This window comes from Heterocephalus glaber, unplaced genomic scaffold, assembly GCF_053883595.1.
Source record: "Heterocephalus glaber isolate CG9 unplaced genomic scaffold, H.glaber_assembly_v1.0 deba00001532, whole genome shotgun sequence".
Lineage (NCBI taxonomy): Eukaryota > Metazoa > Chordata > Mammalia > Rodentia > Bathyergidae > Heterocephalus > Heterocephalus glaber.
The window spans coordinates 33,604,974-33,727,956 of NW_028258330.1; the positions used below are offsets into that span (position 1 = coordinate 33,604,974).

General features: G+C 34.9%; 2 protein-coding genes and 6 pseudogenes across 2 annotated transcripts in view; 3 read left to right on the forward strand and 5 right to left on the reverse strand.

Annotated features, from left to right (window-relative positions):
- The window catches only part of LOC101720084 (olfactory receptor 7E24-like), a 15,778-nt gene extending 2,516 nt beyond the window's left edge, over nucleotides 1–13,262 (forward strand). The window contains exon 2 of the mRNA XM_087189010.1: nucleotides 12,345–13,262. Within this exon, the coding sequence (XP_087045136.1) occupies nucleotides 12,345–13,262 (918 nt within the window). The remainder of the gene's footprint in view (nucleotides 1–12,344) is intronic.
- A 7,028-nt stretch (nucleotides 13,263–20,290) lies between these two features.
- Nucleotides 20,291–20,743, forward strand: LOC147824757 (olfactory receptor 7E24-like). Its single transcript, XM_087189011.1, has one exon. It carries the CDS (start codon nucleotides 20,291–20,293, stop codon nucleotides 20,741–20,743), a length of 453 nt encoding a protein of 150 aa, XP_087045137.1.
- Nucleotides 20,744–21,812: 1,069 nt separating this feature from the next.
- On the reverse strand, nucleotides 21,813–22,753 carry LOC106008258 (olfactory receptor 7D4-like; annotated as a pseudogene).
- A 16,751-nt stretch (nucleotides 22,754–39,504) lies between these two features.
- On the reverse strand, nucleotides 39,505–40,460 carry LOC101720429 (MAP3K12-binding inhibitory protein 1 pseudogene; annotated as a pseudogene).
- Nucleotides 40,461–42,463: 2,003 nt separating this feature from the next.
- LOC101720784 (olfactory receptor 7E24-like) lies at nucleotides 42,464–43,392 on the reverse strand (annotated as a pseudogene).
- Nucleotides 43,393–59,571: 16,179 nt separating this feature from the next.
- Nucleotides 59,572–60,628, reverse strand: LOC101699825 (E3 ubiquitin-protein ligase RNF146 pseudogene; annotated as a pseudogene).
- A 7,176-nt stretch (nucleotides 60,629–67,804) lies between these two features.
- LOC147824758 (olfactory receptor 7D4-like) lies at nucleotides 67,805–68,749 on the reverse strand (annotated as a pseudogene).
- A 10,280-nt stretch (nucleotides 68,750–79,029) lies between these two features.
- LOC101721844 (olfactory receptor 7E24-like) lies at nucleotides 79,030–80,143 on the forward strand (annotated as a pseudogene).
- Nucleotides 80,144–122,983: the final 42,840 nt, after the last annotated feature.

A 122,983-nucleotide genomic window follows, 5' to 3' on the forward strand; every position in this document is an offset into this window, starting at 1 on the left:
ACTGAGACCTCTGATGCTGTGGATATAACTTCCTGATGGGTGGGAAAATGTGAAATGGTGTGTCAGACCTAGAGACTGTCAATTTAACTTTGATTCTGTTTTTATGATTCAGAGCATGCTGTTAGTATCTCTGAGATTCAGTGCTGTCATCTGAGTTGATTTCTACTTGGGACAACTGCAATGAGCAAGTTATGAACAGTGCTACATGCTCCTTATATCATTAACATGTAAGGAACAGGAGATGAGGGAAAATAATATAAACTAAATTATTAATAATGATTAGGTTACTCTTCATAGCACACAACTAAAATATCTTGTGATTTTTAAGTCATCATTTTCCTACTAGTATAATATAACATTTAATTTCTCCTGTAAAATAAATATATGGTGGCTATTTTGGGAAAATTTGGGGAAATCTTTGAATTCCCACAGGCCACGTTTTGTTCAGAGAGTTGAGCCTTTAAGGAAACAATTTTTTATACCATGAATAGAGAATCATTTGGTTCATGAAAATTGTCCTTAACCTGTATTGCTTCAACATTCCTGATTCTTTCCTAGCTGCATTTTTATCCCTAGTATGTGTGTCCCATAGTGTTAGAAACAGGACAAAGTGGTGGCTCTTGTTGTGCATCTGTCGTGTAAACGTGAGACCTAGAGTTTCCTTTAACAACACCTACAAAATTCAGTTATTCAGAGACCATGGCAGAGAATTTCCTTTTTTGTGTTGTTATTGGTATAAATTTGTGATACATATTGATTGTACTCATCTTGAGGAATTGGTACATAGACATGTTGCATTTTGTCATCTTAATATTATTTTCCTTCATGTTCCTCCGCACTTCCCCAATCCCAGGTCCCCATCCCATCTCCACAAAATCTGCCTCCTCATTTTTTGTCATCTTTATTATCTCTTTAAATTATTTATATATTGGGTTTCTCATATAAGAGAAACCTTACTACATTTTACCTTCTGTGCATTTATTTTACTTAGCATTCACTTAGGATGGTCTCAAAACCCATCTATTTTCCTACAAATAAATGTATCCATTTTTGTCTGCGTACTATTCCTTTGTATACATAAATATATTATATATATCACATATATCACATTTTCTTTATTCATTTTTCAGTTCTGTTGCCAGGCATATACACTTCTTTCAAAATCTAGCTATTATTAATTTTCCTACTATAAACATTTTCATGGGCATAGAAAAGCACAAATGGCACAAAGAGAAATTGTTATGCAATCTTTATTGCTTGAGGTAAAAAATGTTTTACACTTTCATATCGTTCCAGTGCTCTAGTGACCCTTATCAATTATATGAATAAACTCATGAACTTGTTAGTCATTATGTTCTCTCTCTCTCTCTGTCTCTCTTTCTTTTTTATATGCCACACATGCTGTGGAAATGTGTGCTATTCTCCCTTTTCATATTAAAGCTTAAGTGTTAAATATGCAAAAGTTGTAAAGGCATGTACTTTTTCTGTATATGGTAGCAAGAAAACACGTGGTATTAAAATGTTGGTTTCCTGACTCCCATCCCAGGGAACTGATTTTTTGTGGAGAAGGATGGAAATATTATTCCCAAAGGAATGTAAAATGTATTGATTATTTATATTGGAAGAATTATTGCTAGATGAATTCCTGGGGTATTTTGATGACACATTTTTTGTAAGATTTACATGAAAATTATAGATATTTTATTGGAACATCATAGGTAGGTGACTGATAGTAAAATTGAATATGAATCAGTTTTGGAAGTCAAACAACTATTCTCAACCTACATACTGGAAAGAAATTCTAACTTGCCTGATCTGAAGAAAGATTTTTGAAGAGATTGTCATCACAATAAATTTATGAATGAAAGCATGGCCCTCCATCAGGCAATGCCTTGGGTCAGGTAAAACATTTGCAGTGCTGTATGTATTTCACAGAGAGTCAAATATACATGTTGATGTACATTCACACATTTCATGAGAAGCAAGGGTCATTTACATGAGCTTTAAGTGTGTTTCAGCCAGTTATTATTATTGTGGTTTTTTTGTTTGTTTGTTTCTTTGAGACAAGATCTCACTATGTAGTTCATGTCAGAACTGCACCATGTCCTTCTTGGGTTGTTCCTGTAACTATGGTTGGAGACCCCTCATCTTTCTGTCCAACAACAACTCCCAACTCCACACATCCATGTATTTTGTCTCTCTAACTGTCCTCACTTAACATCTGTTTCATATCTATCCTGGTCCCAAAGATGATTGTGCTCATCCCTGTGTTAAAGTGCTTTTTCTATAACCTGTGGAACATGGCTATGTTCATGTGAACATTAAAAGTGCTGGACTTTAAAAATAGCCCAAAGTCAAAATGTCTTACATTAGTAATCCTAACATTCTGGAAGGCTGAAGAAGGTGATCTAGAGTTCAAGCACAGCCTGGGCAGTTTGATGACTTTGTGAGGCCCTGACTCCCAAAGGAAAAAAAGTATCTGGAGATGTAGTTCAGTTCGAAGGCCCTTGTATCAACCCCAAGTTGTACAAATAACAGGAAGAAAAAAAGTGCCCCAAGGAGGCACCACAGTATAACAATCTTTTCTCAGAACTGGTGACATTTTATTTGAAAATATAAGTTGGAAGGTGAAAGAGTAAACTACTTTTATAATTTCAGCATTCTCAGTCATATTATTTAATGGTTTGTGTACTGAATTCCTCTTCAAATTTCATTGTAGAATGGTGTGGGATGTTAGACACTGATAGGAGAAGAAGAAATAGTTTCTTTTTGAAATATGTACAAAATTGAAACTAGGAAAAATTTGAGCAGTTCTTTGATGGAGATAATTGCACATCAATTTAAATGTAAATATATTTAAATGTAATAAAACATAATTAATTACACTTAATTAAAATTTAATGTAATTGATGCCATCGTCTTAAACTTAAATGATTGAAATGGTAATTTTTACATATGTTGTACCACAGTAAGGACTGAGAACACAATGCTCATGGCTTTTTAAAAATTAAAGATATGAAAGAAAGGAATATTACACATATATGTCCTGCTCAGTAGTAGAGAGTCAAAAAGTGTTGTGGACTTTCATTCTCTTCTTCTTCCTGAACTATTATGAAGAAGTCCCTAGACATTTAAAGAATGTGGATTAATAGCTGATTATGACTTCTGATCATTAGTTCTCCAAATTCATGTGATCAATAATCAGTCTGTACCTCCAGAACTTCAGCCAATGATTCTAGTCCAGTAGGTTTATACATTTTTCTGCTCTGGCCAATTTTAGGCTTCAAAATGCTTCAATCTCACATAGTATACCCATTAATACTGAGGATGGAGCCTGAGCTTTCATTAGGCACTAATCTGGGGACAGGTTTGCATCCTTAGTCTTTGGTAATGATCCAGCAGAGGTGAAGATTTATCCAGTAAGAGCTGAGGGAAACAGTGGATGAAGGCTCATAGAAAGAGTTGTTTCCTCTCATCAGTACAAATGTCACATTGTGGTTAGTCAGATGAGGAGATACTTATGCATACGCTTAACTTATCAGGGTTTTTTTTGTTGTTGTTGGTTGTGGTAGAAATTCAGAAATTACATACAAAAATTATTTTCTCAGCTATACTGGTTCTACTTTGTGGTGAAAATTTATCTGTGAGGGCAGAATTTGTACCTTTATATGGGTTTCCTAATTACTCTGGAACAATTATGTAGATGATGATGAATATGAAGAGGAGGAAATCCCAGCACCAGTGACATCATGAGGTATTTCTAATGGCTTTCTTAGTGGTTGTCAATGAGGTATGTGCTCTATATAGTTTTATTTTCTCTGCATAACACTCCCTTAGTTACAACTGTGAAATTATCATTAGTTTACAGAAAAAGAAATATGTATAATAAATGATATTTTTAGATTAAATATAGTGAATCCATGTTTGAATTTTTCAATCTGATTAGAGTCACATAGTAACATACTAGAAGAATTAATCTCTTTACAAATGTTCCCATGACTCCACAAATTGGTCCATGATCCCAATTCTCTGGGGACTGCCTTGTATTTGTGAAGGAAGAAGAATAGAAAATGAAGCTCCTCAAAGTCTCTTTCCTGTCAAACCAGGAGGAGGTTTTTGCTCTTCACTTTTAAGGATCTTTGCAGATCACAGGAGAAAGTCGTGTTTGGCACTTGCTGAAACTGCTGTAGGAAGGACAGTGACAAATCACAGGAAAACACCTCATAAAGGGTGGATACATAATAATTCAGCACATACATCTCTCTTGCCTACATCCAAGATATCACTCTGGCTGTTCACATCCTCCTCTCTTCTGAAATACTTATATAGTGTAACTGAGCCCTTCTTGAGGTCTGGACTTCAGCTGAAATCTTTCTAAGATTCAAAAAAAATTAAAATGTTTATCTCATTGGATTATGAGAGTGATGACTTCATTTCTAGCCTTGGTGGTTCCACTTACAATTGCTGTGACACAGGGCACGTTTTTAGCATCTCTGAGACAAGTGTTTGTATTTCTAATTAATGTAAATCCATTTAGTATGGATTAAAACATAATTCATGGCCAGTATGTGACCAACTTGTGATGAATGTATGAATAGGTGAAAATAAGAGGGATTTTTTACTATTATTTTTATTCTTATTATTGGTAGTCATTACATAATTTGACTTAAATATTCTGTTACCCCAAGTCATGTTTTTCCTTATTCTGTAGCCAGTCACTTCATTTTTGTTCTCCTGTATGTAAATCCTGTGTATTTGGGGAGGAATACCCAAGTCTGTTATTTTAATTTCCTCAGTGTTTATAGATTACTTGGTATGGAGGAGGCATTAACAATTCAAAAATCAGTAGATTTTTTTTTGGTTCATAGAAATGGAGCTGAGTTATGAAATGCCCATTCATGAATCATTTTTTGGCTTATATATTCCTTCTTGGAAGGATGTTTTGATGGATCAGAGATAAGACACTACAGTGTTATTTGTATCTATGCCAAAACATAAGGAACTCATTATTTCAAAAAACAATGAAACATGGAAGAAAGATGGGCATGGTGGTGCATGCCTGTAATCCCAGGTTGCGAGGCTGAGGCAAGAAAATAGCTGTGAGTTCGAGGCCACCCTGAACTATGTAGCGAGTGCATCGCCAGCCTGTACTACTAGTGAGTCCCCATCTCATAAAACAAAACAAAACAAACAAAAATTTAAAATAAAATAAACATGGAAGAGGTTTCATAAATATGAAAGACAAAAACAGAGTTGTGGCCAGTATTCCTACTGCTTTGGGGTTAGGATTTCATATTCTTCAATGATCATGAAATATCTACTGATCTTTCTAAAATAATTTTATTAGAATAAGCTTGCCACACATAAAAAAAATTCATCAAACATGGAGAATTGGTACACATAGATATTCAATCTTGATCTTTTTTATTTCATATTTCTTTACCATCACTCAACCTCCCCAAGCCCAATATCTAGTTCCTCTTTCATTCTGCATAAACTTCATCTCCTTCTTACCCATCACTGGTCTTTTATTATTTTATTCAAATTATTTATACTTTGCATTTCTCATGTCAGGGATATAATGCGATATTTAAGTCTATGTGTCTGATTTATTGCACTTAAGATTACAATCTGAAGGTGCATCCATTTATCAAATAATGACTTATTTATCCTTATGCATGGCTGAAAACTGCTGCAGTTTATATAGATACCACATTTTCTTAATAGATTCATGTGTTGATTGGTATATAGGTAGTTTTTGTGATTTAAATATTATGATTTGTGTTGCTATAAATATGGCTATACTTGATTCAAAGTTTTACAATTCTTTTGGGAAGATTCTTAGAGAAAGTAGAACTGATTCAAATGAAATTTGTATTTTTAGTTTTTTGAGAAATCTCTATGCTGATGATCTCCATTAATAGTTGATCAGAAATCACTAGAAGTAGATTAAATTGAACAGCTAAAAATTAGAAAATCTTCATAGTAACAAATAAAATGGAGGGATTGTGAAAGGGCAAAATGTAAGAAGAGAGAAAATTTGAAAAAGAAGGATGAAAAAGAGGATGTGTGAAAAGTGAGACAAATTTTAATTAAAGAATAAACAAAATACATAGAATTAGGCAAAAGTAACAGAAATAACATAAGGGAAATAAAAATTAAGAAAAAAAGAAAAAAGAAAGAGCAAAAGATACCAAAAAGCAAAGCAAAACAAACAAAAAACACAAACCCAAACAAAGACAGATGTGTTTCAAAAAAATTGCTGTGTATTAAGATACTTGTGTAAATAATTTGTATCTATAAGCAGTTGTATTAGAATCCATAGGAGTCTTAAATGATAAACCCCTTCTCAAAACAGCTACTGATTATATCACTTCCAGATATGGCAGGTTCTGTGACGGATTTCTCCTGCGATGTTGGCCTGTGGTGTGGAAAGAATAATTTTCAGAATGAAACATCACACAGTGTCAGAGCCCACAATAACTATAGGCTCATTTTTGGGTAGTGCTGCTAACCCATTGTCTATCCCTAGGCTGCCACCCATTTCCAGGCTTTCCTTGTGTTTATAGAGGCAGATCCCTGGCTCTGGAGCCAGGCTTGGCTTTCCAGGCTTCTTCACTTTTTTCTCATCATTTGATGGTTTCTCTATGATCTCTAACTCTCATCTCTTCTCTTTTTTGTTTCCTGAAGCTCTTATCTGTTTCCTGAATTTTGATTTTCAAGTATCTCAATTCCCAGTACTGGAGAGAATGATTTCCTCCTGACTTTTACTCCAATATCTTTATCTATCTATGCTTTGCTGATCTTAGACAGGAGATCCTAATAGTGTACATGAACAAACTGGCTATTCCTGTAATGATTGCATTCTTTATTAGTAGTGACTATCCTATTATGAAGTTGCAGATTTCCATGGATTGTGAGCCATATCCTAGATATTAGGTTATTCTTCCCATTTTTTCAGAGATCATGAGCAGGAAGAGAGAGAGAAATTTACATATGCTCAACCTGTAGGGGAGGAAACACCAGGACTCTGGTGTAGATCTACTGATTTCAGTACCAGGGCTCTGCTTTTACCAGCAGAGGCAAAGGATGGATTATTTTCTATAAAAGATGAAGAAATTTCTTTTCGCTAAGTAAGACACAAGCTCTTTAAAAAAATCTGTTTTAGATGTATGGCTAATTACTTCCAATTGGAATGACCTATGACTAGTTTGTGTCCATCTGAAGCCCTCCATATTACTCAGGCATCATAAACTTTGATGTCTGTGGTTTTCTGGTTTGGCATTTGTTTTTCTTTTATTGGCCTTTTATATTCTTAGCTCACAAAATTAAATTGCCTTACAGTTTACTTATTTCGCTGAGGTAGAATTTTCTGATTTATTCTGCTATCTTGCCCGATTCTAAAATCTTTCCCATTTTTACTGCTACAATAATGAATTATCTTCTTGGAACCATATTTCTCCATTTCAAATATAAAGTGACTTCATCCATTTCTCTTACTGTAAAATCACTTTATCCATTCTGAAAATGATTGGTCATCTGTCAGTTGTGTGCTTCTTTGTAAAATAGCCTTTATTGTGCACCTTTGCTCAGATATACCACATCTTTTGAAAAGGATGTGCTGTCCTCAGGGATGTGCTGTGTGGTCACCTGCATGTTGAATTCTTTGGTCTATGGCCTGAGATAGAGACCTTATTTGTGCCTTCAGGAGACTCCACAACAGGAGAAGTTAACCTCAAGTATTCATTCAGAATGTACTTTGGAAAAAGACATAAAACAATATCTATACCTGTAAATTCCGCTTTTCTGCTCATAATATTTTTATAAATTCATGTCTTTTTTCTTATATTTTTAGTTTTTAAATACTTTAAATTTTTATTAGCATTTCTGAAGTACATACTGATTTCATTCATCTTGGGGAGTTGGTACATACACATAACAATGATTTCTGAAAGACTGTTCTATATTTTCATTGTTATTGGAAGAACATAAGCATGACAAAAAACTTACTGTTATAACCATTCTAAAAACACATTAATTATTGTTATTTATTGTTTGGAAGTCCTCAGAGATTCTGATGACATTGGCCAATTTGACTAATCATGAGCTTTGGGTATTGAACCTCCAAGGTCATATATTAGTAAACAATTTGCTTTTGCCTTTAGACCTTCAGTTGATGGTTTCAGTCCAGTTGTTTCCAACCTGAGTCTCCTTGCTGATGGCATCCATGAGGAAGATCTCATCTGACACTATATTCATACCCATTCTGAGACAGAATCTGAGACTTCACTGGAAACCAGACCCAGGAGATTCTTCAGACCTGCAATCCCTGCTCATGACTCAACAGAGAAGTAGCATAAATCAGCAAGTGCAGAGGGAGCCCAGGGATGTAGACAAGAACCTTGTTAGAATCATTTTTTTCATCATGAGCACAAACAAGGTAGTCATGAGTAGCCAGATAGGGGGAGACTACCATGAAGTATTACTGTTATGAGAAAAGTAAGCTTTACATCCATGATTGCAGTGCAGATATAAAAAAATCTCATGTAAAATTTGTTTTCTACCAACCCTGGTTCTACTTTGAATTTTTTCCTCACCCCCTATAGCAGAAAAGGTGTCCTACCAAACTGATTTCTGTGTACTCCAAAAGAATTACAATGGTCATAGTAAAGATAAGAAGGATGAAGTCAGTAATCACATCATAAGCTATTTCTTTGGGTTTTCCAAATTCAAGATACTGAGTAAATTGTTCCACATAGCTTGTTTAATTGCCTTGGGTTGTCTGCTTACAGACACAGGGCACTGTACCAGAAGGATCCTGGCAGCTTGACTTTGGAACTCAAACATCCATTTCACTTCCCTGTCCCTGGAGAAAGTGATTGCTTGTTCACTGTGGTCTTTTTCGTGGGGAGTAGTGTTCCTCATAGATCACAGAGTGGAGCATTTGTAAGCATCAGATGTACCCACTATAGAAAGGCGTACACTAGTCACAGGAAAACTTCACAGGAAAAGCATACAGGTGATAATCCTGCCTTAATTTCTCCCCTCACAACACTGTTGGAAATCCTTGCAACTTTCTGCATCCTGTTCAATGCTTACAATGCCACAAATCTCAAATGTGACCATTCAGCTCTTGATTTCATTTATGTACCTCAAATACTTAAAAATATACCCATGGTTACAGTTCTGAGCCTCTGCTTACATTTTTCTGTGGATTGAGAAACAAAAAATTTAGTAGATTGGACAGAAAATAATTTTAATTTAAATTTAATTCAATTTAATGTATTGTTCTCTCAACTCCACATATTATTTCAGTGACACAGAGCATGGATTTAGTGTCTATGAAGCAGCACTGTCATTCATGTTGATTTGTAGTTGCAACAAATACTCTGAATGTTTTACAGATGAGAGCACCATATATTACTCCTGTGTATAAAACTAGAGCAAGATATGACTTAATCATGATTATTATTAATGATAATAATGATCTTCACATCAATTATTTCCTTACCCTGAATTTACTCTTTCTGTAGCAGACATTTTCTTTTTCTTTTTGTGTAACTGCCCATATACTTCCACAGAAGAATGAGGTGCTGTCATTTGCATCTGATTCCTGAAAGTCTGTACTTTGTTTGGCACACAGGAGGCATCAACAGTAAAAACCTGTGTTAAAGATAGAAAGAACCCTTCCTCAAGTCACAGTACTTGTCATTAATCAGTGTAATCGGAAGATGCTGAGTGTATTCTTGTCTGCACCTTCATTCCTTTCACAAATGTCTCAAAGATGTAGAGATGAAATAAGATAGCTCTGGTCTGTACCTTTGTCATGGACATGTGGGCTTTATAATCCATTCAATTGCATCTCTATCAGTCATTCACCAATACAGCAGAAATATTTAGGGCTTCAAAAAGGGATGATGTGAAGGGAGCAGGAGAATGTATGCCTCAGGCTGAGATGCAATATAGAACTTCATATCATTCCAGCTCCATAGCCATTTGAACACAGTTTTCTGCGTATATTAGTAAACTTCCTTTCATGATGGTATAACTTTTATTTTTATAAAGAAATCTAAAGTGAATACATACTCAAATTTTACACTTCCTTTAGATACTACATATGGGGAAACAAATGTTATTCTTATTTTTGACAAGCAGTATGAGCATAGAGAGGAGGAGAGATTCACACACATTCTGCCTACTGTAGTAGGTTAATGATAGAGGAATAAAATATTTATTTCCTTGCTCTCATTGCAGGGCACTGCATCCTATGAAATTTCTTGGGATGTTTAATAAGAGATCATTATTGAACAGATGGGGGGGATATTTGGTAGGTATAACTAATGAATAATAGAATGTAAATGATAATGAATGATGTTCTAGAAGAAAATGTGAAATTAATAAAATTTTACATAAATTATTAGTTGGAAAGAAGAGACATAACCACCAGTGATATATTATGTATAATATTTTACTTTTCTGACAGGAAAAGAGGCAGAAAAATCTTGAAGAGATTGTCACAGTGATAAGTTTACAGATTAAATGAGGTTTCTGTCTCTCTGGTAATTCTCTACATCAGTTAGACATTTGGAGCTGATCCATGTTCTTCAGAGGCAGATTTAAAACTGACTGTGAATGTAACCTAATCCTTTACAGGACAATAGGCATTCTGTTGCACATGACTTAGATAAGATTTAAGTAAATTTTAGGTGAGCTTTTAAGAAAATGATTTGGGTACTCATAAACCACTGTTGTTCTGGAAACTTTGACAGATACCTAGAAAACAAAATTCACATGTCATTGTTCAGATCACTAAAAATATTAGTTGTGATATACCTATTATTATTTATATTTTAATATTTAGAAAGATAATACTTGTGGAGAATTCTGTAATTTCCATGAAATATTTTAAAACTGTGTTTCCCAACCTCTGTTATACAGATATTCTGATATGCTGATTAAATTAAATTATGACTAAATCAATGCCTAGGGCATCTGGATAATTCAATATATTCTCATATTTATTATTACTGAATTAGATCCAAGACTGATTCTAAATAAATGATTTTCAAAATACTTTCTTGCAATAACTTTAGAAGGTAGATAATTTTATTTATATTTTACAAATGTAGGGAATTACATGAGGTATGTTACAATTACTCATACAGCTTTATACTATTTTACGTGCTTTGAATTTTGCTCATGAGTTTTCAGGTGTGTTTACATTCTTTCAGGTATGTTCTTTCCAATTAAAACAGTGTGGATTGACAAAATTATGTAACCAAATTTTCTTCATATACATGGCATGATAGAAATGCTATTCATGTTTCAGGAAAAACTGATGTCAAAATCTATCATTTAGAGTTGGGGGGCTGGGATTGAGCCAGGGTTTGGGAGTTTCCTTATTTCTGATGTCTTGAACTGGATGCAATAATGTTATGATAACAGAAACAGAAGCAAATTAGTCTGCTCTATCAAATAGAGAATCAATAGAAAAAGGAAATGACTGTCTTATATAGCAAATAACTTACTGATAATATATGAGGTGGTTAAAATAAACTCATGTAAACTTTGAAAGCTCAAATATGCTTATTATCACTAATTAATTATTGACAAAAAGAAGACTACTTTTATGTCACTTCTATGGTCATATGTAATCAGATTTTGTGCATGTATTTGAATCTGCTTTATACAAATTTGAGTTCATCAGAGAAAATTACAGGAGTTACATATTAAATACCTAATGAGAGGCTCAGTGAGCTCTTACCTCGAAAGAGGGAAATCGGAAAAATCAAGAGGGATGAAATATTTATGTGATGTTACTGGCACAACAAAATGTGTTCAGATTATGAAACATTGAATTTAATTTCAGATACTGCAGTCATAGATCTTACAGTATTTGTAGATACGCTAAGTCAAGGAAATTGATACCATATTATGAAAATACAATAAGGTGTCTTTTACATTTTAAAAATCACTTCCATTATTATTATTTTTTAAGACGGATGACATAAATCTCTATTCTTTTTCTTAAAATAGTTACCTGTATATTACTGGGATTATGGACTTCTGAACTCTAATATTCTTGGTCTCCTAACAGAACTCTGTGCAGTGTCTTTAAAATAAGAGTATATAGATGGAGGTGGATATCAAAAAATATATAATGAAAAAGCCCTTAAGAAATAGGGTTTTACAGAACTGAGAAATATTGCTGAATGTTTTAGCTTTCAAATCTAAGGAGTTTACCGGTGACTATTCCAATTCAAAATATGTAATCTAGTGTCCCTGTTTCATTTTTTCAATGAAGTTTCTTTTCAAAAGGGTGCTCAAACAACACGGAAACATAGAATCTCACAAGTGTCTCTGAATTCTATCTCCTGGGCTTCTCAGAGGATCCAGACCTACAGCCCATCCTATTTGGACTGTTCCTGTCCATGTACCTGGTCACAGTTCTCAGCAACCTGCTCATCATTCTGGCTGTCAGCTCTGACTCCCACCTCCACTCCCCCATGTACTTCTTTCTCTCTAATCTGTCTTTGACTGACATCTGTTTTATCTCCACTACAATCCCAAAGATGATTGTGGATATCCCAATTCACAGCAGGGTCATCTCCTATGTGGGCTACCTGATGCAGATGAATTTTTCTATTATTTTCATGTGTATGGATGACATGCTTCTGACTGTGATGGCCTATGATTGTTTTATGGCCATCTGCCACCCCCTCCATTATGTAGTCATTATGAATCCTCACCTCTGTGTGTTACTAATATTGCTGTGTGTCTTTTTTAGCTTTTTGGCTTCCCAAGTGCATAATTTCCTTGTCTTACAACTTACTTGCTTCAAGGATATCAAAATTGCTAATTTCTTCTGTCAACCTTCTCAACTCCTTATGCTTTCCTGTTCTAACACATTAATCAAAAACACTGTAACATATTTTGTTGGTGTCATGTTTGGCTTTCTTCCCATGGCAGGGATCATTTTCTCTTACACTAAAATTGTGTCCAGCATTCTCAGAATACCATCATCAGGTGGGAGGTACAAAGCCTTCTCTACCTGTAGTTCTCACCTGTTGGTTGTTTGCCTATTTTATGGAACAGGGCTTGCTGTGTATCTTAGTTCAGCTGTGTCATATTCTCCCAGCAAGGGCATGGTGGCCTCTTTGATGTACACCATGGTCACCCCAATGCTAAACCCCTTCATATACAGCCTGAGGAATAAAGACTTCAGTAGCACCCTGAAGAAGCTCCATAGTGGGAAAGTCTAATTCCAGGAACTTTATCATTCATTATGTGTGTAGATTGGGAAATGAAATAAAACTGAACTCACAAAAATCACTGCTTCATGTGTCATATTATTTCAGGTGTTTGATGACTATGTTAGTCTGCACCATCTCCATGGTGATCAACCATCAGTGTTTTCTTTCTAGTAACTTTGGTAAGGTGACACTGGAATCCCTAAAAGCTACTGGCCAGGCCCATACTTGCTCCTGAGGTCAGAAGGCCTTCCAACCTTAACTTCTACCCCAGGATGTTGTTTTCATCCAGGATCTTGCTGGTGTGTTATTCCATACTTCTGCTACCCCATGCCAGGTTAACTAAAATGTAGAGCAAGTTTGAAATTGACAACATTTATTCCACAGGCTGTGTGGTCTCCTGCATTGCACCTCTGGGTTGCAGTCGGCTTTACTGTTCCCTTGGCATTCTCTTTTTGTGCTGAATTTTTGGGATTTTGACCATGAATTGTAAAAGAGAGGTTTTTCTGGTTGTAATATTTAAGTATTTATATTTACCTGGATTTGTATTTTATTTTCATAGATTTGGAAAATATTCAGTGCAATTCTAGTGAATTTTTAAATACTTCAAGTATTATCATTTTTACTCAAATTCTTTCATTGGTACATTTTAGGTATACAACACATTTATATTTCTCATTGGGAATTGTACCTTTATATAATGCATCTTGGTTCTTATTTTTTCCCCATTCCTAGCCCTCCCTTCACGCCCTCCACCCTTCCCTATTTGCAAAGACTTTATTTCCATTTTTTCCATTTCTCATCATTTTTCATTGCCATTCTTTCCTTTTCCCTGCCCCTCCCATTACCCCTACCCCTTTGGACCTTTTCTCCCTGTTTTGCATTAATAATTATTCATTCTAATCATTGGTACATTTTAGGTATACAATATAATGACATTCATCATTGGAAATTTGCACCTTTACAAAATCTCTCTTGGTTCTCATTTTTCACCCTTGCCCAGCCCTCCCATCAATCCCTCCATCCATCCCTATTTACAAAAATTTTGTGTCCATTTTTCAATTTTTTCATATTAATCCCATTCCCTTCTATCCTTTCTCCTACCCCTCCCACTTCCCCTTCCAGTTTGCCCCTTTTCTTCCTATTTTTTCCTTCACTTTATCTATTATAAATTTTAGTCCTTATTTACACTTTCAGTTTCTCACACTAGAGAAACTATTCGGTATTTATACATGTGTGTCTTATTTATTTCACTTAAGAGTATCCCTTCAATGTGCATCCATTTAGCTATAAATATTTCTAATTTCTCATTTTTATGGCTGAGTAGTACTCCATTTTATTTAAAAAAAAAACAAAACATTTTCTTTATCCAGTCTCCAGTTGATGGCCATTTGGACTGTATCCAAGTTTTAGCTATCACAAACTGTCCTGCTATGAACATGGGTGTACATATATCACTGTTGTATGATTCTTTTAATTCTTTGGGGAAGATCCCCAGAAGGGGAATACCTGGGTCAAATGGGACTTCCAGTCCTAGTTCTTTGAGGTATCTCCATACTCATTTCCACCATGGTTGCACCAGTCTACACTCCCACAAAAAGTGGAGTAGGGTTCCTCTTTCCCCACAACCCTGGCAGCATTTGTTTTCTGTTGATTTTATGATAGCATCCATTCTTTGTGGGGTGAGGTGGAATCTCAGCATTGTTTTCATTTGCATCTCTTGAATGACCAGTGATGTTAAACACTTTTTTCATGTATTTATTTGCTATCTCTAATTCTTTGTCTGAGAAATGTCTGTTGATTTCAGATACCTAATTTCAGACTGGGTCTTTAAATTTGGGAGGTCTAATCTTTTTAATATTCAATATTAATATATTCTAATCTTTTTATACATTCGAGATAGTAGACCTTTGTCTGAGGAAGAGAAGGTGAAGATTTTTTCCCAAATTGTGGGTTGTCTCTTCACACTGCTGCTGGTTTATCTTTCTGTTCAGAAGCTTTTTAATAAGAAGAGAACCCACTTGTCGATTGTTTGTGCTAGTTCACCGACAACTGAGTTTTTGTTCATAAAATCTTTTCCTACACCAATGTTTTCAAGAGTTCTATCTAACCTCTGTTCCAGCCACTTCAGCATTTCTATTTTAATATTTAGACCTTTAATCCATTTTTGATTTTAGTTTATTGCATGGCAAGAGATATAGGTCTAGTTTTAATCTTTGGCAAGTTGAAACCAAATTTTTCCAGCACCATTTATTAAAGAGGCTATCTTTTATCCAGTGAGGGTGTTTGGCTCCTTTATCAAAGATGAGATGATGGAGTGTGTCTGGAGTTATTTCTGCATCTTCTAATATGTTCCATTGGTCCTCAGGTCTATTTCTTTACCAGTACCATGCTGTTTTTATCACAGTAGCTCTGCAGTATATTTTTATATGAGGATGAAGTTTCTTTGTGTTTTAGCATGCAGAGCTCATCACTGGACAAAGTGCATGGGTAATTTGGAAGTATTTATAAAGAATCAAGAGATGTAAGTGACTGATTTTTATTGGAAAATATAGTGAAATTTCACGAGCATTAATATTTGGAAATCAGAAATATATCCTCCACCAATATCTTATATACAACTTTTTACATCAGTGACAGAGAAGCACAAAAATTTAGGCAAGATTAAATAAACTTACAGGTTAAATGAGGTCCCTCTCTTTCAGATGATACTGTGTATTAGTTAAAGGAGAGTTTAAATCATTAGCAATTGTAACCTAATCAATTTTGGGGAAGAAGGTGTTTTCTTTCTTACATACATTAATTTTAGGTACTTTTAAAGTATGTTTTTAAGAAAACTGCTTGTGGATTCATCAAACATTGACCTTGAAACACTGAGAGGAAAATCTACCTAAAAAATTCTTGATAAAAGATTCCTTTGAAGACAAGAATGCAGAATTATGAAATTTTGAAGAAATGCCAAGTACTCAATTTTCTTAGGTAATTGTTCATATCTCTGAAGAATATTAATGCTGATGTAAAGGTTATTAAATATTTCCCTCTTCATATCTATAATGGTCACATTAATTTGGCCTTTTCTAAATGCTAGCAAGTATTCTAAGAGAGTTATTTTCAAATCTTGCTCAAGAAAGTAAAGTGAAATCTTAAAATGTAAGTATTTTTATTAAAGTTACTGGCTGAAATCTAGAGTATCAGTACATTTTTATTCATATATACATATATATTACTAAATTAGAACAAAGAGCTATGCAAATTAAATTATACTTAAAATATTTTCTTATAGCAGCCATGTAAGTTAGGTAATTCTGCTCCCCATTTTACAGACAATTTGGGATTACATTATTCACAGTTGTGCTTACAAAACGTATTGTAACTTTTTCTATTGCAGCTGAGTTTTAAGCTGTGTTTACATTATTTCATATGGTATCTGTTTAATGTGTTATTTCCAATTAAATGACAGTGTGACCTGATGAAAAAATGTGTCCCACTTTACTTTGCATAGCTGAAATGAGAGAAAAACAATTTCCATATTAACAAGATTGATGAGAAAAATCTGCGGGTTAGAACTAGGAAAGGCTAGACACAGGCAGGACCTGAGGACTTTGTTTCCTGTGTCATCACCTGCACACAAGAGGGTATATTATCAAAGTAAACAATGTTTCCAAGATGCTGTAGAAAACAGGGTCAATAGAGAGATGTTCAAATAGCAGATATTTTAATGATATTGTGTTATATATTAAATCTGTCTTAAATTTGAAATTTCAAAAATGCTACTTATCATTTGTTATTTTTAATTATTGACAGGGGCAGTGTGCACTAATGCTACATTTGTGATCACTATGCACAAGATTAGGTACATATATTTAAATCACTATATGTAAATTTGAATTCACCAAAGACAAGGTGAATTCAAATTTACCAAATTAATTTGATGAACTCAAGTTCATCATCAAATAGTTTATATGAAAACAAAGGCTGAGTCAGCTCTTACATCCTTGAAAGATGAAAATCAGAAAACTCAATACAATGAAAATTTCTCTGAGATAAATATCTTAATGAGTTTTGAATATGAAGAATTAACTTAAATTTAATTTTCAGAGTGCAGTCAGTCTTAGATTTTATAGAATTTGTAGTTACTTTAAGGTAAAGGAGGTTTTTTTCCATTTTCTGAATATAAAATAGTAAATAATTGAATGGTTTAAAGTTTTTTTCCAAAATAGAGTCATATTTGCTTAAATTAGAATGTCTTAATAATTTTCTATAATTTTTTGTAAAAAAAATAGATTGTTGGTAGTATTTTACTGGTATCAAAGACTTCAGAACTGTATGTCTTTGGTCTGTTTAAACTGTTCAGTAGAGTATCTATAATATATGACTGTAGAGAGGAAGTAGAAAACAAACCATCCAATAGTGAGTCCTTGATGGTGGAGTTTGTCAAAGTAGAACAAAACTGCTGAAGGATTTGAACCTCATTCAGAACTACTTTTCTTGTGAATACTTGAATTCCTAAAATATACTCAATTTTTGTGCTATTATTGCTTTCATTTTTCCAATGATTTTTGGTTTGTTTGAAAAGTCACTTAAGCACTATGGGAACAAAAAATCTACAAGAGTCTTTTCCTAGGGTATTGTCTAAAATTTTTTGGAGTGCTGGTTTGGTATTCATGAAGTTCCTGAGGTGCTCTTTATCATCAAAGTATCTTATTTCTCCATCAATCTTGAAAGATAGTTTTGCAGGGTACATCAATCTGGGTTGGAGGCTGTTTTCTTTTAGGGCTTGAAATACAACACTCCAAGCTCTTCTTGCCTTGAGGGTTTGCATTGAGAAGTCTGCTGTGATTCTAATGGTCATTCCTTGTATGTGATTTGTTTCTTTTCTCTCACTGCTTGAAGAATCACAACCCCAGGAAACCCAGCAGAATGAATCCATTGGGTGTGACAAATTAAACACAAAGGAGGAGAATCCAACAAAAAGAAAAAGTCATGACAAGGCTTTTAAAACTTTTAACTTCATCTCCCTAATGAGTGTATAACTCAATCTTATTATTGTACTGATTAGTATTTTTCTGATTCTAGAGTTGCACACCATTCCTTGTGCTATACTTGCTATTCATCATCTTCTTATGTCTACATTTTAATTGGGTTGTCTCATAATGAGCTGTAAGAGTTCTTTATATATTCTGGTCATAGGTTATATGCATTGGTATTATGGTCTGTTTAAGGACTACTTTTCATTGTAATGGTGTCATTTAAAGTTCTAAATATTAATGGAATCTCATTTATCAATTTTTTTTATACATCATGTTTTTTGTATCCTAGGTAGTTCTTGCCTACCCTGAATTCATAAATATTTTCCGTTATAATTTCTTCTTAAAGTTTTATACATTTCGGCTTTCTTATTTAGGTTCAAAGATCCCTTCAAGTTATTTTCATGTATGGAAAAAAAGGGTTGAGGTTAATTTTTTTATATGGATACCAGGTGTTCTAGTGCCATTTGCTGAAAACACTATCTCTTCCTTGGCTCGAATTGAGTTTATATTCTATAAAATGCTAATGTTAAATAATCTTTCAAAACTCAGTGGACCATATATGTGTGGTTGTATTTCTAGATTCTCTGTTTTATTCAAATGATCTATATGTCTTTCCTTACACCAACACTTCCTTGATTACTGTAGCTTTAGAAGAATTCTTAAAATTGGTTGCTAAATGTCTTCCAACACTGTTTTTGTTTTTGTTTTTAACTTTTCTGGGTCCTTTGTACTCCTACATAACTTTTAAATTTCAATATCCAGTTCTTCATTTATAGCAAGTATACAGAGACTTGAATGTTTATATATACCTTGTGTTTTCTAATCCTGCTAAATTCAAGTACAAGTTCTAGGGGATCCTAGAGATTTCTTAGTATTTTCTCTACAGATGATCATTTCACCTACATATAAAGATTGTGCTTCTGCCGTGCCAATCCTATCCTAGTTGTGTCATTTTATTGCCAGACTATTTTGGTGGAGACTAGGTTTCAAAGTTTAATGGACAGATAAAGAGTAAGCATATCTGCCCTTGTTCCCCACCTTAAGGAGAAAGCATTGTATCTTCTCCATTCATATAAGGCGTTCTTGCTGGAAGTATGGAGCACATGCCTTTAATTTGTTGAGAAGTTTCTGTTCTACTTCTAGGCTCCTGATAGCTTTTACCATGAACAGCTGTAGAATCTGGTCCAATACTTTTTTTCCAACTAGTGACAGGATCATATGGGTTTTTCCTTTCCTCTGTTAAAATGATGACTTTTGGGGGTGGATCTTCCAATGCTGAACCAACACTGTTATCCCTATAACAAAACCACTTTCTACAGCCTGCCAGATCTGACTTCCAATAGTTTGTTTTGTGAAACAAATTTCTATGTATGTTCATACTTTTTTCTTCTATTATCTTTATCCAGTTTTAGGATTAGCACACTGTTGAGTTCCTAAAATGAGGGGAGAAGTGTTCCTCCTTTTTTTATGCTTTGTTTGATATAATATATCAGTTAAAATGTATATTAGCCTGCTGTTGTCATATACGTAGGTTTTCAAGCTAGAAATATTCTTTCTTTAATAGGTGCTATTCAAATTTTATATTTCCTCCAGAGTTAGTTTCATTAATTTGTCTTTCAAGTTACTTCTTAGAATCTGTTAAATTTATTTCAAAAAAGGTTTTTGTAATATGCTTTCTATATCCTTTTAAATTCTGTAAAATCTCAGGTAATGTCTCCTAGATTTTAATATTGTAATTTAAAAAATGTATAACTGATATTGTGTAACAGGAAGAAAAGGTCTAAAAGAGCAGGGGGATTGGGAGGGGTAGGGGAAGGGGAAAAAAGGGAAAGGAAAAATATGAGAAGAGAAAAAAAGGAAACAAGGTCTTTGAAAATAGGGAAGGGTGGAAGGGGTGAAGGGCGGGAAAGGGATGGGGAAAAAATAAGAACCAAGAGACTCATGTAATGGTACAAGATCCCAATGATGAATGTAACTGTATTTTATACCTAAAATGTACCAATAAAGTTAATGGGGAAAAATCTAAAAGAATTCCATCTCCTGGGCTTCTCAGATGATTCAGACCTCCAGCCCATGCTCTTTGGACAGTTTCTGTCCATGTACCTGGTCACAGTGCTTGGGAACCTGCTCATTATCCGGGCTGTCATCAGTGATTTCCACCTGCACCGCCCCATGTACTACTTCCTCTCCAACCTGTCCTTGGCTGACATCTGTTTAATCTCTTCTCTGCTCCCAAAGCTTATTGTGGACATCCTAGCTCACAGCAGGGTCATTTCCTATGTGGGCTGCCTGACACAGATGTCTTTTTACATCCTATTTGCCTGTATGGATGACATGCTTTTGACTGGGATGGCCTGTGACTGCTTTGTGTCCATCTGCCACCCCTTGCATTATGAGACCATCATCAACCCTCACCTCTGTGTCCTTTTAGTTTTGCTCTCTGTCTTTCTTGGCCTTCTGTAGTTGCAGCTGCAAAACACAATTGCTTTACAAGTTACCTGTTTCAAAGATGTGAGAATTGCTAGTTTCTTTTGTTACCCTTTTCATCTCCCTGACCTTTCATGTTCTGATACTTCAATCATAACTATACTCCTATATAGTTTTGCTATCGTATTTGGCTTTGTTCACATGTCAGGGACTGTTTTCTCTTACTCTAATATTATTTCCTCTCTTCTGAAAATGCCCTCACTGGGGCATGACACAAAGCCTTTTCTACCTGTGGTTCTCTCCTGCTAGTTTTCTTATTTTATGGAGCAGGCCTTGGAACATATCTTGTTTCAGCTGTGTCATATTCTCCCAACAAGGATGAGATAACCTCACTGCACAATGTTGGAATGAATATGGTGCAACTGAATCAAGGTACACTGCAGGCCTGCACCATAAAGTAAGCAAGCAAGTGACAGGTGAGACCCATAGGTGGAAAAGCCTCTGCATGTCCTGCCTCATGCTATATCCCTCCAATTGGAAGAAATGATTTTATAGTAAGAGTAAAAGATCCCTGAGATAAGAAGAAATCCCAAGGTGGCAACAATGAAATATATGCTGATATATTTGATAGTAGATGCAGAACAGACAACACGAAGCAGTTCAGGAAAGTCACAGGAGAAATTGGCAATTTCCATCCCCTGAAATGTCAGGTGTGAGACACTCAAGTTATACAGCAGTAAGCTCAAAAGATTGAAAATACATACCAAACTAAGCCACAAAGTGAGGGTTTCTGGTGACCTGGTAAAGGAAGAGGTAAGAGATGGACAATAGCAGTCAGAGACCATCTTAGAACTTTTATCTGTACATATAAAAATGATACAAAGGGTTATCTTTGGAACATGAAGGGCCATCTGTACAGTGGAAATATTAATAGGGAATGACTGAAATGTGGTTAAGGAGAAACACACACAACAAGGCTTTAAGAGCTTTGGAAATAAAATAAATGAAGAAACATATCTTGTAGGAAGAAAAAAAGCCAGCATATTAAAATTCACAATGCTTGCCTAAGAGACCACAAGGTCCCTTTTTTTCTGATGTCTGTAGTTCACGAAAGACAAAGAGATGCTCTGCTGAGGAGTTTGCCCAGGGCCCCCTTCCCATCCTTGTTCTGCAGGATGTAGATGAATGGTTCAGTGTGGGGGTCACCACAGTGTACATCACAGAGGCATTCATGCTTGCCTGGGAAGAATGGGTAAAAACAGAGCTTAGGTACACCCCAAGTGCTATTCCATAAGACAAGGACACCACACAGAGGTGAAACACACAGGGGGAGAATGCTTTCTACCTGCTTGAGGACCAGCATATTCTCATTATGGAGAAGAAAATAAGAGAGTGAGAGAAGAGGATCCCGATCCCAGGAAACACACAGAGCAGGGCTGTTTCTACAAGCAAGACAAAGTTATTGATAAGGGTATCAGAGCTGGCTGCCTTGAGAACCTGAGATAATTCACAGAAGAAATGAGGGATTTCAGTGCCCATGTGGAAGGTCAATGGCTTCATTAGTAGAATGTGAAACAAGGAGACCCAGGCAATAATAAACCACGACATGAGAGCCAGGAGACTAGAGTGTCAACAGTTCATCATGACTCTGTAGTTTAGGGGGTGACAGATGGCCACAAAGCAGTCATAGGCCATCACAGTGAGTAGAAAATCATCCATTCCAGCAAAAAGGATTAAAAAATACACCCGAGCCAGGTACTCCATGTAGTAGATGTGTTTGCTTTGTGCCTGGAGTTTCACTAGCATCTTGGGCATGGTGGTGGAGGTGAAATAGATGTCCACAATTGACAGGTGGGAGAGGAAGAAGCATATGGGGGTGTGGAGGTGGGAGTCAGGGATGGCTGCCAGGCTGATGAGCAGGTTCTCAAGCACCATGAGAAGATGAATGGACAGGAACAGCCAAAAGAGTAAGGGTTGCAGTTCAGGATCATCTAAGAGATCCAGGAGGATGAACTTTGATATTCCTGTGTGATTTGCTGCTTGCATGTCAATAATTTTGCTCCTGAGAAACAAGCTATTCTTCCTCCAGTCAGGGGTTTGCATCCTTTGTTGAAGATTAGGTGGCTGAGTTGTCTGCAATTGTTTCTGAGTCAGTTGTAATGGTCTTCAGGTTTGTTTATTTCCAGTAACATGCTTTTTTTTAAATTGCAGCAGCTTGGTAGTTTAGTTTTGAGTTGGGGGTTGTGATACCCCCCACCTTGTCTTTGTTGCCTAGAATTGCTTTTGCTATTCTAGATCTCTTCTTATTCTAAATAAATTTTTGGATTTTTTTCCTCAAGTTCTTTGAAGTATGCTGTTGGATATTCAATTGGGATTGCATTGAGCCCATATAGCAGTTTTGGAGGTATGGCCATTTTCACTATATTGGTTCTTCCTACTCAGGAGCAAGGGATGTCTCTCCATTTTCTGATATCCTCTTTCATATCTTTTTTTCAGAGTGCTATAGTTTTCAGAGTAGAAGTCTTTGATTTATTTGGTTGGATCGATTCCTATAATCGATACATACAAAGTATTTCTTTGTTTGGATTCTATTGTGAAAGAAATGTGTTTCTGTTGTTTTTTTCTCAGTGAGTCTCTACAGTTGTTCACGTACAGGAATGCTATTGATGTTTGTGTGTTGACCTTGTATCAACCTACTCCACTGAATTTGATCAGTTAGTCTAGAAGATTTTGGTGGAATTCTTGGGGTCTTCTATACAGAGTATCATGCAAATAATGACAATTTAACTTCTACATTTATTTCTTTATTCATTTTCTTTCTTTCTCTTGTCTAATTGCTGTGCCTAATATGTCTAAACCTATGTTAAACAGGAGCAGGGATAGTGGACATCTTTGTCTTGTTCCTGATTTTTGCATAAAGGACTTCAGGTTTTGACCATTTAGTATGACTTTGGCTCTTGATTTTTCATCAGGTTGAGATGAAAACCATCTATTGCAAATTTCTTTAGTTTTTCTTTTATCATGAATGTGTGTTAGATTTTTTCAAATGCTTATTCTGCATCTATTGAGATTATCAAAAGGTTTTTGTACTTGGTTCTATTAATGTAATATATTACATTTATTGATTTGCATATGTTGAACCATCACTGCATCCCTGGGATGAGTCCCATTGGCCAGGGTATATGATCTTCTTGATGATCTTCTGCATCCTGTTTGCCAGTATCTTATTGAGGATTTTGGCATATAAGTTCATTAGGGAAATTGGCCTATAATTCTCTTTTTTACTTCTGTCTTTCTATGTTTTGGGGATGAAAGTGATGCTTTCTCCTAGAAATAAATTTGGGAACATAGCTTTCATTTCAGTTTCATTGAAGAATTTACACAGTAGTGGCAATAATTGTTCTCTAAATATCTTGTAGAGTTCAGCAGTGAAGCTATGAGGAACTAGGTTTTTCTTAGTTGGTAAGTTTTTAATTACATTTTCAATTTCATTAGTTGATATTGGATTTTTAGGACTTTTTTGTTTAACATTGGTAATTCATATGTGTCCAGAAAACTGTACCTTTCTTCTGTGTTTTCCATCATATGGGCATACAGCTTCTCTAAATAGGTATTGATGATCCTCTGGATTTCTGCTGGGTCCATTGTGATTCCACCCTTTTCATTCCTAATTGCATGGATTTGGGTCTTTTCTTTCCTTTATTTGGTAAGTTTGAGGGCAAGGGTTTCTCAATTTTTTTATTCTTTCAAAGAACAAACTCTCTGCTTTATTGATTTTTTTTCTGTCATTCCCTTAGTCTCCATTACATTGATTTCTGCTCTGATTTTTATATTTTCCTCCTTTGTATGAGCTTTGGGTTTTTCTTTCTCTTATTTTCTTAGAAGCTTGAGATTCAGCTTTAGGTTGTTTATTTGAGCTCACTCTGTTTTTTTTAATGAGTATTCAATGCTTTGCATTTCCCTCATAATCCCAAAGATTCTGGTATATTGTATTGGCATTGTTATTTAATTGTTGAAACTCTTTGATTTCTTCTTTAATTTCCTATGTGACCATTTGTTTGTTCAGTATTCCATTGTGCAACTTTCATGTGTTTATGAAATTCTTGTGATTTCTTTAGCTATTGATCTCCAATTTTATGGCACAATTGCCTGAATATATACAGTGGATAACTTCAATTCTTTGCACTTACTTAAACATGTTCCATTAGTGAGTGTGTGATCTATTTTGCAGAAAAAACCGTGTGCAGCAGAGAAGAATGTGCATTCTGAATTTGTGGCTTGAACACTCTGTAAACATTTTGTGAATCTTACCATTTTGTTCTTCTCTTCCTTCTTTCCTTATTTTTTCTTCTTTCTTCTTTCCCTTGTACTTCCATTTAAATTTTTTTCTTCCCTTTTTATTCCATCTTTCCTTCTCCTCCATTTGGACACTTTTATTTGATAATACTTATGACATTTATTTTTTTATGGATGAATAATATTGTAAAACGTGTACCCACAACCCATTTATCCATTCATCAATGGCTGGACACATGGGTGAGTTCCATTTTTTAAATATTGTCAACAGTGTTACAATAGATATGTATGCACATTTATTTGTTTGAATACTGTCATAACCCACATAATTGTGCATCCATCAATGATAGATGGGATGTTCTGTGATGGTCCTAAAACGATGATTGCAATCCTTTTAGAGATTTTAATGATACAAGCAGCCCTCTGTGGCAGCATGCCACCACTAACCTAAAACATTATATAGTTCTGTGATGTCCTGGTCATCTTTGTGTAACCACACACTATGACATTCACACAATGACAAAATTACCTAATGAAACTTTTCTCAGAACCTACCCTAGTTGTTAATCATCCAATAACTATACTTGTTTTTAATTATGAATGTATCCAGAAGTGGAACTAACTTCTAGGTTATGAGGTCAATTTATGTTTAATATCTTAAACAATATCCAAACACTTTTTACATTGTAATGTATAAAAATTCTACAGGCCTCACATTATTGCCAAAACTTTTAATTTTTCTGTTTAATAAAAAATTATAGCTTCTGTTTATGTGTTGTATTAATCAGCTTTCCTCACACCCACAAGTGAAAGGAAAACACATTTAATTTGACTCATGTTTTCAGGGAGTTTAGTCCATGGTTGCTTGGCTTTAGCAAAGAAATATGGTGGTGGGGTACAGTGTAGCACTGCTTCTGGTTTCATTTCCACAGGGAAGCAGGGCAAAGAAAAAGTTCCAGAGAGGGAGAGGTCATTATAGTACCTAAAGCCTTCCCTCCATGATCCCCTCTGACACACCCAGAAATGTGTTCCATCAATCAATCCCCTGGGAGGTTCCCAAGTCAATCAATTTGACCTAATGAAACTTAAATGTCACAGGTGTGAAGTATTGTCTCATTGTGCTTTTGATTTGAGTTTATTTTTCACTAAACATCAAATAAACAACAAGTCCTTGTTGGAAATTGCATTGACTTCTATGCAGAAATGATTTCAAAATTTTGTTTATTTGGCAATGGTGTACTGTTTACTTTTCCTTCTGATATATTCAATTTCTTTATAAATTCTAAATACATGACCCTTACCAGATCTGTTTGCAGATATTTCCCTTGTGTGTTGTCTTTCCATTTATTTCAAGTGTAACATATATTGTCACTAACTACACTTATCATGATATACTAGATCTCTTAATGTTATTTCTCCTGTCTAACTGAAATTTTGGGTGCTTCAATGAACACTTACCCAACTCCATGACCCACAGTCTCTAGAAACCATGATTTGCACTGGTTTCATGAGTTTGACTATTTAATATTCTACATGTGAGCTTCTGTGATGTTTATCTTTCTATGTCTGGCTTATTATTCTTAAAAGATTGTTGACAGACTCACTACGTTGTTTAAAGTAACTTTGTTTTGAATTTTTTTTTCTTTCATGACAGATTAGTGTATTACTGAACATACAGAATTTGCCAAAAATGGTACGTGCACTCAGGGAAAAGAAAAACTTGTATAACTATTTTAGTACTAAATTTATTGAGACATTGCATCACCATATAAGTCACCTTTTGCCTCTATAATTGCAAGAGGTGCCCAAAGTGATGGCCATTAACTTTCTAGACATTTATCAATAAGGCAAATTGCTGCTTGGGTAACCTTGGTCATTGAGTTTGATGCACATGCATTTTCAACTTCTTTAAGCATACCAGTATAGTGGGTTTTCTATGATATATGATATCATCTTATGTTGCCCATACCAGGATAACAAGATTTGTTAAAAAAAATCATAATTATTTTCTGAAGTATGTATACATTTTTGCCAGACTCTCTGTGCATTTATATTTATTTTCATTTACTCATCTGATTGCAACTCCTAGTTTGAGCCCATATCTTGGCTAGTATAATGAACCCATGATAATATATATGGACATAATCCCAGTCATACTGATTTCATATATTTTGGATAATCACACAGTAGAGAAATTGCAAGATCCTATCATATATCTAGCTTTAACTTTTTGAGGAAGCTCCTTAATATTACCATAATTACTGTAAATTTACATTCTCATTAATAGTGTTCAATGGTCTCATTTCACAAATCCTTACCAATATCTTCTACATTCATCTTTTGAATAATAGCTTTTCTAAAATATGGGAAGTGATATCTCATTGTGGTTTAACTTCCATCACAATCAAGATTAGTGATGTTAAAAGATTTTCACATACCTGTTATCCAGGTGCATTCTTCCTTTGAGATATGTCTATGGGGTACATTGACTAGCATACAATCAGGTAATTTGTTTACTTAGTGTTGAGTTGTTTGATTTCCACATAAATTGGTACATATTCCTCTTACCTCATTTATGATTTAAAAATATCGTCTCCATCTCAGGTTTTCTCTTCACTTTGAATATTACTTCCTTTGCCATATGGAGTCATCTAAATTTGAAGCTATTTTATTTTGCTGTTTTTGTTTTTCTTGGCTAAAGCTTTTCCCTTTGGTTTTCCTCTAGTAATCTTATGTGTTCATGTGTTACATGTAACTCTTTCATTCATTTTGAATTGCTTTCTATGTACAGTGTAAGGTAAGGGTCTAATTTCATTCTTCTTACTGTAGATATCAATCCCACCTCTGTAATTTATGGAAGAGTTTGTGATTTTGCCATGGTGTGTGCCTGGAACCATTGAAAAATAACAGTTAATCATAAATTTGTGAATTTATATCTTGGCTCTATTCTATTCCACTATGCTATTCCCTATCCCATTCCACTGTTTTGTGCCAGTTTTCATGTCAGTACCATGTACTGTTTCCTTCATAATATCTTTTGATGTATTAGACTGTTAATTCTGGTGAAAATCAAATTGTCTATTATTTGTGTTTTTGCTCCAGCTTTCGTGTCACATCTAAGCATCCATCACTACATTTAAGGTAATGAAGATATTCAGTTTTCATTGGTGAGTTTTGTGATTTTAGTCATTTGTAAGCTATTGATCCACTTTTTAAATAAATTCTGTTGAAGGTATGAGGTACATGTTAAACTTCTTTTTTAATGTATAATTTGTCTTCAGAAAGTTTCTGTTCTTAAACTTTATTTTTAAATATTTAATTGACAAATAAATTTGTACATATTTATGATGTACATATAATTCAAATCATTTGTAGTGTGTGATGAACATATCAGGATAATTGGCACATCTGTGTCTTGAAATATGTATCATTTTTTCACAACATTTAATTTCCTATTAGCCTTTTACAAGTAATTAATATTAGTAATTATTGCCAACCCTACATACTGTACTGGGCTGTAAAACATTAAAAGATAACTTTCATATCACTTTCATCCCTGTACCTATTTACCACCCCCTTCCAACTCACACCCCTACACCCTCCCAATCACACACACTCACACAGTTGCCAGTATCTGGTAACCAGTATTCTATTTCAATGAGATTCACATTCTTACCTTCTACACATATGTAACAGTGAGCAATATTTGTCTTTTATTGGTTCGTTCATTACACTAATATTATGGTCTCCAGTTCTATTAATGGAAGACTTTATTCTTTTTGTTGGAAATAATAGTTCTAATTGCTCAAATTCCATGTTTTATCCATTTATCTATTTATGGGCCCTTCAGTTGATTCCATATCATGGCTAGTGTAAAGAGCTGCAATGTATCCATATATTGAGAGATAGGGAACTAGTTTCATTCTTCCATATATAAACATCATTTTTCTCATCACCGTTATTGAAATCACTTTTCTCTTTCCAATGTGTATTTTCTTTATTCCTTTGTGAAAGAAGTGTAAATCAAAATAACATTGAGATTCCACCTCATCCCAATCAAATGCCTATCCTTAAGAATACAAACAACAATGAATGTCTGCAAGAATGGAGGTAAAAAGGAAACTTTCTAAATAGTTGGTGGGGATGTAAACTAGTACAACCACTATGCTAAAGAAAGCAAATATAGACACATCAGTCGATCCAATTGTATGACTCTTAGGTACATTTCTTAAACAATTAAAGGCAATATACTATATCGATATATGTATATCCATGATTAAAATGTCACAATTCACAGTAGGTAAGCTATACAAACCATATCCCCATCAACAAATGAATGCATAAAGCAAATGTAGCACACTTAAAGAATAGGACATCATTCATACACAAAAGTGAATGAAATCCCAGGGATTTAGCTTAGTGGTTCTGCCTCCTGCCTCACAAGTGCAAGGGCCTGAGTCTGACTCCTGGTATGAAAAAAAAAAAAAAAATCATGTCCCTCATAAGAAAATGGATGGAACTAAAGATCACTATGATAAGCAAAATAAGCTCCACAGACTTTGAATTCTGCATGCTGGTAAAATCAGCATCACATAAATGGATATGTGTACACCTCCCAGGACCTCAAACTGTATCCAGGCCTCATTGTATCATGGTTACAGCAGCCTATAAGTCCCTCACCATTCATATGGAGAAATGAATCCTGAGGAGGGAGCAAATTTCCCGGATAGCCCTCATTGAGGACAAATCCCAGGGCCTCCCTTCTCAAATTGTGTGTTGACATTTTTGTACCCTAGAGCTTGAAATGTGTGAGGTATACCTGATTTGTGACATGCTGTTGAGGCATTTTTCTCCTTATCTCTGTACAAAGTATTTATTTTCTTTTTAATGAAACCAATCTTTTCAGTTAAAATACCTTTAGCTACAACTTAACACACAGTTCCTTATGGTAAAACCTTACATATTTCAAATTTTTATCCTCTGAATTTTGTTCCAATTCTTGGCATAAAGTTGTTAAAATAACCCAGGCATACCCAGGCCACAGCCTGAATGTTGAGTTGCTTTTAAATGTCATAAGCCAGAAAATTAGTCTTCTCTCTTTAATGGATGGACAGAGGATAAATAAGTAGCTTCAAGAGATAGACAAAGCAATACTAATTTTCTACCAGAGTGTAATAGAAGTGACTTCTAGTACAATTGCCAATGGAGTCCTTTTTCCTAACTAAAACCTCCTGAGGTTGGCCCTTACTTTATACATTTCTTTTCATATTCTGGTTTTATGATCTCCAACCAAAATAACACATCAAATTCTGCTTATATTATTCTAGGGATTTTTGTATCTGAGAACTATGAACTTTCCAAAGAAACTAGTTCCAATGGCTTCTTAGCTACATGATCAGATAGAATCACTCTACTTCTCTGATACAAAATTTCTCTATTAGTTTTCCCTTGGCTGAAACACAATATTCAATACTCACAACCTAAAGGAAAATAAATTTACTTTGATTCAGTGTCTCAGAGATTTCAGTGCATGGCTGGCTTGCTATAAGTCAGAAATATAATGGTGCAAGCATGTTGCACAGTGAAGTTATTTAGGTCATGGTGCCTAGGAGGTAAATTAGGGAAGCAGTGACAGAAAGGAAGGAGTGAATTGCTTCAGCAGAAATGAAATTAACATTTGACTGTACATCTCCTTTTCAGTTTGAGTGGGAAGATCACAAACATTTTAGAAGATATGGACCACAGCAAATATACACTAGACAGGGACAAGATGAAAATCTGAGCTGAATTAACATGTTGCTGCACTTTCTGTGATTATAGACTGTTACCCACAACTGCCCTTCCTATTCTGAGTAAAGAAGGCAGCACATGTCATTCTGTCCTGTGATCAACTGGGAACTCCCAAAGAAGAGCAGGGTGAGCAAAGAGGGTCTTTGTGCAGTGACAGGGAAGAGATGTCTCAGACTGTGAATAGAACAGCTTTTCATCATTCTCTAGGCAGGATGTCCTGTGTGTGTGTGTGTGTGTGTGTGTGTGTGTGTGTGTGTGTGTTCACAGAGACCAATCTAAACAAACTCTCCCTATTTTTTACCAATAATTTTATTGTAGTTACATAAAAGTAGAGCCCTCCCCTCTTTTCTGGAAAAAGAAGACATTTTTAATTGGTGGATGACTGTACATATGAATTAAAATAAAACCTGAAACAAGTAATAGAACACATAGATCAGAGCCAGGAATCTCAGACTCCCTCATATATTGTTCATGATATTGTGCTTACCCTCATCCTCTTCCTTTTAATCTTCATCCCCTTCATAATCCTCTGGAATAGAAAGGAACAGTGGAGAGGGGCCCAGTTTAAGCTTTTGAGGGTGAGATGTCTATGAAGTGCAACATGTGTAGGAGGAAATTAAAAGTGAATGAGTAAGTAATCTGGAACCCTCAACCCGATAAAGGACATAAACTTCAGACTCTGCATAGATGAAAGCTTTTCTGCTAGTATTCCTTCATCAGGCTACCAAAACTGTCCTGTTAGTCCTGATTAAGAAAATGTTTCTCATAGTCCTTTCTCACTCAACATTTACTGGATAAAGCTGCTTCTGTGCATGGTCATGGCTAGTGGATGCAGATCTGAAGAACTCTAATGCCTTGTACCTTTACAGGGCTCTGGTTCCTTTCTCAGCCTTATTATGAAAACTTTGTCTGATAGGATCTTCCTGATGGAGACAAGTACAGAAGGAGGAAACACTGGCTTAGAGCCCCATGGGCCAGAGCCACCAAACTGAAGGGCTGGAGATAGATGCTGATTATTTACTATTATATAACCTTGGAGGCTCTGTGCTCAGAGCTCATAATTAAACGAATTGGTGTACCTTGTCCCGATCTCTAAGGACCCCTTAATATTAGAGGAAGAAAAAGAAAAGGTAATGAATATCCACCAAACTTTTGTGAGTCATTCATCTACTCATTAGGAAGTTCTAGGTATAATTAACTGGTTTTCTTTTCTTTTCATCATTTTTATTAGGATACATCTTTATTTTACTTTACTATCTTTATTTTACTGCAGCCCTTCAGTTTGATAGCAATCAGATAGTGTTCATATAAAGAAGGATCCAGAGCCCTATAAGGGTATAATAAGGGTATAAGACAAAAGAATTCCTTCAGATCTAAATTAAACAACAACAAATATATATATACATATATATGTATATGTATATATATACGCATATATATGTATATATATACATATATATATATGTATATATATATATATAGAGAGAGAGAGAGAGAGAGAGAGAGAGACACCACTCATTTCCTTACAGAACACAGAATGGTAAAAACCTATAAACAAAATATTGTCAATGCAACAAGACAGCAGATACTGAGAGCTAAATAGAGACTCAGACCCTCAAATTTATTTTCCTTCAGTGGCAGAGCACAGTAAGTAGCTCTGGTAGACTAAACAGGGTTCATTCACAGCTCCTTCCTGCCACCCCCTTTAGGAGAAAGACAGGTGAGGGCCTGAGTAGGAGGTCTGGTGTCCTAGCTTTTTCACATTCAGTATCTGATGTGATGCAGCAATGAGGTAAGGCAGGTGGGGCTGTTTCTTATTAATCACTATTTACAGGGAAGGAAACAGACCTGGTAAACAAAAGACAGGGTCAGAGTGAGATGGCCTCTGTCTGTGGTTGAGGTCCTCTCCACTGGGTACCGTGCTAAAATACTTCTCTAGTGTGCCTCCACTGGGCCCAAAGTCTACCATTAAAAGATGCACCCTTTAATTGCTACTGTTTTTTCATATCTGTAAGCCATGTTGCTTTTATTTTTTTACACATATAACCATTCATTACATGAAATTCTAGTGGTATCAATTATGGTCACCTTGCTGTGCAACCATCGCCAGCATACATTTCCAGAAAGTTCTCCTCTTTCCAAACTAAAACCTAGTATAGATTTTCAAACTCACCATCCTTTCCTCTCCTAATCATTTCACTTTGAAACATGATGAGGGGTTAAAGCCTAAAATCTTCAACAAGAAGGCCTACCATTTTCACCTTTTTTTCTAAATTGATGCCCCAGGTCCTGAGAGTAGATTGCTCTTCTGTGGAGCCTCCACAGATCACATTTACAGTCATGTACCCCTGGTCCCAGATGAACATTCAGCATGGGGTTGAACCATGAAACATTCCACAGAGCACAAGCTGCACTTCTGAAATTCCTGAGCGTTACCCGATATAGAATTCTGAGATGTGTCAAAATAAGTGGGCCCATATTGCTTCAACAGTTTTAAAAAGAAAAAGAAGTGAGGAAAATGAAACAAATCTATGGGTGCTAAGCAGTCTAGGTGTTTTGAATTCATGTTTTCAGAAGTAAAATATTTCCACCTGACATCCATATGCTTTAACAACACTTCTCAGGTGTGATAAGCACTATCTTATTAAACTTCTTTTTTTATTCTTAAGTTCTTTTATTGGTATATTTTAGGTATACAATACATTTACACTTGTCATTGGGTGCTTGTACTTGTAAATGATGTATCTTGGTTCTTATTTTTTCCTCATTACCTGTGTGCCCTTCACCCCCTCCACCCTTCCCTATTTACATAGACTTCATTTCCATTTTTTTCTTTTCTCATAACTTTTCCTTTCCCTCTTTTCCTATCCCTTTCCCCTCCCATTATCTCTATCCATGTGGAACTTTTCTCTTATTTCAAATTATTAATTATTCATTTTAATCATTTTAACCCCTATTTACACATTTAGTTTCTCACACTAGAGAAACTATTCTGTATTTACACGTGTGTACTATTTATTTCACTTAAGAGTATGGTCTCAATATGTATTCATTTAGTTATAATATAAATGACTCTAGTTTCTCATTCTTTATGTCTGAGTAGTGCTCCAACTTATAAAAAAAAACCCCACATCTTCTTTATCCAGTTTCCAGTTGATGGGCACTTGGGCTGATTTCAAGCTTTAGCTATTAGAAACTGTGCCACTATAAACATGAGTGCACATATATCCCTGTGGTATGATTATTTTAATTGTTTTGGGAAGATACCAAGCAGGAGAATAGCTGGATCAAATGGGACCTCTAGTACTAGTTCTCAGCTGTACCTCAGACAAAGTACTACTATCTAAAAAATATAAAGAACTGGAAAAAAATCAGTCCCCCAAACTTGAAAGTTCCAATTCAAAAAGGTGCATCTGAAATGAACAGATATTTTTCAAAGAAGTAAATGCAGCAAGTAAATATATGAAAAATATGTTCAACATCACTGACCATTTGAGAGATGCAAATGAAAACAACACTGAGATTCCACCTCACTCCAGAAAGAATGGATACTATCAAGAAATCAACCAATAACAAATCCTGGCAGGGGTGTGGGCTAAAAGGAACTCTTCTCCATTGCTGGTGGGAGTGCAAACTGGTGCAACCACTGTGGAAATCAGTATGGAGGTACCTTATTAAACTTTTTTCAATATTGAATTCTTTGTCATTCACATCATTCTACACAAATCTGCTTGAGAGTCGCTCAACTGAAAAAGATCAAGATCTTAACACATAAGTGTTGCATTATCATGTAAAAAAAGCCAACACTTTTAAGAAAAAATAGAGAAGAATAGATGTCTCCATTTAAGTAGAATATTCTAAGCAGAGTAATTTAGGGCAGTCAAATATACCTTATTTTTTCAAATACATTATGAAAGATTAAAATTAGAGTAATTAAAACTCTATAACAACTAGGAAAGCATTAACTAAACAATCAAAACAGGTAGTTCATAATTTAAAATATTCTAATATTCTTTTTTCTATATGCTTCAGTGGCCTGTGAATAATATTTCATCATTTTTTCTGATTAGAAATCTTATATATGGTTGCAAACTTTAGCAGTAGGAAAAATCACAAAATTGCCAGTTTTATCACCTAACTTCTTATGACTAGTTATGAGATTTTTCACATCACTCCTTTCTGAAATATAGATAGAAATTCTTTTCCCTCAGCAACTGGAAGAAAACAGATTCATTAATCTGCTCTCCATGATTCAATAGGGGAAAATTTAAAAAAAAGAGAAAATTACAGGAAACACCTGTGATATTTCCCTATCTATAAATGAAAACAACTCCTTAGTATTTTGTATCATTAGTCAAATATTACCACAACCTACGCCATAGATATGTAACAGGACAGGCTTCATAATTGATTCTTCATAGAGACTTGAATTATTGTCTATGAAAATGTAGGTCTTGGTTACTCTGCATGTTTCCATTCTCACACACCTATCCCTAAAGACAACAACTGTCAAGAATTAGGTGTGTTGTGCCCACTTTGGCAGCACATATACTAAAAAGGTTAGGTGAATAGATTTTCCTCTACATATCCTCAAGTCAGTATAGGTTTATGTATTCATAAACAGTTTGCTTCAAACCTTACCTAATACATACCTAATATTGGTTTTGTATCCAAAAACTGTTTTTATTACGAGCTTGTGTTAAAATTACCTAAAGCTCTTTAATGTAGTCTACAATACCTATTGCTTCCAAATATACTAGTTTTCTTCCATATGCAGGTTTAATTTTCTCTTTGTACAACATAGAGTTACTGCGAATACTTAGGAGTTAGCAACCCAGCTGAACCAAGAAACTCTACCATGTCTCTTCCATAAATTCCACAGAAATATTCCAGGTGATACCCACAGAAAGAGAAGGGTTCATAATTCTGATCTAATGTTTTAATTCTCTAAATGGATGATATATTATGCTTGAAAGATAAAAACGTGAAATATAGGGCCAGAAAGATGTGTGATAATATTCTTGGAGAAGTTTTCAGAACTTGGAAAAGTAAGAAAGATTAATGTTTTACTAGCACCAAAGGAATTGGAAAATTTCACATTCTCAAGAAGTTACTTATAAATCCATTCTCTTAGAATTTTTGCATTGTTGGCTTTTGTGATAGTCAAATATTATTTTCCACACCTACATTAAAAACACTCAAATGTCAGAAAAGACGGTCAAATTTTAGAAGCCCTAGACTCTTAGTTATTTCAAATCCATAATCACTGCAAAATTCATCCTACTATTTTCAGAGGGAGAAGAAAATAAAAAAGGGCACTTTGCTTGTAATAAAAAAGTAATTCTAAATGGATACTAGGAAGCAGTCAAATATCCACTATTTTAATCTAAGACAATAGGAGAAATTCCTCTGACTTAAATAATTTGAAATAACTATACCTCAATAGGATTGGGGTATCTGTATATTAATTAATTTGATGATTTATCATCCAAAAACACTGTTATTTTTCCTTTATCACCTACAGATTTAATCATTCTGTGAATCTAGAATCTCCCACTTTGGTGAATCTAAATTCTCATTTATATTTTGTTCTCTTTTAAAAATTATACAATATGGCCAGGGATTTATCTCAGTGATTCTGCCACCTGCCTCCCAAGTGCAAGGTCCCAAGATTGATCCCCGGTACAAAAAAAGGAAAAGAAAAAAAGAAAAAAAAGAAAAATTATACAATACATACAATGTACCTTTGTCTTTGTTGGAATTCAAATTTGAACAGATGTGTATTTCTTTAATATATTTAATCACAGAACATCAGTGACCACTAATGTGGCATTCGTGCACATTGTCCTGTCTATGATTTTGAAATACTGAAGTATAAAACATATATGTAAATGTTTAATCTTTTAGTTATGTATTATATTGAACCACTTAATTCTAGGCAAAATATATTGGGTGTGTAGATACTTATCTTTTTATTTTTGTCTTTTTTTTCTATGTACTCTAACTTTTTTCGAGGTACTCTTTTCTATGTACTCTAGTGCTCTATGTACTAGAAATATCATTTCATAATTTTCATGAATGTAAATCCTTGTATTTGTGATTGATAGTTCCAGCACCAGGAAAAGATAAAAACTCCAGATTTGAGTCCTAACCTTCTTGTGCTTAGTTAACAGATTTTCATTTCAAACTTTCTAACTCATAGATTGAAATGCACTTACTTTAGCTATCTATAGGCAATGCAGGTTTATTACACAGGTTTTACTATGATTCAACTAGGGAAAAACAAATAGAGAATTTCAAATAACAATGTAAAGTGACCTGGGATGTTTCTTTAAATGAAAAGGAAGAACATAAATACTTACTTTATCAGCTTGTTGCAAAAAATCCCTTCAAATTCGCATACACAGCAAATGATGGTCTCATTTATCAATATATTTGCTTGGAAACATTTTCAATACCCAGTTACTCTACCCTCATTTTGAAATATATGTATACAGAATATCTCCATTTGAAGTTCAGAAGTGATCTTTCTTTCCAACAAGATTGAAGACCACTGCCTTAGAACATTTACTGCACTTAGAAAGTAATTCCTTATTATTAGCTTACTATCAAAAATATCCACCACCTATATTAAAACATCAACATTTATTAATGCTTGTCTCAGAATTGATCCTTTACACAGATTTGAATTTTGTACAAATTTGATACATTATACAGATTTGATACCTTATACAGATTTAAATAATTAACAACTAAACATTATTTTTTTACACCTCTACATTATTCCATTGTTTCACACATATCCATAGAGGCAATGCATTTCAAGAATTGGGTGAGTACATCTGACTGTCGATGTCTTCATATCGGTATAGACTAATGGATCCTTAAACAGATTCTCAAAAATCTTACCTCCAATATACTTAATATTTATTTAGTACCCATAAACTGTTTTCTTACTAACATTCACTGAAATTAACTAATATTCTTCTAAGAAGTCTACAAAATACCTATTGCTGTGAAATGTTCTAGTTTATATTCACGTGTATATTAAAGGCTCTTTAGGAAGAACTTATGACTATTTCAAATGCTTTCACTGTTGCTCAGCTTTATTAGATGAAAGGACACGATATAATTTGTTACTATTATTATGATGGTATCCTTTTCACATTCTTGTGCCTCTTTCATTTCATGCAAGTGAAAATTACCAGACACTGTGTGAATGGAGGTTATTAGTTTTAACTCCAACATGTGATGGATACTCAATGTTACTATTACTTATATTTCCTCAATAAAAATCAGTCCTTTCAGATGCATAATATTACTCTTAAGGTATAGTTTCAAAAATTTTCCTGAGATATAGCTAGTACTAATCCTTGCATCATTACTGATCAAGAGATTTTACTTTGCATTAGAGGAGACTGTCAAGTGGGATAACAGATGGGAAATTAATTTGTAATGCATGTGACATTTACCGGCTAATAAATGTACAGTGTATGTAAATTTATGCTGTTCTCAATGCTCTTACTCCTCAGTGGAAATATGGAAGCTATCTCCCATTTCTGCAATGTATGCATACATAAAGGAAACATGGAACTCTAAGGTTTAATTACTAGGGGTTTTCTTTTCAAATAAAGTACCCTACACAACTAGAAATTTTACTGTGAAGGGATGGACACTGGAGCCTGTGATGATGTAAAATGCTAATATATGTCTCAGCCCCATTGATGATATTGCATACTCTTTTTTTTTGTATGTAGTTTTTATATCCATGAAACTCTTTGCTATGATCTCTGAAAAACTGTCCACTTATTGTGAGCCAAATGAATCCAATTATTGTTTAGCAAATATTTTTATTTTTAATTATTCTCATGTGTCAAGATAGAGATAAAAACTGTGGAGTCAGAAATGAATTTTCTTTAAATACATCCATGTAGTTGTAGAAAAAATGCAAAATTATGTAAAACGGAAAATGACAACTTGAGACACCAGAATATTTTATTTTAATGTCCTAAAATTGAATCTTTTATCATTTGTTCTACTGATGATTTCTTCTTTGAATTTTTGCCTTATACTATATATTAATTACCTATTAATAATTGGAGGATCATCCATTATATATTTGATCCATGGTTAATACAGTAGCATAAGATAGAAAGGAGCTCAGATGTCAATGATAAAATCAATCTGCCACACTTTACAAACTAGTAACTGGTGGAGACAAGATTCCAATTTAAATTGTCAGTCTCTGAGTCTGATCCACAAATCATTATGTTTCTTTTTTTTTTTTAAGGAATAAAGCTGAATTTATTATTTATTTACATTAACAGTGACATCTGAAAAATAAAACTACAAGTTTATATACACATTAAAAATTCATCTAAATCAATAAATTTTTGTTGAATGTCCACTAAATACAAAGTACTAATTTAAACTAATAAACTGGTTAGTCAATTTTATAAAGTCCTTTTATATATCAGTATCACAATAATCTTTCTTTCGGTGGTCCACCAAAATAAAATACTTTCAAATTATGCTTTTAAATTTCCCAAATGCCTCCTTTAAAACAGAATAGTTTCCAACAATGCTATTTTCCATACATTATTTCAAAACTCACTGGAATACTTGAAGAGTTTTTGCTAACTTGACTTCGCAGAAAACTTCACATTGATATATATATATATATATATATATATCCATTTAATTAATTACAGAGTAAGTTACACATGTACATAAAAAAGTAAAATGAAGAGGAGAGGAGTTTTTCATGGAAGGTGGTGAGTTGCCATGGATTCTGCTTCTCTTGATTTTCTGAGCAGAACCTGTTTGAGGGCACTAATTTTCTCATCAAGTTCAGCCAGGAAATAGTTTTGAGGTGGCTGAACTTTTCTTCTTTTTCCAGTAAAGTTCACAGATTGAAAATATTCAGGAGAGATGCCTTCCAATTCAAGGTTTTTATCTTCAAGTTTTTTAATTCTCTGATAAATGTCTCTTGGAACTGGACCACTTGACTGCAATCACAAGTGAGCCTCAATATTTTGTAGTCATTCTTCTACAGCCTGATTACCACAGTCTCAAAGCATGCTGTTAGATTTATGACCTGACCCTTGAATTCCTTCAGGTCTAGTCTGAGGTCCATATGTATTCACAACTCTAGAAACCTTTACATGACTTTTAAATCCAGGGTAAGGTGTAAAAACGGCATCAGTTCTTGAACAACTATTTTCTTAATTACAATCAATAACATTGCAAAATTCCCTGATGTTGTTTTCATTGATTTCAGCTTGCTTTTTTTCAATAAACACAGATATTCTTCTGTCAATTTCTGCTTTTCCAGCCTTTATTTGAACTACTTCTGGATCAAAATGGACTTGTATCTTTTTCACATCTCCTAAATCACAATCTTTGTGCTTTTCTTCCTCTTGTCAGTCACCAGGTGGAAATTTGGCATTTAGTTCATTCTTGTTCCTTGTTTCTGTTTTTCCTATCTCTTCAATAGCAGCTGAATTCTTCTCTTTAATCACAGGCTGAAGTTTTGCTTAAAAAGGCTGTAAATATAAAATGTGTTGCTCAAGGGCTCTAAAGAGCAATGCAGGCTGGATGCCGAGAGGCTCTGGAGCTAGTTCCAATCAATTGTAATTTTTACCACATCATCCTTGAGGTTAAGCATTTTAAAAGGCCAAGAAGATGCAGCACTTCATAAAAAATAAAAAGACATCTCAAATTTAATGGAGTCATAGGTGGGTCTAATGGGACCATCTTACAGGTGAAACTATCTGTCCAGCCAAGGTGTGCAGGGAGTGAAAGATTTCACACAGCACCTCTTGGGAGTGTGCTTTTGGTTGGGACTGCAGCTTTGCTCTAGGATCCTGTCATTGTTGCTTGGGCGACTAAGCAGCAGCCATGACACCTTTGCTGGCCACCCCTAACACCACCCTCATTATTTTTCTTAACCATCATAAAGTTTTCATCAGAGATTATGTTTACAATGTTAGTATATATGGGAAATTAAACTCTTTTCAGTTTTGGGGGTTGGAGAAAAATCTAATCAGAGTTGATTTCCCTTAGGGATGTTGAGAAGGGTGATTTATAAGAGAGGAACAGGATGTGGACAACTTCAAGGAAAGCATGGAGTGGAGTACAGGCATGAAATCAAAATTAATCATTGTAGACCTTCTCAATCTTTCATCTTTGCTTCTTAAATTAGATATCCTTTCTAAAGAGGATCCAGCTGTTTTCCCCATTCCCTCCATAGTGATCAAACTGGTCCTCCTTATTGTATGCCAAGTACAGTAAGAAATGGGTCCTTCCTGGAGGGACAGGAAAGAGAAATGGGTGTTTTGATTGTCAAAGGAAATGTGTGCCAGGATTTGCTTGGAAAAAAGGCCTGTGTGTGTTATTAGACAGCCTAGTATAAATATTTATTCACTATTTTCTATCCAAAAACTTGTAATTAACTACACAAAAATGCAGTGCCCCATTTCCTTTTAAAATAATAATGTAGAAGCTTTTACTGAGAAATATTGTGCACAAAAAATGAAATAAATTACATAGAATACATAACATAGATATTGCCATTAAGGAAATCTTCTAATTTTGCTTCGTGACATTATGGTTGTTTTCATCCTCACCATCATCTTCCTCATCTCTACCATAATAGCTTACAGACACCCATAGTATGCTAATATGAGTTAGATTCTATGAGAGCAGGACCAAGGTGGGAGGAAAATAATCATTGACTGAGATTTTGGGTCATCTGTAATAATAAAGTACATACAATTCACAGTCCTCTGTGCTGAAACTGTGCACAAATATCCCATCTCACTCTCCAAACGTCTTCATGCTGGGAAGCAATGTTTACAATATTACTTTCTCCATCCATTAATTTTTGAGTTAGGTTGTGTGTCTACTATGGAATTTCCAAAAATATCTCACACTCCTCATTTACCTGAGGACCTCATAAGCTCAAGGACAGCCAAGAGCATTGATATGGACAATGTCAAAAGTAGGCTTCCTATTTTAGATGAATATGAAGGAAGAGATACAAATATCTCAAGATGTCAGAAAACACTAGAAGAATAGACTGTTTATGTCATATCACATAACCTTGAAATCTCTATGCACACAGATTATAATTATCCATATTGGTCCATATTATTCCAACCTTTGAAGTATGTGAAATTCAATGACAGCTTAAGAAATGAATGTCACCAAAAATTTGGGGACTCTTCCTTTATACATTAGAAGTCTTAAGAATATTGTTAACTTTGTTAATTTCTTTTCCTTTTGAAACTAAATCCTCAGCTCTTTATTTCCATTGTTGATTGTGGAAAGATATACATATCTAAAGGTACCATTTTAAGCAATTTTAGGTGCATAGTTTGGTTACATATATCGTAATTTTCTGTGTGTGCAAACATCACACTTACCCATCTCTAGAAATTTTTCACTTTCCCAACTGAAATTTGTACGTGTATGAAGAATAGTAAATACTTCCCCTCAAACTTCTATGATGCTATAGTGAAACATCATATAAAGTTAGAGACATCAAACTTAAACAAAAAGCAAAAGAAAAAAAAAACAAGAGAGGAAGTATTTACAGGTAAATTTTGGATTTTGCTTTTTACCACATTTTCTAACCTACATTACAAATGAATTCCAAAGATCCTGGGATTAGATTTTCCCCAAGTGGAGCCTCTTCAGGGTTCTAAGAATGTCTCTGTTCCTCATGCTGTAGATGAAGGGATTTAGCATAGAGGTGATGACAGTGTATATCAGTGAGGCCACCATGCTCTTTCTCAGAGTATATGACATGGCTGCACCAAGAAATGTTCCGGTGCCTGTTCCATAAAATAAGCAAACAACTGACAGGTGACAACCACAGGTAGAAAAGGCTTTATATATCCCCCTAGATGACTGGATTTTCAAAAGGGCAGAAAGAATTTTAGAGTAGGAGAAAATGATCCCTGACATAGGCAAAAATCCAAATAGGATAACAAGCATATGTGTGACTATGTTGTTGATTAAGGTATCAGTACATGAAAGGTTAAGGAGTTGAGAAGCGTCAAAAAAGAAACTAGGAATTTCCACATCTTTGACGCAGGTAACTTGTAAGGCAACTAAATTGTGCAACTGGGAGTTCAAAAGGCTAACAAAACTGACAGCAAAAGTAATAAGAAACAGTGGTGAGGGTTCATAATGACTGCATAATGCAGGGGGTGGCAAATGGCCACAAAATGGTCATAGACCATCGCAATCAGAAGCATGTCATCCATACATGCAAAAAGGAGAAAAAGAGACATCTGTGTCAGGCAAGCTGCATAGGAAATGACTCTGCTGTGATTTAAGGTGCCCACAATCAACTTTGGGACTGTAGAGGAGGTGAAACAGATGTTAGAAAAGGACAGTTTGGAGAGGAATTAGTACATGGGTGTGTGGAGGTGGGTGTCAAAGCTGACAGCCAGGATGATGAGCAGGTTCCCAAGCATTGTGACCAGATATATGGACAGGAACAGTCCAAACAGGATGGGCTGCTGGTCTGGATCCTCAGAGTAGCGCATGAGGTAGAACTCTGATACATGTGTGAGATTTTGTCTTTCCATGTGGCTTGAGCATGTTTAAATAAATTTCATTGAAAAAATGAAACAAAAAATATCATACAAAATTGTGCGTATATTCTGAGTTCAAGTATTCATTGAGCAAAGAATTCCCACCAGAGATCCACAACCTCCAGCAGAATTGCTTTATTGTGATAAAGCCCCCCATGAAAGAGTAAGTGTTGGGTGGTTCATATTCCACCTCCTCTGTGTACGCTTACTTTACTGGTACTCTAATGCACAGTTTAAGCAGACCAAGGACGTAGACTTCTGAATTCTTTGATCACAGTAAAATGCTTGAAACATTCTTCCAAAAAATATAGAGGGAGCCAAGCCTTTCACCTTTAAGAAAATATGATTGTATTGAAAGGAAATTGAAAAGCATTGACATATTTTGTAGTTTATGCTCATAAAATGCTATGAATTTCCTTGATTGGGGTATCTACAAAAACTAAAATTTGGACTGGATTATCTGAAAATTTAAGTGAATTCTCTTCAAGCAGAACACTTTGTTTTGAGTCACTCTGCTAAAAAGATGAATTTTTCATTTTTCAGATTTTGTCCTTTAAGGATGTAAGAGCTTACACAGCCTTTGTATATAAATTGTGCATAAATTTTGTTTGTGTATAAAGTATTCAATATGAAACTTTTATCCTTATCTTTGTTGCACTCAAATTTATATTACACAGGTTCAGATACATGCACACAATCCAGATATAATTATCACAAATGTAGATTAGTGTACACTGAATTTGGTAATAAAAATAATAAATGATAAAAACACCTTTGCCTTTTAAAATTTATACAGCTGTATTGAATCATACAACATCAGTAAAATATCTTCTGGATAAGACATCTTTTTCTTGACTCTGTAGTCTACCATAGCTTGATAATATGCATGGCTGCTATTTTGATCACAAACCCTCTTGTATTCAGTTGACAATATAGAAAACTAAGAAACTTCCAATCCCTAGGCTGAATCCCAGCCTTCCTAATTCTAACCAACAGATTTTCACATCAATATTTCCTGATATATGGGTTGCATTTTTCTTATTTTAGTTACGTGTTGGAAACTGGGATCCATATTTTCATCTGTCCATTCTGATTTAATTGGGGAAAAGTCCAAAATATTACACAAAATAATGTAAGCACAATGGATACAAAGTCTATGTAAATAGGGAAAGGGGTAGAGGGGAAGGGCAAACAGGTAATGGGGGAAAAATAAGAACCAAGATACATCACGTACAGGTACAAGACCCCAATTATAAGTGTAAACATATTGTATAACTAAAATGTAACAATAAAAGAATTTAAGCAATAAATCCCTTGTTTGTAATAGAAAAATGTACATGCAATCTTGTAAACATACATGCAAATAATGTATTCCCCCTCATCTGTAAAATGGAGATAAGATATACCGACCTTATATGGTTGTTGTAAGAAAACATTTTGAAAATAATTTAATTTTCATTACTGTCTGTTCTTATTTAGGAATATATTTATATGGAGAATATTGTCATATATCCAGATACCTTAGGCTTAGCCTAATATATTTAACCAGAATATGTACATTTCAAGTTTTTGAGTCACTTTCTTAAACAAGAGTTGGGAACCACTGTCTGAGAATATTTTCAGGCATTTAGAAAATTTCCTATTCATACTGTATCTATAGATATTGACATATAAATATGTAATTATATTTACATCACCATTCATATTCTTTATATATTGAACAAATATCTAGCTATCAAACCAATTCCTAAAAATTTTGAGTAGTTGGTACCATTTTTCTTGCTCTCCTGTCCTCAAAGGATTTAGTTGTCATGAATTTTATGAGTAGATATTCCTGTCAATGTTTCCAGGTCAACACTGATTTGTGAATCCACAAGGAATTTTCTTAAAAATTTACCTAAAAAGTACCAAAAATTCATCTAAGTAGTGTGTAACAAAGCACCTTGTGACCACCACACAGACTAGGTTGAATCCACATGTAGTGTTTTTAGTTCTTCTTTAACTATTTCACAGCCAGAGAGAGAGAGAGAGAGAGAGAGGGAGGGAGGGAGAGAGAGAGAGAGAGAGAGAGAGAGAGAGAGAGAGAGAGAGAGGGAGGGAGAGAGAGAGAGAGAGAGAGGGCATCTCATTTAACTTTATGTAAGTGGTTAGAATGTTTTCAAAATTCTTGTGCTATTTTCCCAATCACTCATGTTAAAATTAGTATGTAATATATTATGGGGAATTTTTTTCTGATTTCCAACAAATAATGCTTAAGCAAATTTCATTTTTTTCTGAAACAGGTCACTTATTTTCACCTACATTCTCTTATGCTTCAGAAAAAACTTCAAAATATGCCTGTAGTCTTTCTTGTAAATATCTTTTTATGATAACACACAAAGAAACTTCATCATCATATGGGAAATAACATTTTCATTTTGCTTCAGTTTAGGAGTCCTTCCTAATTGTTGGCACTGAAGCAATGAGCATTATACACCTGTGTCACTGACTTGTTACTATAGGAAGATTGTGTGTGAATCCCTCCTCTTCTCTGTGCTCATAATGCTGGAGGGAAATGAGACCATCATTCATCCACATGTGTGGCAATGAAAGTAACTAAGAGCTTAACTATTTAGAAATTGTGAGTTATTCCTATTAAAATAAAGCCATACAACATTTAGTAAGTAGGAAGTTTAATAGTATAGTAAACTGTATTCAAATGTCATTGGTGCTTGGAATTATATATTCTTTAATGTATCTATGTTTAAGGCATAGAGTCACCTGCTCCCTTCTCCTTGTGCCTTTTTAAAAACACATGAATATGTTTGTTGTATTTTTAAAAATAACTTACAGAGATGTAGTTAAGAGACTAATAGCATCTGTGTGTCTGAGACACAGAGAAAAAAAATTATTTTCATTTGTCTATATCTATGAGGCATATGTGAAAGGGATGATGGTATAGACAGTAACATACCAGGCATCTTCATGTCTTTCACATTAAGGACAAGTATAACTAAGGGAAGGGTCCATTCAATGTTGAACACAAGTTTTTATTTTTGATGTCTCTTTTGTGCCAAACAAGGTATAGATCTGGGAAATCAGATATAAAGGAAAGTACATCATTCCTCTCTAAATATATGCATGTAATTACACAAACAAAAAACAAAATGTCCCGCAACAGGAATACAAAAATAGTAACTATAGGACACAATAGATAATTGGTAAGCACATTCTTATCACTGATAGTAATGATAGCTAAACAATATTTTGATCTATTTTTATAAACATTAACCCTAAATAGAGTACTCTTTATCTCCATAATTCTTGTTGCAATTGCTTCAAGTAAAATTCAATTATAATGACAATGCTCTCAGAGATATTAAAAGCAATCCCTGCATCACAGAAATAATAATTGGAGGTCCAAGAATTAAAAAAAATTGACAGGTGCTGTTCAATGCACTGAAAATTTTCAGTTTCCAATCCACAGAAAGACTTTTGCAGAGGTTCAGAGCTGATAATCATAGATCTGTTAGAGGTATATTTGCAACTCTCTCATTTCCTAAGAGAAATGTAATCAAGTTGTGACTTTTCCACATTTGAGTTGGCAGGAAATAAGTACAAGCATGGAGAAGGATGGGAGAACCTCAAAAATATCCTACAGTGGTGTCAAGAGAGAAATCCGAGCTGAATGCTCAAGGGAGTGCTCTCTCAGATCTTTACCTCCAAACCACATCACCCTATGATGGATGCAGCTGTACAGCTGTAGCCAGTCACTGTTCTGGTCTGTAACAGTAAGGTCACAATGAGAAAGGAGCCTCTCCTGAATTGACAGAGAATTAATTGTCTGCTTGTGCTAATAGGGAAACTAATGGAATTACCCTGTGTCTGTAATCAGACAAATGCATTCCACCCACTCATTTTTCTACATAACAACTAATGCAGGTGCCATTAAAATGACAAACTCTTCCATTTTTCTACAAGTAATGACAGTGTAAACAAATATCAATCCAGGAATGCAGAGAATATTAAATAAAACAAGACTCATAGAAGAAATTGCTCAGTGTCTGGAAGACAGGAATCTCTCAAATTCAGTTTATGATATTATTGTTACTGTCTTCCTCTTTATCCTGATCATAACCTTTATAATCATTTTGGATCACTTAGGAGGCCCTATAGAAGGGCACATTTTCTGCTCTTATGGGTGATACATCAGTGGTAGTAGAAATAGAGTGTATAGAAAGCAAATTTGAAATAATATATTTTTCTTTCCCACTATATCCAAGTTCATGAAATTTCTATTAATAATAACTGATTTTTTTTATATTTGTAGACACATATCTGACCATCAAAAATATCAAGCTTCTCCTCAGGATAAGAAAATAAAAATTCTAAGTATCTTTCTCTTATCAGTGAGGTCCCTTTGCACTTACTGGGTGATGTTATTTCTCTGCTGGGTCATAGTCAAGGAGAGCAGATCCAAAGACTGTTATATCTGCTGCCGAGTGAAGGCTCACTCTCTGTCCTCAGGATTGAAATTAATACGAAGACACATAGGAGCTTCAAAATACAGACAACGATAGAGCCTGGGACACAGGTATGGAGCTGGAAACAGGACTGGAGTCACTAAAGTGCTTGAGGCTGATTATTAACTACTCTGTGACCTTGGGGGCTCAGTGCACAGAGCTAGGTCATAATTAGCCAAGTTTGTCCATGCTATCCCAGTCTCTAAGGACTTCCAAACACTATTGGAAGAATAAGACAGAATATAAGTGTCCACGAGAAGTTTTGGCTTTTACATCTACTCAGATAAAGCTAGTTTGTCCTAATCACTTCTGTCATTTATATGCGATTTTAAATGGTGGACTGCCCTTATATTCTTTTTGAAGTAAAATATAGGGAACAAAGTTACACTTTAAAAAATACACTTGATCAGTATACAATTTAATGACTTTAACATTGTTTTGAGTCATTTAACATCATATATTTTCAGAAATTTTTCATTCTCTGTACTGAAAATGTATGCTCAACATTAGAGTTCATTTTTCATCCTCCCAGCATTACACTACAAAACTAAAGCCATGGAATTATCATTGTAACACAACCAAATGGTTAGAGGTCTTCAGATTCTACTGTAGTCTCCCCTGGGTACTTATATTTACTTGGTCACTCAGATTTTGAGAGGATTCATCACAGGGGTGACCTTCACTGTTGCTGTCACACTTCTGGTAAAATTTAATAAAGCTGAGTCCATATATATTCTAATACCTGTTCCACAGAATAAGCAAGCAACTGACAGATGGGACTCAAAAGCAGAAAAGACATGATTTTTTTTTCTATCAGATGATGATTTTCAGATGATGAAATGTTATTTAATATGATAAAATAATCCTAAGATTGAGTGACAAAATAATATGGTGCCATCAACACTTCATTATGGTACTGGGGAATTTGTGCAAATAGATAAGATTAAGTAGTAGGGCAGTGTAGATAAGAAATTAGCAACCCTTGAAGTAGGCCTGTTTTAGCAAAATAAAATTATGAATATGGAAGTCCAAATATGTAAGCAAAAATAAAAAAAAATGCAAATCCACAAAGGCAATGGATTTGGTGTCTGAGTAACTCAATGTGTTACAGAGGGCCAAAACAAATCACAGGCCACCACAGTCAGAAGTATGACATCCATACACCCAAAGATGAGGAAAAGATACCTGTGTTAAGCAGACCACTTAGGGGATGACTCTGTTATGAGGGTGGAAGTCCACAATTATCTATCAAACAATGGTGGAGATGAAACAGACTTAGGGAATTTTAACAGCTGTTTATCCATTGACCATGGCTTGGCATCTTCATTTGATCTTACTTTTCAGCTTTATAGGCGTCATTCTTTCATCTAGAATATTCATGAGTATTTTCTGGAGTTCTGTTGCATAATCATGTATCTCTTGAGCTAGTCTTTTAGATAAAATGATCTTATTGGTATGTTAAAGTGAATCTTTTTTGGATATGTTAATTTGGTTTGGAATTTGTTTGGCCTAAGGGGTTGAAATACTTCACTCCAAACTCTTCTGGCATTTAAGGTTTGAGTTGAGAAGTCTGTTGTAATTCTAAATGGTTTACCTTTATATTTTTTATTTTTCTCTGATTTTTAAAAATTTGTTTTTGATATTTAGTTGGCTATATGACAATACAATAAGGAAACATCTTCAGGTACTTATCACAATGTATGTGTTTGGACTTCTGGATTCTCATTTAGTTGTATGTTGAACTCTTTTCTCATATTTGGGAAATTTTCTGCTACAGTTTCTGTGAACATATTAATAACTCTATCTGTATTATTTTCTACCTATTCTGTAATTCCAGTTAGATTTAGGCTGGTCATTTTAATGTCATCTAGTAGCTGCTTGGTAGTATTTTCTTGTTCACTTATTTTTGGTTGCTTCTCTGAGTACTTCATAATTTGCCATTTTGTCCTCAATTCCAGATAAACTGTCTACACATTGGTCTTTTCTAAAATTTATAAATTCTATAGTTTTTAATTTCAGGTATTTCTGTTTGATATAATCTCAAGGATTTTATATCTTTGGTGAATTTATCATTAATGTTTTAAACTGATTTGTTCAGCTGTTCCAATTTTTTTTTTATTCTCTCCACCTACAATTTGGGCATTTAAACTTTTAATAAAATTTATTGGTACAATTGAAATATACATAATGATCACACTCATCGTATGGAATTTGCACCTGTACATGATATATCTTAATTCTTATTTTTTCCTATTTTCTCTATTTTCTTCCACCCTTCTTCCCCTCCTTCTTTATAAAACCTTTGTTTCTATTTTATCTTTCTTTTCTTGCTTTTTCTCTTTTCCCATTTTTCCTGTATCCATTCCACTTCTTAGTGCCCCTTCACATTTGAACTTTTTCTCCTTATTTCATATTATCTATTACATATTTTAGTCTTTTTTTACACTTTCAGTTTCTTACACCAGAGAAACAATATGATATTTATACATGCACGTCCTGTTTATTTCACTTACGAGTATGGTTAATAGATACATCCATATACCAGTAAATGTCTCAATTTCACCCTTCTTTGTGGCCGATTAGTACTCCATTGCATACAAAAACCTGGTCTTCTTTATCCATTCATCAGTTAATTGTCATTTGTGTTGTTTCCAAGATTTAGTTATTGCAAACTCTCCTGCTATGAACATGAGCCTATATCACTGTGGCCTGATGCTTTTAATTCTTTTAGGAAGAAACTGAGAAGTGGAATAGCTGGCCCAAATGGAACCTCTAGTCCAAGTTTTTTGAAGTATCTTCATATTGATTTTCACAGTGGTTGTACCAGTCTACCTTTCCACCAACAGTGGAAATGAGTTTCTTTTGCACCAAAACCCTGCCATCATGATATTGGTTGATTTCTTGATCTTAGTAATTTTTTCTGGAGTGAGATGGAATCTCAGCATTGTTTCAGTTTACATCTCTCAAATGACAAGTGATGTTGAATATATTTACCTATATTTAGATGCAACTTGTACTTCTTCATCTAAGAAATATATATTAGTTTCAGATGCCTATTTTTGGATTAGGTCATTAAATTGGGATTTTTATTTTGTCAGTTTTTTATATATTCTAGTTATTAGTGTTTTGTCTGATGAACAGCTGTCAAAAATATTCCCCACTCTGTGAGTTGTCTTTTGTTTATTTTTTTTTTGCTGTGCAAAGCTTTTTAACAAGATGTGATCCCAGTTGTTTATTTGTAATATGCCCTGTGCAATTGGGGTTTTGTTCATAAATCTTTGGCTATACCTGTGTCATCAAGATTTCTACCTATTCTTTCTTCCAGCATATTTAGTGTTTCTGTTTTAATATTTAGAACTTTGATCCATTGTGACTTTATTTTATTGCATGGTTTGAGACATGGGTTTAATTTTAGTCTTTGACATGTGGAAAGCCATTCTTTTTCCAGTACCTTTTATTAAAGAGGCTATCTTTCTTCCAGTGAAAGAGTGTGGCTTCTTTTGTCAAAGATAAGATGGCATTCCAGTATTTCTGGAATTTGTTCTGTATCTTCTCATCTGTTCCATTAATCCTTGAGCACTATGCTGTTTTTATCACAGTAGCTCTGCAGTATAATTTCAAGTCAGGGATTATAATGACCCTGGTTGGGCATTTTGAGCAATATCCGAAAACTTTTTGTTCAATTCCTCTTTAAGCCCATCTAGTTTCTTGATTTCTTCTGTAAATTTTTGTAGCATTCTACTACCTGATATTTGCCTTTCTGTCCATTTTTGTCCCCTTGATTTGCCTTGGGTGTATTCAGAAATCTTGTGGGTTTTCTGTTGCCTTGGTTTCTCATGTTCCTATGTGTATGTGTAGCCATTTTGCTTCTTTATGACCACCCCAAATATACACATACTAGCATACAGAGAAAACCAATTGTCAGCCACTATTATGTTACCTTGGCTACAGAAGTAAATTCAGTGGCAACAATGTCATCAAATGTCAACTGGAAATAGACAAGCCCTAGGAAAAACTTATGATCATCCCTTAACTAGAACAAAGAGGACTATGATTTTAGTGAAAATAGTCTGTAGTACTTCAGACTACTAATTTTTGCTGGATGTAGGCAGTAATACCAGAGTTCAAACATACCTCTAGACTGCCTTCTCCTACCTCAGGACTACCTCCTCTGCTGATTTCACTCAACAAACCTGGGCTCCCACAACAGAATACAGGTCCTGTGATCTTGGTGTTCTGATTTCAGGTGTTTCAGGGGAACTCAGGAGACACTTACTTAGCTTTCCATCTCCCTAAGCCTGTCCCCAAAGGCTGTCTCTCACTCATTCTCTGTGGTAGGACAACAGTTCATTCCTGAAGCAAACCTCTCCTCATGAGTGTTGGTGTCTTCTTCCATCTGGTTGGGTTGCTGGTTTCCACTTCTTCACCCCTGTGCTTTGGAGACCCCAGGCGCAGGGGCAGTGTTGGCTGGGAGTCGGGAGGAACATTTTTGTGTATTGATTGCCCATTTGAACTTCTTTTGATAAGTGTCTATTTATTTTAATTGCCCATTTTTAATTGGGTCTTTTGTATTAGGGATCTGATTTTTAAAATTCTTTATGTATCCTAGATATTTGTCCTCTCTCTGAGGATACCCACCAAAGACCCATTCCGATTCTATAGGTTGTCTATTGGCTTTATTGATTGCTGTATGGAAACTTTCATTTAGGGTAGTACCATTTTTTGATTCTTTCTATTATTTCTTCTGCAATCAGGGTTCTGTTCTGAATGTCCTACCTATTTCTTCAAGAGTTTTACCTTTTTTGTCATTGAGCAGATTTACTTCTGTTTTGATATCTAGCTTTTCAATCATTTTGATTTGGCTTTATTACAGTGTGATATATATGATTCTAATTCCATTTTTCCTACATGTGGCTACCAGTTTTCCCAGCAGCAATTGTTAAAGAGAGTGTCTTTGGCCAAGAATATATTCTTAGGGCCCTTTGAAAATAATCATGTGGCTAAAGGTGGATCAGACTATTTTTTTCTTCTTTATTACTGTGTTATGCATGTCTAATGTTTTTTGTGGCAATACAGTGGTGGTCTTATTAGTGTAGCTGTGAAGTCTGGGGCCATAAAACCTCCTGCTTTGCTCTTTTTTTACAGGATGTCTTTAGCTATTCTGGATTTCTTCTATTGCTATAAAAAATTTTGGATTTTTCTTCTATTTTTACAAAGAAAATTGTTTGTTTTCATTTAAGTTGCTTTAAATCTATATGTCATTGTTGGTAATATGGCCAGGTGACAACATTGTTTCTGTTTATTCAGGTCAAGGTCATATCTTTCCATTTCCTGATGTCTTCTTCAGTTTCTGTTTCAGGGAACTGTAATTTTCATTATAGAAGTCTTTTATTTCCTTTTTTAGGTTAATTGCTAAGTTTGAATTTTTTCAGTTATTGCAAATGGAATTGCTTTCCTGATTTGTTTCCTGGTGGTTCATTATAGGTGTACAGGCACACTACTCAGTTTTATGTGTTCATTTTCTATTTGACACTTTGAAATTTTTATTTATTAAATTTGAGTCTTCTGGTAGAACTTTTGTGTCTTCTATATAAACAATCATGTCATGTGCAAGTATGTATAATTTGACTTCTTTCTTTTTTCTTGCTACTTTTTCATTTCTTCCTTTTACCTGATTGCTCTGCTCAACATTTCATGTGAAATGTTTTTTCAGATCTGTTTCTTTATTAATATATTGTCAGTGTATAATGTTTACATTCCTTGTGGAATTTGGGAACACTTACATAAAACATGTTAATTCCTTTTTTCATCCCCTTTTAATTCACTCCCTCCCCCTCCACTTATCTCTTGACCCTTTCTTGTTTATTTGGTTGGCATGTGTTTGAGGTACATAAATTTTATTTAATTTTATGGATTATGTACATGTACATAACATGTCTTAATTTTTTTCATTCCCTTTCTCCTCTCTCCTCTCCCTCCATCTCTTGACCTCTTTCTCTTTCCAGATAGATCTATTTTCCTATGTCCTGTTATTTATCTCTTATTTTGTTCTTTGTTAATAATTTGGGATTTTTATATAATAGACACCATGTACTATTTAACATTGGATGTTTAATTTATTTCTTTTAACATTATGGTCTTTAGATGCATCCATTTTCCAACATATGACTCAAGTTTATCATTCTTTATGGCAAAATAGTACTCCACTGCATATAAATACCACATTTTCTTCATCAATTTATCTCTTGATAGATGTGTAGGCCACTTCCAAGATGTAGCTATTATGAATTGTGCTGCTGTAATAAATGGGTATATATGTATCATTGAAATGTGATGTCTTTAACTCTTTATGAAATATACCTACAAGATTAATAGCTGGTTCAAGTGAAATTTCTAGTTTCATTTTTGATGATTCTCTGTACTGATTTCCATTATGGTTATGCTAGTTTGCATTCCAAAGCAAAATCAATGAATCTATTGTTCAGTAGTGGTGAGAGTGGACATTTAGTATTATGTTGACAGGTGGTTCTTATAAATGCATTTATCAGTTTGAGATAATGCCCTTCTATACCTGTTCTCATTATAGTTGTTTTGATCATGAATGGATTTTTGCATTTTGTTAAAGGCTTTGTCTATATCTATTAAGATTATCGTGTGATTTTTTTACCCTTCTGTGTAATCCTTATAGCTGCTGTAAACTTTAACAACTTTTCTATGTAAAATGATTATATTGCATATAATTCTTCTAAATCATTATCAAAAGAGGAAGAAAGAAAACTTTACCTATGGAGTCTACCATATTACACAGGAGAAAATTACTCAGCTATTAATTAAGTAAATATGTCCAACTTGGTCTTGTAGCATGGATCTTGGCAATCTCAGGGGAAAGTAAAAGAAGCAAAGTTCATTTTACTTATAACTAGTTGTTGTCAATAATTCTAGACAGCACTAGAGCCATAGAATAACTGAAAATATGAGACTACTACTGACTCTTCAAATGTCCAGCTGAAATATATGACACCTGAAGACAGTTATATATTTAAAATCACTTTTATTTCTTCAGCTTATTTTGAAATTTTTCAATGAAAGGCAACTGACAACATAATTTTTTCTCTTGCTATGAATTATCAGAGTTTAGTCAAGAAATAGGAACAAATATGATTATTTTAAAGAGGATAAAATATGGGCAGTTGGTTGCATAGTTGTTATAAAACAAACACAAAAAAAGAAAAACGTAGTGAGAGATAGTTACTGAATGGAGAATCTAAATCAAAAGGATTTTAGCAAAAAGGTGACTTGTGCATGAAGGTAACAATTTAAAACCAGACATTGTAATTATCTGCATGGTATTCATAGTTCATGCATTTGATGGTTACATTTGAAGAAAACTGCCTTGCTTGCTGTAACATTAATCTCATTTCTCATTTGCACATTGGAGCTTGATTCCTTTAGGAACGGACATCTTGAGCTGCTCTGAAAATTTTGCCAAGTCTCATAATTAGTGACATCCATGTAAACAGAATCTTTGATGAGAAGACCCATGTTTCTGTGTTTTCATTCCCATAGGTGTTATGAACAAGGCCAACCCTGAGGAACACTGATATGGCCCCTGGAAATAACATGCCTAAATATATATCTCAGATGCAATTTTAAAAGAAAATATACATGAAATGTGAAAATGAACATAAATTTAAATTTATGTGTAAAGAGATATAGCTTTTCCCTTGAAGACCAGGGCCATTGCTCAGAAATTAAGGAGCAGCCTGAGTTTATTGATTTAGTCATGAAGTTTATGAGGGAAAGAGCTGCAGAACATTCACTTGATAGGTAATGACAAAGCAAGGGATACAGCATTTACTTATGATTCATGCAATGGACTGAGAGCCATGAAGTTGCAAAAATAACATGTCCCATGAGGCAGAAATTGGATATAAGACTATTGGTTTTCTGACTCTGACTGCAAAATAATGAAAGTGACCATAAGATTACCTCCTTCTGCCCTCTATCCTCCATGGGTCACTTTTAATGTCCTTTTCCCTGAGGCTGTAGATGAAGGGATTCAGCATAGGGGTGAAAATTGTGTACCCCAGTGAGGCCAATGGACTATTTCTAGGAGAATTTGATGCAGCAGATGCAAGGGAACCTCCAGTTGCTGTTCCATAAGTTAAGCAAACAACTGAGAGGTGAGACCCACATATGGAGAAGGCTTTATTCTTCCCACCTGTTGATGGGAGTCTCAGGATGGAAGAAAAATTTTATACTAGGAGAAAAAGATTCCTGAGAGAGGAAAAAAAACAGAGATGATGCCAACAAAATAAATGACTATGTTTTTAGTAAGAGTATCAGAACAGGCAAGATTAAGAAGTTGACAGGGGTCACAGAAGAAATTAGCAATTGCCAAATCTTGAAAGTAGGTAAAGAATAAGGCAATCAAATTATGCATCTGGGACATAAAAAGGCTGAACAAAAACGACACAAAAGCAAAGTATTCACAGAGACTAGGGTTCATGATGACCTTGTAATGCAGGGGTTAGCAGATAGCTACAAATCTGTCATAGAGCATCACTATCAGAAGCATGTCATACATAAAGACAAAGATGAGAAACAGACATCTGCATCAAGCAGCCCACATAGGAGATAACTGTACTCTGAGACAAGATGTTCACAATTATCTTTGGAACTGTGATAGAGATTAAGTAGATGTCAGAGAAGGGCAGGTTGAAGTGGAACAAGTACATGAGGATGTGGAGGGGTGTGTCAGAGATGATGATCAAAACAATAAGCAGTTTTCCAAGTACTGTGACTAAGCATATGGACAGGAGTAGACCGAAGAAAATGTGTTGCAGGTCAGGATTCTCTGAAAGAGACATGAGGTGGAATTCTGAGACCTGTGTTACATTCTGTGATTCTGCATTGTTGGACACCTGGGAGAAAGAAAAGAGGATTGGAAAAAAGAAAGATTAAGCACCATATATTAAATAATATTAAAATTTATTTTGACTGTTAACATTTAAAATGGCATGGAAGAACTAGAACTACATTATCTCCACACTAAAATTTGATGGTTCCCAATCAGAAAGCCTTGACAGTCGTCTTCTAGGGGGTTTCATTGTGTGTTTTTTGATTTCCTTCTTTTGTGAATGAAGCTCCCACTCAAAATTTATTCATATTTTGAATATCTTTAATATATAAGGTGTGTGCTTAACTTTAACAGACTTCAGGTTTTGGTAAATTTAAGTAAAATCCATAAGAATACTATTATCATGACCATAAATTTGGCATTTGTGTACACGTCACTGTTGATGATGAAACAAAACAATACAGTGTTATGAACACTTTTGAATTTGTTTTATGTTTAACATGTGTCAACACCATCTTACCTCAATAAAGTATCCTGGAAGGAAGACAGTACTTTGTCCCCCACTCCCGTATTCTATTGTGAGTGTCCTGGGAACACTGCTTTTTGGTTTTCCTGATTGGAAAACTCATTCATGTGTGACTAAGTAAATTAGAACTAGGTTAGATTGCAATGCCTAAGTTGGAGTCCCACCATTTTGATGCCATTTAATAGGTTTTCACATAACCACTTTCTTCTACAGGCATTACAATTCTCTAAACTAAATTACTTGAAGGTAAGTTAGATTTGTTGTTTGGTCTTCTCTTGCTATGAATAAATGAAAAAAATGCAAAAAAATAAGGGCAGAACATAAACTAAATATACATGGGAACTATATCACTTATAAAATGGAGAAAATTATGTAGCTTACAGTTATTGCAAAAAAGTTTAAACATGTTTCTAAATTTCACAGACTATAGTTCTGGCCCATTCATGAATATGCTCATGAATTTGTGTGATTTTTTTCACTTACCATTATTATCTCTAAGTACTTCTATTTTCCTTAAAATGACTCAAATTTATCCATTGTGGCAGCCTTATTGTTTTCATGTTGGACTTGTGTTTGCCTGGCTTTTATAGCATGATGAAGAGGAAAATTTAAAAGAGTGTAAATTTTCAATTTTGAAAATGAAAGCATTTGGTATATTTAGGATATAGAGAGTTTTAAAACACTATGAATTTAATTAACTCCACTGAAATGTGTTGTTAGAATTGATACAATGGTAAGTTTTTATGCACATTTTACTTCAACAAAAATGGAAATAAAAAACAGGGTGATGAAGTTTGAGGATGCTCTAAAAACATATCAAAGATATTCACTGTCTCCTCTTGTTACCTGTTAATATTAGGTATTCCTTACAGATTGTAATGACATTGACCAACTTGACTAATTATGTGCATTTAGCCTCTAGGGTAATATATTAGTAATCTTCTTGTGCCTTTTGCCCATAAGGTGGTGGTTTCAGTCAAGTTGTTTCCAACCTGAGTCTCCTCCTCCACAGTTGCATCCATGAGGAAGTCCTCATCTGACAACATATTCATATCCATCTCAGAGACAGAACCTGAGCCTTCACCAAGACCCTGGAGATTCATCAGAACTGCAGTCCTTGCTCATGACCCAGCAGAGAAAAAGCATACATCAGTTAGGGCAGAAGGAGCCTAGGGTTGTAGAAACGAATCTTGCAAGAATTTTTTTCTCATGATGAGCACAAACAAGGTAATTGTGAGTAACTAGATAGGAAGAGACCAATATGAAACTTTGTTTCTATAAGGAAAGTAAGCTTAATATTCCTAATTCTCCAAAATGAATGTAACTATTGTATTGTATTTTAAATACCCTAATAAAAAATGCTGGTGTGTATCTTAATAGTTGAGTTTTTGCCTTGCATATGGTAGGTACAGCAAGAAAACTGTATGAGAAAAAGACAAAATTTCTCTATTAAGTACTGAATAGAACTTTATTTGGTTCATACAAATTGGCTTAAGTTATGAAATACATTTATGTCTGGACTTCTATCCCTGTCAAGAGTGTCTATAAAACTAGTAACAGAAAAAGCTCTACTTTGAGTCTATGTCATATACACGGATTCTATAATTAAATGAAAAAATTTGATAGTCTATTATTTATTAAATTATAAATTTTTTAATCCAAAAGAAAATGCAGACAAGAGAAACCTCAGACTACAAGGGCTAAACAGCAAAGCTTATGGGAAGAAATGTCATGAAGTGTATTACAAAGATTATGAATCAAGTTATTAGATGTTTTCTTTATATTTCCATTTCAATAATTTTACTGTAAAATCGGTGTTATTCATCTATCTTTATACCAAATTCACATCTATCTCCACATTACGTTAAGCTTCCTGCTCATAATGATACCAATATCTCACAGTTGCCAAATTTTAGTGATACTTATATGCCAATCCATGAAGAAAAATAACAGTGCCAGTCAAGTGAGGACCATTAATGCATAGATAATATAAGCACACTGGCCAAAACAACTAAAGAAATTTTTAAAAAAAAATATAAAGAAAGCAGATGTCAAGGAAACTGGGTTATTACTAGAGAGTTCTCAACTATTAACAACCAAGTTCCTTACATTAAATAATTATTTCTCAACAGAGGCATGTTAGACATTTAGTTTTTCAGATTTATCCTTCCCAGACCCATTCCCGCCCATCTCTCAAAATGCACTACTAGGCATGAGTATAATGTTTTGTAGGCAGAGATTTACAGATAACCATCCAACTTTGGGCATAGAGCTGAATAATCTATTTAAACTTTTGTTACTGTGCACTGTCCATCAGGTCTTCTGGATCTGATGCTCACTCACTGTTCCACCCCCTATTACTGACTGGTCAGTTCCTGATCTATCAGCTACTGTCTGGTTTGCATTTGGCACCAGTAGTCTCTGTTGGGTGAAGGAATGCTGTGCAATAACTGCAAAAACATCCTCACTATCACTACTGGCATCTGACTCGGTTTCTTCAATGGGGGTGTCTGGCGTCCTGCCTGAAGACTGGGATTCATGGTCTTCTTCTCCTTCTCCCATATGACTCTTCTCATTTATGCTGTCTCCACTCAGTTGCAAATGAGTGAACGAGTCTTCCAGGGAAGTGCCTGCATCAGGGGGATGGTGTGGCAGGGCTGGTCTACTGCCCATCCACTGATGCCAGGGCCTCACAGCAGAAGACACTGGAGGCTGGACAGAGGGTCCACTCTGTGCTGACATGCTGTCTGCACCATTGACAGAGCTCTCGATTGCTAGGTTTACAGAATTTGCATCACATTCCAGCCTAAGTCCAGCTACTCCCTTATTTGGTATATCTGTTATGTCTCACTTAATCTTTCTGCAACGTCCATATTCGCTTCTCCTATATTGAACCATATTTTCAAGATCAGCAACATACAGAAGCCCAGAAATTAACATTTCAGTGTTCTTTTTAACTTTGGAAAAAGCATCTTCCAGCTCTCTACTAGTGTGCTCATCATACTGTCACCACCCATTTCTGTCTTCATAATATGCGTATTTGCCATTCCTTCTGCTTGCAGTCTTGAGTTCTTCTGGCAACAATAAGGTTGGGTTGTCAAGGAAATCCTCAGGAATTTCTTGATGACAAAGGGCACATTGCTTTCCAAGCCATGAAGCTCCTTTTACACACAGATAGCAGAAAACATGCTTACAGGGCAGAATGACTGGGTGAACACGTTTGCAGACAAATGGCACATTAACGGTCAGAGAAGATGAGGTATTAGCACAGGACTCGTCTGCTTTCTTGTTCGTGGGAAGCATGTTTATTGAGTGATCGTTTCCACCACAGCTAGCCATCATTTCTGTTGCAGATCTCACAGGTGCCCCCAACAAAAACAAAGCATCTTCTTGAACAGTAGTCAGCTAGCTGACAGCATTTTTCTTTCACTGGTCCTGCATTCTCTGTTCTCAGCCACAGCTGCGGCCACCATGTAACCTTTTCTCCTCAGCCTGGCAGTCTGCTGAAGTGAAAATTATTAATACATGTTTGATATATAATGAACACATTCCTCATGGGGAATCAAGACATATACATGTCACATATTAAGCTTTTTTAGATGCTCTTCTTTGGTCCTCCATACTCTCTACTTCCTTTCCTAGATACCCTTCTCATTTACCAAGAGTCTACTTACTTGTTTACTGTTTTCTTTTACTCTTTAAAATATTTATATGTCTGATTTCTCATAAGAGAGGGTATTTTTGAAAATAAGATATACAGGTCACCAACAGGTATGTAAAAATACTTTCAACATCACTGATTGTCAGTGCAATGCAAATTCATACCACAGGGAGATACTACTTCACACTTGTTAAACCATTCACCAAGAGATAAATGATAACAGGTGTTGATGAGGACTGCTAAATAGAACATTGAGCAGCATTAATAAAAGTATAAATTGATGTTGCCCTTAGGGAATCACTAGGAATTTTCATCAAAAGACATAGAACTGCCATGTAAGTCAAAATTCCCTCTGCTAGGACAGGAAGAAAAATGGCAGAGTGATGAATGCCAAGGGAACAGCTCCTCCAAGACCCAGTGCCCAGAGTCTGGAAATTGACAGCCAGGACAACCCAAAAAAGGGTGCAGAGGGCACTCAAGAATCACTCATGAGGAAACTGGCAGAGGAGAAGAAGAAAATAGGCCCCATTACTACAGAAGAAATAGATTACTGACACTACATCCTTGTTAAGGGGAAAGTATAAGAAGAAGAGATAACAAATATCAATATATATACACCAAATAATAGTGCAACCAACTATTTGAAGCAAAAATTAATGAACATGAGAAATCTAATAATCATGAACAAAATTGAAACGGGATAACAATATTCCACTGTCACAAATAGACAGATAATCTAGTCAAAAAATCAAAAAAGTAATATGAGAACTGAACAAAACTTATGAACAAATGTACTTAGCAGATATCTATAGCGTTCTAACCCAAAACATTAGAATACAAATTTTTCTCAGCTGTACATGGGACATTTTCCAAAGTAGACCACATAATAGCCCATAGAACATCCTCAGAAAATGCAAAGGAACTGAAATTATTACAGGCCTATTATTTGAGTAAACAATGAATCACAGATGAAATTTCAAAAACTAAATATTATCTACAATTAAATGATAATGCCGACACAACATACCACAACTTATGGGACTCAGACAAAGCAATCCTACAGGAAAATTTATAGCAGTGAATTGTCACATCAGGAAAACAAAGAAAGTTCAAATAAACAACCTAATGTTGGACCTCAAAATTTTAGAAAAAGAATAATAAGTTAAACCCAAAGCTCACAGAAGGGGGGCAATTATAAAGACCAGAGCAGAAATAAATGCTATTAAGACTAAGAAGACAGTAAAAAGAATCAATGAAACAAAGAGTTGGTTTTTTGAAAGATTAAAGAAAATTGATAAGCCTTTAGCCAATCTTATCAAAAAAGAAAAGCAAAATCTCAAATTCATGCAATTTGGAATGTAAAGGGTGAAAACACAATGGATCCATTGGAAATCCAGATGACCATTTATACCTACTTCAAGAACCTGTACTCTGATAAGATACAAAACACATAGTAAATGCACAGATTAACAGATACATGTGAATTACCAATGCTGAGTTAAGAAGTTGTAAAAAAAATCTAAATAACCCAGTATCAGTCAATGAAATATAAAACTATGCCACAAAGAAAAGCCCAGGTTGATGGCTTCACTGCTGACTTCTACGAGAAAATTAGAGAGGATCCATTGCTAGTTCTTTTCACACTCTTTAATGAAATAGAAAGAGAAATTCTACTCCCAAAATCATTTCTGGAAGCAAGTATTACCCTGGTACCAAAACCAGAAAAGAAGCCAACCAAAAAAGACAACCACTGGCCAACCTTCCTAATGAACATAAATGCAAAAATCCTCAATAAGACACTGGCAGACAGAATACAAAAATCATCAAGAAGGTTATATACAATAACCAAGAAGGATTCATCCCATGGATGCATGGATGTTTTTAAAAATGAAAATCAATGCATGTCATACACCATATTAACAGAGCCAAAGACAGAAAAAGCTATGATCATCTCAATAGATGCAGAAAAATCATTTGACAAAGTCCAACTCACATTCATGATAAAAACCCTAGAAAAATTGGAATAGACAGTTTTTATCTCAATCTGATAAAAACTGTCTTGAAAAACCAAGAGCCATCACAACGCTAAATGGTCAAAAAAATGCAAGTTATAACACTAAAATCAGAAACAAGAAAAGGATGTCCACTATCACCACTCATACTCAACATAGTTCTGGAAAAATTAGCCAGAAAAATTAGACACAAAAAAGAAATTTTAAAAAAGATAGGAAAGAAGTTAAATTATCATTATTTCCAGATGACATGATTCTTTCCATAGAACACCCCCAAAAATTCCACTAACAAAACTTCTAGATTTAACAACCAAATTTGGTAGCATAGTTGGATACAAAGTCAAAACTCAAAAATGATCATCCCTGTACATAAATAACAAATGAACTGAAAAAGAAATAAGGGAAACAACACCTTTCACAGTCACATTTAAAAATGAAATATTTGGAAATCAATCTATCAAAGGAAGTAAAGGACATATACACTGAACGTTATAGTACCCTGAAAAGGGAAATCAAAGTGAATATCAGATAATGGAAATACATCCCTTGCTTTTTGGGTAGGAAGAACCAACAAAGTGAAAATGACCATACTCCCAAAATTGATGTGCAGATGTAATACAAACTCAATCAAAATGTCATTAGGATACCTCACAGAATGAGAGAAAACATTCCTAAATTTTATTTGGAACCAGAAGAGACCTAGAATAGCAAAAGTAATTCTGAGCAACAAAGTCAAAGCAGGAATCATCACAATCCTTGACTTGAAAAATTACTACACAGCTACTGTGATAAAAAATCATGGTTCTGACAAGAATAAATCCAATGATCAATGGAAAATAGTAGAAGAGGCAGAAACTACACTAAACATACTCAGCCATTTTATCTTTGACAAGGGGCCAAACATGTTCACTGAAGTAAAGGCTGCCCCTTTAATAAGTGGTGCTGCAAAAACTGGCTTTCGACATGTTGAATACTAAAACTAGACTCATGTCTCTTACCATGCAAAAAACTAAAATGAAAGAGAATCAAAGATCTAAATATTAAAAAAACAAACACTAAATTCGCTGGAAGAGTGAATAGGTAGAAGTTTTGAGGGCATACGGGTAGACAAAAACTTTACCAACAAATCCAGACTACTTGGGAAATAGTGCAAAGAATCAACAACTGGAAAGTTATCCTATTAAAATTTTTTGCACTGCAAAATATAATCACCAACAGAGTGAAGAGACAACCCACAGAGTGGGAAAAATTTTAACCAGTAGTCCCTCACATAGAGGACTGCAGAGGACTGTAACATTGATTATGCCCAAAGTAGTCTGTGAAGAGTTAACCTCACAATTGACTTGTTTAAAAAAGTGAGCCCAGGTAAAGCCTGCATGGGGAGGTCAGAGTAACTCTCACACAAAGTCAATGCCCAAAATTAAAACTTCCAAACTAGAAGGACAATGTTCTAATTACAATAATATATTTTGTCTATTCTGTTCTAATTTGAGTATGTTTTGTCTTGTCCTTTATGAGCCTTGTTTACATTAATTTCCTTAGAAACCACACGCCACCTTTACCTCAACTGATTGTCAATAAAAGTCAGTGACTGGGACTATCCAGCACCTTTGTTCTTTGAACTTACATTGGTTGTCTGGGCACCGAATGTTCTCTTCCTAGTTCTGTCTTTTAGTGTATTTTTTCTCAGGCCTGTGTCACACATTGGACAGGTGGGGACTAGAGGTTTTCTGCTGGAGTCTCTTCCAGAAGACTAACACCTTAAACAAACAAATAATTGAAAAACATCAGACCCCTGAAATTTAAAGACCCAATCTACAGATGTGCATCTGTGATGAATACACACTTCTCAGATGAAGAAGTAGAAGTGGCAAATAAATATATGAAAAAAAAATCAACATCACTGGTCATTGAAGAGATGCAAATTAAAATAACAAGATTCCAGCTCATCCAAGAAAGAATGGCTAATATCAAGGCATACACCAACAACAAATGCTGGCCACTTGTGTGGAAAAAGGGACACTGCTCCATTGTTGGTGTGAGTGCATATTGGTGCAACCACAGTTGAAATCAATATGGAGATTCCTCAAAAACTAGGATTAGAGGTCCCAGTTGACCCAGCTCTTCCCTGTCTGGGTATTTTTCTCAAAGAATTAAAGGCAGCAAAGCACAGTGATACATGCATAGCCATGTTAACAGTGACACAGTTTGTAATAGCTCAATCTTGGAAACAACACAAATGCCTATCAACTGAAGAATGGATTAACAAGTGTTTTTTTTAACACAATGGTGTATTACTCATCCATTAAGAAAAATAAACTTGGGAATTTTATAGCTAAATGGATGTACCTTGAGACTATACTGTTAAGGGAAACAAATTGGACACATGTTTGTAAGTATCACACTGGCTCTCTGGTATGAGAAACTGAAAGTGTAAATAAAGACTAAAATGTTCAATAGATAATGTGAAATATTAAGAAATTGTACAAAAGGGAAGGGAAACTGGAAGAAATCTTTGTAAATAAGGAGGGGAGGGTGGGTTAAAGAAAGGGGAAGGGATTAGAAGAAAAAGAGGAATCACGATATGTGCAGGTACAAATTCCCTTTAATGAATGTGATTGTTAAGTATAATAAAAATTATGCCAGTAAAATTAATTGAAGTTAAACAAATAAAAACAAATTCCCTGTACAGTATGTTTATCCAAATCATCTGAAATCACTGTGTAAACTCTAGGGGCATTCTCATTATCCTAGCAGCATTAAAAATAATATCCAAGATATGGAATCAAATTATTTGCCATAAGATGAATGTATTAATGAATCTGCTATACACACTCAATCTAACACTAATCAGGCAAAAAAAAGACAGAAATCATAGGATTTGCAACAAATGGTTGAGCCTGTACAACACTATATTAAGAGAAACCAGACAGCCTTAGAAAGACAAACACCTTGTGAACACACATATGATATGTACAATTGTCAGATTCATGAAAACAGAGTAAAATTGTCATCAGAGGCTGTGGGAGAGGGAATTAAAGGACAAAAAATTTGTCAGGAGAAATAACTTTAAGAGATTTATTGGTAATTTGTGAGTTAATAACATTTAATTTTACATTTGTAAATCAAATTTAATAAGACTCAAATCTCCAGAATGTACTAAGGAATATTACAGATCAGGAGCAAAATTATACTTTACACTGTTGCAAAATGAGAAAATAACTCAAATGACATTTATACACAGAAATATAGAAAATGTAAGCACTGGAAAATATTTTTTAAAAATCCACAGATCATTCAAATAGAAATCACAATACCAACTACTTTACACTCAATAACAGTTAATGTTTTTAATAAAATATATAAAATATAAAGTACTAGCAAGGGTGTGAACATATTAGAAACTTTATGCATTATAATGTGAAATGTGTTGGGCTGTTCAAGATGTTACACATAAAACGACCTCATAATTCTGTAGTTATTACCCCTCCTAGATATATATTTAATAATTCAAAACAAGCATATGCACTTGCTGTTTAACAAGCAGGTTAGGTACTGAGAAAAATATTGCTGTTTTTTTCTGTCATTTTGGATATATCATAGAACATGGTTACTCAGACAAAAATGACTAGGATTTCACTAAGTAATATAATGTCAGTGGACCACTGGAGTACATACAGTCAGTCATTGACTAAAGCATCATTATGCAACAGAGGACTGTACTAAAAAAAAAAAAAAAAAAGAAATGTGAATGGCTATGCATTAGGGCATTATTCACATCATTGAAATCTCCATCAATGGATGAATGGATAAACAGATTGTGCATATATGTAATAGAATATTATTTATCTCTACAAAAGAGCAACTTCACATTAAATAAAAGTGTCTAAAAGAATGAGGAAAAGAAAAAATAAGAGAGCAAGGGAGGACATAAACACAGAAAGCATAAAAGAAATGTATATGTGATAAAGGAAATGAAGGAAAGACAAGGGCAAATGGGGAAAGAACAAATGTAAAAAGAAGAAAAAGAAAGGAGGAGAGGAAAAAGATAAGATTCTTAAAGACTACAGCAAAATCTTTAACCTAAGTATTATATTAATTATATAATTAATATAGTTAACCTAAAATAAGTTAACCTAAGTATTATATCACTACGAAGCAAATTAAAAACTGACATCCAAAGACAGATTTCAGCTTTCCTATTGACAGTCTAACCATTATTTGTTTTGTTTTGTTTTCTTTTGTTTTATCAAAAGTAGGATACCGGCTCAGGGTTTAGCTCAGTGGATTTGCCACCTGCTGCTCAATCATAAGGACCCGAGTTCGATCCCTGGTGCCAAAAAAAAGAGAAAAGGATAGCCAAAGTAGAAGTCAGTCTTTCCATTCAGAAATTATGTGAATAAGAGAAAACATCACAAAGATATTTTTTCAGGATTAAATGAATTCATGCATATAAAACAACAAGCATGGTCTTGATATGGTAAGAATGTTTATAATTTCCATCCTCTTTTATCTGGAAAATTATGATGAAGACTATTAACATTCGAGCAAATAGTTTTGGAGGAAATCATGTCAGCACTTGATATAACTTGTTTCATCATGTTGGGTTTCAGAAATGTCTAAGAAATCTAACTAAACTGGAAAATATAGACAACATGCATAGGAATGACAAGTATAAAGTGAACTTCTTTGGTAGCTGTTGAGGAGAAAGAACCAAAAAATATTTTTAAAAATGTCTTAGGAGCTTTGGGAATACAAGAAATTAAGCATGTCATTTAGAGGGAAAAAAAGTCAGGGCATTAAAATTCACACCATTTGCCTTGGAATTTCTAACATGCACATAGTTCAGAAAATACTGCTCCATGATGGACAAGAGGCTGCTCTGCTGAGGAGTCCTCCCAGGACCCCTTCACACCCTTGTTCCACAGGGTGTAGATGAACAGGTTGAGCATAGGAGGTCACCACAGTGTATGTCACAGAGGGCCTCATGCTACTGTGAGAATGGGTCACTGCAGAGCTGAGGTACAGCCCAAGTGCTTTTCCATAGAACAAGGAGACCACATAGAGGTGAGAACCACAGGTGGAAAATGATATACCTGCTTGCACTGAAGGACATCCTCATTAAAGAGGATATGATTTGAGAGTAAGAGAAGAGGATCCCAGTGACATGAAACACATCCAGCAAGGCAGTTACCTCATAGACAAAGATGTTATTAATGAATGTGTCAGAAGTGGTCACTTTAAGAACCTGAGGTAGTTCGTGGAAGAAGTTAGAGATGTCTGTGCCTGTAGAGAAAATGAGCTGCATCATTAGGAAAATTTGAATCAGAGACACAGAAAATGATAACCCAGGACATCAAAACCAGGAGGCTACAGAATCAGGAGTTCATAATGATCATGTATTTCAGGGGGGGAGACAGATGGCCACAAAGCTGTCACAGGCCATCATGGTGAGAAGATCATCCATTAAAAAATACCTTTAAAAATACACCTGAGTGAGGAACTCCCTGTAGGAGACATCTTTGCTCTGTGCCTGGATGTTCACCAGCATTTGGAGCCTGAGGAAGAGATAAAACAAATGTCCACAAAGGACAAGTTGGAGAGAAAGAAGTACATGGGGGTGTGGAGTTGGGAGTCAGAGGTGAAGGCCAGGACAATGAGAAGGATCCTGAGCAATGTGACCAGGTACATGGGCAGGAAGAGTCCAAAGAAGACAGGTTGCAATTCAGGATCCTCTGAGAGACCCAGGAGGAGGAATTGTGATGATCCACTGTGGTTTTTAACTTCCATGTCACTGATTTATCTTCAGGGGAAGGGGGGAATTGTGATGTTAATGAACATCCACCTGAACCCTCACTTAGCTTCCACTTTATGATAACACCTGTGGATGGGTAATCTTCATCCTGTATTATCTTCAGACAGTAGTTGTGGTTCATCTAGAAATATCAGAGCTCATTTTCCTTTTAATGTGTACAATCATCATCAAGACCTTTAATATAGAACAAATATATAATTTTTTATATCCCTGACTCACATCTTTAATATTTTCTAGAAAATAAAAAGATTTAAGTTTTGGCTCCCTTATTTTATTTTCTCTTTTGTAGTGTTATTTTTTCAGCACTTGGTTTACTTTACTTAATATGTATTATTCTAGTTCATCCATATTGAGTGTTTTAGCGTGCTCTTGTACAGTAAGGTGAGTTTAGATAACAATTATCTACTGTGTATTTTAAATAACGGGAAGAAAAGTATTTAAACTTTTCATCCTAAAAAATGGTATTTGAGAAAACAAACATGCTTAAAATCTTTCAAACATTATGCAATGTTTATTTGTGTCAAAACATAACACAGCCCAGCCTAGCAGGTACTGCCCAGTGCCCACCTCGCCTAGCCCTTTTCCTACTCTCAGACTGAGCCCATTCAGTGAGATATTCACAGAAGATAGGCTCCTCAGTTCAGGGCAATAAGGAAGGTGTAAGTCAGAGTTAGGATGGGCAAGGACTAGGAACACTGACGAACAAGGGCTCAGTCCATCTCAAGACCTGCAACCAGACATTCAGGTATCTGTGGAATGATGAGATCAGGTTGTAACTAGTGTGAACTGAGGGAGGAGGAAAGACACTAGAGTGGAGGCATGGTAGGCGTTCTCCTACTGCCCCACCAAAATGCATCCAAGCTTAGTGCATGTGTAGCATTCCCCTCCCAATAAGGTGCTTTGAAGCCATGCTGTCTCCATTTCACTGTCCAGCAAAACCTGATGAGTTCAGTGCCTCTCTTTGGCCCCCAAATGCTACTGAATTCCTACCAGATGGGCTGTCCTCAACTGAGACTGAAATGCCACTAAAGTCATGGGCTGCCTGCACTACTGGGGAGGTGTGCTGAGAAATTTGGGTGCAGGTGGAGAGCTGAGAATGAGGAGTGAATGAGAAGGTGAGACAATGGCCTTGCCCAAAGAAGTATGGAGGAAGTGCACACAAGTGACAGCAGCGATTCTCAGGGAGGGAAGGGACAGAGACTGAACAAACCCTCCTGAGATCAGTAGATGACTGGGGTCTCCCTCACCCCTGAGGTCCCCTCCCCCCTTTGAGAAGACCATCAAAGTTGTCTGCTCATGAGACAGAGGTAAAAACAGCTGGCCAGTCAGGGGCCAAGAATGCAGCTGTAATCTGACAGAGCTCTGCTTCAAGTGAAAATAGAACCCAGAAAACTCCTCACTCACCAGTAGACAAGAGAACAAAGCACTAGAGGAGAACCAACTGAAGCATAAGTAAACACCTTGCAATTCTTAGACCTAACCAGAGAGAACTTCACTTTAGCCTCCTGCAAATTATATAAGAAAAGAACTTTCCATCTTTGAACTAAGAAAGAACAGTGGTTGAATTCTGAAATAATTATAAAAAGGACTGAAAGAATTTTTACCTGTTTATGTATGTGCGTGTGTTTTTCATTTCTTTCTTTTTCGATTTTATTTCTAGTATATCTGTGTAAGTTGTTAGTATATGTGAAATGCAAATTAGAATTAATTAGTGTTTCATTTTAGATAATATATTTCAGGGTCATGTCAGGTTAACTGCCACCAAAATTGTGCGGAGGATTCAAACACAAGCTTCCTATTAGCAAGCTCATTGGTCTGGCCTTCTTAGCGATTCCTTCAGTCTCCTACTGTACTTTCCTCCTCTTTTTCCCTTTTCCTTGCCCCCACAAATAATCCCCCAAAGACCTATTCCCCCATTCAAGATTTAAAAATACCTCCGGGGATTTAGCTCAATGGTTCTGCCGCCTGCCTTGCATGCACAACGGGCTGAGATCAATCCCAGGCACCAAAAAAATAAAATAAATAAATAAAATAAAATAAAATAAAATAAAATAAAATAAAATAAAATAAAATAAAAATAAAAATATAAATACCAGCAAAGTCCCTACCTTTTCTCTTTCCTTCATTTGCTTTTATCTTTCTTTTCTCAATACCTGAGTTTTTGTTATTTTCATTAACATATGTTTGTGATCCATAACAATTATGTTCATCTTGGAGAATTGGTCCATATTTGCATCACATTTAATCATTTTACTTCCCTTTTCCCTCCTTTCCCCCTTCTTCTTCCCCATGACAGATTACTTACATCTCTCCCAATCTACATCCCTGTATCCTATCATCTGTATTTTATTTGATCATTACATTGTACATATTTTTGTTTTCTCTTGTAAGAGAAACCATGTTATATTTAACCCTCTGTGTCTCATCATTTTTCACTCAGCTTTATGCTCTCAAAGCACATCAATTTTCCACAAATGATTCAATTTTATTCTTCTTATGGATCAGTAGTGCTCTATTGTGTATAAATATGACTTGTTTATCCTCTTATCATTAGATATAGGCCACTTCCAAGATTTATGTAGTGCAACTTGTGCTGCCATAAAGTATGTACCCTTGTATCCCTGTGTAAAACTTGAAGACATTGTTTATAGGCAAGAACTTTCTAATCAGAATACAAATTGCACAAGAATTAACACCAAGAATAAATAAATAATATTATATGATTTAAAAACTTTCTACCCAGCAAAAAAACAGAATAAGAAACAATATACAGAATGGACAATAATTTTGCCACTACCTCTCAGGCAAAAGACTAATATCTAAAATATATTTTAAAAATGACATTAGAGAACGAACTGCCCTAATAAAAGACCTGATTAAAAATGGGCAATTGAGATGAAGAGATATTTCTCAAAAGAAGTACAAATGGTCAAAAAGTACACAAACATGTTCATGTGAGAAATGAAACTTGAAAAGTACCATGAGTCCATCTTATTCCAGAAAGTCTAGTTCTCATTAAGAAATAATAAAGAAACATGCAATGCAGTGTAGGGAGACCTACATTGTTGGAGAGAATGTAAACTAGTTAAATCACTATGGAAATCAGTAAACTAAAAATTAATATAAATCTAAATGTAAAAATTCCATATGACCCATATACCTCTATATATCTCTTTTGGGTGTCTTCACTAATTTGTCAACTATATCAGTCCTTTTCTTCTGCCTCATTCCTTCCTTTCTTTTTACATCCCAGCTTATTTATCTTTAAAAATATTTCATTGTCTATGTTTTAATACAATTAAAATAAATTTTCATTATGTGACCTCAAATGTCAATATTTTAATTGTGAATATTTGAATTACAATATAGAGTGCTGCATAGTTGCATATTTATTTAGCTTATCCCTCCCTCATTTTGTGTGAAATCTGTGCAAGGAATACTAATGCACAGAAATCTAACACGTTGCAGAATTCCTATCCTGACCCTCTCAGAAGATCAAGAATGACAACCTGTCCTCTTGGAACTGTTCCTGTCCATGTGCCAGGTCACATCCTGTGAAACCTGCTCATCATCCTGGCCATCAACTGTGACTACCACCTCCAAACTCCCTTACTTCTTTCCTTTCAATTTGTCCATTGTTGCCATCTGTTTCATCTCCATTACAGTCCCAGAGATGACTGTGGACATCAAAACTCAGAGCAGAGTCATCTCCTATGTAGACTTCTTGACACAGATGCATCTTCTGATTTTTGGATGTAGGGATGACATGCTACTGACTGTTGTGGCTATGACCACTCTTTGGCCATCTGTCACTCACTGAGAACCCAGGCATACTGATCCAATGTCTATGTGTCTTGTTGTTTTTGGCATTATTTTACCTTAGCCTTTTGCACTCTCAGTTGCAAAATTAAATTTGCTTACATATTATCTGCTTCGAGGAGGGGAAAATTGCTAATTTCTTCTGTAACCCTTCTCAAGTATGTAATATTGCCTGTTCTGATGTCATAACCAATGAGATAGTAGTGTATTTCTTTCTACATTATTTGGTCATTCTCCCAACTCAGATGTATTCTTTTCATACTAAACATTCTTTTCTCCATGCTGAAAACCTCATCACTAAGTGGAAGGCATAAAGCCTTTTCAATCTCTTGGACTTACTTACTGTTTATTGTTTGCTTGTTTGTTGGAAGAGGCACTGGAATATGCCTAAGTTCAGTGGTATCATATTCTCCTGGAACAGGTGAGTTATCTCATGACTGATACAGTGGGCATTTCTATGCTGAATCCCTTTAGCTACTGCTGAGGAACAAAGACATCAGTGGTTCCTTGAATATGGTCCAGGAAAATGCAGTTCAATCTTAGGTCCTTCCAGATACACTTGGAACATAGGATCTAAAAAATAGCAAAACTCAAAACTTAGAGTTGAAAGTACTGACTTCCTGGTCACAGAAATTTTGAATTTTATGGTTTTAATTCTTCATCATGATTCATAGTCAAATGGTGGCTGGAAGAATTTGAGTAGAGAATTTGAACATTTTCAAATGGGTGAAAAGTGTCAGTTTGGGATGATAGAAAATATCTGCAGATAGATGATAATGATGCTTACCCAAAAGTTCATTAAAAATAATACCAACAAACTTTCCACTTAAAGAGAATAATGGTATATTTTTTGTAGATTTTAACACAATTTTTTTAAAAACATAATGGATAATTTTTTTAAAACATGAATAACAAGAAAAAGCATATAGTATGCCTTACCTTCCTCTTGAGATGGAGGGTACACATCTTTTGTGAACTGCACAGTGTCTTCTTCCTCTTCTTTTCATTTTAAATGGTCCTTAAGGATTAAGCTCTAATGGACCAATGTGGGTAAATGTGAGTTGGGGCCAGCAAGCATCCAAGATGGTATAAAGTAAATGATCATCCTCACTCTCCAGCTTTTCATTTTGAAGTGTGCAGACCTGTGTATAACATATCAGTTTATCTTTCTTCCATGGTTTTCTGCAACAGGAAACTCCTGTCTGTTGTTATATTCATTTCAGTACAAGGTATAGACCTTAAGCCTTCATTGACCGTCGTTCGGTTGTGGGGTGTTGGTTCCACAGTATTAACCATGACCCAGAAGAGACACAAAGGAACCAGAAAGTCCTGAGGGATAGGAAGAATGGAGGAATGTTTCATGGAACTATTGTGTCCCCATCTTGAGGACAAACATTATGTTTAGATAGTGAGATGGGAGGATGTTAAAGTTCAAAATATCAGGCACCAGTTTTGTGAAGTTTATATATTTGCTTACAATGAGATTCCCAAAAGTCTCATTCAAAGTTTTTATTTCTACTTACACTGGTCCTACTTTTCATATAGACATCATATCCACACTGAGTAGTTTGTCATTTTATGAAACAAGCATTTTTTCCTACCTCATTTTAACTCTACCTTGACTCAAATCTATCATAATCTTCACAAGTATTTGATGGCCTCAGTCATTGTATCATGATCATCCCAGTGCTAAATACTTTATCTATAGCTTGAGCAATAGGGGCATTAAAAGTATTCACAGCAGAACAGTCTAATTTTAGATCTGAGACACATTTCAATGCAGTGTCACATGAGAAACCTAAATTGTAAATAATTTAAAAGAAAAAAATTAAAGAAATAACATAAGAAATAGGTAGGTAGACTTTGTGGAGATAAAAAAGGGATTTGGGATGGGGAGAGCTCAAGGCAGGTGGGGAAGTAAAACTCATTTTAAAGCAAAATGCCTTTAATTTCTCATCTTGTTTGATAGTAGAATTGTGGTAGCTAGTATTGTTGTTAAATAAAAATGGGAGGGTTAAATAATGAATAGATAGTTTGAGTTTGGAAGATGAACATTTTCTAGAGTTTGATGTTGGTCATGGTTACTCTACAATGTGAGTGTAATTAATGGCATGAAATTGTATGCTTGACACTTTTGTAAGTTATAAACTCTTCTTTGAAATTTAAATTTTGCCATAATAAAATGACAACAAATATCAAATGAATTCTTAAAAATGGAAGAAATGATAGTAATAATATGCTTTGTGCTCTATGGGGACAGAGCCCCAAAAAGTTTGTGGAAATTCATTTCTGTTTTTCTTCTTCCCCAATTAATAGCACTATGTCATAAGAGTTTGTGACAACCTGAGCCAATTTGGCTAATTGTGACCTCTGTGCATTTAGCTTCCAAGGTCATATAATAAATAGTAATCAACCCAGCCCTGCAGCTCTTCAGTTTGAGGTCTCTGTTGAACCTGGTTTCATATGAGTCCCCTTCTCCATGGATTTTCTGCACTGGGAAGCTCCCATCAGAGATGCATTGACATCAACCCGGAGGACAGGACCAGCATCCACACTTCATGCCAGGCAGTAAATGAATGCCATATTCATGCTCCTTGATCATGAATAATCCCAGCCTCAGTGCTGATCAGTAAGTGCTGAGGCAGGTGAAGGTTGGAGGAAGTACTGTCTGGAGCTTTGTTTCCCACTAATCAGGACAAGCACAGAATTTGTGTAGGATGATGGGAGGACAATATTGTGAAAATGTCAGATATGAGAGCTGTGAATTTTATGATCTGGGTTGTAGATTCAAATTTTTACTTTCCTCTCAGAGTAGTTCTACTTCCTAAAAATAATCCATCGGCAATAGTAGCAAGGAGATCCAATTAAACTATTTCCTATGCACTCCAGAACATTTGGGAAGGTGATGATGCTGATGAGGGACAGGATGAGGAATATGTTCATTACATTATTGATAGAATCCTGATTGTCTGGTGCTGATATCTGTGTTCCTTGTTGACTGGATCAATTCATCTGTATAGTCTTCCCAGGTTATAAATGCCCCATTATATTTATTTTACAAAAAAGACAGTGGAGGGGCTGGGGATTTAGCTCAGTGGTTCTGGTGCCTGCCTCATAAGCGCAAGATACTGAGTTCGATCCCTGGTACCAAAAAAAAAAAAAATACAGTGGTACAACACTTTAATCTAACTTGTGCTGTATATTTAGTTAGCAAACACTAAAGTTATCTGGGAACTAGAGTAAGAGGAAGAGGGGATAAAAAGGGATTAACAAGCTGTATTTTTTATCTGTACAAACTCACCAAGAGGATTGTAAAATGCATGTGCTGCAAAAATTTATTCAAAACAAAATAATAAAATAAAATAAATAAAATTAGTGGTCTAGAGATAGGAACCTGGTTAGGACAATCTTATCTGGTGGTCACATTGACATCTCAGTCATTTCACCTTCCTGTGACTCTGGAATGAGAATCTTTGTTTCCTAAATTCTTCCTTGAGGAGTTTCTGGTCAATGACAGGGCAGATCAGTAGGTGACAACCATTACAACAATCATAGAAAGGACTGAGTTCACAGAAAATATGAGATAGAATGCACATTCATTCAGCATGGACTTCAGTCTTTCTTCCTCTCTAGGATAAACTTGCAGCTGTCCACATCTACTTTCATTCATGTAATGAATCTGAAATCTGAAAATGATACTTAACAACAGGTCTTGATTTTGTCACTGCTCAGAAAATGGAAGAATTTAGAGACCTGAAAGTGATGTCTGATTATGATGTCCTACCTCTGTTTAAACTTCCTGATGGTAGTAAAACAAAAACAGATTAGTGAATCCTATCAAGAGATTGAAAATATAATTTTAAATCTTGATCATTGAACCTATCACTTCTGTAAAATAGAGCAGGTGCCATGGCCTTCTTGGCTGAAGGGGCCATGGAGGAAGAAAGGTGGGGAATGAAAGAAAGACAAAGAGATAAAAAAAAGCTGAGGACAGGTGGAGCCTTCCTCCTGATGGAAGAAAAGTACTGTCTGGTAACTGGAACATATTTTTTATAATGGTGCAGATAAGGAAAGCTCAGAGGGGTAAATAGGGCTGGTGTATAACTGAAAGCTGGAGAGTCACTAAGGTCTGCAGAACATCATGCTTTGATGGTTTTATGGGGAATGGACAGGGAGCAGGCCATGTCTACAGTGTTGCACTCTCAGCAAGCAGGCTGTTAGTATCTCTACGACTCAGTATTGACATCTGAGCTGATTACTACTTGAGACAAGTGCATTAAGGAAGGATTGAACAGGTGATGGTTGCTGCCTATATGATTAATATGTGAGGAAAGCATGAAATCAGAGCAAAAATTAAATATGATTCATAATAAAGATAAAATTAATCATCGTGCTTTTCAAGAAAAATATGCTACAAACTGAAGTTTTGTATGCTTACTTCTTTAGATGGCATGGGTTTTGTCTTGTATAAGAATATGCTGTGTATTTGGGGAGGAATAATTAACTCATTAATTTCTGATTCTGCAGAGCCTATAACATCTCTGGCATGGAGAAAATATCAAAAATAAAAATGGGTGTTAATCAGTGACTAGTAGGTTGACCAGAGTTAGTGTGGCATCTAAGTATTTGGTGCTTTCCTGTCTGCATTTTTATCCCTTTCATTAATGATCCAATAAATTAGAAATTAGATAAAATAGCTCTTTGGGAATATGTCATGAATATGGGTCCAATAGTTCTATTTAACTGTAGCAACTTAAATTTACTCAAAGAATGTATCAGTGTTTCATGGGTACCAAAAAGAAAAAGACCTCCAATGTGAAGCATGAGCTAAACTTAAGCCTTGCACTAAGACCTATTAATGTTTTCACATTACTTGATGGTCCCAAAGACCTTTAACAATTTTAATCACCATCAAACTCACCATTTCCTTAACGGAAAAATGCTTTATAAAATATGACCCACATGACCAAATATGTATTCATTTCTAAATTTAGATTATGTGGCACACATATTCTTGGAGTGAAACTAACTATTTTCATTAGGCAATATGAAAACACAGAGGAATGATTAATAAACATTCAGCCTTTGGTAGCAGGGCAATTGTTCAGGACTAATATAGTTATTTCTTCAGTTCCATCCCAGATGATTGTCTCTTCTACTGGAATCAAATAAAAAAAAAAAAATATATATATATATATATATATATTTAATGTATAATGAAAGTTTTTGTTAAATTTTTTTGGAAACATCATTTCTACCTGGGCCTCAGAATAAAAATATTGGAAGGATTGTCCTAGTAAACTTTCCAATTAAATCATGGCTCACCTCCTAGTAATGTCACTTGTCATCTAACTCACTTGAGGTATCTGTATGCACTGCACACAAACAAAAGTCCACAAATTAATGTGAAGTATAATATTATTGTGGCAATAGAAGTTATATACTACTAAAATGAGATTTAGACATTTTTCATGTAAGTCCTTAAGAAAAGGTTTTATAGATACAATAATCAATATTAATATGGAGAGAATAACAGGAAAATCTACCCACAAATTCCTAACAATAGTTGCCTTTGGGGACATGCTCTACAGAGAATAGTGTCATGCAGAGATATCAAGAACCAAAAATTCACAGATTATAATTAAAATCAAAGTCAAATTTTGAATATGAAGTAAATATCATACAATATTCACATTGTAATATAGATAGTATGCATGATTGATAGTAAAACAGTTAATATTAATAAATTTTAAAAACACATTCTAATGGCAGGAAATACATTTGGGCAGTTATTCTCAATACTGATGTAAGAAAGAACCACAAAGAAATTCACATGCAGACATTCTGATCCAACTTGTGATTTTAGGTCAGAGTATCTGTATATATCAATATTTTACATGGTAAGTATATTGATAAATTGGACAGGCAAACTTTAATCTGTGCAATTAAACAATCCTTTAAAGTATTCATAAAATAATTGTATAAGTTAGATAATTTTGGGATCATATTACAACTGGTGAAACAGATGTATTCATTCACTTTTCTGGGCTTTACTGTTTGGTATTGTTTCCAACTTATATCATAGAACTGTCAAAATATACACTTGTTTTCATATCTTGTATTTTTATGATTAACTGTCAATATTAACTGAATATTCCAAAAATATGATCTAAGCTTTTGTAAGCATTTTACTAATATTCAAATTATTGGAATATCAGGTCTTGATTTTGATAGAATTATGTATGGTATATTTGAGTGCTTCTTGATTTCCTTCATAAATACTTTTCTTAAAGAGGAAAAGCTATTACTTATTTTTAATTTGAATTAAAATAGCCTTTATTTTAATGAGATCATGAACTTCTTGTCTCCTATGTTCTTGGTCTTGTGATATTGCTCAGTCAATTATTCCTAAATTGGGTGTGTGCAAGAGGAGATGAGTAATATGGAATAAATAATGGAAGATTTATAAAGCATTTATTCAGTACAAGTGAAAAACTTAACTAAGGATGTAGAACATGGGAAATTCTGTACTTGTGAATATGCAAGTATAAAACCCATACAGTGTGATGCACGCCTACTTATTTATATTTTTCATGCTTTTTTTCAGGAGATGTCTAGACAATACAGATAACTGGAATTTAACAGCTATGTTAGAATTCCATCTCACTAATCTCTCAGAGGATCCAGAGCTTCAGCCCATCCTCTTTTTGCTCTTCCTCTCCATGTACCTGGTCACAGTGCTTGGAAACCTACTCATCATCCTGGCTGTCAGTTTAGTCCCAACTCCACACCCCCATGTACTTCTTCCTCTCCAACTTGTCTTTTAATGACATTTGTTTCATCTCCACCACTGTCCCAAAGATGATTGTGGATGCCCTAACTCACAAGAGTGTCATCTCCTTTGTGGACTGCCTGACACAAATGTCTCTACTTATTCTTTTTGTGTGTATGGATTACATGCTTTTGACTGTGATGGCTTATGATAGATTTGTGGCCATATGTCAACCCCTGCAATATTCCTTTATTATGAACTCTTGCCTCTGTGTCTTCTTAGTTTTTGCATCATTTTTATTTAGCCTTATGGACTCACAACTGCATAATATAATTGTCTTAACATTCACTTACTTCCAGGATGTTTCAATTCCCAGCTTCATCTGTGAACCTACTCAAATTCTTAAACTGGATTGTACTGAAAACTTTACCAAAAAAAGATCACTTATTTCATTGGTGCAATATTTGGATTTTTTCCCATCTCAGTAATACTATTCTCTTACTATAAAATTGTTTTCTCCATTCTCAGAATGCCATCATCAAGTGGGAAATATAAAGCTTTCTCCACCTGTGGGTCTCACCTGTCAGTTGTTTGTTTATTTTATGGAACAAGCATTGATATGTACCTTGAATCTACTGTAGCACATTCTCCCAGAAAGAGCATGATGTCTTCCATAATGTACACTATTGTGACTCCTATGCCGAATCCCTTCACCTATAGCCTGAGGAATAAGGACATTAAAAATACCCTAAGAAGGCTCTACAGCAGAAAATTCTAGTATCAGCACCTGAGGAAACAAAACAGAAATTACATGGAAAGAGATCAGTAACAAAAATCTAGTTATATAAAATCTACCTACTGGACATTATTTTGTAGCTTCATTACTTTAATTTCTCAGAATATTTTATATCAGAATGGTATATGAAAGGTTTAGGACAATAGAAGAGTACAGTGTGATTAAAAAATAAGAACCAAGATATATCATGTAAAGGTACAAATTCCAATAGGTGAATGTCATCGTATTGTATACCTAAAGTTTACTGATAAACAATAAATTAAAAAATTAATATGCAATTTTAGTTTTGGAGAATAAACATTCTAGGATATGCATAATTGTTATGCATATCAATAGGGATGCACTTAATGATACTGAATAAATGTATAAATGCTAATATATATATAATATTCACCACAAAAAGGTAACTTTCTTTTGTTAAAAAGAAATGGTAAAATAGTAACTTTCTTTTGTTAAAAAACACAAATCAAGTGAATAGCAGACATAAGCTTCTTAGTAAATACATAAACATACCTAAACCATGTAAACATTCTTTTTCTGATCTTTTCCTTCCTCAATTAACTTTAAGAATTATTTAATGATTCAGTTGAATGAAACATTTAATTAACTATGTCTGCTGGGCATTGATCCTTTAAAGTAATGTAACAGTAACTGAGCAACCTATGTCTACAGCCCTTCAATGGCTCCATACCTCTGTCTCAGCTTCTTAGGACTTGTGGAGGAAGGCTTTTGATTGCACAGGGAAAGACTCTTATTTGACATGGTATACATGGAAATGCTAAGGAAGGAGCTGAGCCTTCACTGGACTCTTGATGGGGAGTGAAATATTGATTTTTCATTTCCTTGTTCATGACACAGGCAAAATGATGAGTAACGCAGTAAGTGTGAATGAGACTAAAGATGGTGGAAAGACTGTCTAATGCATTATTGCATAATCATGAAGACAAACATGACAATAATAATAAATAATTAAAAGGACACCAATGTGCAGTATTTCAGCTAAATGCACAATGAAGTGTTGGGTTTTGGGGTCCATATGGCAAAATTATCCTTAACCAAAATCATTTCTTGTCCTGGGACCTTGGATCTATTTCCCATAGACATCAAGTCCATTATCCCAGAAAAATATGTTCCTGTAGTATGATTTCTTAGACTCCTACCATTTTATTAATGTGATTAAGAAAATTAAAATGAGCAAAATAATGAGAGCAGGTACCACTTTACAGATATCTCCACATGCCAGGTTTTGATTTTGCATCATGTACAGTTTGCTCCATTTTATCTGCACAGCCCCACATTGTTATTGTTTTATAGAAAGAGAAGTAGGCCAGCACTTTTGTAACTTCTAGTATGCTTTAGTTAGAATAACACTTTTTGAAAGTTTATCTGTTTGAGGAAAGACACTGGATATTTTTACTGGAGACTCATAGCATAGATGTGCATCATCAATACAACCAGCCACTTCAAGTCCCTATCACTACAGGAAGCAACTTTCTGTTCACTGTGCTCTTCATGGTGGGAGTTTGGGCTGCTCACACAGAAGAATGGGGGGTGGCACCTGCTCTGTCTATTATATGAAGGATTGCTCTGCACTACAGCGAATAATAAGAAGAACATGTAGGTGGTCATTTACAACAAATCACTCTCTTAGTGGTAATTCTTATGACTATGGGCTAAGTAATTTCATCTCATAAAGGGAATGATATTTCTATCTCATTACAGGAGACTGTGCTCTGGGATGGGAATCAGAAAAATGAACATCTTTGTTTTTGGTCCATCTCTGCTTCTCTATTCTCAATGTATGTAAATGTTTCCATCTCTCTGTTCTCATATTCATTGATGGAAATGGGGACAATAACTTTTCCAAAATGTATGTGTCATGTAGTCTGTGTGGAATATTATGAACACTGGGGCACTGTGGTTTATTAAAAAATAATTCATTTATTAAAGATATAGTAGATCTACTGAAAAATGCAACTGTCAAGGGGCATTGGGCCTGGGATGTTGTAACACTCTACAGTGTGTCTTAGTGAAGAGAAAGGAATAAGATTTATGTGACACTCACTTTTTGCTTCTTTGTCTTTTTTTCTTTTCTACTCAGGAAAATTCTTGGCCTGTATCCTTCAATGCCTGAATATTGGAGATGTTGTTAAACAGAACTATCAGTCTATATGCCCATGATATAGACATGAACAAGATCAATTTTCTCTTGTCTCTAATTCTACAGAACATTCCTGAAAAGAATAAATGTGCAGACAGGCACTGAATATTTTGAAGTCACGCTGTTTATGGAAACATTTTGATGTTAACACACAGTCCTAATTTGTGTCCTTCTTCTGTGTCAAACAAGGTATAGACTTGTGATAATCATTAATTAAAGAGAGTCACTAGACTTCAATTACAAACATACATGTAGATAAGGACAAAAACATAGTAGCATAATAGAAATAGAAAAAAAGTACAACAGGTCAGAAGATATTTTACATGATGGGTGTGAAGATTAATTTGTCAATATTGATAATAATACAGAGCTTTTATTTACCTTCACTTTATTTTAATACAGATTATAAATAGAGCACCCTGTATCTAATTACTCTTTATGCAATGCAAAATCAATGCAATAGTATAAACTGAAAATCAACTGAGTTCATAATACTGTGTCTAGGTGACATTAAACCCTGTTATGTGTCACTGAAAAAATTAAATTGCTGCTTTCCTGGTCACTAAGCATTTTCATTTTTCCTAACTGCCAGAACATCTTAAGAGACAGCTGAGGAATATCTTTAAACACATTCTAGTTTCTTGAGTAAGAATGAAATGAGAGAACAATAGGTAACTTTGCTTTTAAGATTCTGTGTTCTTGGTTTTGTACCATTGTTCACCTGAGGGTTTGTGAGGTGAGTGTGCATAAAGACAGTGAATAACAGAGTAACTTATAATGAAAGAGTTCTAGGATAATTGGGATTTATAGAACTGAAAAGCATTGCTGCATGTATTAGAACTCAATCTGAATTCTTGCACGTGAATTCTTTGAAGTCTAAAAGGTTTCAGAATGTTGGGGTACTCCCTTTTTACAAACAACTTTCTCTTTCAAAATAATACAGAAACACAAACTCTTATGAGAGTCTCAGAATTGTATCTCATGGGATTCTTGGAGGATCTAGTATTGCAGCTCTTTCAATCTGTACTATTTCTGTCTATATATCTCATCTTGAGATTTGTAAACACTCCTCATGCTGTACGTAGGCTCAGGCTTCCAACTCTACAACACGTGATCCCTTTCCTGACCAGCAGTCCTCAGCATATATCTGTTTTATTTTTCCATAGTACTGAAAGTGACTGTAGGCATCCAGATTCACTGCAGAGTCATCTGCTTTGTGGGTTACTTGACGCAGATGTATCATTTCATCACTTTTGATTGTATCACTGACATGCATGTGACGGTGATGAGGTTTGACAAGTTTGTGACCATTTCTTACCCATTGGATTACATTTTCAATGTGAAAATTTGACTGAATTTACTTTTAGTATGAGTTCAATTTTGAATCAACTTTGATATTCCATGCTGCACAAATGATTTGTCTTACAATTTCCCTATTTAAAAGATATGTAACCATCAGTAAGTACTAACAGATCCTAGTGAGAAGCCCATGTGAACCAGAGCTTTACTGGTGTAGGCAGCTCCCAGCCAGGGTTGTGCCCTGAAAAGAGCTGCATAGATCCACAAGCAACAGCCAAAGGCCTTCCCAGATACCATCCCAAGTGTGCACAGCTGCCAGCCAGAACCCCACCGGGACAACATGGTACCTCAGGGATCTGAAAGGCCAGCATTCTTATCCCAGGTATTGGCACAGTGGTGAGCAGTAAAGAAAAGGACACTCAGTGGCTTGCTAAGAATTGAAGACCACTGAGTGAGCAAAAGGTTGACTCACCAAAGGTGCAGTAGGATGCATCTGTTCAAATGAGAAGACACATAAACAAATCTCAAAATCAGACTTCCAAATCACCTAAGACAACCCCAAAGGCCAACAAGAAGGAGCAATCTGATACTTATGCACCTGTACTCCCTGAACTGGCCAAGAAAGAGAATCTGAAAAAAAATGAAATCAGAAATAATATTTTAGATATGAACAAAGTTTGTGTCCATGGTCCAAAACATGATTAATAATTGTAGAGCAGAGAGATTAAAAAAATAGAGGAGCTGAGGAACATGATGGAATCCAGCATAGGAAAAATATGGAATCTATAAAACAGATTCAAAAAGATATCCAGGAGATTAAAAACTCCACTAAGAGTTTACATAGCAGAACGTGTGAATGTGAGAACAGGATACCAGATAGAGAAGACAGGATTGCAATTAATGACCAGGAAAAGAAAAAATTCTTAAAAAATAAGGGACCATGAGAAATCAACCCCGCAGCTGATAGCCAATGCAAAGAAGAATAACATAATACTGATTGGAGTCAACAAAAAAATAGGAGAGAGTTCAAATGACATAAAAAAAATCTGTTCAGAGAAGTAATGCCAGTAAACTTCCTAACCAGGGGAAATGAACTTGACGTACAGATAATTGAGGCATGTAGTATTCCACCTAGTCATGATTTAAAAAAACTACACTGAGCCATATAATAGTTAAGATTCCAGAAACCTAAGAGAAGAACAAAATTCTATAAGCAGTTAGAGAAAAGAAAAAAAAATCACATAAAATGAAATCCGTACACAATCACAGCAGACTTCTCAACACAAACCCTCAAGTCAAGAAAACCCTGCAGTGAAGTATTTCAAGCCTTAAAAGAAAACAACCTCCAAACCAGGTTGATGTACCCTGCAAAAGTCTCTTTCAAAATTGATGGAGAAATAAGATACCTTCATGACAAAGAACACCTGTGGAAATGCATGAATACCAAAACATGACTCCACAAAATTTTTTAAAATATCCTAGGAAAAGACAAGGAGAATCAAAACCACAGGAAGCCAAGCAGAGTGAAGCCATCAGGCATGATAAGTAACTAAATGCAAATTGGGAGAATCCAACAAAAAGAAAAAAAATCATGACAAGGATAAGTCAATACATATCAGTTATAAAAATCAATGTTAATGGTCTCAATTCACCAATCAAGAGAAATAGACTGGCAGGATGGGTCAAGAAGCAAGATTCACCAATATGCAGCATTAAAAAAAATCAAATTTAATAAAAAAAGAAACTCATAGACTGAAAGTGAATGGGTGGAAAACAATACTCCATTCAACAGGAAGCCCCTAAGAAGCAGGGGTAGCTATCTTTTTTGCAAATCAAAAGTATTTCATACCAACACTAATTAATAGAGACAAAAAAGAACACTAAACCTTGTAAAGGGAACAATCCAAGAGGAAGAGAGGACCATCATAAACATATATATGCACCAAATGCTAGTACACCCAACTATATAAAGCAAATACTAACGGACTTGAAATATCAAGTAAGCATTAATATGGCAGTAGTGGGGGACCTCAATTTATATTGGTCATGTATATTTGGGTTATTTTTTGTTCTCAAGGACAGTTTTATCTTATGAGTTCCTCCATTCTGAGAATTCCATATCCTGGTGGGAAGTATTAATCTTTTCTAGCTATAAGTCTCACCTGTCATTAATTTTGTAACTTTATGTAATAACCATTGATGTGTAACTTGACTAAGATCTATCACAATTATCAAGAAAGGGTTTTGGCCTGCTTCCTCTGCCTTGCTCCACCAGCTTGGGACCAAGACAGGGTGAGGAGGACCCCCCTGAGCATGCCCACCAGCCACCAGCTTGGCCATGCAAGAGCATCCAACAAGAGTGGCCACCCCTGCCCTGCTTTCCACCATGCTTCCACCCCTGCCTCTGGCCTCTTGGCTGTGCAGCTACTTGGTTCCACACTACAGAGGCACGGGGGGACATAAAATTCATTGTCCTGAGCTGCAGAAGTGAACAACAGAGAGAGGTTCTCTCTCAGGCTCCCTGAGGAAAACAAGCCAAATGGAAAAGTGAAGGAATCTCTGCAATAAAGGTACACCAGACCACCATGCTTGGTAAGTTGGAGGGATCATCACCTGCCATCAGAACCTGGACTTCCTTCAGGGGAAAGGTAGCTGAAACCTGGAATAAAATCTTCAACCCTACAAGAGGACAGGGAGCTCAACTTGGGACCTGTAGCCAGAAATCTTGAATCTCACTGGTCTGGGACTAGCTTACTGAGACTCATTGACTTATAACTGCACAGTGCTGCCCACATTGTCTACTGTGTCAGCAAAGACATACCCTGAAGGCCCTTCAATTGTATCTTTTATTTGTTATTTGCAAAATTACGACATTTTTGCTCTTATTTTTAATATTATTTTTTTCTTTTTTTCTGCCTTTTAAAATTTTTATTTTTCTCTTTTTTCTTTCTCTTCTATTTTTTTATCTCTCTCTCTGCCTTGCTCCCTTGCTTTCCCATTGTTCATCATCTCCCCTTTGTGTCCCTTTTCTGGCCCTAATTTGTACTTCTTCTTTACTTGTCTTTTCTTCTCTTTCCCTCTCTTGCTTGTGCTCTTTGTCCTCACTGCTAACCTTCCATTATCCTTCTACCCACCAATTCCTCCCTCCCCAACTCCTTGTAACTCCCCATCCTGAAGGGTAAATTTCCTATATTGAAGAGTTTATCCAATATAAGCATATGTTGGGTTGGTCCTTGATTTTGATTTAATTCACACAGTTAAAGGTGATAGATTAATAACTACCACAAATTATCATTTTCTAAGATGTACTTGATGCTATGGTGTGGCTCATTGTATCACTTGAACTATGGTTTTGTGATTGATCTAATCAGTTGTCCTTCCTGGAATAAAAAAAGAAGAGATAGCTCAGAAACATTAGAGACTCAATATCTAAAGACCAGATATATCTGGAAGACACCTCTGAGAAGCAATCATTCCATATGGGTTCTAATTACAAGCAAGAAAGATACTTACAATAAGCAATTTCAAAGTATCAACCCAGGAGTTAAACCAAGGACAGTACCAAAAACAAAAATGAGAAGATATTTAAGCAAGGCACAAAGTCAGACTTCCATCCCACCAATGGTAAACCCCTTGGGAAATTCATTGGAAAAGTCTGATAATCAACCACCTGGACAACCAGAACTGATAGCACAGGAAGTAACAAAACAGATGAATGAGGTTTTAGAAAAACTCAAAAGAGCAATGATCTCACAGATAGCTACAGAGATGCTGAGCAGAGTGAAAAACATGATTAAAGGCTCTAGAACAGAAACAGTAGAAAAATAGATGAGCTCAGAAATATTCTGGAAGCCACGAATGCCAAGCACAAGAAAGAAATGGAAACCATGAACCAGATTCAAAAAGATATTCAGGAGTTTAAAAATTCCATTGAAAGCATCCAGAGCAGATTAAGGGAAGCTGAAGATAGAATATCAGAAATAGAAGATAGGATAGTGGTTAAGGACCATGAAAACAGAGATTCCTTAAAAATAGTAAGGGACCATGTCAAATCAATCCAACAATTGTTAGACAATCCAAATAAGAATAACATAAGACTGGGAAGAGTCCAAGAAAAAAACAGGAGGAAGTACAATTGAAATAAAAATACTGTTCACAGAAGTAATAATAGAAAACTTCCTGGACAGAGGAGGAGAATTGGACATACAGATGAGTGAGGCATATAGAACTCCAACTAGCCATGACCAAAAAATATTCTACACCTAGATATATAATAGTCAAGATCACAGAAACCCAATGGAAAAATAAAATCCTACAGGCAGAGAGAAGAAACTAATCACCTATAAAAAAGCCAATCAGAATCACGGCAGACTTCTCAACACAAACCCTCAAAACAAGGAGAGACTGGAGTGAGGTATTTGAAGCCCTAAAAGAAAATAACTTCCAACCTAGACTGAGGTATCCTGCAAAATTATCTTTCAAAATCGATGGAGAAATTAGATACTTACATGACAAAGAACACCTGAGAATTTTCATGAACATCAAACCAAACCAGCACTCCAAAAAACTCTAAATAATAGCCTAGAAAAAGAAATGAAGTTCACAACTCCATGAAGCCCAACAGAGGGAATCCACCAGGCAAGAAAAGACACTAAATGGAAAGGGGAAAATATAGGAAATAAAGAACCAACAACAGTAAAACATCATGACGATGATGAGTCAATATCTACCAATTTTAACTATCAATGTTAGTGGTCTCAATTTACCAATCAAAAGAAATAGACTGACAGAATGGATTGAGAAGCAAAACACAGCAATATGCTGTATACAAGAAACATACCTAATTCAAAAGGAAATTCATACACTGAAAATAAAAAGATGGAAAACATTTCTCCACACAACAGAAATCCAGAAAAAAGCAGGTGTAGGAATTTTATTTGCAGACAAAGTAGATATCAAACCAAAACTAATTAAGAGAGACAAAGATTGTCACTGCATCCTTGTGAAGGGAACAATGCAAGAGGAAGAGATGATAATCCTAAATATATATAAACCAAATATAATTTTCTCTAGCTATACAAAACTAATATTAATGGATATGAAAAACTGAATAAGCACTAATACAATTGTGGTGGGGAGCCTCAATACCCCACTATGAAAAATAGATTACACAAAAAAATTAACAATGAAATTCTATAAGTGAACCAAGCTATCAAACAAGTAGACTTAATAGGTATTTACAGAGTGTTCCACCCCACAAAATCAAAATACACATTCATTTCTGCTGCACGTGGATCATTCTCCAAAATAGACCACATGCTACCTCATAGGAAATGTCTAAATATAAAAGAATTGAAATTACCCCCTGTATGTTATCAGACCATAATGCAATAAAATTGGAGATCAATAACATGAGAAACTGCAAAACTCCCACAAACACATGGAAGTTGAGTAACACCCTCCTGAGGAAACAATGGGTCACAGAGGAAATAAAAGAAAATATTAGACAATTTCTGCAAGTAAATGATAATGAGAGCACAACATACAGGAATCTATGGGACACAATGAAAGCAGTTCTATGTGGGAAATTCATAGCAGTGAATGCCAATATTAGGAAAACAGAGAGTACTCAGATAAATAACCTAATGCAGAAACTCAAGCTCCTAGAAAAAGAAGAGAATAACAAACCAAAGCTCACACAAGAGAGGAAATTATAAAGAACAGAGCAGAAATCAATGCAATGGACACTAACAGAATGATAAAAAATATGAATCAAGTAGTTGGTTTTTCAAAACAATAAATTCGATAAACCTTAGGCAACCTTATCAAAAAAGGAAAGAAAAGGCTCAAATCTGTGCAATTAATAGTGAAAAAGATGAAGTCACAACAGACCCAGCAGAAATCCAGAGGATCACCAATACCTACTTTGAGAACCTGTATGCTAATAAAATGGAAAACACAGAAGAAATGGACAGATTCCTAGATACATATAAATTGACAAAGTTAAATGAAGAAGATATAGAAATTTTAAACACCCCAATTACAATGAGTGAAATTGAAAGTGTAATAAAATATTTACTAACAAAGGAAAGTTCAGGTCCGGATGGATTCACTGCTGAAATCTACAAGACATTTAAAGAACTATCACCATTACTCTTTAAACTCCTCAAGGAAATTGAAAGGGAAGCAAGGCTTCCAAATTCATTCCTGGAAGCAAGTGTTACTTTGATTTCAACGGGAAGACCCAACCCAAAAAGAGAACTACATGCCGATCTCCCTAATGACCATAGATGCAAAAATCCACAAGATACTGGCAAGCAGAATACAGAGGGTCATCAAGAAGATCATACACTGTGATCAAGTAACATTAATCCCAGGGATGCAGAGGTGGTTCATCACAAATAAATCAGTAAATGTAATACACTATCATAACATTGTCAAGGACAAAAACCATATCATCATCTTATTAGATGTAGAAAAGGCATTCAACAAAATCCAACACCCATACATGATAAAAACCCTATGGAGAATTGGTATGGAAAGTCTTTATCTCAATCTGATTAAGGCTATCTATGAAAACCAACAGCTAACATCGTGCAAAATGGTCAAAAACTGAAAAGTTTCAGGCTAAAATCAGGAACAAGACAAGGACACCCACTATTATCACTTCTGTTCAATATACTTCTGGAAACATTAGCCACTACAATTAGAAAAACGAAAGAAATAGAAGGAATAAATATAGGAAAGGAAGAACTTAAACTGTCATTATTTGCTGATGAGAAGATACTTTACACAGAAGACACAAAAAACTCAGCCAAAAGACTTCTGTACTTAATTGACAGCTTCTGTAGAGTAGCTGGATATAAGGTCAACACTCAAAACAGAATAGCTTTCCTATCTACAAATAGCAGACTCAATGAGAGAGAAATTAGTGAAACAATTCCTTGTATAACAACATCCAAAAAATGAAATATCTTGGAATCAATCTAACAAAGGAAGCAAAAAACCTGTACACTGAAAACTACAGCAGCCTGAAAAAGGAGATCAAGGAGGATGTAAGAAAATGGAAAGATATCCCTTGTTCCTAGGTAGGAAGAACCAATATAGTGAAAATGGACATACTTCCAAAATTACTATATAGATTCAATGCAATCCTGATTGAAATTTCAATAATATACTTCACAGAACTAAAGAAAACAATCCAAAAATTCATTTAGAACCAGAAGAGACCTAGAATAGGAAAAGCAATTCTAGGCAACAGAGACATGGCTGGAAGTTCCACAATACCCAACTTGAAGCTATACTACAAAGCTACTGTGATAAAAACAGCATGGTATTGGCAAAGAAACGGACCCAAGGATCAGTGGAATAGATTAGAAGATGCAGAAACAACTCCAGACATACTCAACCACCTCATCTTTGACAAAGATCCAACCACCCTCACTGGAGGAAAGATACCCTATTTAATAAATGGTGTCAGAAAAACTGGATTTCAACCTGGCAAAGATTAAAACTAGACCAATACCTATTGCCCATGCACTAATCTAAGATCAAAATGGATTAAAAATCTAAATATTAATACAGAAACACTAAACTTGGCTGAAAATAAGTTAGGTAGAACTCTTGAAGATATTGGCACAGGAAAAGATTTTATGATCAAAACCTCAATAGCACGGGAACTAGCAGAAAGAATCAACACCTGAGATATCATCTTATGAATAGGCTTCTGCACTGCAAGAGAAACCACCAACAGAGCTAACAGACAACCTACAATGTGGGAAAAATTTTAGCAGCTGTACCTCCGACAAAGGACTACTATCTGACATATATTAAGAACTGAAATAAATCAGACACCCCAAATTTTAAGATGCAACTCAAAGTGGGCATCTGAAATCAACAGACATTTCAAAGACAAAGAAGTAAAAGCACCAAATAAACATATGAAAAAATGTTCAACATCACTGGTCATTTGAGAGATGCAGATGAAAACAACACTGTGTTTCCACCTCACCCCAGAAAGATTGGCTGCTACCAAGAAATCAACCAATAACGAATGCTGGCAGGGGTGTGAAGAGAAAGGAAGCCTTCTCCATTGTTGGTGGGAGTGCAGACTGGTGCAACCACTATGGAAATCAGTGTGGAGATATATCAAAGAACTGAGGCTGGAGGTCCCATTTGCCCCAGATATTCCCCTGCTGGGTATTTTCCCAAAAGAATTAAAAGAATCATACCACAGACATATATGTGTACCTTTGTTTATAGCAGCACAGTTTGTAATAGCTAAAGCTTGGAAACAGCCCAAGTGCCCATCAACTGAAAACTGGATAAAGAAGATGTGGGGTTTTTTAAAAAATAAAATGGAGTACTTCTCAGCCATAAAGAATGAGAATCTAGAGTCATTTTTAGCTAAGTGGTTTCATATTGAGGCCATACACTTAAGTGAAAGAAATAGGACACTCATGTCTAAATACCAAATAGTTTCTCTAGTGTGAGAAACTGAGAGTGTAAATAATGACTAAAAGGATTAATAACTAATAATTGATACTTTAAAATAGGAAAAGTTCCAAAGGGGTAGGGGTGGTGGGAGCAGATGGGGAAAGGAAAGAAAGGAAAGAAAAATTATGAGAAAGAAAAAGAAATGGAAATGAAATCTATGCATATAGGGAAGGGTAGAAGGGTGAAGGGCACTCAGGTAATGTGAAAAATGTAAGAACCGAGATACATCATGTACAGTTACAAGCACCCAATGATAAATGGAAACGTATTGTATACCTAAAATGTACCAATAAAATAATTTTTTTTTTTGGTACCGGGGAGTAAACTCAGGTCCTTGCGCTTGCGCAGCAGGCAGCAAAACCACTGAGATAAATCCTCGGCCCCAATAAAATAATTTAAGAAAAAAAAAATGAAAATAAAAATAAAAATACAGGTAGTGAGTATTATTAACTGTATTTACATATAATGTTAGTGGGTTTTTTTTCTAAATGCCAGGAAATATTTAAAGGATTCTCAGCCTTAGAATAGGAAGGGACCACCAAGAATATCATGTATAGATGCTAGGAAGAAGTTATACTGGGTACTATACCAGGGTTTTTAGATATTAACATATTTGCAGGTAAATATAGTCATAAATGGGACTGAGCACTGCTATTCCCTAATTTTAAAAATTAATAAAAGCTATTTTATACTGCAATGATTACATAAGTATTGCCTCTATTTCAAAGAATACTATAATGTGGTTATGTATTTTCATTGTTTTCTATAGTGTTCTTTTTTTTGTATTTTTCCTTAAAAGGTTGTATTGTGAGATGAGCAAAGACTAACACAAATCATCTTCTGGTATCTGAGGCAGAAAGTTGCAAACCATGTACCAGGAAATATTGCTGTAAATATCTATTAAATTGTATAAGAATCATCAGAGTCAAATTCAAATTTTCAGTTTTTCTCTGGTACTAATGTCCTTAACCATATTCAAAAGACTTTAAGATTAGTAAAACAGAAGAAATGTTCTGAGGTTCCTCACAGTAAAATGCAGAATAGAAAAATGCTAAGAGCTCCCTTCTTACATTATTGTTTAATTATTAACATGAAGTGTACACCAAAACCACATCTATAGTCAGTGATAACACTGATAATATGCATTTAACTTAAATATATTTATCAAAAGCTGAAGTACTCCAAAGGTAAGAATACAAGTTATATATTAAAAAACTTTTAATATACAAAAATATATTTGAGCGAGCTATTAATCTACAAAGAAGAGTCATCAGATAACAAAAGTAAATAGAAAAATCCTGGAAGATAAGTGACTCATATGAACGTTTTCCAAATATGGGCTATCAATTTCAATGTAGTGTTCATATAAAGTGGTCCTAACTCTCATAACTCTTGTATACTGTATAAAATATCCACATCAAAGCAAATTATACAACTGTCTGAATACCTCATGTTTGTTTCTTTTCTGCAATAGTTATTTTTTTACAAAGGGTGCCCAGGAAATATAGAAGAACAAAATCTAACACACATCTCAGAATTTTATTTATTGGGTTCTCTCTGAGGATCCTGAACTGCAGCCAATCCACTTTGGACTCTTACTGTCCATGTAACTGGTGGCTGTGCCTGTGAACCTGCTCATCATCCTGGCCATCTTCTCAGACTCCCACCACCATATCCCCATGTACTTCTTCTTCTCCAACCTCTCTTTGGCTGACATCAGTGATTTCATCTTCACAGCAGTTCCAAAGATGATTGTGAACATCTGATTACAAAGTAAGGTAATCTCCTGTAAAGGCTGCTTGACATAGATGTCTCTTTTAATTTTTGGTTGCATGGATGACATGCTTCTCACTGTGATAGTCTATGACCGGTTTGTGGCCATCTATCACACACTGCAGTATCACCTCATCATGAACCCTCACCTCTGTGTCTTCTTAGTCATGCTGTCTCTTTTGTTCAGTCTGTTAGAGTCACTGCTGCACAATTTGATTGCTTTACATTTTACCTATTTTGAGAATATGATCATTTCTAATTTCTTCTGTGAACCTCTTCAACTTCTACATCTCACATGTTCTGATAACTTTGCCAAAAATATAGTCATATATTTTGTAAGTAGTACCATCTATGAATTTGTTCTCCTTTCAGGGATCTTTTTCTCTTACTATAAAATTAGTTCCTCCATTCTGAGTACCTCATCCTCACATGGGAAGCATAAAGCCTTCCCTATGTATGTGCCTCACCTCAGTTTTTTGCTTATTTTATGGAGCAGCCATTGGTGTTTACCTTACATCTCCCACACAGATTATAGCAGCTTCAGTGATATACACCATGGTTATGCCAATGCTAAATCACTTCATCCACAGACAGAGGAATAAGGACATGAAATTCACCCTGCGGAAGCTGCAGAACAGAACAATATATTCTTAATATCTCTTCTTACATTTTGTAGTTTGTGTTGTAAAACCCAATCATGTAGACCTACACATAATACAACCATATAGACCAGCAAATTCTGCTTCTTTGTTTTTACTTGTAGCTTTATGGCTTTCTTTTATTCAATTCTTCATGGTTAAATATTGATTACTTCAGTCCATCTTTAATGAAATTGCACATATATTTCTTGAATCTGTTTTAAGCATAAAATTCATAACTAAAACATGATAAACAGGCAGCTTCTGCAGTTTCTGAGAAATGACCTTGATCTCCAAGTGAAATGTTCAAAGCTCTATATATTTAAAATGTGCATCTGTTTTTAAAGTGCATACATATTTTATTTAAATTTATATCAGTGTTATCTACTTCAGCTAGTTACATGCATAAGCCATATCAATGTTACCCGTTTGGCTTGTATTGGAATTACATAGGAAGAATAAGAATATAGATGCCTGGGTATTATCACCAGTGACTCTGATTTATATGAATCAAACTATGAGAGATTTAAATACCAGAGTGGGATCAGATTCTGGTCCCTAAAGGGATCAGTCAGAAATGAATTTATTGTAGTAGATGAAATGATTTGATTAAAATATAATATTCAAGTGAATTATTCCTCAACATCATATATTATTATATCTGTTTTTACATTATTATTTTCCTACTCCAATATCACCTTTCCATAGATACTTTTTAATGCTGTGTGGTGTCTCTGGACATCACTGCTCTGTGTTCTTCCTGGCTCTGTTTTTGGACACTTTCACTCATGGTGACTAAATTTTATCACCTTGAAAATTCACTATATTTCATTGCTTTCAAACCCACGAACCCTGGGTGTTTTGGAAGCTTCCTTCCCATTAGCATGACTGTGACACTATTGTACCCTCTGTGCTTCTGTCCTGAACTTACTATCTAAACAATTGCACGCATTTACATTTCTCCATTACATTAACCAGATTTGCTTGCATTTCTGGAACATTGAGCAATGAATCATACCGTGGTGAACAAAAGGTGTATTTTCAACTGTCTAAAACTGAAATATCTCAAAATATGCTTGAGAAATAATGTTGCTTTTCAATATACAGCTGTATACAGGTGTCAAATTGAGGAGTCAGTGGTGTTCTTGTGTTTCCAGTTAATGTATGACTCTGGTGTTGTCAGGATTGTGGTCAACATTCTATAGTACATTATCTGAACTTTTGTTTCTTTAAAGTTACTGTACGATTGCAATTGTCTTTGTAACCAGAAAAAATGAACTGTTTTTATATTTAATTGATAGCCAAAATTTTCATCAGTAAAAATTATGTGGCAAGGTAGATTTTTTTTCAATGGTAATGTTTTGTTTTTCTTTTATTTATTTATGTAATTTTTATTATTGTATGATTATAATACATAATAGTTACATATGTATTGCAGAATTGGTACAACTATATCACATATATTGATCATTTTCAATTCTTTTATTACCTTCTCTGTGCTTCTGCCTGTTCTGTCTTTTAGACAGCCTTCCTCATCTCCAAAAAAGCCTGCTTTCTGATTTCCTATTATCTCTCCTTCATTCTACTCTGTTTCTATTTTAAGTTTCTCATGTAAGAGAAACTGTATCATATTTGATTTTCTCTAGGATGAATTTCAATTAAAATTATGGTGTCAAGTTCCCCATGCATTTTCAATCAAATGATATGATTTCATATTTTTACTACTTAATAACTTTTTTATTCATCTGTTGATGGACAAATAAACTGTTTCCAGAGCTTAGCTATTGTTAATTATTCTGCTTTACATATGAGTTGGTATATACGACATTACTATGACATTTGTAAATCTTTGCAGAATATACTCAAGAGCAATATGGCTCAGTCAAATCGATTTCCACTTTGAGTTGTTTAAAGAGTCTACATATGGACTTCCATGCTAGTCATACAGGATTACATTTCTTCTAACAATTTAGAAGTGCTCATTATTCCTTAGACCTCACAGTTTTTGTATCATTCTTTTTAGTTGCTTTTAATTATTATTATATATTATTGTGGCCCTATGTAGGCTAGGCAAATGGTCTACACTGAGCTAAAGCCCCAGTCTTTGGTAACATTTTTAAATCAGATAGTGTGATGCTTCTTGTTTTCATTATTTCTCAAGGCTATTTTGAAGTTTTTGTACCTTCATAAAATTTTAGTATTTTTAAAATTTTCTGAGGAGTTTATCCTTAATATTTTGATGGAGGCTGAATAGAATCTATCACTCAACATGGGGAGTTTTCACACTTTATCTATATTAATTCTTTTAGTCCATGAATATACATATCCTTCTACCTTTTTGATTCCTACTTCAATTGCTTTTGTCAACATTTTATAGTTTTCAATGTACAGGTCCTATACCTACTTGGTTAAATTATTTCTAAGTATTTTATTTTTTCAGGCATTATAAGTGATATTGTTTTCTTTTTTCTTTCTTTCTTTTTTTTTTTTTTTTTGGTACTGGGGATCGAACTCGGGTCCTTATGCTTGTACAGCATGCAACGAAACCACTGAGCTAAATCCCCAGCCCATGATATTGTTTTCTTGATTTTAGTTTCTTGCACATGGTTTGTGTGTAGACATATTGATGTAGTAATCTTGATTTTATATCTAGTAATTTTACTTCATTCATTATATTTAACAGTTTTGGGTGACTCCTTTGGATTTTCTGCTTAATAGAACGTGTCATCTACATAGAAATACAATTTCAATTCAGTCATTCTAATTTAGATAGATGCTAATATTTTTTATTCATAAACCTTTGTCTAGGATTTCTCGTACAATGATGGTTGGTCTTGGTAAGTGTGAGTATCCATACCTTGTTCCAGATATTAGGTGGAACACTTTTGATTTCTTCCAACCAAGTACTATGTAGATTTTATTTAAGAGTAGGTCATAGATCAATATTTACATTTCTTGTGTTGGGATATATTACTTCATTTTTTTTTTACTTTCTATTTAGTTTTTAAATTTTAAAATTTTATAACTAAAGGTTTTCAGTACATACTGATTATCTTCCTCCTGGAGAGTTGGTACACATATATAACACATCTCAATTAGTTTTTCATCTCCTTGCCCTTCCCTCTTTGCCACCTGTCTTCAGCTATGAGTTCCTTTCCTATTTGAAAAAGATCTACCTCAGTATATCTTACTATCTTTCTTTTATATTGCTCTTTATATTTTGGGTTTCTCATATGAGAAAAACCATGTTATATTTAAATTTGTGTGTATGACTTTTTCACTTAACATTATGATGTAAGGTGCATTCATTTTACAAAAGTGACTCATGTTTAACTTTCTCTATGGCTGAGTAGTACTTCATTGCATATAAATACATATATATAAATACTTGTTTGAGAAATACTAGCCAAAGGTTACAAAATTTTATTTAGATAGCATGATGTTTAAGAGAAGTGTTTCATAGCATGTTGAATATGATGATAGTCAATGATTATGTATTGTATTCTTGAAAGATTCTGGGTAGCTGTAAATACTTCTCACCTAAAAAACTGTAGGATACAATATCTATCTATATCTATATTATAATTTGAACTGTAAATTGTAAATTATATGTATGAAAAATTAATAATTAATTTTAAAAGAAAATATTATTTTGCTTCCATAACATTGTAGTGATGAAAAGATAAATACAATCAGTAAAGATTCCCAAGGGAGATACATCATAGGAAAATTGTGGTTGAGATATTTTTCTTGCAGAAATTAAACTTTTCTTAGAGGGTACCACATGATTTTTAGATCAAAGGAAATAAAAAATAGTATTTTTCTTTGGAGGGAATGAGTTCATCTCTCTTTACTTTTACATTGACTCAAAGTTTACTGAAAATTTCCATCCTGTTATATTTTTTCTAACTTGAGGGACTGGAGTCATTTGGAGAGGAGAAATGAGAGCTATGAGAATTCAACTTTTGCCCCTTATTCTCTGACTCAGTCTACAAGTGAACGCATGTGAACATCCTGGGGATGAATTGTGGGAAGAGAAAGCTTTCGTGGCAGCCATGTGAGAGACTCCCTGTATCTCAGGGAGGGAAGGTGGCAAAAAGTAGAGGCAGCATAATTTGAGGATTTTCACTCTAGAATGAAAATGGAAAATCCCATATCACTGTAGTCTATGAAGGTGGGGTCCTCTATAGTAATTTGAAGAAACTCATGTTCACTGAGATGTCTCTTATTTAGCCATTCTTGTTTCATTTATTCTCCAGAATCTATATCCTATTTGCAATAATGTTTAACTTTTCAAGCATCTCTACCTCGTCAGTCTTTCCTGTAAATTGTACTGCATTCAATCTTCTGCATTTAGTGTTTAATTTCTTGAAGTTCAATTATGTATGAAGTATTCTCTAATTATTTGTATATTTGATTGTATTTTCCTATCATATCTCTGAAGTTTACTTGAAGATTTTATTTAATGCAAGCTCTTGTAAATTCTATATTGTTGCTGTTATCATTTTACCTTACTATCCACAGTATATATAATATTGTAATTATTTTTAGTGTTCAAAATCTGTCTAATATCTTCTTTTTCATTTTAACAAACTCTTTAAATACTCAGGAAAATATCAATAAATAAAGTTTCAAGAGAGTTTATTTGCTATGTTTATGAATTGGCCACAAATATCTGACTGTAAAATGATTTTTAAAAATCTACTCTTCATTAGATTAAGAACATGCCTTTTGCTTTCTAGATTTACAGAGAGACTGTATACTAACCATTAACCACAGTCATGCCTATTAAACCTTTTCATATTTTAATAATATAGTTATCATCTATCATCCTTGAGTGATTTCTATGATGAATTAGTTTTAAAACATCTTTATATTAAACTGGCTTCCATTTCTATAACTGGAATAATTTTTTTCATTTATTTTCTCTTTGCTTGTGGTGCTAGAAATGGAACTAAGGACTTTCCAGGTGAGCATTTTACATTTAGCCCACACTCCAGCTGTTAAACACACATGAAACCAATTCATTTAATTTTATTACTTTGTTTTTTCATCTATAGTCAAGAATGTGAAAAGCTAGAAGATTATTCATAGTATACTTATCATTTTGACTTTGGCCTTTTTCTGTCTGCAATAACTTTCATGCTCTAGGAAGAAATAGTATTGATCATGTTTTATTGTGGTGATTATAAATATTTATTTTCAATGCTTACATTTGTCTTTTAATATTTTAGTATATGTGCTGCTGAAATGAGCACATGTCTTTTAGATTCATAGATATATGCACCTAGAATGTTCTCAATCAATCCATCAACCATATTTTAGCAAAGAACTCTTCTAAATTTTTTTTTTTGGTATGAGGGATCAAACTCAGGACCTTGCACTTGTGAGGCAGGAGGCAGCACCTCTCATCTAAATCTCCAGCCCTCAAAACTCTTCTAATTTTTATAAAACAAATCCCCATTCAAAAGCAAGCACACATGAGAACATAATCTCATACATGTCTTTTATTTGAATTTAATGGTGCATTTTTCCCCTCCTATCTGTGTAGTCCACATATGTTTTACTGTTCTTGGAAGAATTCACTGGGTAAACAGTCGCTGAATTAATGCACCTTAAGGATCTTCCTAAATCAGAAATGTACATGATGGTCAACTGAGGTAATCTGTCTGTTATGCTTATAAGAATTAAGATTCATTATGATGGTGTACCGACTGCTGATGATGAATGCAATCTTGTACTGCAAATAAGTGATAATAAAATAAAAGTAAAATACATTGGACTAAAAATAATCAGAATTGCTTTCTTTATGTCTACCCAGGTTAAAGGGGCATTGATAAAAAATTAGCCATTCAAGATAATTTTATTTTTGTTTAAAGAACAGAGATTCACATTTTGAAATACCTATTACATGTTATGGTAAGCAAAGTAGAAAATTGTCATAAGTTGTATTATTTAATTTTACACTTTAATCTGACATTTTCATAAATAATATTTATAATGTAGAGGTGAGATATTTGCAATTAAAAGAATGAATAGCTTTCTCAATGTCACACAAATGATAAATGGATGAACCAAATTCCAGTCACAGAAGTCTAACTTAATAACAGTTTTAATTTTCCCTTCCTTCCCTTTTCCTCTCACTTCCCTTGTTCCCCTTCCCATGTGAAAATTTTCTTCCTTCTTCCCAATATCTCTCATCAGTCTTGGTCCTTATTAATGCCTTTGTTTTCTCTCAGGGGAGGAACACTGCAATGTTTAAACATATGGGTCTGATTTATTACATTTAAAGTATAGCCTCAAGGTGCAGAAAGGTGGGGAGGGGAATTAAGATATATTATGCACAGGTAAATTCCCTGTGATGAATGTGATCAATATGTATGACAAATGTATATTAATTTGAAATAAAAATAAAAATAAATACAGTTTTTAAAAGCCAACTCAATACTCCACATTTGGTGAGTTATACATTCAAACTAGGATAGAGGAGATTTTCAACAATTTTTATAATAATGATATCAATGACAATAAATATTCACTGAGATTCTACTGTGCACAGGAGCATTTTTAAATCTCAAAATGAGATAGCAGTAGCCTCATTTTTAGGGAGAGTTAGAAGGCCCTGACAGTAAACTGCCACATCATTAGGAAGTGCTATTGCAGTAAGACATAAATATCGAGCCACCTTGGGCAAGTGAATTAGAAACTGTTTCAAAGCTGAAAAAAATAAAAACAATAAAGTCTGCAGAATTAGTTCAGTAGTAGAACACTGGCAAACACAAGGTCCTGGATTCAATCCCTGGGACTACAGAAAATTAAAGTAAAGAAAATATGAATAAGACTAAAACGATAAAATGGAAAATGGGAAGCACTGGGCTGAATGAGTCAGTCACTGGCAGGACTCAAGGGAGCTTGAAAGGCATCCAACCAAGGGTGGATGTTGGGCAGTGATAATTTTCCAAAGCGCCAGTTCACCATTCTTTGAACAGTGCTTTTGTTTTGCACTCTACCAGTTACACCAGCCACATGGAGAGATACAATAACTCATGTATGGCACAATTACTCCTTCTGGGATTTTCAGATTATCCTGAGATGCAACCTGCCCTCTTTGCACTCTTCCTGTCCATGTACCTGGTCGTGGTGCCTGGGAACCTGCTTATCATCCTGGCCATTATCTCTGATTTCCACCTCCACACCCCCATGTACTTCTCCCTCTTCAACCTGTCTTTTGTTGACATTTGTTTCACTTACACCATTGTCCCAAAGATGCTGGTGAACATCCACACAGCATAAAGACATCTCCTACAGGGAAAGCCTCACTCAGATGTATTTTTTTGATGATGATGATATCTGCAAAAAGATATAACTTAACTTACTCATGTGAAATTTGAGTGCCTTTTATTTCATTCATTTTCCCCAATTGCTATGAAGAGAACTTCCAGTACTATGTTCAGTAAATGTACTGCAAGTAGCCGTCTTTTTCATCTTCTAAATCTTGGAGAAAAATCTTTAATTTCTCCATGTTGAGTATGAAGATGGCTGCTAGGTTCTTTTTATATGTGGAATTCTTGTGTGAGGTTACATTCCCTCTGTCCTAAATCTTTTGAGAACTATGTTTAAAAAGTTGTTGAATCTGGAAATAGGGCTAAAAGCAGTGCTTTTACTGCAAGGAGCTGCACCTTAATAAAAGATTAAAACAAGTCAATTTTAATAAATTCAAAAAACTAAAAAAGTTTATTTTTGTAAAGGTTTTACCTTTATTGCAATGGTCATTTTTTTTTAATCTTTCCTTTGGTTAATGTGAAGTTTCTGGAAGGCCAATGGCAACACACCTGGAAACAGCTGGAATGCCCATCAGCTGGTGATTGGATAAAGAAGAATTTTTTTATATAAAATGGAGCACTACTCTGCCAAAAGAATGAGAAACTACAGGCATTTATAGCTAGTGGATGCACATTGACTCAATACTCAAGAGAAATAAATAGAACACACATGTGTAACTACAGAGTAGTATCTCTGGTGTGAGAAACTGAAAGTGTAAATGAGGATCTAAATGTATAATAGATAATGTAAAATAGGAAGAAAAAGTCTAAATGAAAAGGGGAGGGGCAAGTGGGAGAGGTAGGGGAAAGAAAAGAAGAAAAAGGAATAAATATAAGAAAAGAAAAAAATGAAAACAAAGTCTTTGTAAATAAAGAGGGCTGGAGAGGTTGAAGAGAGGCCAGGGAAATTGGGAAAAATAAGAACCAAGATATATCACATACAGATACAAAATTCACAATGATGACTGTCATCGTGTTGTATACCTAACTTGTACCAATGAACTTAATGATTTTAAATAGTTTAATAAATTGCTTTTGGTTCAGAAACTGTGTATTTAGTATTTGGCCTAAGGTTGATAAACATTTTTATCAAAATATTATATAAAAAATAAATAAGTACACACAAACACAGTTGGTGTGGAGTGTTTTGAGGTACACATTCACAGAATTCATCAAATGAAAAAAGAAAATATTCAAATAATTTTACATCTGTTCTGAATATGCACAACATTTATTAGACTGTTCTCTAATTGGTATAGTATAGTACCCATAATGCATTTTGTGCAATTCAATACATAGGTTCATACTTCTCTTTGGGTTTTACTGAAAATATATAGTTTTGTCTCCACTTGACACTTGCATTTCCACACCACTCACCCTTTCCATAACCTAACACTAATGAAGGGTTCCTACTCACAAAACAGCAGCTCCCTCAGATGGTCACAGTGAACTTGTAACCCCAAATCATAAAATCCACTTCCATTCTTCAAACTATTTGATTATTTACAAGCAATGTCACCAAAGAATATATTCTCTCTCTTGAAATAGGGACCTCTTCCCATACATTTCATTTCTTGTGGCATGCAATTCAGAGAGTCAAGGCTACTGGGAGTTCTTGACATGTTAACACAAACTTCAGGGAGAAATTTCTGCCTTTGAAATTAAACACTGTTACAAGAAAGCAACAATTAGCCAACTATCTTAATAGTCCCTGAGAGTCTATTTTGAAGAAAGATAATGGAACTACTTTTTTTTTAATCTCCAGGAGAATGATCTTGCTTTCTGTAAACAGCTGAATACATTGGAAAACTAAAAAGGTAATTGGAGAAAAACCAATTTGTCTTTAATTAATGTTACCTTCTGGGAGATGGAAGTGCAAGAAAATTTCTCTGCATATTTGTTTAAAGATTATTATGATATTATAATTGCTTAAATGAGAAAGGTTGGGAATTCAGTACATACCATCTTTGAATATTTAACCTCCTATAATCCCCAAGGCAAAACATCTTGTAAAGTCTTACAGACAGAAGCTAGAAATTCCCTGACTCGCACATCCCCCTGGAATTTCCCAGAAAAATCACTAAGAGAGAGAGCAATCTCCTGGGAAAACGTGGATTGCCATTGCACTCTCTGAGTGTATGGTATATCCTACATGGAATGACAGGTGTGGGGTAGACTAGAAGTTAACAATGAAGGGGAACCTTTTTATTATACTGGAGCATTAGGGCAACAAAACTATAATAATGTTTCTCCAAGGATTTTCTACATATTAGCCGCATGAGCACCACCTATGAACTTGTTAAACATGCATAATCTTGGCCTCCATCCCAGACCTATTACATCAGAAAATCAAAGGGTCAGGATGAGCCTTTTGTTCTCCATGACTTTAAATATATATGATGAAAGTTTACAAACAATTACTCTGGAGGATCTGTAAGAATGAATGTGGGATCTATCTAGGAATGTGTCTTGAGATTACAAGTCTCTCTGGCTCCAATTGCTTACTTGTAAATCTAATGGAATAATGATGAATAGAATTTTAATACATAATGTTTGTAATCCCTTTCTTTATTTTTCATTTTATGCATTTATTTGAAATATTGGCATCGGTCCTTTGCACATTTATTAACTAATTTCTTTTGTAATTAAATTTATTGGTACATTTTAGTTATACCATCTAATGACATTCATCATAGGGAATTTGCACCTTTACCTAACCTCTCTTGGTTCTTATTTTTTCCCCATTCTCCTGCCCTTCCTTCAACCTCTCTATCCCTCCCTATTTACAAAGACTTTGTTTCCATTTTTTCATTTTCCCATTCTAATTCTATTCCAGTCTTTCTGGTCCCTTACCTCTGCAACCTCCCCTTCCCCTTTTCCACTTTTCCCCTATTTCTTTTCTTCATATTTCACATTATCTATTATACCTATTAGTCCTTATTTATACTTTCAGTTTCTCACACTAGAGAAAGTATTCAGTATTTAAACATGTGTGTCCTATTTATTTCACTTAAGAGTATTGCCTCAATGTGCATCTATTTAGCTATAAATGTTTCTAATTTCTCATTTTATAAGGCTGAGTAGTACTCTATTTCATAAAAACAATATATTCTTTCTACAGTCTCCAGTTGATGGGCAATCAAGCTGCTTCAAATTTTAGCTATTACAAATGGTGCTGCTATAAACATTGGTGCACATGTATCACTGTGGTATGATTCTTTTAATTATTTGGGGAAGAATCCCAGCAGAGGAATAGCTCGGTCAAATAGGGCTTCAAATCCTAGTTCTTTGAGGTATCTCTATATTAATTTTCACAATGGTTGCACCAGTTCCCACTCCCCCCAATAGTGGAGCAGTGTTTCTCTTTCCCCACAGCCCTGCCAGCACTTGTTGTTGGTTGATTTCAGCATAGCAGCCAATCTTTCTGGGGTGAGGTGGTATCTCAGTGACATTTTCAACTGCATCTCTCAAATGACCAGTGATGTTGAACTTTTTTTCATATGTATATTTGCTTTTTCTACTTCTTTGTCTGAGAAATGTCTGTTCATTTCAGATGTCCATTATTGGATTGGATCTTTAAATTTGTGAGGTCAGATTTCTTTAAGTTCTTTATAGATTCTAGATAATAGACCTTTATCTGAGGGACATTGGGTGAAAAATTTTTCCCACATTGTGAGTTGTTTCTTCTTGCTTTTGGTGATTTCTCTTGCTGTGCAGAAGCTTTTTAATAAGAAGAGATTCCACTTGTTGATTGTTTGTACTGGTTCATGGACAACTGAAATTTTGTTCATAACATCTGTTCCTACATCAACGACTTCAAGAGTTCTACCTAACTTCTATTTCAGGTGGTTCAGTGTTTCTGTTTTACTATTTATATCTTTAATCTATTTCAATTTTAGTTTAGTTCACGGTGAGAGATATAGGGCTAGTTTTAATCTTTGGGTATTTGAAACCCAATTTTTCCAGCACCATTTATTAAAGAGGATATCATACCTCCAGTGAGGGTATTTGGCTCCTTTGTCAAAGATGAGATAGCTGCGTGTGTCTGCAGTTGTTTCTGCATCCACCAATCTGTTCCACTGGTCCTCAGGTCATTTTCTTTGCTATTACCATGCTCTTTATATCACAGTAGCTTTGTAATATAGTTTCAGCATGGGAGTTGTGATACATCCTACCATGTCTCTGTTGCCTAGAATTCCTTTGGCTCTTCTAGGTCTCTTCTCATTCCAAATGAATTTTAGGATTGTTTTCTCAAGGTCTGTGAAGTATGTTCCTGGAATTTCAATTGGGATTGCATTGAATAAAAAATCAGATTTGGAACTATGGGTATTTTCACTAGGTTGATTCTTCCTACCCAGGACCAAGGGGTGTTTCTCCAATTTTGATATGATCTTCAATCTCTCTTTTCAGAGGGCTACAGTTTTCAGAGAAGAGGTCTTTGATTTCTTTTGTTAGGTTGATTCCTATGTATCTCAGTTTTTTGGATGCTATTGTGAAAGGAATTGTCTGCCCTATTTCTCTCTCAGTGAGTCTGCTACTCTTGTAGAGGAAAGCTGGTTTTTTTGCTATGTGTTGACTTTGCATCCAGCTACTTTACTGAATTTGGATATTAAGTCTAGAAGACTTTCGGTGGAGTACTGGGGATCTTCTATATAGAGTATCATGTCATCTGCAAATAATGACAATTTGACTCATTCGTTTCCTATCTTTATTCTTTTTATTTATTTCTCTTGTCTAATTGTCATGGCTACTGTTTCCAAAACTTTATTGACCAGGAGTGGTGATAGTGGACATCCTTGTGTTATTCCTGATTTTAGTGTGAAAGATTTCAGTTTTTGACCCTTTAGTATGATATCGGCTGCTAGTTTTGCATAGATGGCTTTTATCAGATTGAGGTAGAGACAGTTTTTCCAATTTTTTGTAGGGATTTTAACATACATGAGTATTGGATTTTGTCAAATGCATTTTCTGCATCAGTTGAGATGATCATATGGTTTTCATCCTTGGCCCTATTAATATAGTGCATTACATTTATTGATTTGTGAATGTTGAATCATTCCTTCATCCCTGGGATGAATCCCACTTGGTCAGGGTGTATGATCATTTTGACGATCTTCTGAATTCTACTTGCCAGTATCTTATTAAGGATTTTTACATCCTTGTTCATTAGTGAGATTGGCATATAATACTATTTTTCAGTTGGGTCTTTCTATGCTTTGGGGATCAAGGTGATATTTACCTTCAGGAATGAATTTGGTAGTATTGCTTCCTTTTCAATTTCACTGAAGCATTTAAACAGTAGTGGAAGTAGTTCCTTTCTAAATGTCTCATAGAATTGAGCAGTGAAGGCATAAGGACCCAGAGTTTTCTTACTTGGTAAGTTTTAAATTACATTTTCAATTTCATTGATTGATATTAGGTCATTTAGAATTTTTCAGTCTTCTTTCTTCAACTTTGGTAAGTCATACATAGTGAGGAATCTGTCCATTTCTTCTGTGTTTTCCATATTATTGGTATATGCATTCTCAAAGTAGGTATTGATTATCCTCTGGATTTTTTCTGAGTCTGTTGTAATTTCACACTTTTCATTCCTAATTGCATGGATTTGTTCTTTTTCTTTACTTTTTCTATTAAAGTTGGCTAAGGGTTTGTCAATTACGTTTATTGTTTCAAAGAACCAACTCTTGGCTTCACTGATTTTTTTGAATTCTTCCCTTCATCTCACTTACATTGATGTCTGCTTTGATTTTTACAATTTCCTCCCTGGTATGAGCATTGGGTTTGTCCTGCTCTTCTTTTCTTGAAGCTTGAGGTTCAGCATGAGGTTGTTTAATTGGGCTCTCTCTGTTTTCCTAATGTGAGTATTCAATGCTATGAATTTCATTCTTAAGACTGCTTTCATTGTGTCTCATAGATTCCACTATGTTGTATTGTATTTGCAATTTAATTATAGGAATTGTCTGATTTCTTCTTTAATTTCCTCTGTGACCAATTGGTCTTTCGTAATAGTGTTGTTCAATTTCCATGTGTTTGTGAACTTCTTGTGGTGTCTTTTGCTGTTGATCTCCACTTTTATCATACTGTGGTCTGATAATTTACAGGGGATAACTTCAATTCCTTTGCACTTACTTAAACATTTTCTGAGTGATTATGTGGTCTATTTCAGAGACTGAACCATGTTCAGCTGAAAATAATGTTTATTTTTATTTTGTGGGGTGGAACACTCTGTAAATATCTGTTAAGTTCCTTTGTTCAACAGTTTGATTGATTTCTAGCCTTTTATTGCTTGTTTTTTATCTAGTTGATCTATCTATTTGTGACAGTGTGGTATTGTGGTCCCTCACTACTATTGTAATAGTGTTTGTATGATTTTTTATGTCTGTTAATATTTGTTTTATATGTTAGGCACACTAGTGTTTGGTGCATAGATATCATGATTGTGATATCTTCTTCTTGGATCATTCCCTTTAGATGGGTGTAGTGTCCTTCTTTGTCTCTCTTACTCAAGTGTTTGCTTGAAATACACTTGATCTACAGAGGATAGCTACTCCTGCTTTTTGGGGGGTTCATGTAACATGGAGTGTTGTTTTCCATCCTTTAACTTTCAGTCTATGAGTTTCTTTTTGAATTAAGTGTGGTTCTTGTAGGCAGCACATTGTGGGATCTTGCTTCTTGACTCATTCTGCCAGCCTATTCTTTTGATTGGTGAGTTGAGACCATTAATATTGATGGTTATAACTGATACGTATTGACATCATTGTCATGCTTTTATCTTTTTGTTGGAGTCTCCGTCTTCTTGTTTAATTTCTTATCCTGCACAATGGATGTATTATGCTGGGTTTCCTGAGATTGTGATCCTTGTTTTCTTCTCCTAGGATATTGTGAAAAATTTTGTGGAGTGCTGTTTTTGTCTTCATGAAGTTCCTAAGGTGCTCTTTATCATGAAAGTATCATATTTCTCCATCAACTTTGAATAATACCTTTGCAGGGTACATCAATCTGGGTTGAAAGGTATTTTCTTTTAGGGCTTGAAATACATTACTCCATGTTTTCTTGACTTGAGGTTTTGTGTTGAGAAGTCAGCTGTGATTCAGGTGGGCATGATTTGTTTCTTTTCTCTAACTGCTTGTAGAATTTTGTTCTTCTGTTGGGTGTCTGGAATCTTAACTATTATATACCTGTGTGCAGATTTTTTTTCTATCAAGGCTAATTGGAGTCCTATATGGCTCACTAATCTGTATGTCAATTTCTTTTCCACTGATTGGGAAGTTCTCTGTCATCACTTCTGTGAATATTTTTTTTAGTTCATCTGCACTCTCTCCTGTTTCTTCATTGAATCTGATCCTTCATATGTTATTCTTCTTTGCATCATCTAGCAGGTGCTGGATTGATTTCTCATGGTCACTTGCTATTTTTAAGAATTTTTTCTTTTCCTTGTCACTAATTGCAATCTTATCTTCTACATCTGAAATTCTGTCCTCACATTGGGTCATTCTGCTGCATAAACGTTCAATGGATTTTTTAATTTCTTTGATATCTGTTTGTATCTGTTGTATGGATTTCATTTGTTCCCTATGTAGAGATTCCATCATGTTCTTCAGCTCCTCTACTTTTTTTATCTGTGTCTTCCCTAGATTTATTAATCACGTCTGGCTCAATGGGCACAATCTCTTCTGATATCTGAGAAATTATTTCTGGTTTCATTTTTTCCAAATCCTCTTTCATTGACAGTTGAGGAATTCCAGGTGACTGAGTATCAGATTGTTTCATCTCATTTCTCTTTGTGGTTGCTTAAGGTGATCTGGAAGTCTGGTTTTGATACTTGTTTATGTACCTTCTCATTTCACGGATGGGAGTGATGTGTTGTCCTGGCACCTGCATACCTCACCTCCTTGGCACTCAGGGCGATGGTACAGCAGCCCAGTAAGTTCCCTCTTCTGTGCTGGTGGGGACTCTGATCCTCTGCACTCATGGTTTCGATTACTTTCATTAGGTTGATTCCTAGGTATTTCAGTTTTTTGGATGCTATTGTGAAAGGAATCAATTGCCCCATTTCCCTCCCAGTGAGTCTGTTGTTCATGTACAGAAAATCTATTGTTTTTTGTGTCTTGAGCTTGTATCCAGATACTTTACTGAATTTGGTTATTAAGTCTAGAAGACTTTTGGTGAAGTTCTTGGGATGTTCTCTATAGAATATCATGTCAACTGCAAATAATGACTATTTGACTTCTTCATTTCCTATATATTGTTTATTTCTTTCCCTTGTCTAATTGCTGTGGCTAATGTTTCCAAAACTGTATTGAACAAGAGTCATGATAGAGGACATCCTTGCCTTGTTCCTGATTTTAGTGTAAAGTATTTCAGTTTTTTACCATTTAGTATGATATTGGCTGTTGGTTTTTCTTAAATAGCTTTTATCAGATTGAGGTAGAGACCATCTATGCCAATTTTTTGGAGAGTTTTTAATCATAAATACATGTTTGATTTAGTCAAATGCTTTTTGTGTATCTATAGAGATAATCATATGGTTTTTGTCCTTGCTTCTATTAATACAGTGTTTTACATTTATTGGTTTGTGTATGTAGAGCCATCCCTGCATTCCTGGGATTAATCCCACTTGGTCAGGGATTGTGATCATCTTGAAGATTTCCTGCATTCTATTTGCCTTTATCTTATGGAGGATTTTTTGCATCTATGTTTATTAATGAGATTGGCCTATAGTTATTTTTCAGCTGGGTCTTTCTCTAATTTGGGGATCAAGGCAATGGTTGCTTTCAGGAATGAATTTGGGAGTATTGCTTTCCTTTCAATTTCATTGAAGAGTTTAAAGAGTAGTGGTAGTAGTTTCTCTCCACATGTCTTTAAGAAATCAGCAGTGGAGCCATGTAGACCCTGGCTTTTCTTAGTTGGTAAGATTTTAATCATGTTTTCAATTTCATTGGTTAATATTGGGTTGTTTAGAATTTTTAGGTCTTTGTTCAACTTTGGTAATTCATATGTATCTAGGAATCTGTCCAATTCTTCTGTGTTTTCCATCTTATTGGTGTATAGGTTCTGGAAGTAGGTATTGATGATCCTCTGTATTTCTGCTGGGTCTGTTGTAATTTCACCCTTTTCATTCCCAATTGCACAGATTTGGGACTCTTCTTTCCTTTTTTTGATAAAGTTGACTAAGGGTTTGTCAATTTTGTTTATTCTTTCAAGGAACCAACTCTTGGCTTCATCAATTCTTTGCATTGTTCACTTAGTCTCCATTGCATTGATTTCTGCACTGATCTTTATATTTTTCTCCCTTGTATGAGCTTTCAGTTTGTCCTGCTTTTCTACTTCTACAGTCTTGAGGTTAAGTATCAGTTTGTGTATTTGAGCTTGCCCTGTTGTCCCAATATGAGTTATCACTGCTATGTATTCCCCTTGTAAGGCTGCTTTCATTGTACCCCATAGATTCTGATATGTTTTATTGGCAGGTTTGTGGGGAAAGAGGAACCCTTCTCCACTGAACTGCTGGCGGGAGTGTAAACTGGTGCAACCACTATAATAATCACTATGGAGATACCTCAAACAACTAAGATTGGAATTCCCATTCGACCCACCTATTCCTCTGCTAGGCATTTTCTCCAAAGAATTAAAACAATCATACCACAGTGTTATATGCTCACCCATTTATATAGAAGCACATTTTGTAATAGTTAAAACTTGGGAACAGCCCAATTGCTTATCAATGGGAGACTGCATAAAGAAGACGTGTTTTTGTTTTGTTTTTTTTATAAAATGGAATACTACTCAGCCATATTAAATGAGAAAATTGAGACATTTATAGCTAATTGGGTGCACACCAAGGCCATTCTCTTTAGTAAATAAATAGGGCACACATGTATAAATACCAAATAGTTTTTCTGTTGTGAGAATCTGAAAGTGTAAATAAGGAATAAAGTGTATAATTGATAATGTGAAACCAGAAGAAAAGGGGCAAAGGGGAAGGGGAATTTGGGGTAGGGAAAGGAAAGTAGGTAAAACTAAAAATATGAAAAAAGGAAAAAATGGAAAGAAAGTCTTTGTAATAGAGAAGGGTGGAAGGGGTGAAGGGAGCACATGGTATTTGGGAAAAGTAAGCACCAAGATACATTATATGGAAGTGCATCATCCCAATAATGAATGTAAATGTATTGTATACCTAAAATGCACCAATAAATATGATGGAAAAAATTTATGTTTGTGGCACACAATGAATAGAGTCATTACTTTTCTAATCATAATATTTGGATTTATAGTTAAAGGCTTTAGCATGAGAGAGAGTTAGAGAAATCACAGATTTCTGGCCCAACACATACATCCTTATTTAACACATTTACCCACCAGTTTTTCCTGACATATAATTTGATATTGTAACACCTCACTTACATGAAGGACACTCATGTCCATTATTTTGTCATTTCTCATGATAATTTGATTGGGAGACATTGCAAAAGTTGAAAGTATTTAGAAAAAAATAGCAGGGTGGTCAAGAACAATACATCTGCCTATCCAAGATACAGAATCCACACATTGGAAAATAATTTGGGGAAGAAAAGTAGAATGGAGGAGGATCCCTGAGACCAAGGCAAGATCTGACAGATAAATTGGAGCCCACAGAGAAGTTGAAGAGCCAGAACACAATCCGGAAAGAGGAAGGTGCAGTCTGTTTTTTCCCAGTACATGGCTTGTGGCTTACAAGAAAGGAAGACTGATTCATAAGAAAAAACATAGTGAAATTGGGGGACTCTAGAGGCCTTCAATGAGAAATGCAGCAGTGGAACAGACAGGTAGCTGCAACAGATTGTGCAGTACAAGTGCCTCCAGTCCCCTGTAGAGAGTGGGCAGATATCATTCAAGGGAGGGTTCAACTGAACCTGGGACACACAGCAGCCACTGTTTGGTTTCATCTCACTGCTTATGCTGTTAAGCTCCCACTGTGACTGGGTGAGGGACAGCCACGGAAACATCTGTGGTCAAGAAACCACAGTCAAGCTCACAAATGACCCTTTGAAGGGTTTAAGATAATGAGTACAGGCTCCAACCACCAAAGCCAGAGATTTTGGATTTGAAAGTAGCAAAATTGGCATCCCCACTCTAATCCTAATATCAAGTGTCCTATTCACTTAGTAAAGTTACTTTTTTACAAATTTCCTTAGTTTTGGCAGCAGCAATGGAAGCAGAGGCAGTGGCACCATGGCAAAGCTGGCAGGATACTTGCTTCCTTGGTGATCCCAGGATAAAACCAGAGATCACAGTGGCTCAGGTCCTGGAGAGAGGGTTGAAGAAAGCAGAGCACAGTCACCTCTGCCCATTGGCTCCCATTAGGTTGGTTCCTACAGAGATGCCTGGAAGACTTGGTGAAGGCCTTGTCCAGCAGAGATCATGTATTGCCTCCTGTCCTCCCATCCCAAAGCCCCTCAAACCCACCCTATAGTGGAGCCTCTCCATTCTCATGGACTGATCCTACTCAACTTTCTTGCAGAACAGAAGCCTTGCCAATCTGTGCCTTGGCTTTCCTGGCAGCCCTTTTCCTCCTCTGTTATAGCTGCTGAGGAAACTGTTTCCTGAACCATGGATTCCCTGCTTCCAGGTTTGGCACATGACCCTGGTTTTGTTGGCATGTAACAGCAATCATGTTAGCTTTCCAAGGAAGTAAAAAGAAGAAGAATAGAAGGAGATAGTTCAGAAAAAAAGGAAAGTATTAAATGGGAAAATAACAAGTGAAAGAAAGAAAATAAATAGGACTTTGCTTATTCTCATATCTGGAATAAAGGGAGGGTGGAAAGTGTGTTTCAGAGGACAAAAAGAAGATAGTAGAAAGAGTAAAAGGAAGATTTTGAAAGATGCTGTAAGAACATTGTAATTAAATAAGATCTACCAAGAAAGCGTGTGTTTGAATTCTCCATACACGAATTTTGAGGATTAAATTGACATGATCATCATATTATAGAAAGTAAACCAATAATTATTTTTTCTCCCCTTCACATTCAAACACCTCACATACATATTCTAAGATTGAAACAAAAAACAAAAAAATTAAAAAATAAAGTAAAATTATTAAAATATGTGCAAATAATATTTGTGTCACACAATAGATGTCAGAGAGAGAAAGAGAGAAAAAAGGCATTTGAGATGGTGCCAATGGAAAGAAAGTATAGAGGGATGGAGAAAGAAGTTTAAAGGGGGCACATTGGAAGGCACATGGAAGTTGTGTCTAATTTATAAATAACAAAACATTTAGCTCACTCTACAAAACAACCCTTTGCCTAGTAGAACTTAGCGTCCCTAGGTAAGGAACCGTAGAAATAAAAGGATGAACTCTTAGTTTTACACTATTACTAGGACATTGCTGACCCCCTGTTGCGAGCAGGTACTGTGGGTAAAGAGGACTTGGACTCGGATGGCAGTTCACACACTTGTCTTATATTATCATTATCACAGAATATTAAGTCTGCCAATTACCACGTCCCTGTACCTGTACTGTGCAAGACCTTATGGGAGCACGATGTTTCCTCCCATAGGGTCAGGGGGTCCGATCCATAGACGAAGGGCATAGAGTCGGTGCTAGTCTATCCATCTCTCTGCTTGCCTCGTCCTCTGGTCTCCTCTGGTCAGCGGCGATGCTCCTTCCAGCGGGACCAGGTGTGCAGATGTCTCGGTCAGTAGTCAGATCAGCAGATCGATTGGTCGACTGGTCGGTGGATGGATCGACGACTTGCTTGGAGTCTTCAGCTCCCTTTATACTATTCTAACTGGGCTTTTGTGGTATTGGTTCATACTTATCACATCTTATCACACTATCCAGTTCGGGATACACCCTTATCAGTTCCATACCGTTTAAGGTTCTACTTTCATATCATATGGTTACACATCACTCTTATGATTACATCACACTTAAGGTTACAGCACACTTAGGGTTGTACAATTCAATCTTATTCCAAAGTGTTCTTCCCACCCCCTTAACTCTTACTAAAAACAATAGAAGATGAAATAGTGAATGAAGAGAAAGAAAATATAAAAATGTGTTGTGCTGTCAGTATTGGTGAAAGACAAAAGAAAGGGATATGGTGGGGATTGGAGTGTGTCTGAGAGGTAAAGTAATTTAAAAGAAAAGGAAGAGGGAGTGGAAACAAAACACTGTGGAGATTACAGGCAGCTTGATTCCAATTTATTATAAAACTAAATGATTTATTTAAACTTATGTAAAAGCTCATGAGAATGGAAAATCTGGTTCAGATTTATAAGAGCCATAGCCTAGATTCCTATGGACTTCTTAGCACACAACATCCCTCAGGACATTCAAAAAGTGATATCAGATGTTAGGAGAAAAAAGTTCACATATATAATAGCCCACAAAATTATAAAATTCATTCATTCCTAGTTACACTATACTCAGAATTTGACCGATGTGCTCTATTCCCTCAATTCAAGAATGCAGAGATCTTGTGTAATAGCACTTGTGGGGGGCTGATCTCCTGTCCTCTGCAGTCAGGACCAATAGTTTGTCTGTGTCCACCAGTGCTTGACTTGATTTCCTTCTGAGTATTTGTTCTCTTGCTTTCTAGGGAGTGAAAAACCTCAGAGTTGTTGATGGGCCACCGAGACTACAGTCTGGCACCCAGTTTTCCTGTGATCTCTAGAGGAGCTTCCTCAATCTCTGCTCTTGTTCCTCTGCAATAATCCCTGCAATTGCTTATATATTATCTTTTTACAACATTCTAAGTGAGTGCACTTTGCCAAGCCTTCTGACCACACTGTTCTCTTGCTTTCCAACTGAAATAAATTCTAGGTCTGTGCCACACAATGAATCTCTATCCAGCCTAGGAATTGAGTGTCACTTAGGGACTCAGAAGAAGGGGTCCCTTCTGTTTGGAATTACGTGTGGGAGATGATGCAAATGAGCTCAGCACAAAAAGAAGGAAGCAGGAGAATCCATGCCTCAGGCTCAAATGTGCTACAGAGCTTCATATCAATTCAGGTTCTAGCACCTTCTGAATACAGTTAATTGTATTTATCAATAGTTTTCTCCTTGGATAAGGAAGGAAGTCCTTATTTTAAAAACAAAAACTCACATTGACTACATTCTTAATTTCCAAACATTTTTTAGTAGCTGCACATTGCAGGTGGATGATATTCTCCTTATTTTCCTTAAGCAGTGTGAGCACAGAGAGGAGGAGACATTCACACACAGTCAGGCAGCAGGTTAGTGATGCAAGACTAATTGCTCACTTTCTGCATCCCCCATCCCTGCCCCAAGAAGCAGTCTCCTCTCCTGGGGCAAAAACTTTGTGTTATTCTCTATGTGATGATGAAATTTCTTTGTGACTTATCTCAACGAGTTTATTGCTTGAAAGACCGCGGGGATATTTTGAAGATATTTCTCAAGAATAAGTTGATACAAGTGATAATGACAGACTTCCTTGGAAAACCTGAAAAATTTTACATGTATTTTTTGTTGGAAATCAGAAAAGCATCTCCCGCCAATATTTTATTGAAGATTTTCACTTGTATGTTAGGAAAAGTTGCACAAGTATTTCAAAAACTGTCATACTAAACATCTTAAAATTGAAATGAAGATCTCTAGGTAATTGTGTCAATTACTTAAAGAAGACTTAAAACCTTTTGTATATGTAGCCTACTTTCTTTCAAGGGCAATAGTTTTGAGTTATATGATTAATGTGTTCTTTAGGAAAATTTAGGTAATTTTAAAAGAAAACTGTGGAGTTCAAAATAAATGTTGACTTAAATAACTTGACAGGAAACTGTAAACACAAAATTCATGAGAACAGAGTTCTTTGAGTATGGCTTAACAAAAGAATCGAATTATAGAAATAGGGCAACAAATCAACTTTCATAGGTAAATATCATTCTCCAAAAATTAATTATGTACTGTCAATAAATATTTATATGTTATTATTTGGAGAGATAATATGGATGAAGCACGTTTTGAATGCAAGAAAATATTCTAAGACACTATTTCCAAAACCCGGTGTAAGAAATTAAACAGAAGATCAAAATCTGATTAAAGTGATTGGTCTGAGTCTAGAGTGTCTGAGTATTTAAAAGTTATCTATCTCCTATCTATCTGTGGATCAGTAGTGATGAAAATTAAATATTTACAAAACTTTCACACAGCAACCCTATAAGATTGGTGAATGTTATTCCCATTGTATAGAGGAGGGTGAATAACTTACAGATTTTTTTTCACTATTTTATATATAATTTTTGTACATGAGTTTTCAGCTGTGTAACATAATTTTGTGTACTTTTTTATACTTTCTCAAATTATAAGGGGGTAACAATGGAAAGCATCCAAATTTACTTCATGTAATTAAAATAAGAGAAATAAAAATCATATATCAGGAAAAATTGATGTGAAAAAGTTTGTCAATCAGAATTAGCAAGGCATGAAATTGTTTGCACCTTTGGACTTTCCTGGTTTGTAATATTTGCCAATGGATGCAAGAGGATTTAATATCAGAAACAATGAAGCATAATTTCATGCTATTATGGAACATAGAATTTTTAAAAAAGCAAAAAGGTATCCTACATAGCAGATATTTTAGTGATATTTTTGGAGTAAAATAAGGTTGTACAAAATTTAAAATGTCAGATGTGCTTCCTATAATTTATTATTTCAATCTTTGACAGGTACGTTATGCACTGTCACATAGATAGTTATTTTGACATAATATTATGTGCATATATTAGGACTGGCTTTATAGAAATTTTCATTCACTATAGAAAAGTAAGGAGTTAGATATTAAATAAGTTGTACATAACAAAGCCTGAGTGAGCACTTACATTCTTGAAAAATGTAAATAAGCAAGCCAGAGAATGTTGAAAACTTCCTGGAATATAACTGCCTCAATAACATGAATTTTGATTATGAACTGTTTTTTTTGGTTTTTTTCTTGGTACTGGGGATCGAACTCGGGACCTTGTGCTTGCAAGGCAGGCACCAGAACCACTGAGCTAAATCCCTGGCCCGATTATGAACTATTAACTTTAATTGAATATTCAGATCGTGAATTCCTAGATATTACAGTTATAATAGACATCCTAGGTAAAGAGAAATTATCTAATTTTCAGAAAAAATGAGTTAAATTTAAATATTTATTAATTTTCCTTCAAGTAGTGTCTATTCATTTCAATTGCCCAAATTTCAACTGGATATTTTACATTGTGAATTTACTGCTTTTTATTTTTTTTAAACAGTATTAATTTTCAATTTTATTGGTACAAGTTAAATATACATAATGATCACATTCATCATAGGGAATTTATACGTCTACATGGTGTACCTTGATTCCTCTTTTTCTCATGAAGTAAGCAAAAATAAAATACAAATGTTGACTCAAAATCATTATTCAAATGTGATTTTCTCTTCACTGATGCATAATTATAAAATCTATAATTATTAATAAACTATTAGAGATTTCAATATACAGATAGAAAAATATAAATATATTTGGTACATAGCAGCAAGAAAAACACATACTTATATAAAGAGCAAAATAAAAAACAGAGAAGTAAAAGGAAGTAGAGAGAAGTTCAAATAATTCTCCAAATTCTCTATTCCATTGTTTCAAAAATATTTCAGTACATATGCTAATAAGTTTCATCTATACTAGTGGTTTCTCTCAGTTTATTGAAAAGAAATTTGGGGGTATTATCTATTTGTTTTCTTTTGTAAGGGAGAGTCCTTTTTGTCTATGAACTGTACTCTGAGGAATACCTGTGCCCTTCTTTTATAAGACTATGGTACACCCTGTATTAACTAAGGTTATTCTTTAATTATTTTGTGATGAAACCTTGATTTATTTTTCCATAGACATAAAAAGAATAGTTTAAAAAATAAACACATATTTTTATACTTTTAAAGAGTTTATTATATTTTCCTGGCGTCATACATTTCTCATTTTAATGTTCTTACCTTGCCACTACAGTGTTTATAAGGTGAGAGTGCCCAGAGAGTAGTGGAGGGCAAACAATCCAATAATGAAAGAGTTCTTGAGAATGAGGTTTATCACATGGATCACTATGTTTTAAGCTTTATAGATGTCATGTAGGTATCTTTTGCTTGTACATATTTGAATTTGTAGCAGACATAGAGTCTTTTGTGCTATTTATTCATTTGTTTTTGCAGTGAATATTTTGAAAAGGTGTTCAAGCACTATGGAAACATAATCTAATGTAAAATTTCAAATTTAATCTCACTGATTATTCAGTGGATCCAGACCTGCGATCCATCCTCTTTGGATTGTTCCTGTCAATGTACCTGGTCATAGTACTTGGGAACCTGCTCATCAGGTTGACCTGCCATCAGGTCTGACTTCCACCTCCACAGTCCATGTACTTCTTCCTCTCCAACCTGTCCTTGGCTGACATCTGTTTCACCTCTACCACTGTCCCACAGATGATTGTGGGGATCCTATCTCATAGTAGGATTATTTCCTAAGTGGGCTGCCTGACACAGATGTCTTTTGTTTTCATGTTTGGATGTATGGATTACCTGTTTCTGACTGTGATGGTCTATGACCAGTTTCTGGCCATCTGCCACCCTCTGCACTCTGCAGTCATTGTGAATCCTCACCTCCATGTCTTACTACTTTTGGTGTGTATCTTTATGAGCCTTTTGGACTCCCAGCTGCAAAATGTAACTGCCTTGCAATTTACTTGCTTCAAGTGTGTGGAACCTGATAATTTCTTCTGGTATCCTACTCAACTCTTTAACCTTTCATGTTCTGATACCTTGATGAAAACCTTTGTCACTTATTTGGTCAGTACCGTGTTAGGCTTTTTTAGCATGTTAGGGATCCTTTTCTCTTACTGTAAAATTGTTTCCTCCATTCTAAAAACACCATCATCAGGTGGAATGTACAAAACCTTCTCAACCTGCAGTTCTCACTTGTCAGTTTTTTGGTTATTTTATTGAAGTGGTATTGGAGTATAACTTGCTTCATCTGTGTCGTATTCTCCCATGAAGGGCGAGGTGGTCTCATTGATGTACACTGTAGTCATCCCTATGCTGAATCCACTCATCTACAGCCTGAGAAATAGGGATATTAGTAGCACCCTGAAAAGGATCCATTGTTGGAGAGTCTAATCTCAGGTTGTTTGGCATCCATTTGGGATATTGTTCTTGGAAATTTAATGAAAATGACTAGCCTAACTCACCTGTGAACAATTTTATTTCTCATATGATCACAGAAGACTGATGTCTTCAAATTCTTTTTGTGATTCATGTGAGAATCATGGCTAATTAGGGGCTGGAGAAATTTAGATTTTATACACGCTGCCGAAAAGTTTCAGTTGGGGACATGAAAGATGGTTAACATTTTTTGGTTGATTTGCCTATTCACTCTTGAATGCTTAAATTACAGGTGTTCACAACTATGCCAGGTTCAGGATATTTTTTAAAAGAAAAAAAAATTAAGAAATTGAAAAGAACACTTAAGGTTTCCCCTGAGTAGAGGCACAGCCACATTGCTTTTGTGGACACTGATTTTCTCATTTTTCATCAACTTCCACTACATTTCAGAAGTCCTTAAAATTGGGTTAACATAGTCCAATTTGGATATTTATCACCTACATTCATTAAGGCATGGAGGTTGTATAATAATACATGGCCATCTTGTTCTATATTCTTATCTATATTGGTTGTACTAACATATTCATGCACAAAGCATGCAAAGATTTCTTTTCTCCATATCCTCATCAACAATTGTCTTCCTTCTTTGGTAACAGCCCTTCTAATAGGTGTGAAATTCTATCTCATATAGGTTTTAATTTTCATGTACCTGATGTATCACAATATTAGGCAATTTTCTTTACTAATGAAGGTATTTTAAGCAATGTCTAATTGATCAGTTTTCTAATTTTTAAATTTTATTATACTTTTGTAGCTACTATTGATTTCTTTATCATTAGTTAAGTTTATTAGTACAATTGAGATATACATAATGATCACATTCATCACAGGAATTTGTACCTGTGCATTATATATCTTGATTCTTATTTTTTCCCATCCCTCTCCTCTTCCTTCAACTCCGCTTCCACTTCTCATTTACAAAAACATTGTTTCCATTTTATCTTTCTTTTCTTGATTTTTTCATTTTGTTTCCTTTCTTTCCTTCTCCCTCTCCCTTGTTCCCATTCCTATTTGAACATTTTCTTCCTATTTCACAATATCTTATACATTTTGTTCTTATTTATAATTTCAGTTATTCACACCAGAGAAGCAATGTGATATTAATAAATGTGTGTCTGATTTATTATCTTAATATTGTGGTCTCTACATGCATATCTTTACCTATAAATGTCACAAATTTATCCTCCTTTATGGCTGAGTAGTACTCTATTTTAGTTTTAAAAACAAGTCTTCTTTTGGGCCGGGGATTTAGCTCAGTGGTTCTGCTGCCTGCCTTGCAAGCGCAAGGTCCTAAGTTCGATCCCTGGTACCAAAAAAAAAAAGTCTTCTTTAATCATTCATTGGTTAATTGGCTTTTGGGCTGTTTCCAAGATATAGCTATTACAAACTGTACTCCTGTGAACAGGGGTGTGCATATATCACTGTGGTATGATGTTTTTAATTTTTTCAGGATGATAGCAAGCAGGGGAATAGCTTGATCAAATGGAACTCAGAGTCTTAGTTTTTTGAGGAATCTCCACACTGAGTTCCATAGTGGTTGCACCATATTACACTCCCATGAACAGTGAAGAATTCCATTTTCCCCACAGCTCCTCCAGCAATTGTTATTGTTTAATTTCTAAATAATAGTCATTCTTTCTGGAGTGAAGTGGAATCATGGATTTTGTTTGTTTGTTTGTTATTTGCATTTCTTGAATGATGTGACAATGAACACTTTCTTTTCTATTTATTTTCCATTTGTACTTCTTCAGCTGAGAAGTGTGTATTTATCGCAGATGTTAATTTTTGGATTGGGTCTTTAAATTTGGGGGTCTGATTCTTTTCAGTTCTTTATTTATTCAAGATAGTAGTCCTTTGTCTGAGAAATGGCTGACAAAAATTTCTTCTGACTCTGTGGGTTGTGTCTTCATTCTGTTAATGATTCCCTCATGATAAGTATCCTATGTAAAATTGGAATAGATGTCTTTATCTCCATACGATGAAAGTCACATATAATAAAGCAACAGCCATTATCATACTAAGAGGTCAAAAACTAAAAGCTTTCACTCTATAATCAGGAACAAGTAAATGATGCCCACTATCTTCACTCCTATTCAGTATAGTTCTGGAAGAATTATTCAGAACATTTAGATAAGAGAAAAATAACAGGAATTTAGATAGGAAAGGAAGAAGTTAAATTATCATTACTTGCAGACAACCTGATACACTACACAGAAGGCCCCAAAAACCCACCAAAAGACTTCTAGATTTAATAATCAAATTTAGTAGTGTAACTAGATCCAAAGCCAACACTCAATAATCAATAGCCTTCTTGTACACAAACAACAAACATACTGAGAGACATTTAGTAAACCACACTTTTCACAACAGCATAAAAAATGAAATACTTAGGAATCAATCTAACAAAGGAAGTTAAAGATCTTTACATTAAAAATTACAGTACTTTTAAAAAAGAGATAGACCAGGATACCAGGAAATGGAGAAATATTCCTTGTCCTTGGGTAGGAAGAACAAACATAGTAAAAATGACCATACTCTCAAAATTGTTATATAACTTTAATGCCATCCCAATCAAAATACCAATAGCACACTTCACAGAACTAGAGAAAATGCTTCTAAAATTCATTTAGAACTAGAAGAGACCTAGAATAGCAAAAGCAGTACTGGGCAACAAAGGCATGGCAGAGGGGATCACAATCCCAAAATCTCTTGTGGACATTTGTTTTCCTTTTTCTCCTTACACTAATGGTAGAAAACCCTTAGAGATTGGGATGGCACATACCAATCTGGCTAACTATAAGCTCTGTGCCTTGAGTCACCAAGGTCATACAATAGCCAATAATCACCTTGTGCTTCCACCTCTTTACCTTAATGGCTCCAGTCCAGTGACCTCCATACTCATGCCCCAGCCCCATGGTTGTGTGCATGAGGAAACTCCTATGTAACTTTGTATTAATTTAAGTC

Bases quoted from the DNA above. Each gene is read 5' to 3' on its own strand.
- LOC147824757 (XM_087189011.1), top strand. From the start codon at position 20,291: ATGGGGAAAAATCTAAAAGAATTCCATCTCCTGGGCTTCTCAGATGAT.